The sequence below is a fragment of the Trifolium pratense genome, linkage group LG6, assembly GCF_020283565.1.
Source record: "Trifolium pratense cultivar HEN17-A07 linkage group LG6, ARS_RC_1.1, whole genome shotgun sequence".
NCBI lineage: Eukaryota > Viridiplantae > Streptophyta > Magnoliopsida > Fabales > Fabaceae > Trifolium > Trifolium pratense.
The window spans coordinates 43931703-44075545 of NC_060064.1; the positions used below are offsets into that span (position 1 = coordinate 43931703).

Below are 143843 nucleotides of genomic sequence, written 5' to 3' on the forward strand. Positions count from 1 at the left end.
CAATCGGTTTCCGTAATTTTTTTTACTTCCACCTTCTGATCTCGTTATTCATTAAATTACTTTAAGGAGAATGTTAACATGTGCATATATGACACATGTTAAGGTAATAAAAATAGAAATTATGCTTTAGAATTTGTGCATTTTAACTTTTCAAGCATTAAATATCTTGTATCATTAAATACTAAATTTCTATATTAAGATACCTTATCATGTGTCATATATGCACATGTTAACAAGACCCCTTTTCTACAGTTTTTATTTTTAATCGCACCTCTGTCCTTTCTTTGCTGACATTTGCATGATGTATGCATGAAAGAAAGTTTTTGAAAATAAAAAAATCTACTAAAAGCAAATCTCAATTTTTTAAGAAAATATTACTCCATCCGTTCCAAAATATAAGCAAAAAGTGGTCAACAAAAGTTGATGAATTTGGTTTAAAATTTAGTCCAGATACATTCACTTTTATTGACCCATTTTTGCTTATATTTTGGGACGGAGGGAGTACGTCCGGTATTTTTTATAAGTAATATTTTGGGGAAAGAAATTGGTCTTTTTTACAAGAAACTTTGTTCAATTTTCAAATGTTTTAAATGTTCAATTTCACTTATGCCCTTATTTATTATGAAAGAGAATTTAAAAATAAATAAGTTAGTTGAATGAAGAGTAATTAAATAAGGATATAAATGGAATAAATTTAAATTTATAAGAGTATTAAATAAAAATAACTATATTAAATGCGTTTTCTTAATCTGTGTGATTTTTCCAAAGTGTTATTATAAAAAAGATCGGATAGAGTATTTAATTAGACTTAAATGGAGAGGAGGATATGTGCATTGCTGCTTTGTTATTTGAAAAAAAATTGGACGAATATAAAGGTTGAAAATTGAAATGCTTTCAAATTTTTATTTTGAAAAGGTAAGACAATTTAATGTTTTTTTTGTTTTTTGAAGAAAAGACAATTTAATGTTGGTGACTGCACTTTAATGTTTAATTTCATTCTAGTTTCTCTCCTGATCCCAGCGTTTAATGTACAAAATTCTTTGGGATTTTTGAAAATAGCTTGTGCACCGGTTCATGCAGGTCTTGCACTGGTTCAAGATTTCCAAAAGAATCTAATACCAATTCAACAAGATTATGTATCGTACAAAATACCCTCTGGATTTTCCAGATTTCTCATATAAGCCTTATGCATCATGATTTCTGCAAATCATGCACCAACTCATTCCCTGTATGCACCGGTTCAAAACCCAAGTTTTTGAAGAATAAACTTGTTTGATGTATTTTTGTAAAAAACCTTTTAGAAAAACTTTAGTCAATACATTACCTACTTCAAATCAAATTACTTTGAACCTAAGAGAGCACGTGCATTTACGGAGTAAACCTTAAGAACATCAAAATTTGAACCATAATCTCTCCGAGCTTGTTGTCCAACTCAAAACTGCTCATTAATTCAGCCTTCTTTTTTTCACCGAGAGAGTTAGGGTGATATGGTTCGCTTGCATCTGGTGCATATGGAGGTCCATAAATGAGAAGCTGTTCAAAAATAAGGAAATTAATTTGATCAATATGGTTGAATATGTGAAAAGGTGGTCTTGGAATTGGTTAAAAGTTAAATCAAGCAGCATAGACTATAATTTCACTCTTTAGTATTTGAATCCTAGAGCATGTCTTGGCTGTGTGGACTATTAAATCTGATGCGGTTGCGATTTTTAAGAGAATCAAATTGGTACCGGAAGTGGATTCTGTGGCGTAGAATCTTGTAAGGAAAGGTGATTGAGTTTTCGGTATCTTTTTGGTTGAATCTCAAAATCCTTGTACGGATTTGGCTCTAGATTTGAATTTCTTGCATCATCGCATGTTCTTCAACCATCTGGATGCTCACTAGTGACTTGGAGCGAGATCCCAAGAGATCCGAATTTCTCGATCCATATTTAGATTCTCTGTTCTATCCTTAATTTGATTATATGCCTGGATGAGTAAATCTCTGTTTTCTAATCTCAGTATCGGTGATTCAGCTTAATTCTATGTAGTGGTGTTGTTCCTTATTCTCTGCTTTGGTGCTTCAACGTGGGAATTTTCATATTTTCCTGGGAGGTGTATATCATGTATTAGACAATAAATTCCTGTACTGTTATTTCTTTACCTTAACATTTCTTATACTTGGGTTTATTAATATATTAGCTTTTACCTTTGCAAAAAAATTCAGCCTTCTTTTCTTCTCTAACATGATAACTATATTCACAGTTAGAGGGATGTTAAGCACAGACGTTATGACATTCGGGAGTAATGCAATGTCATTAAAAAGTAAATTTTTTATATTAAGTGTTGTGAATTCGTCAATAAAATCACACCAATAAAAGAACTTGATGTGTGGAGCAATAGAACGGCAACCAATAATTAAGTGGAATAAACAATAATAATAACCGATAAACAAGATATATAAAGGAGAAGAAAGAACAAGATATTTGTTTACCCAGTTCGGTCCAATAATGACCTAGTCTGGGGGAGAGAGCAGCCCCTCCGTTCCACTATATCAAAGAGTAACGCTACAAAGAAATTCCCAATTGGGTTACAAGAATTAATCCTAATTCTACCCAAAACCCGAATCTCTTCCCGTGGCCAAGAGACTCAATTTGATAAGTGTTTCCCAAGGTGTAATCAATCCCCTTTGCTCAACCCTAGAGTTATACCAAGAGACAACCCCTCTTGTTTCTCTCTAAAACCCTAGCCTTGTGTCGGCGGCAAATCCTAATTGAAAACCCTACATTGTTGCTCCTTTTCTCTCTCTCAATTTTTCTATGAATAAAGCACTCCCTATTTATAGAAAAATATATGCCAAAAAATTAGTAACAAATCTGTTTTAAAATAAAACAAATCCAAGTCAGAATATCTTCCAAGAAAATACATTTTTTTCCAAAAAATCTTCAAAACATCAAAGATGCAAAAAGATACAACAAAGATTTTTCTGACTTCTTGTAACTGAGATTTCAAGGCATATCCAACAATTCTCCACCTTGCCTTTAAATCGATGGTGATCCCATCAACCACCGTGCTGCTCTCTCCATCTTGAATCTTCTATTCAAGATCACCAGATTGTACCTCCCTCTTCATCCTCGGAATGCCTTCCGCTCTCATGAAGATCTTGCATCCCACTACCATAGGATTTTAGGTAGCCCCACAAGATTCACCGCACCCTCTTCAGACTCCGAACTGGTCAAGTCCGTACCTCCCTGAAGAACCGCTTGCTCCCAACTATCATCGGAATTTTAGATAGCTCAACAAGCTCCACCATCCCTCTTCAGCCCCCGGATTGTGCCTTTTCCGTCCTCCTGAAGAATCGCTTGCCTCCGACTATCCATGGATTTTTTGCGATAGCCCTACAAGCCTTCACCACTCTTCGACCCCGGAATGCCTTCCGTACTCTCGAAGTTTTGCTTGGCTCCAAACCAACCTTGGAATTTTAGGCGGTTCCACAAGCTGCAACATCAAACTCTCCTTGTATCCAACTACCTCCAGCAGTCTCACAAGTTACCAAGTCTGATCACATGTTGCTTTCAATTGCCTCCCTGAAGATCATCGTCTTGCACTTCTTCAGCCACAATTGAAACATAATCCACAAGGTCTCCATGGTCATCCCCTTTGGTTCAACAATACCACTCTCCTCCCTATCTCCGATTAGATAGCCAAGAGCTAATGTTGACTGTCTACCACTATTGGAAGACTCCACCTCAAACTGAGTTTCCACCAAAGTATACCCACCATGATCTCCACCTTGTAACTCGCAAGACCTCTTCAACTCCTCTGAAACATACTTCAAGCTATTGTTAGTCTCCAACAATTCTAGTTCAGTTCAACACCTAGTAAACCTTGTTCACTAGTCCAACTAAACTCATGTCACTAACAGGTCCACCCGAAGTCCCACAACTCAACCACATTATGAGAATCACCACTAGTTATAGATGCATGACCAATAGTAGAACCAACTATCTTTGCATCTAAGTTCAGAAACATACCTCACATCTTGTAAAGAAACTCACGATTGTCAAACTTCGTAAGACAAACTGAACCCATACCTTGAACCTTCAAGCTTTCCCGTTTTCAAGGTGAACGACTCCACCTTCAACTAGCTCTAGAGTCTCAAAGTATTCATTCTTTGAACACATGTGAAAGGAGCATCCAAAGTCCATGACTCAACACTCCACTGAATCTCAACTTCCACTAGAACCTCCACATAATAAAGTTGTTGTTTCAGAAGTAACCCGAGTATTATTACCACCGCCTCTCCAGGCCGACTGTCTTCGCCATCTCCATTAACTCGTTATCTTCGAGGCACCGGATAACAACACTCCATGTTTTACCCATCATCCCGAACATTAAAATTGCTTCCATCTTCACTTTCCACAATTCCAAATTACTTTCGGAAAGTCCCTCGATATCCGACTTAGAACCCATGTCGCTCGCTTCAAATTGTTCCAATTGTCCCACGGTGGGCGCCAATTGTTGTGAATTCGTCAATAAAATCACACCAATAAAAGAACTTGATGTGTGGAGCAATAGAACGGCAACCAATAATTAAGTGGAATAAACAATAATAATAACCGATAAACAAGATATATAAAGGAGAAGAAAGAACAAGATATTTGTTTACCCAGTTCGGTCCAATAATGACCTAGTCTGGGGGAGAGAGCAGCCCCTCCGTTCCACTATATCAAAGAGTAACGCTACAAAGAAATTCCCAATTGGGTTACAAGAATTAATCCTAATTCTACCCAAAACCCGAATCTCTTCCCGTGGCCAAGAGACTCAATTTGATAAGTGTTTCCCAAGGTGTAATCAATCCCCTTTGCTCAACCCTAGAGTTATACCAAGAGACAACCCCTCTTGTTTCTCTCTAAAACCCTAGCCTTGTGTCGGCGGCAAATCCTAATTGAAAACCCTACATTGTTGCTCCTTTTCTCTCTCTCAATTTTTCTATGAATAAAGCACTCCCTATTTATAGAAAAATATATGCCAAAAAATTAGTAACAAATCTGTTTTAAAATAAAACAAATCCAAGTCAGAATATCTTCCAAGAAAATATATTTTTTTCCAAAAAATCTTCAAAACATCAAAGATGCAAAAAGATACAACAAAGATTTTTCTGACTTCTTGTAACTGAGATTTCAAGGCATATCCAACATTAAGGATCAATGAGAGTATTTTCTTAAGAAAACTAAAGGACTAATTGCGAGATCACGTCTAAGGGAAATTGCTAATAAATGTATCTGTGTATGTCAAGAGTAATGATTAGTAACTCTTTTTTTTATATAGTAATTTTTTTTGTCAAGTAGTCTAATGGCAAGAAAATTCACCTTAAAGGTGAATTAGTGAAGTGTCACGGGTTCAAATCCGGACTCCTGCACATATAGTACGATATCCCTACTAACTGAGCTAAGCTCACGGAGACTTTTATACCCTCCGGTCCTTAATACAAGAGGATGTTCATTTTCTAGATGCATTGAAATATTAATGTATCTAGTGACTAGATACATTAATATTTCAATGCATCTAGAAAATGAACATCCTCTTATATTAAGGACCGAAGGGAGTAGTAATTTATTAATGAGTTGAAAACGGTTCTTGGTCATTGGTCAAGGCAAAAGTTATCGATATTCAGTGTTTGACACGCTTCGAGTATGAGAAACAAAAAAGTATAACAATAATGATAAAATTTCAATAACAAAATTGACTCAAATAAATGAATTACAATTTCAATGTCAAGAAGACATCATTTTAAATAAATTCACCATCCAAAAAAAAAAGAAGAGAGGTTCATCCTTTTCCTCAAGTAGCCTTAACTCCCAAATTTAAAAATAAAGTAACTAGTGAAAAACAACATTTCAACGACGGATTACAAAAAGGGAGAAAATGTTGAAACAAATTAAAGCTAAAATGTAAATGAAATTGAAGTTAACACATGGGAAGATCAGCTGGAGGTGGAAGCACTTTCTGATTTGGTAGCTTTCCATCCAAAACAATCCATGCCATCTTAAGACCCCAACTTGTGTGGACTTCCAAGTGACAATGCATAAACCATACCCCTATACACACAATTAAACATAATTACTAAATTAATTTTAATACATTTTTATATATATGTAAATTGATCAAAATGATGGAAATATTGAAATGGCTAAAAGTGGTTAATGAGTTTTAGTTAAGAAGAATATTTAAAGAGAACGTCAGAGTTCGATTCTGAATGGAACAATCCTTGATCAGATTTTACTTACATCTCGGCCGAACTACAGATTACCAGAACCCCTTTCCCAAAAAAACTAGAGGGCCTAACAATCCTGAGTTTGGTCGGGAGATAAGTAATGTCTAAGTAAGAATTGTGCCCCTCAGGTGCTTCCAACCGATTGATATTTAACTAAAACTCATTGATCATTAAGCTCAATCATTTGGTTGATGGAAAACATTGTTGAACATGATCATGTAAATTTCAATAGTAATATGAATAACCAATCATTAATTGGTCTAGTGGTGATTGACGCTGGACTTGCTAGAGAGGACCACGGTTCGACCCCCGCAATTGCGATAAGGAGGGGCTGAAACCACTTGATGCCAAAACTGACTCCCGAACCAGATTAGACGATCCAGTGAGTCGGATACTGGTGGTGATGAAAAAAAAATAGTAATATGAATAAGTTATGAACTAACCTGGATTATCTGCTAGGAATCTGATGGCAACCCAACCACCAGATGGAACACCAATTGTATTCCTTTCAACAGGATCAACAAGATTAAACTTTTGTGGATCCTTATTTGAATCAAAGTTACCAAAACCTTGTCCAACAACAAAGAAGTTAAAACCATGCAAATGAAGAGGATGACTTTCAACACCAAGAATACTAGTATCTTGCAACACAAGCTCCACACTTGTATTAAAAGGAATTACCACAACCTTTGTACCATTCCCAACCAAAGTATTATTCGGCGGCGTGCCCGTATAATTGAATGGATTCAAAGGACTACTTGGAAAATCAGTAGTGTAAACACCATTGTTTTGTCCAAAAAAATGAGTTTGAAGTAATGCTGTGGTTGGCATTATGAAAGAAACATTGTTAACCGATGCCGCAAACATTGTTGCATTACTAGGTCCTTGACAAGTTTGATTATTTTGACAAGGATTAGTACCTAAACTTACTGTGAAGAAAAAGTGCTTATCAACTTTTTGTGGAACATTAGCTGGAAATTGAGCATTTGCTAAACTGTGAAGTTTGTTGCTAAAATTTGTAGCAAAAGAAGTATCATTAAGTTGAGGAAGAGTTGGTTTAAAAATTGGTAGCTTTCTTGAAAAAGCTGAATTATGATTATGAAATGGAATTTCATATTCTATGATTCCAGCAACTGTTGTGTTATCAAAAGTTCCTTGACCAGTAGCATATGGTCTAGCTAACATTAAGAATGTTGCATTTGGATAATGTGGTTTTGTTTTGAGAAGAACATTTGTTGTTTGGCCAGGTGCAATGAGGATTGTGTTTGTGATGAAAGGTTTAACATAAATTGCATCTGCTTCAACAACTGTTAGAGTGTGATTTGCAATGCTGAAGAATAATTCATCATTGAGTGCAGCATTGATCAAACGTAGAAGATATGTCTTTCCTGGCTTTACTTTCAGTTTGAATGTATCTGTAGAAAATTACAGCTTATATTTAGGTTCTGTTTTTATAAATAGTTTAACTAAGCGTTTATAGGGTAAGCGCTTACTTTATAAGTGCTTATCTATAAACTATGGGCCCGTTTGGATTAGCTTATTTTTTAGCTTAAGAAAAATATCTTATACAAATAAACAAGTTTTTATGTTCATAAGCTGTTTTTCATAAACTACATTGACAAGTTTATGAATAATACATAAAAACTTATATATTTTTATAAGTTGTTTTTGCATAAGCTCAAAAATAAGTCAATTCAAACTGTCCATGACAAAAGATAAAATAAATCATATGGTTTTCATATATGTCCTAAGTTGTTTTCATATAAGTATGTTTGTTACTAATGATGAAAAAACCTGTATATTTTTATATTCAATAATTAAGAAATAACTTTTGAGAGATTTTTTAAAAAAGCAAAAGCGATAATGTATTTGTTACGATTATGAAAATCATTTTTTCCCTAAAAAAAATCTTTTTTTGAAAATGATTTTCAAAAGAAGCTACTCAAACCTACTTCTCATTTTAAGTAAACGTTTTAAATCACTTATAAGTGTTTTTTTTTTTTCATGTAAGGTATCGACAATGATTATTTTAATGTTTATTTTGATATATTTTTTGTACATAGATGAAATAACATAACTATCATAAATTCACACATAAGTGAGAGAGTTGAGGTTCGAACTCCGATCATTACGTCCGGTCTAACAGTTTAATGCTAGGACTTATTTAAATTGTAGTAATTATTTATAGAGGTCCACATTTTTTTATTCCTAAAACATGTGTTGATTAGCACTTGAAAAATACCTTTAGCAGAACAATTATATAATGGTCCTGGAAGTCCATTAATTGTATAAGCATCAGAAACATTTGGTCCTCCACCAGTTTGTAGGGCTTGTGCAATGATTGCCTCAGGATCAGCATTAAACCATTCACCTAAAACCAAAATTAAATTTTAATTAGCTTATGCTAAGTAAGATATACTATAATCCAAGGTTAACTAGTTTAGCAATTTCATTACCAAATATGATAGGAACTTCCTTGTGAGGTTTTTCAAATGGATATTGAACATTTTTCTTGGGAAGAATGATGAGAGAACCATAGAGTGTTGATCTTAACCAAGAAATGTGAGCATGATAAAAGAGTGTGCCTCTTTGGCCTATAATTGTGTAATTGTAAACATAGCTTTGACCTGTTTGAATAGGGCATTGAGTGATATATGCTGGTCCATCTGCCCATCCTGATTGAAGTTGTCTAATTCCATGCCTATTTCAAAATTAGCAAAGTTTTTAATTAAGATTACATTATACTTTTCCGTCTCGTATTTTTTGGTCCTTTAAGAAATAGTCAATTTTTTTGTTTGGTAAATAGATGAAATGACAAGCATTGAAAACTCAAAACACACAAAGTAGAGAGACTGGAGTTCGAATCCCGATCATGGCCTCCGATCTAACAATCTCGACATTTATACTGGTTAAAGCTAGGATTTATGGATAAGAAACAGTCAAGTAGTAAACAAATGAAAGTCTAAGGACAAAACAAAAAAATTTAAAGGACCAAATATAAGGAACGAAGCAAGTAGTAAAATTTTATACTACATTTCGCAAAATGTAATGTTGTTTACCAATGAATAGAGATGTTGTTCTGCACATGGTTAACAACTTTGATGATAAGACGATCGCCTTCTCTAGCGACAATGCGAGGCCCCGGAAACTGGCCATTCACTGTCACAATGCTCTTTGTGTGACACAATCTTGTCACATTTTCATATCTTATCTGCATTATAACCTCAATTTTGTTACATGCAGAACAAAACATAGAAGTAAAATCAAAACACAAAGGAAATTGTAAGAAAATAGTAATTTTTTTTAGGAATTATACATCAAAATGGTAGTGTCTTGTAGTGCTAGCCAATGCAACCTCAAATATGCCAAAATTAATCAATGACAAAAATAACACTTGGATAATTGATGAAAAAAGGGAAACACCCATTTTGATATTTGAATTTTTTTTACTTTGAAACTTTGAGTTTGAAACTTAGTTGATGCAATGTTGAAAAAAATGTTGGTCTATATATAGAAGAGTGAAAGGACCTAATATACAATTGTATGATTAGGTGAGTAAAATATTATTATAATGTAATATTATTCAAACACAAGATGAACTCAACATTGTTGTCACATTGAACTATAAAATAGTAGTTATAACAACTTTAGAGTGGTGTCAAAGACATCCAATTTCGTTTTAACTCCTTCTTGAGCAAGTCAAAATTCCTTAACAATTTATTTATTATTGTGGTAATTATTATAGCTACAAATCTCTTTCATTGTGTGTTTGACATACTTGATTGAATCTAATTGGAACTCTAGTGATGATTGTGTAGATCATTGGTCAAATGTAGCTCTCTCAACCAATTGTTCTTGTTTTGTTGCCAAAGTAAGAAAGGGACTTCTACTAAAAAAAAATGCTAAATATATGTTTGTACCATATTTTTGTACTATTATCTTGCATGAAATGTTCAACTAGCTAGACAAAATGATTGTGTCAAAAAGGAAAAACAGGACATAATGATATAGATTTTTTACATGGGTAAAGTAGTCATGTATACTAGTTAGTTTGCTTAGATATGGTGTTAGAATTAGGTGATTGGTTACATCTTCATTCAAAATAAAATACTGATTTCCCGGGTTATTGGAAAAAAACAAATAATTTATTAAACACGTGTCTTATATTGTGCCCTCATGGTAATGTTTGTGAGTTTTTGAATTATCAAGTTCTACAATTTGCATCACAATAATTATCAAGTTCATAACGGCTATCCCTTCTTTTTGCGTCGCATGAGTTTCACACACCTCCTTCGTCTTTCCAATTTTATCTCTCTCGCAACGTAGGATGCAAGAGAGATAAAGTTTGTATCCTAAAATGTGAACTCGCATTCTATGATGCGCAAACTATTTTTTCTTCAAATTGTGCACCCCCTGAATCTGCTACTTAAGTAGCAAGAAGGTATTTTTGAAATTTCCAGAGGCGAACAAGGACTTCCAAGATACGCGAGATGAAAAAGTCCATAACAACATTCATTTTGATTTGTTCCACAAGTCCAATTGGTCTATAGCAGTGGGCTTAAGTCCTGCCTCTTTCAAAATGGGCTCAACTTGACATTGCCTCTTTATTTATTTTACTAAAAAAAAGTGCTTTATTTTTTAAACATGTAAAGTTCAAATGTCCCGTCCAATAAATTTAGTAGGAATGTTACAATATATAAGATTTAAGGTTTGAATTTGAAATTGTTTCACTTGTTGGTTTAAGGTGTGAAATTGTTACATTCAAAAAAAAAAAAAGGTGTGAAATTTAAACCAGTAAACTACATATAGATCGTGTAGTAGTAGTAATATTTTTTGTTTGAACAATTTTAAATAATTTTTTTTGTTTTTTTATGATATTTTTTTGTGAAATTTAAACCACTAAAACTACATAAAGACTGCACATATTATGTATATATTTTTTTGACAAATATTATGTAATATTTTTGTTGATATGAATATTCAATATGCCTTACTAAACATTCTCACGTCATAAATAAATAGGTTAAATTATTAAAAAAAAAATAATAAGAAGAAGATCAAAAGTTAGTCAAAAAATCAAATTGAGGACAATAAAAAATCAAAATTCATTATTTTTAAAATTGGGATACAAAAATGTACAGTTTTTTCTTAATGAAAGTAGTGTAAGTTGTGCAGTAGTAATCATCAAGTAAATCATTGAAAGTAGTGTAAGTTTGTCAAACTCTTTTGTAGAGTTCATGATAGCAAACAAATATATCATCAACTCATGACTTATTGTCATATTATTGAAAATGAAATGATATAAGTTCGGTTTTATCAAAAGCAATGGAATCTAGCTTTAATTAACCTTTAATCCGACAATGGATTAGGATTAGTCAGATGCTTTCCCTTATAATCAAGAAAATTTAAGTTCCGGTAAGATGAAGAAGAATAAGTGAAATTAAAGGAAACTCTATTTCATATCATTAATAGAATAATTATATAAAAGATAAACAAATAACAAACTGCACCGGTACTTTTTAAATGGTAAAATATTAAATATATTTTTATTTGTTTATTTGCAATACAAGATCGACTCAACACTAAATGAGGCCTAAAATGAATTTCAAAATGAAGTAAAAAATAGTTGTTTAAATTTTCGAAGAGTTACAAAGTTGTTGTCTCATTTTTATATAATTTGTTGTGTGAGAGGCTTTATGTTTTTCTCAGATTCCTTTTTTACCATAAACTAATAAACTTATGACTTGTAAAGAGACATTTTTCCTTAATTTTTTTTAATTTATTTCGGGGGCTTAAAGTCCTTGCTTTAGTTGTCTTATCCTTGAACCGGCCCTTTTAAAATATAAGAGAGCTCAAATCCAAAAACAAAAAATTAAATATTTAGGAATATGCACTTTACGAGTGAGTGAAGTTAAGAATGGATAATCAGAATGCCTATCTATATAATATAAGTAATTTTCTTTTGCAGCGGTATATAATCATATCTTTGTGTTAGAAAGATAACAAAATTAATGGGGCTGCTGAAGAACAAAACAGGACATTTCCTCTTTTGTTGCATGCTTTTACATGTTCTTGTTGTTGGATGTGAGAGTCTAGAAGCGCCACCACAGAAGGTAACAATATAAGTAATTAATACGTAGTACTCCCTCGTCTCATTTTATAAAATCTCATTTGATTAAATGCATTATTCATATACGTTGTTTTAACCGTGTTTTTTTTTATAAGTATATAAATGTAAATATTATCATATAAGATGTTGTTTGATTTGTTTCAATGAATATTTTTAAAATATTAAATTTCTATAATTTTTACTAATAGAGAATTAAATATATTCTTAATCAAAATTATGTATTGACATGTACATACGTGCAATGGTCAATGAGTTTTTATATTTTGGGACGGACTTAGTATGTTACATGGAAATGCCTGTAAATAAGGGTGAGATTGTGATGTTCTAGTGTTTTATTTAAGACATGATACTATGATAGTTAATTAAAATAATGTTTATAAAGGGGTGAAAATATGTAGGTGATTAAAAATTAAGTTTTGTATATTAGTTCAAATTTAATTTGTTTTGTATGGTGACTTTTATGAAACATTAGTATTATTGTTAATTTTTGATCCAAAAAAAAAAGTATTATTGTTAATTTGTATAACTAGAGAAAACAATAAATTAAGTGATTGAACTTAAGTAATTAATGATCTTCAGTCAATGATGAATTGTTCAAGAGAATTTGAGTTTAAATTTTGGTATAGAACAATCTTTAGCTAAATTCTATTTACTTTTGGGGTGAACTTCTTAGGAAACCAAATAGTTTATATAAAAATTTAAAATGAGTGAAAACAGTTTTTGAATATGTAACTTTTCCATTTTATTTTTTTTTAATTTTTTGCCCGTAGATGAAATAATAAACATCACTAAAATTCATACACATGACAAGAGATCGGTGAAGGTGTCCACCTAACAATTTCAACATTGCCTTGAGTGAGGCCTGACGGTTTTTTTTTTTTTCCTTTCTTTCTTTTCTTGATTCATTTAAAATAATTTCACTAACAAACTTTGCCATTGAACAATATATAACAGAAAATTTGCACATATGTCATCACAATACAAACCACATGCACATGGGGAGCTGAAACCTCAAATCGTGTGAGTCTAAGGTTTGGAGACACAAACTCAAGTGAAATATTGGTTAGACACCTAAATTCCAAGCATCTAAGACAAGTTGATCCATTGGAGCCAGAAGTTGTTGATGACATACCAAGAAAACCATTTCAAGCTTGCACAGTCGATCAATTTGCGGTCACGGCACCGTGCATTGAATCTCCCGTCTGTTATTTGTACCTCAAGTTAATCGGCAATGATGATTGGCGGCCAGGATATGCACAGATCGAGGTGCTTGAGGGATCTCACCTTAGCTCCAATAACTTCTATTTTCGGCGATATTTGCCTAGGCTTGTTTGGCATGGTTCAAATGTATGTGATAGTGAGGTTACTCCTTTTGGTCTCAAGAAGAAAAGAAAGGTTCATGTGGATAATCCATGAGTATTTATTTTGATTAAGTAAATAGAAATGGAGCTAATAAACCCCTTTACTTCAACCCTTTCTGAATATTAATCTCCTTCGTTGGACTTCTATTTATCAAGACAATTAAAGAGATTCATACTAAAGACACACGGAGAAATTCTTAGGTGAGTCATCACCTAAGCATTAATGATTAGGCACAATCAATCACATAATTTCAACTCATTAATATATTAAAATATTACAAGTAATTAATAGTGAAATAATTAAAACCAAATATCTATAAATAAGGAAAGAAAAAAAATGAGTTATATCAAAAATCATGTGTTGTGTACTTTATTAATTTTTTTCTTTCTAATTGCTCATTCTATTTTTTTCCTTCCAACAAAGCTCTCTCTTTTTGTTTTTTATTTTTATTTTTAATTTCTTTGTTTCAATTATTTTTATGTGAACACTTCGATGATTAATACATTGTAAAATACCTGTTAAGTATAATGTCTTGTCATATTTTAATACTAATTTATATTTACATAATTTATATTTCAAACAATTTTGTGTATGGATAGCGGTGCCCAATAATATAAGTTGGGTACCAAAGAATATAACTTATTTTTATTCATTATTATTTTGTACTTTTTGAAAACTTAGAGATTGTCCAAAACTCCAAACTATTATGAATTTGTTGAATAAAACAATATTTGATAGTTGATAAGCAAACTTATATCGTATAAATTATAAAGTAACTTATAGCCGATAATCTAAATAATTAAATTTGTATTATTTAACGATTGAATTATCTTATTAATATAAAGTGCCATAAAAAATGTTTAATTAATATCTAATTATTTTCAAGTAAGATATAACAGGGATAAAATGAGAGAATAAACTAATAAAATATAAACCATCAACTATTTGAATTAGCTTATTAGTATAAATATAAGGTTTCAATTAGTAAAAAAAAATAAAATGAAAGCTCAGTATGTAAAGAAAAAAAAAATGAGCGTGGAAATATAAATAATAAAATGCACATGTATGTTTTTTTTTCCTTACCTTATTTATAGAGATTTTGTTTTGTTAATTTTTTTTAAAGAGATTTGGCTTTATTAAATTACTTGTAATTTCTTAATATATTAATGAGTTATAATTATGTGATTGGTTGTGCCTAAGCATTAATGTTTAGGTGATGACTCATCTAAGAATTTCTCAGACACACGCACCTATCCGACCACACAATCTAACACCAAAACCAAATCTAATCAATGTATTGAGCAAACTCTACTTAACTGAATCATACGTCTTCTCAAAAATTGCTTTAATAAGGAAAATTCTCAAGATTTTTTTAGCTAAATCAATAACTTCATTGACTTCTACCGGTCTTTTTTTTTGTCAAGTTGACTGCTAGTACAGGTGCAATAAAAATGTACTATCAATATCTTTTGTATTCATCATTTTATCAATAAAATTAATTATTCAATTCCACTTCTACATTATGAACATCCATGATCCACGCATGATTTGGAAGTTCGTCCAATATGAATTTGTCCCTTTTTTTTTTTCATAACTAAGGGAATCCTAAGTCACCAATCTACGTGGAAGAATGGGTCCTATATGACTTTTATTTTTTTTTTGCCCGTTACTCCAAGGCAAAGCAGAAAGCGACCATCATCAAAAAGCAGCTAATCCAAAATACTTTGTTTTTCTTTTCTCAAATGAGCTTCACGTATAATCTTTGAGGTGTTAAATCATTCGTTAGTCATGCATATTGACCTAGGGGAATGTATAAATCGGTTAATTCAACTAGTAATTAAAAGTAACTAACATTATCGACTAGTAGTTTAACAATCGTGATATTTTTCAAATTGGTCGCTAACTAATTTAACGACCTTAGCGACTTACTATTTAAAAACAAATTGCTAAATTAATTGTTTTGACGATTGAAATAATATGATCATCAAATTGATCACTTATAAGCAACAAGTTTTTAGTAGTATATATTTTTCCATTGCTGGAAAACCCCCCTCTATTATGCTCATAAAACATATTACTCTCTTCATCCCAATTTGATTGACACAGTTGACTATACGCATGTTGATGGATAAATATGACGATTAATATTTTTAATCGTGTAATAGTAAAAATTATAAAAAATTGATATTTTAAAAATACTCATCAAGACGAGTCAAACAACATCTTATATGCTAATATTTATTTTTGTTTATTAGTAGAAAAATAAGTTCAAAGCAACATGTGTAAATAGTGCACATCAGTCAACTGTGTCAATCAAATTTGGACGGAGGGAGTTGCATTTTATATATGGATTGAAGTATCTTTGCAATTCATTTATTCTATTTTTCTATGTTCGACATCATAGTACTACTGTTGTCTTTAAATATAAATTGCTTTTAAAATATTATCGTACCATATATGAAAATGATAAAATTATATTTAGATCATAGATATTATATTAAAATGTTCGTCAACAATTAATAAATTAATCCGGTGGTAAAGATTGGACCTCTTAAGTAATTAGTCAATGATTTAATTTTGCATTTGATGAAAATTTAGATAGAATGGAAGAACTCATTTTATATGCCTAACAAATTCTCCGACAATATTTACATTAATTTTTTTTCCCATTACAATTATCCAATCCACTTGACCGCTTAATCTGCTTCGGGGGTCAGTTTTGACATCAAGTGGTTTCAGCATATTCTTCTAATTGCAGTTACAGGGATCAAACTGTGGTTCTTCCTATCAAGTTCAGTGACAATCATCACTAAATGAACTAACTATCGATAATTTAAAAACACACATAAACATATGAAAAAGTATTTCTTGAAAATTGAGTGGGCTTCTCGAATGATAACTTTCCTTTGATTTTTACAATGTAACACTGAAAAAGGCTAGAAATGAATATATTTGATGTAGACATTCAATTAAAGTCAAACTTTTTGTAACTTTAGTTCTTGAACTATATTGCTTGCAAGGGAAACAAAGCATCGTAGTTGTGATAAATGTATCAAATATAGCAATAGATATTATGATGTAAAGGGCATTCGGTAATATTAGCATGGTTCTAAACTTGTAAGTTGTGGTACCTAAAAAGCAAATCACGTGCATGCCATAGAACCATTAAAGGTTTCATACATAAGAGCAGTAAAGCAAAGTTTTCTCATTATATACGAAATGCATCCTTGCATATATGTTAAATTTTGTATGATTTAATAATCATTAAGATTTGAAATTTACATTTTCATGTGTATGAAACTTATAAACGTTTATGCATGCATGTGAAAAACATTGATATAAATTTCTCCATAACAATGTGAAATTTTATTCCTTCCCAAATTTGAAGTTTTCTTTAAGAAAAACTAAGCTACCCTTTTGTTGGATTATAAAGTGAGTCAGAGAACCAACAATGAATTGGTCCAGTTCAAGTGGTAAGGATTTTGATTCCCCTTAAGCATGTTGTCAGGATTCGATTCCTGACTCATGCATATGAAAAAATTCGATTGTGACAGGAGAACTCACCTTATGTATCCCATAGATTTTCCAACGGAGATTAGTCTTCGTTAACGATGGTGAAACTTCGTACCAATATCAAGCATGATAATTAAAAAAAAAAAGTGAGTCCGGAGAATTACCAATGTTGATTTAAAAACAACCATACAAGTGAAATAATTTAACTTTGTTCTATTTATCTATTTCTATTTATTGTCTATTTTTTTTGAGAGATAAAGATAAGTGGATGATTAGTTTCACTCATTAATGAGCTTCAATAATTAAAATTGATCCGACTAATATTCGATTTGTGTCAATTTCTCTTCATAAATGTACTATAAATGATGAATGATAGCTAACTAAAATTTGTCTAGCTACACATCTTTACAAAAAACCTTGAAATGAAAGTTGAACAATATATGTTGGAGCAAGACTTTTTTTTTTTTTACTAAAAAGATAACGATATTCATTCATTCCAATAATTGATATAGTACATCAGATCCAAATACACATTCAACATCGCTAAAAATAAAAAGGATGAATCTGCGAACAAACCACTACTAGAAAATTCGCTTTTAGAGACCGATTTAGCGACCGAAATAATTCGGTCGCTATAGAGACCGAATTAGAGACCGAATTTCGAGCGTCAAAGTTAAAAAACAAATCGGTCGCTAAATCGGTCGCTATGAAATTTAGAGACCGAAATAGAGACTGATAGCTAGCGACCAAATTTTTCGGTCGCTTTTAGAGACCGAATTAGAGACCAAAAGTTTGACGCCAAAGTCAAAAAATATTCGGTCGCTAAATCGGTCGCTAAGGGGTTTTTTTTTTTTTTTTACAAATCACTAAAAAAATATTTAATCAGATTATTTTGAAATTTTTTTTAAAACAATTTCCCATCTGGGAAAACTCATTCCCTTAACTTTCCCTCAGTCACGAAGCTGAAAACGCTTATCGACTGTGGCGATTGTTCTTTCCCCCTCATTCTCGAACCCTAATGCCTTTCGTTTAAGTCCTTTCGTTCCCTCTCCCCTTCTCGAACCCTAATCACTCATTGAATGTCTTTCATTCACGAAGTGAAATCTCTGAATCGCAGTCATGAAGCTTCAATCGCTCTCACAAAGCTTCAATATCTCATTCACTGATTCTATTTATCAGTTCGAAGCTGTCGACATGTTCTAATTCTATTTCTCAATCGCAATCTCTTAGTTTCGATAAGTTTTCTAATTTACAATTACCCTTCAATCTACACTTGTTTTCATGTATTGGGTTTTTGTGATTAGTGTTTTCAAGGCGAAATTTGTGTTTTTTAGGTTATTGTGTGATGTGTTTTTAATTTGGGGTTTCCTTGGATTTGGTAAATTGTTTAAGGTTATCTGTTATAACATTTTAGATTACTTGTTAATTGTTATTATAGGGTTTTACTCATAGATTCAATTACAACTACAATCCTTTGATTCTCAGCTCTTAATTTGTTAGTAGTTCATATTTGATTAGATGTTGGCAATTTAGATTCGTCCATGGTTACCATAAGAGTGGTGATTTACTATATTTATTTTCACTTGTCGTTTCAGTTCTTCATGCAGGAATCATGATTACCGTTTCAGTCGCCGTTCGAAGCCTTCAATCCCCGTTCCACTCGCTGTTTCAGTAGTGAAGCTCTCACTCACTGTGATTTCAGTTTGCATCAACGGCATAATGCAAGCTTCAAGTGATTTTTGTCGCCACGTTGAGGTAATGATTCTGCTTAATGTCAATTCAAGTTTGAAATAAGATAAACTTCAAGATGAGTTCTCAAATATCAGAGTTCTGATGCCACTTTAGAGTAAATTTTAAGTTTAAGAAAAATGTTTAAATCAAAATGACATGATTGGTATGTTAACAAGACTTCACACTACTTGTATAGCTAATATTCGTGTTAAGTTTATGAAACTCTTACGTAAAAAATTACCAAAGTCATGATTAAGAGGCTAATATATAGTGAGAACAGTTTTTATTATGAGGTGAAATAAAAGAAAAATATGACAATTGGAATAAAGTTTTTTATATTCTTGCTGTCAAATTCTCAACTTAACCAATGATAAGCAAATTTTCTTCTCTAATTTAATACTACAATATTTCTAATGGAGGCTATTTAGTGTTGGTAATATTATTCATATTTCATACTTCACTGCTTGATTTGAGAAGTTGATGTTTGGATATAAAAAATTATGTACAAGTTTTGTTACTTTCAAACAAGAATCCTTTTGAGTTGGAATTAGTTTTGAACTTGTTGAAATTGCAATTTCAAATCCCCATTCTTATATTCTTTTGTTGACTATGATACAACATGTACTATTAAAATGTGCTTATTATAGAAATACATTTGTTGCATTTGCTGCATTTGAATAGTGTAAGAAAAGATGAAAAGAAAGCATGACAGATAACAGCTTTAAAAAAAAAGGAACAATGTGACTATGGCTAAATAGCGCTTTTTTTGTAGTGTTACTTGATGATTTTTTTTCCAGCTTCATTGTGGTTATCTATTTGGCCTTCCAGTTGGAATTGTTGTTGATTCTGTTGGTGCAACCGTTGGGGCTGCAGCTGCATTTCTTCTTGGTGGAACAGTAAGTTTTGCATTTTTTTATATATAGTTTTGAAATTAAAAAAAAAAAAGTGAAAACTACTCTACTGGTTTCTGTTTAATATTCATTAATTTAGGCTTTTCTTGACTAGTACTAGATGCTCTTTCTTCATGTACATGATTCTTGGTTCTTGAAATTTCTCGTGCCTTCTAGTTGGGCTGCATATTGGTCCATGTGTATATAGTTATTTGTTTCTTGAGGTTATTTATTGATATATTTGTCTCTTTGTACAGATTGGGGGAAATCATTTGTTGTTTCTAGGTGGAAGGATTACCCACAGTTTATTTTAGATTGGGAAATCATTTGTTGTCTCTATTGAAATTTGAATGCTCATAGCTTATTTTAGATTATAGGTTGGATGCACAAATTAGGGCTTAGTGGTTCAAGGTTGAACTTAGTGTTTATGCATTATTAAGTCAAAAATTAAAATATTCCATGACTACATATATATATTTTTGTCATATTACTCTTTTTTGGCATTTTAAATCAAACTGATTTATTTTATCTGCAACTGCAATTTGAGGTTAAAGTGCATGATCATGTAAGAGAGGAGTTTGATCAACACATTGTAAAGCGCATAAAAAAACCTGGCGTTTATGAGGTTACTTTTAATACTACACTTTTTAATGCAATTTCTGTTAATTGATAATTGGCGTCAGCGGCACTGATTACACATATATTATGTGTTCCATCCAGGTCAGAAAAAGAAACTTTTTGTAAATGGATATAAAGATTTGATGCCCGACCTTACCTGGAAACTTATGTAGAGGTAAAACTCATCAACATGTATAGCTTTGATGAATTATTAATCTGTATATTTCTTACTGACTTGTGATTAGGCAGAGAAATGAGTCATTGATCCCTTTATATGTGTTCATAATGATCATCTTTTTTCTTGTGTAGGTGATTTGTGATATCAGTGTGAAATTTTAGAACAGGCCAGATGTATATTTAAAGCTGAAAAAAAAGTCCCCTTTGGTCAGAAAAGACTATTCAAGTTATTGTTGTAACAGATGGTGAGGGTATATTAGGACTAAGAGATCTTGGTTCTTATTCACTTTTATGCTTATGTAGAGGACCATATTTATAATTATAAGCTAAGTGTTATTCAATGTTTATGCTAAGAATTGGGGACTTACTAGAGTTCAGTTACAAACAAATGTAATATTGTTCTACTGATGTAAAGGGTTGATTTTTTTTTTTGCAAGTCTTGTATGCAAGAATTGAAAGGGATTTATTCCCCCTTTGTAAGTGTCTGATGATGGTGAAGATCAATTCACTGTTTTTCTATAATCATAAATATAAATATATTATGTTCATATTGTTGTGTGCATGTTTAATTGTTTGATGTTTATGAAATAGCTTCAAGAGATATTAAATTCACTGAAAAACTTATATATATTATAACTATATTAATTACATATGAATAAAAAGTAGACAGACAATAAGCTGCGCTGCTAAACCTTTTTAGATTCAAAAATTGCTTTCATGTGATTTTAAATTAATAATAATAATTAAAAAAATCGTTAGAGACTGAAATAGAGACTGATTTTTCCACCAAGTGTCGCAAAATCCGTCGCAATAAATAGAATAACTAATTTCAAATCGGTCACTAAATCGGTCGCCAAAATCAGTCACAAATCAGTCGCTATAGCGTCGTACAACGTGTCGCAACAAGCGACACAAATTCAGTCTCTAAGCCAGTCTCTAAAATCGGTCACTAATTCGGTCTCTAAAATTGGTCACTAATTCGGTCGCTACCAAATCGGTCGCTGCATTGGTCACAAGGGAGTAGCGACCAGGGTCCTTGAGACTGATTTTAGATGGTCGCAAAATCGGTCGCTAATGGATTTAGAGACCGATTTTGATGAAAATCGGTCTCTAAATCGGTTGCTAAAGCCGAGTTTTCTAGTAGTGAACTCACAGCATCCGTGTTAATAGCATACAACAGCAAAATGCCTACAAATAATAATATGATAAAACTAAAGTCACCGAAATATCCATGCTTCCGGATCTGCAACGTTGATGCCCAAATCATTGATTGAATCTGCAATTGATTGAAGATGATCTTTCAAATATGAACTAAACGAACACCGTAACAAGACGGAGAATTCAACAACGTCGTACCAAGACGACGATCAACACAAACGCCGCACTCAGACGACGATATCACACAAATAAAAAATAAAAACAACTAAAAAACTTAATCTATGTGAAAAATCACTTATTTAGATTGAAAACAACAAGAAAAAAGGTGAAGAGGGGTGATTTTAGGCCAAATATGACCTAAAATCACCCCTAACTAGTAGAGGAAGAAGAAACTCAGAGAAAAAGAAAATAGGGCCGGCTAGAGAAAGAGGTGTTTGGATTTGTTTTTTGGAGCAAGACTTGTATAGGCTCACACCTAAATAAAATATAGAAAATGTTACTTCATCCGGACACAATTATAAGCAAAAAAACACTTTTTACATTCATTGAAAAAATAATGTATTTAGTCTATATTATTGACCAAATACATTGCTTTTTCAATGAACCTAAAAAGTGATTTTTTGTTTATAATTGTGTCCGAAGAAAGTATTTAATTTTTTTTATGCAACAAAGAGAAGAATCTTATGCGGTAACATTTAATACTTACAAATTAGTATAATGACTCTCTCTTTCATGTATGGTTACCCAATTTTTTATTGGTCAAATCCCCTAATTTTGTGGATTCTTCTTATGTAAATATTTCTTACTAAATAGCAATACTCATTTTGTCAAAAAATAAAAATAGCAACACTCATAAAATATATTTGGGCACACACACATCCAAAAATTTAAAAGAAAAATAATATAGTCATATCAATCAACATCATTTTATTTCTTTGACTCTTTAATTTTTTTTCTTATTTGTGTGAGTGTGCTTAACACCATTTTATAATAACTGCACTTACTATATGAAGAACATTTAGAATTCAAGAAGTTTAAGAACTTTAAATTTTTTTCATCCACAAATCATAACGCAACCAATAGAAATATCAAAATTGTTAAGTTGAAAGATCTTCCTACCAAAAAAACATGGTTTTGTGAAGTCTGGTACAACAGATATATGAAAGATGGTTTTCTTGAAGGCGTCTGAAAGATGCGGTCTTGTTTGAGTTTGGTATTTGTACTATCAATTTCATCTTGTGGTTTCTCCTTTCATCTTGGTATTTTGTACTATCACTATGACATAGTTATGGCCAGACAATTTTAAAAGAGCGTGATTTAGAATTTAATCACCTTTTGACCAACGATAAGATTCATCATGTTTATCCGTAGAGTATGTCGTAGTCTGGTTTTCGTGAAGTCTGGTTAATTTGAGCATCTTGTGTCTGTTTTTTTGGTGCTTGATGATTGCCGCTCTATGATGGGTCCTTTAACCTTAAACATATTTTTTTTTATTTAGTTATTTTGATTCTCAAACCCTCAAATTTATCTTTTCTTTGTTAGTTTGGTCCTCAAATATGTTTTGTATTAGTCAATTTGTCCAAAACATTACTAATAATAGACAAATTTAAAAATATTTTTATAATTTCAATACACTTTATTGACAACATCTCATATATTTAAAGAATAAATCATTGTTTTGCTCTCCCCATATATATATATATATATATATATATATATATATATATATATATATATATATATATATATATATGGGGTTTTCTAACTTAGACCCTAGTTAGGTCTAAGTTAGCAAGGTGCACCTTTTGAGTTGGACAAAAATACCCATTTTTTTTTTTTTGAAACAATAGAGCAACTGGGGCATGTATGTAATTTGCATCATAAAAATACCCTTTTTTTTTTTTTTGAAACAATAGAACAACTATTACATTTTTTAAATTTCTTCCAAATTTCGACCTCATTTTACGTGCGAATCGAACGCCGATTTCAAAAACTAATACCGGAAACCTTTGTAAAATTGAAAAACGATCAAAATCCATATAAGGAACGTCGAGTTTCGTTGAATATTGAGGGAGATCGAACCGGGTCAAAAACCGGGTCGCACGACCCGTTTCTGCATAAAACGGGTGGGAGGAACGATGAACAGTGCGCGTCGCCCACGCCCACTCTCACCGGCGGCGCGTGGGGGCGCGTGCGGCCTCAGGGAGGCTCTATTTTTTTTTATTTTTTCATAATAAAATAGTAGATAATATTCTGGAAATTTTGGTATATTGTATGAAATTTTTGGAGACCCGAAACTATTTTTAGTTAATTAAATGAGTAAAAATGTAATTAAAAATATTATAATTCCATAAAAAATTTCCAAAATTTTATGTAAAGTACTATGAATTATTTAGAACCCTCTTGTGTACCTCACTCTCCCTAGTTCAAGTCATGAAATTATTTTCACAAATTCCGCTGATTATTTAAAACCATTTAACAAATAATAATAATAATTTCATAGATTTGTACTCTGAAATCAATTGTTTTTTTATTTGTTTCTAATAAAATATTAGATAATATTCTGGAACTTTTGGTATATTTTATGAAATTTTTTGAGACCTGAAACTATTTTTCGTTAATTAAATGAGATAAAACGGTAATTAAAAACTATTGTTTGCTTCTGAAACCATTTAGCTGGAAGAATGGTTTCAGAGAGTTATACTGTGAAACCATTCTAACAGTAAAATGGTTTCAGAAGCAAACAATTAAAAATCAACTCCCCTGAAACCATTCTATCAGTGAAATGGTTTCAAAGTACAACGCTCTGAAACCATTGTACCAGCTAAATGGTTTCAGAATGGTTTCAGAAGCAAACAATTAAGAAATTACTCACTGAAACCATTCTACCAGTAAAATGGTTTCAGAGAGTTATACTGTGAAACCATTCTACCAGCTAAATGGTTTCACAGTATTATATAAAGATAATTAAAGGTAGTGAAAAATTGAGTTTTTTTTTTTGTGTCCAAATCAAACGAACCAAGTCTCTATTTGTAGAAAAAAAAAATTATGAATTTTGGTATAAAAATAAAAAAATAAAAAATTAATTTACAACGAAATAATTGAGTTTAAAGTATTAAATGAAAAAAAAAACACGCCAACCACCCAGCAGTTGACACGTGTCCTGCTTTTTTAAAATGAAATTTTCTCTCTCCAGGGGAAGATCTAGTGTGGTGCACGCGCTGGCTTATCATGGAGATGGATGATCTGGACTGTCTGATTGATCCGACAGCCATGATGAGATCATCTCTTGGCCGTCTGATGGAAATCAACGGTCTGTAACGGTGGTCCTGCGGTAGGCGCGCGACACTGGATCAGCGCCAATATGTTTTTTTTTTTTTTTTTTAAAAAAGAAAGGGTATTTTTGTCCAACTCAAAAGGTGCACCTTGCTAATTTAGACCCAACTGGGTCTAAATTAGCAGCCCCCTATATATATATATATATATATATATATATATATATATATATATATATATATATTATTTGTTTATGCGTGTATTTTTATCATATTCCCTCTGTGACACTAAATAAGTAAAAAACTATTTTTTAGGTTCATTGTTCTATTAATGTATTTAGTCTATATTATAAACCAAATATATTAATAAAACAATGAACCTAAAATGATATTTTTTACTTATATAGTGTTACATATGGAGTATTATAATATTATTTTATATATTTATAATATTAAACTAAAGTGTTGTAAATAGATAGTTGAGTTGAAACTTCATAATATATAAAATTATATACATATATGAGGGGGAGTGGGCCTTGGCCACTGCTGCCCCCTTTTATCCGTCCAATTCTTTTGTTAAGTTTGGTCTTTCACGTGACAAGTATAGGGTGATTTTGCTCATGATTTTGTGTCCTTGTCTTGCTGGTGGACTTGAGTGTTGTCCATTTTTCTAGGAGTTTTTAGTTTGTTTTTATTTTTAATTTTATTGCTACACAAAAAAAAAAGGCTTAAATGTACTTTTGATCCCCCTATTTTCAAAAAAATGAAGTTTTGGTCCCCCTATTTTAAAAACCAATTTTTTAGTCCCCCTATTTTCATTTTTTTTGAGTTTTGATCCCCCATCCTATTTTGGGGTTAATTTTGTTGATGTGGCCTTGTAACTAATGATGTGGCAACATTCATGTGGACAAATTTAATATCCATGTCATTATTATATATTTTTAAATTCAATAAAACTTTATTTATAAAATATTTTAATTGTTAGAATTATATATTCAACTGAAACAATAATTGTTAAATCTTATAAAATATGAAATTTGAAACCCTAATTATCAAACCTTCAACTACTAGAATTTTATTCACCGTCGGAGAGAATCCTTCCTTATGGATTTCACTAATCCTATGGTTTCCGTTCAAACTCAACAATTTTTGGATTTTTAAAAACGAAAAGAAATTATAGATGATTTTGTGTTTCAATAGAAATTACTCATACTCTTTAAACTATCTATGACTTTGGATGAGTTTGAATGAAAACCCAAAAATTATTTTAAGTTTGAAGTTTAATTCTAGATTGGTTTTATATAAAGTTGGATGATGATGAAAGTTGAAGGTTCTTGAAACACAAAACTTGCTTTCAATATGCAATTGTTTGATATGAATAAAAGAGGATCATGTTCATGTTGTGATTGTTTGTTTTTTCTTAGGTTTAATAAATTAGAGGTTGTGAATTTTTGGATTTTTTATTTTAATGAACTTTCTTAGGTTTAATTAAATTATTTTATAAAATAAGTTTTATTGAATTAAAAACAAATAATGACATGGATATTAAATTTGTCCACGTGGACGCTGATATGCATTAGTGACAATGCCACATCAACAAAATTAGCCTTAAAATGGAATGGGGGATCAAAACTCAAAAAAAATTAAAATTGGGGGACTAAAAAGTTGGTTTTTAAAATAGGGGGACCAAAACTTCATTTTTTTGAAAATAGGGGGATCAAAAGTGCATTTAAGCCAAAAAAAAAATATCGAAGCTTAAATATATTGTGCTAGTTAAACACACAATTTTAGAGACGTTATGTGATACCTAATAATTCTATATCTCTCTATCTTTCACTTATTTTGTCATCTAACAAGTAATTTATTGAAATTTGCAGGATTTTTTTATATCTGCTAGACTTCTATAACATTAGTATTGATTGTCTTTTCTCAGGTCGTGTTTGGTGCTTGTAGTTGTTTAGGCACTGCTCCCTTGTTTTGATGCCTTTATCGTTGTATGGAATGTAGGCAGTCTGCGAGCTGAAACTTATTTGCCTAGATTCTCATAAATACTATCATTGCGCCATCAACTTTTGTCTTACAGAGCTGTTTTTTGGATTTTGATGGGCTGATCACTTTTGATTTTGAGATCGGGAGTTAGTGTCTAGTGGTAACTTTATGGATTGGGTTGATGTCTTCTCTAGTGATTTGGAATCTGAGAGATGTCTTTCTAACAATGAGATTAGAAGTGGACAGATATTAGATGGTGTTTTTTTGGTATTTATCTTTGGTGTTCCGCTTATTTACGGCGCTTTTGTTATGTAGTTCCTCTTTTATACCGATCGTTGTGCGTCTTATGCAGAGATCTATTATTAATAATAATATATTTGTCGTTAAAGAAAAAGACAAAATTTTAAAAAATTATATGTAAATTTTTTATTTTATTTTTTTGATTTCACTACCGTATCCGATCCACTGGACTGTCTAATCTAATTTGGGATCAATTCTGACAACAAGTATGGTTTCAGCCCCTCTCGATTGCAAGATTATATGTAATATTTTTTATTTTTTTTATAAATGAGAGGGCAAAAAAGCCCAGATTATATGTAAATTTAGATTCACTATTAAGATATGTTTTTAAAAATTAATTAAGATGTAATTTATATTTGGTTTAAAATATTTTTAAAATTATTTCTTATTTCAAAGACATCTTAATTAAGATATATATATTTTTCTGCCTAAGTACTACCGCCGTTCTATTTTATAAGACCCACTTTGACTAAATGCATTATTTATATTGTTTTGACCGTATTTTTTTAAGAGTATATAAATGTAAATATTATCATATAAATTTTTTTTTGATTTGTTTCGATAAATATTTTTAAAATATCAAATTTTTATAATATTTACTAATAAACAATTAAATATATTCGTAATCAAAATTATAAATATTACATGCGAGTAGTAATAAATGAATTCTTATATTTTGAGAGAGGTAGTAATATATTTTGTCTAGTATAGGATCCCGTGCATCTTATAATACTGTTTACAACGTCCTCCACTCTTTTGTGACACTGAAAACAAACACTGTTAAACACATCCTCAAAAAGTAAAGCCAAAGAGTGTAGATTTTCATTTAACAAACAATTTTATTCCACTTTATAAACAACTTCAACAACATCCCTATAACTCTCTTTTTCACCTATTCTTTCTTTTTCATCACTTCTCAAACATGTCACCAAATCATCATAAAGAACAAGAAGAAGCCTTGACAAAATTTGAGATTGTGAAGAACACCACTGATCAAACCTTAGAAGAAAGTTCCAATTCTCATCACAATTCAAAAGAAGAAGAAGAAGAAAAAGAGCATATTCAAATAGAAGAATGCTCAAAAACTCCATCATCATCATCGTCGTCGTCGTCGTCATCATCAGAAAAGCTCAAAAATAAAGATGAAGAAGAAGAAGAAGATGGTTTCAGAACACCAACGTCTTTGGACCACAAAATTTCAGTACTCACATGTCCACCAACACCAAAGAAAATCAAACAATCACTGAAAAGGAAAGCAGATTCTTACAATAATCAGTACTTCAGTTGCAGACAATTGCCACTTGATCTGTCAAAAGAAGTTGAATTATTGTTCCCAACAACTCATCATATTCCACTTTCTGATCATTCACATACAGCCAAGAAAATTCGAAGAGGTGATCAGGAACAGAAATAATGCAACTTTGATGTATAGCATCAGAATGATTTGTTTTTTGAATCAGAATTTCTGTGTAACTGTACGTATACATCTTAAAGTGTTCAAATTTTTGGTTAGTACTATACATTTTTCTTTTCTTTTATGGTTTTTTATTTTCATTACCAAGATTTTAAATGTGGATTGTGTTGAGAATAATATATATGTCTAAATATTTTTAGAAGGTTTTATATTTATTTTGATTTTTTTTTACTCTCGGGACATTGTGTGTTTTTGAAACATATTTGTTTTAAATATATATATGAATCAAATAGTACACATATGATCATGATATAATTTATATTTTTGGTTAAAATATTTTTAAGATTTGTTAGAATTTGTTCTTTATTTTAAGGATATAATTTAAAAATATGTTGTGTGTATATATATATATATATATATATATATATATATATATATATAGAGAGAGAGAGAGAGAGAGAGAGAGAGAGAGAGATGAACAAAATAAAAGTTTTGTGTGTATATTTCCACAAATAATATACACTAAATATTTTATAATGACGTATATATTAATTAATACTCCTCCGTCCCTTTTTATATAACACCTAGTTTTGACAAAAAAATTATCTCTTTTTATAAGACTCTTTTGCAATTATCAATGACATTAATTAATTTTTTTTCCAAAATTATCCTTATTTACTTTACATAGTTTTTATGAAAAACATTAAATTATTTTTGTTTGTCAAATCAGTAATACTAAAACATGAAAAATCAATATAATTTGTCAACCAATTTAATACTAAAACCAACTTTGTTAATACTCTTGTTTTGTCAAATCAGGTCTTATAAAAAGGGACTTAAGGAGTATCATAATAGTTTAAAATCACACAATTTTGGTCCATTTATATTTTTAAAATGAAAATATTATTTTAACATATTTTCAATGATGTAGCATACAACCGATGATATTAAACGATCAAAAAAGTCATAAATTACAATAAAACTCATTAAAAATTTTGGTTTTCCAATTTCAAAAATTATATATTTTTTGCAATTTAATTAATGAAATGTAAATAATTATTTCACCTGAATGAATCTATATCATCAAATCGTACGACATGTCATTTAAAATATATTAAATCAATTTTTTTTAGTATAAAAATTTGGTGGAGGGACCAGAACCAATTTCGTGAAGAGTGAAAATAAGGGGACCAAAATATAATTAATACCAGAATCATCAAATGTTAATATATCTAATATCTGAAAAAAAAAAAAAAACATTTATTCCTTTTCATTATAATTTTAAATGCAGTTTGTTGTGATGTATTGTGCATATATCTCAAAATTCTTAATATTTCAACTGCTATTGCAGTTGAAAAAAAAATTAAACCATACCTCTCATACTTGCCAAACTTCTATGCGAAAAAATAAATAAAAATAAAGTGGCTTATAAAAGTTAACTACAGGTTTTAAATTAATTGTCAGCTTTATCTATCCATAAATTTTTATAATCTTAAAGAATATGTTATCATATATATTAATTCTTTTTTTTTTTACTGATGATTTAAAGTATTATTTTTTTGACGGATGATTTAAAATATTCTTAAGAATTATATTAAGAGCAATTGTTTAATTAAAATGTAAAGACAAAAAGTTTTCAAAAGTTTCATATATGTATTATATAGTATAGTAGTGTATATATATTTTCTAACTTTACTGCTCCGACCAGTTACTTTGTACCAGTTACAACATGTTGGTACTACACACACAAACAATAAAGGTATAGAGAATTTATTCTTATTGATTTATTCTTAACGTAAACAAACAAAATCATAAGATTCATATTTGAAAGAGTTCAATTTAGTTTTCATTTTTATTCTATATGATTCTTTCTTCCTGTTTACGCTTGGAGATTTTATCTTTGGATTCCATTAATTAAGAAAGCATGAACCAGCTAACTCTTATATATATATATTATTTTCTGTAGCATCGTGATTCATGATGTATAATATATAGTCTATAGTGAACTTGATTTATGCAGAATATTACTGCATTTTTTCTGCTTTATTTGTACATCTTGTCTATGATCGAATATATATGTGTGTGTATTTTTGTTTTTGGGAAATGATGTGTTTTTTCCACATCGACCCTTGTCTAGGAATAATTTGTGTATCTATGAAATAGTTATTATATTCATTATCATAGTACATTTAGGATCCGTTTGGTATAAGTGACAAAAGAAAAAAAGATATGTAGCAATGTATCTGTGGTCACAATCACAAATAGGAAAAATGTAGAGCATTTTTTTTTTTTTGTTAAGATGTATGTATGTAGAGCATGTAAGACCTCGTTAAACCGACAAATATCAATATTATTAAGTTGTGCATTTATACTCGATCTCGAGATTTTATGATGTTTGAGTTTTTATGGTGATTGTCTTTTCATCGGCAATAAAATGAGAATAATTGTTTTATAATTATTGAAATAATTAAATTATGTCTATTTTCTTAAAAAAAAGTGAATAAATGATTTGGATCGCTTTTTCGTTGTGACGAGACACGAATTATTTAGACATGATAAAGACAATGAGGTGGTGGACTTAGCCAAACGTTCTAAAAAAGAATGTGTTATTTTTAAAGTTGATTTCGAAAAGGCCTATGATTCGGTAAGTTGGAACTTTCTTGATTACATGATGCTTAGAATGAGTTTTGGTCAAAAGTGGAGAAGTTGGATGAAGGCTTGTGTTTGCAACGGTCAATTGTCGGTGTTGGTTAATGGGAGTCCTGCGGAGCAAGTGAATATTAGTAGAGGTCTCAAGCAAGGAGACCCGCTCGCACCGTTCTTATTCCTATTAGAAGCGGAGGGGTTGAGTTCACTTTCACAAAGTGATGTGTCTTTGGGGTTGAGTGCACCGTTCTTGTAAATCATGCTTGATTTTGTTTTCTTCAATATTTTTTTAGGTTGAATGATTAATTCTATGTTGAAAGTTATTTGGGTTTGAATGAAGAGATGCAAATTGTTGGGTTTGAATTTTTAATGCTTTTTCTGGGATTTTTTTTTTCTTTCTTGAAGATAATGAAAGGTTTTTGAAATTTATGTGTTTTAAAATTAGTTCATATCCATGGACATTTACGTCTTTTGAAACTTTTTTTATTTTTTTTTATGATTCAGACAAAAAAAATGTCAAGTCAGTGTTCCTTACACGTGTAACAGTGGTCTGGTCAACAAATTCTGGTCACGTCAACACTTTTAGTAGAGACATTACAATATGCAATGGTGAAAATTCAATCTTTAGATTTCTCACTTGTTAACCTTGAGGGTCAAATTCTAGTCACTATAGGTTACTTGAAAAAATAAAATAAAATTGACCCACTCACCCTTAATTTAAATTCCAAAAATACAATTAAGTGGAATATATGCAAATAATCAGATTGAGGTATTTCTATCAAATTTTGTAAAGGTTGCTTTTTGAAAATAGTAGAGACAAATGTATCATTTTGGTTGCAGTTAAATTTAAATATATTTGGTGATTTTTTAGAGGCCCAATCAATTCTAGGGTATTCATGATAAAAAGGTGTTAAACTTTTACCTCATTTTGTTTATAGGATACTCATCCTACTAATTTTCTCGTGCGTCCAACGAATTTATTAAAATATTCATGTCTGCTACTTAAGTAGCGGATACACCCCGAAAGCGTCATATCAAATTTTTTTATAATGTCTGCTACTTTAGTAGCGGACGGTAATTACAAAAAAAAATTAAAAAAAAATCATTTTTATAGCATCCGCTACAATGGAAACGCGTAGGACGTGAGAAGTAAGTAGGACAGAAAAAAGAAAATCTCTTTATTCAATGCAAAACTTCAATTTTTATTTAACCCATTTGTGACTTGTATGGTAGATTGTTTTGTTATGGGCTTGGAGGAGTGTTTATTGTTTTGTAAATTGAGAATTTCTTTTTGCACCCTCATAATTTCTCGTATATCTTTCTAAATTTTTAAAATACCTCATTTGTTACTTAAGTTGCGAAGGACTAATTTTTTTACCAAACCTTAACGTTTGCACCAATCACGCCCCCATGAAAATATTATCGAAAAACACATTTTGCTACTTAAAGGGCAAACTCACCCCAGATTTGGATCCTTTCTAATTTTTTCTCTCATGTTTTATCTCTTTTTTTTTATAAGCTTTCTCTCATTTTCTTAATTCAATGATATATGGCTTAGATTACAAAGAGCAAAAAAGGACTTATGAAGATATATATATATATATATATATATATAGAGAGAGAGAGAGAGAGAGCGAGAGAGAGAGAGAGAGAGAGAGAGAGAGAGAGAGAGTACTGCAAAGAAAAACTTGGGGAGAATCCAACTCACACCTATGAAAATCTAATCTTTTTATCTCCCTCACCCCATGAAAATATTTTGAATGAAATTCCGTATGAGTGAGTGATAGAAAAATATTTTTGTAGAATTCTAGAATTCATTCAAAACATTTTCTTGTGGGGTGAAGTAAGGGTTTGCACTTTAATTTACGAACAGTGTTTTATTTAAAATATTTTCATAGGAGGTGAGGGAAGAGTGAGGGCGACAAAAAATTAGTTTTTATAAGGTTCGTTTTTGCACTTTAAGTAACTAATAATGTATTTCCAAATTTTGTCTTTTTACACACTCGCTACTAAACCCAAGGGGGTAAAATTGGAAAGGCGGGGACACGCGAGACGCCCAAGGGACGCAAAAAGTTTGTTATTCACGGTTCCCCGAGTGTGAGCACGAATAGTTTGCATTTCAGTGTTCCGTGGGAAGAGTGGTTGTCTATGACAGTATCGATGCGTTCAACGTGCTCGTCACGGTCTCCCGTTCCGTCGTATGATTCCAGCTTGGGTGGTATCTCTAGCGTCCTTGGGATGAAGGACTCTACTATTTGTCGAATGAAGGGAACAAAGTGGTGATATGGACGTCTCCATGAAGAGGATGCGAAGTCTTTCTTCTTGTGATGGCGGTTTCGGGTTGATTCTCCTCTGTTTTTGTGACTTAGTGGTGGCTATACTTCTATCGTTGTAAGGTGGTGATCAATCCCTTTTGCCAGCGTTTCCGCCATTACCTTGACGAGCTGGATTTCTTTGCCTTGATGGCAACAATTAACATTCGGGATGATGGGAGCCGTTTAGACGGAACTAACAGTCCAATGAGCATGTAAGGAACGTATTAGCTACATGGGGTGCAAAGGAACTATGATTTTTGTTACCTTTGGCTTGGGTGAGAAGCCTCCATAAAGGAGCGCATCTGGGCTGGATCGGAAGCACTTGAACCTCATGTATTGGGTCTTTTTTTCCCGTACGAAACAACTTTCAAATCATATATATATACTGCACAGAAAAATAAATAATTTCAACCTAGAGCAGGGATTTAACTTTAAATATGATTTTTAATATTTGTATCTCCTGATTCATTTAACACATGCTGAAATTATTAGATTGAATATTTGTGATGTTCGGATTTGAACCTAAAACATTTCATATAAAATGAGTTTTAGTATTGAAATAAAACAAGGACATAGATTAAATTAAAAAGTAACAATTCATCAACGGTGATAACTTAAACAAGTGGTTGCGAGTTCAATCACTAATCTTATAGTATATATGAAAAACATCTGATTAAGAGGAAAAGATCCGTATCGTATGTCCGCACCTTCTTAACAAATATTGATCAATGATCATAGCTAATGATAATAGAGGCTTGATACTTTGCATTTATATCATCGTTATATAAAAAAAGAAGCAAAATTATCTATGATAATAAGACAAATTAAGAAGTTTTCGAAAGAAAAAAAGGGGTGCACTTTTAAAGAAAGATACAAGTCAAGTCATGTACAATTAAAGTTGACCATTCAATTTCTACGCATAAAATATTCATAAACGTTTCAAATGTCAAAAAAAAAAAAAAAACGTTTCAACGAGCAAAAGCACATTCACACACATAACATAAAAATACAGATTTGTTTCTCTCCAATTTTTTATATTATGTTAGTAATGTTATTTTAATCTTAGCCATTCATTTTTTTCTCTCTTTCTTTTTAAGTATTTGTTTCCTATTTGTAATTTATCGACCACTGAATTAAAAAAAGGAGAGAAAACATGAGAATCGGAGAGATCCAAATCCATAAACATACCATGGAATAATAAACAAAGAGTAACCACGGAAGATGGTAATTGGGGTCTTGCGGTTGTTGTGAGAGACTCAAATGGGGCGGTGATGGCTGCTAGCTATTGGTGTCGACCAATTGTTCGGGACTCAGATGTGGCTGAAGGTATGACACTTTTGCTAGGAATGGAATTTGCCAAAGATATGCTATTTAAAGATATGAAGATTAATTCAGATTCTGCTAATGTGATTGCAGCTTTCAACAGTGACAACATGCAACATAATTACTTGGGAACCATTGCTTTGGAGTGCTCTAATCTAATTTCTAGATTTAATAATATTGTTATTGCACATGTTAGGAGAGAAGCTAATCAAGCGGCTCACTATCTAGCAAAGTTTGCTATTTCTAATTTGTCTAATTTCATATGGATCGAGGAAACTCCTCCTTATATTGAAGCTGTTGTGGCATTTGATTTATTGCATTTCCTGTAAAAAAAAAAAAAAAAAAGCAACCAATATTTTTGGTCAGTGCCTAGAAATTTTACCTTTATTGGAGTGTCCGAGGTTCGAACACCGGCTCCTGCATATAAAATGTTGATATCCCTACCAACTGAACTAATCACATGGGAACACAAAGAGTACCCAATTTATTAGCAAATGGTTAATAAATTTCTTTTTTGGTGTAAACCGGGTATCCTCTGCGCGCAACTGCAGATACCAATTCCACGAGTCTTGTGGACCCAAATGAGTGGCAAACTCTCCCTAAGAGTTTTAACAATGTTGCATGCACAAGTCAGGGATCGAACACAGGACCTTGGTTAAACTAGAACCCGCGTCATCTCATCTAAATACTCTTGGGTAATTGTTAATAAATTTCAATTATAATAATTTGTTAAAAAATTATAAAGAAAGTTAAATTATTTTGGTAGACATTTTGTTAGACTTTATTTTTCTCTCAACCAAATTTTAAATTATTTGAATCCCTATTATCAATCTGTTTTTTTTTTTAAAAAAAAAAAATAAGATAGTTAAAATAAAATATAAGCAAAATAAGTTCACAAATTCTATCTCAACCCGTAAAAATATTAAAGTTGCTCAGTCGAATGTCATAACCGTAGTTCAAACCAGAATCTTCCACTTTATGTATGTCAATTTTTAATGGCTTATAATTTCATCCGTATGTAATAAAAAATAAATATTAGATTACTAAGTGGACAAGCACTTTCTCTGCATAACAAGCAAATCTTGTACAAAATGACACAAATAACCTTACTTAATTATTATAATTAAAACATACATAAATAGAAACAAAAGTTGACCTTTTCTTTGCCTCCAAAAAATCATAACAGTAACCGACCTCTCCTTTTCTCCAAAAAATCCATAACCGTAACCGACCTCTCCTTCTTCCCTCAATTTCCTCTCTTCCACTTCTCTACCCAAAACACAACACAAACTAAAACACAAAAATCAACAAAACAAAAACATAATCACAAAATGTTAAAATAATAATTATTATTAGTTAGTTTAGTACTATACTAACAATAATAATAATAAAATTTCTTTCTAATTTCTCATTACATCACATTTTCAATTTCAATTCCAACAACTTCCTGCTGTGCAAGATGGCCCCCATAGAACGCCGGAAAACGCTGACCATGAATTGGGACGGCCTCGACGATGACGACGACATGCATTTCTTTGAGACCTATAACCGTCTCTCAACTGCTGTCCCTGATGATTTAGCTTCTTCTTCAGATGAAGATGAAGATTATGAAGATAGCAGAATATCCTTCTCCTCTGCTGTCTCTGCCTTTCATCCAGCAAAACATCGAAAGCCGGAACTTCCACCGGCAACCACCATTACTCCTAATTATGATATCTGGATGGCTGCACCAGGATCTATTACAGAAAGAAGACGGAGATTGCTTGGAAGCATGGGATTGGTTGATAATAAAGAGAATCTTAAAGCCACCAGCGAAGCCATTGGTCGCGCCATCACGAAAAAGTTCGATAACAACTACAATAACAACCACAATATCAATCAACAAAAAACTCCAACTCCTGTTTCTTCAATTTCAACCGTTCCCACTAGAAAACTATCTTCGTCATCATCTACAGTTGCAGCAGCAACTTCCTCTGGTGGATCCATTCAAAAAATTACAGAGCAGTCTCCTGTTCAATATGTCCTCGTTCGATCGCGATCAGAAGGTGATATTGATTTTTTCTCAATGGCAAAATTAAGAAAGGAAGAAATGATTGGAAAAATTTCAAAGCAGAGGTTAACAAGAACCTCTACTGAAATAGGTGTGCCGTGCACGCGTGCACGGCATGTAGATGGAAATAGGATTATTGCGAGGGATCCTAATGAAACCTCCATGAGACAGTTACCACCGATGTCACCGATGGTAACACCTGGTACAGGAGGAGTTGGAGCGTTCTTTTTGATAAAAAATTTAGATACTGGAAAAGAGTTTATTGTAAAGGAATACGGCGAAAATGGAACATGGAATCGGTTAAGCGATTTAGAGACAGGTAAGCAGTTAACAATGGAGGAATTCGAAAAAACTGTGGGACATTCTCCGTTTATAAAGGATATAATGAGGCGCGGTAATTATGGAAGACATGATGGTTATGGTAAAAAGTTAGCTTCAAATTCTGCTATATTAAGGAGTTTAAAGTTAAGTAAAAAAAAAAGTGCTTCATTGTTGAAGAATATTAAAGGTGTAGCAAGTGGAATTGTTGGTGAACGTGAAAGATCAGAAATGGCTGCGCCACAAGTGGTTGAACAACCTCAACATAAAAAACCTGAAGGGAAGAACAAATGGGTTAAAGTTAAACAAAATGGAAAATCACAAAAGGATCTTTCAGCTTTGCATTTGTGTCAAGAGTTTCAAGCACATGAAGGGTGTATTTGGACTATTAGGTTTAGTTTGGATGGAAGGTTTTTGGCTAGTGCGGGTGAAGATAAAGTGATTCATGTTTGGGAAGTTCAAGAATGTGAGGTTATGAGTATGGAGGAAGGGCATCTTACTCCTATTCATCCTTCTTTGATGTCTTCTATGGAAAGAGGCGTTGAGCCTCCGAATTTGGGGAAGAAGAAGGGAAAATTTGGAAGTAAAAGAGGAGGGAGTGCTGCTATTCCTGAATATGTTCATGTTCCTGAAAATGTTTTTACTTTTTCTGAGAAACCTTATTGTTCTTTTCATGGTCATTTGGATGAAGTTTTGGACTTGTCTTGGTCTAGATCTCAGGTATGCTTTTAGTAGATTAATGTTTTTCACTTGTTTTGAGGCTTTGATTTGAATATATGTAACACTGACACTTCACATCAAAGGTGTCCGATGTTAACAAATCTCACACCGGTTGCGAGATGACATGAATATATGTTTATAAAGTGAGGGCAATCCTACTTACAAGCTGGCCGGTTTTGTAAGGTTGAGTTGGGCCCAACTCTCATATCTAAGATGGTATCAGAGTCTCCTCCATAATCCGCTAGGCCACCTACTATCAGGTTTCTAATCGGGTCATCTACCATTTATATCTGCACCTCAAGCCCAATAGCATTGGACACGAGGGGGTATGTTAAGAAGTCTCACATCGGTTGTGAGACAGTCTTTGTTATGTGACAATGCTTCATTCTATTATTGTGGACAATTGCTCTCCAATGCTTCATTCTATTAGTACTTCTTTGTAGAGACATCCAAAATATTTGTCATTGTCTATATCATAATTGCAGACTATATGATATAGAACTTTGGTGGTGACAAAATAAAATTGTGAAAATGTCTGATTAATTCACTTAATATATGAATTTTGTTTTCCCTTGCAGCAACTTCTTTCATCTTCAATGGACAAGACAGTGAGATTGTGGGACTTGGATACTAAGACATGCTTGAAATTCTTTGCACATAATGATTATGGTAATATATTTGAACTTCTTTTCCATTTTTTTGTGTATCTTCTTTTCTAAGATATGTAGTTGGACATGAATTGTACTTAATTGTCTTTTTATGGCAGTAACCTGTATTCAATTCAACCCTATGGATGATGATTATTTCATTAGTGGCTCCCTTGATGCTAAGGTCAGAATGTGGAACATCCCTGCTCGTCTTGTCGTCGATTGGACTGACATTCATGATTTGGTTACAGCTGTTTCTTACACCCCTGATGCTCAAGTAAGTATGCTTCTTTTTTTGTTCTGATTGAAAGTGTGTCTGGTATCTCACACTTACACAACACCGATCAGTGTAAATGTCGTGTCCGTGTCTGTAAAAGTATCAGTTTCTATTTTGTTTGGTTACTACAATTTTCATTGTATGTACAATAATTTTGACAAAATTTAATAATTATACACTGATTTTGACAAAGTTTAATGATTGATGTTGTGTTTGTTCTTTATTGTAGGGTGTTCTAGTTGGTACACAAAAGGGGAATTGTCGTACTTATGGAATAGAAGGTGTTGATAGATATACCAATATTTATAACTGATCCTAAATCAATTTAGAATATTACCATATTATTTTTGCTTGTAATTTTAATATTCTATGTTTTTAACTCTCATTTCTATTTGGTTACCAGATTACAAATTATCTCAAATAAACACTATTGAACTTCGAAACAAAAAGAAATCTATGATGAAAAAAGTTACCGGTTTTCAGGTAAATTATAATTTATATGATATATGATATATGATTTTTTATCACTCAATATTGCTTTATGTCAATAATGCATACTAACTGGTTTTGCATCTTCATAGTTTTCCCCAAATAATCCATCAGAAGTGCTTATTACTTCATGCGATTCCAGGATAAGAATTGTGGATGGTATAGAAATTATTCATAAATTTAAAGGTAATTAATTGAGTTCGAGAACCCCTTATACTCACTTAAATATAAAATTAGCCCAACTTGGTTTGCAAACTTTTTGTATTTCTCTGTTTGTGTTCTCGTATCTTTATTCTTTTGAATCGGAACTTGTGATGTTCTAACATTTCTCCTACTTGAAACATAACTTACGCAGGATTTCGAAATCCGAACAGCCAAATGGCGGCTTCATTTAGTCCAAATGGAAAATTCATCATAAGTCCAAGTGAAGATTCAAATGTTTATGTATGGAAAAATGAAGAGCATAAACAATCAAGCACAGGAAAATCTAGAGCTTTGTTAATCACTCAAGCTCATGAGCATTTTCCATGTAAAGATGTTTCAGTAGCAATACCTTGGCCATGTATGATAAGAGGTGATCCACCACAAGTCTCAATTAATAATGCCAAAAAACAATCAAAAAGATCGCTTCCACCTCTTCCAAAGAAAGGTAACAATGCAACTGAAAATGCATCAAATTCGCCAGAGCACGACCCTTCATCGCTGTCGCGAAGCGAATCAGGAATAGGTGATTCGTTCTCGAATAGTAAGAGAATGTTGCCACCTGTTCCAAAGAAAACCAACAACCAAGAGAAAGAAAGTGAAATAGAAGAAGACGGTGCAGCCATTTCTAGGACGAATTCAGGAATCGGAGATTCATTTTCTTCAGATCCTGCGTCGATTAGATATGGCGATTCGCCTTCAATATCTGCTGCAGGTAATCCAGCAGGTGATTCTTGGTCTTCTAATTATTCATCATATGATGGTACTCATGGTTCCTCAGCAATGCATCCTTCAGCATGGGGTTTGGTAATAGTGACGGCCGGATTCGGAGGCGAAATCAGGTGTTATCAGAATTTTGGATTACCAAGAAGGATGAGTAGACAAGTTTTTGGAGGCCCTGCTTAACATGTGCAAAATTAAAATTAGAAATATTTTTTACTCTTTGATAAAAGGAAGAGCAAAAAAATGGCATAACATAAATGTAAATTCAGTTTTTCTTATTAGATTGCCATATGATGTGTGGCAATTTTGATGTTATGTATAGATTTTGTTAGTAAGCAGCATAAACATTATAGACAAGATACATGAAATGTAAATGAAATTCAAACACTATATTTCAAATGAAAATATCCTTGTCCTTTTTTAGTCAAATGTTGTATTTATGTGTTGAAAGCTAGAATTCTGTTGGTTATTGCATATCCTATCATGTCTCTTTTTAATATTTTTTGTCTGGTGTACTAATTCTCATATGGTTGAAGTTTCTTAAATAGATTTGAATGTAATATTAGTGTCGTCAATGTGCCAAACTTTTCATGTCAAAAAAGGGAATATGACAATTTTTATAACTTGAAGTTCTTAAAAAGAATAAATGTGATGACAACCTAAAGTTTTAAGTGTTTGGTGGCAGTTCTCTACTTAAAAGTTGGCCAGATAGAGTTGAGCTAGATGAAATATACAATTCTAAGAACGTATCAAAACATACTTAAGATTTGTTGGACTACCTAGTAGGTTACTGCTATCGAGTCACTCATATCATGCTCTAAATGCTCATTCTTAAACATGAGTGTGTGTTAAAGACAAGTACATTATATGATATATGGCCTAAACATATGCTTATAATAAGTGTTTTTCACCTTACAATATGTTTTTGTAAGAGTTGAGTGAGGCTCAATCGAAATTCAAATATGATATCACAACTTATTCAAGATTCACTTGGGAACCTGATATCAGGTAATTGCTATCGGGTCATTCGTGTTACACTTCATATGTCTAGACCTAGGTGTGAAGAATTTGCCATAAGAGTATCTCGTTAATGACATATTGACTCAACATGTGTTTATAAGTTGAGACAATTCTCAATTTCTCACTTAACAAACCGATTTGGGGGGATTTATCCATCAACAAATGAGAACAAGTCATATACATATGAAATAAAAATTGATTATAAGTTAGCCATAAGTATCACATACAAATCTATTTACGTGACTTATTCTTAAAACTTTTTGGGCTATCTGTTATCAAATTACCGCATAAACTTGAGGGATGTGTGCTAAGAGAACTACATTGGGTGATATATAACCTAAAAACATATATTTATAAGTGGAAGTAATGTTCATCTTATAAATTGGTTTTGTAAGAATAGAGTTAGACTCAACCGAAATTCAAATATAATATCCAAATTTATTCAAAATCCACTTAGAAACCTGATATCATATCACGGCTATCAGGTCATTTGATGACAAAACTTTTTTCTTTTTTTTTTCTACACACTTCTTAGTACTCACTATTCAACCCAATTATCTTATAAAAACCGATTATTAAACCCGGTCCAATCCATTGTGGGAAAATAACGCAATAGTTCAAGTACCCATTATGCCATTTTGCACTTTGGATATTTGGATTTGGATACCCACTTTCACAATCGAAGAACCCTAAACCTAATCCCCTAATCAGTTCCAATTCTCTTCGGTTTTTCGCTGCATTTCCTCCACAAAATCGAATTCATTGTTCATTCGTGCACACTATTAAGGTATTTCGTTCATTCAGTTCGATTTTGTGGTTGGATTGCATCCATTAACTTAATGATTTCGTTTGTTCTTTGAAGCTCAGTTCAAGACTTCGTGAATTTTTTCCAGTAACTTAGTTTGGTGTTTGACTTCAGTATGTTGTTGTGAATGTATGAATGATTGTGCTTGTTTGATCATAAAAATCTAAACAATTAATTGAAATTAACAACCATCATATTCATAAGCTCAATTTTATGTTTGTGATTGTAATCAGAAGCAAAATTTTAAACTGAGAATCCTGTATGTAAACTGAGAATAGCCATAGGAGTCTGGTAATCTAGAGTTCGGTCGTGAGGAAAGTAAAATCTGGCCAAAAATTGTTCCCACCAGGGATCAAACTCGGGTTCTCCCGAATAATTCGTCCGAGGGGGAAGCTCATTAACAACTTGAGTCAAATGTCTTGATTGCATTATGTGTTTTTGTTTGAGTAAAGTTTTTGCATTTAATTATGAATGATTTTAATTTTAAGTCATCTTTGCAGATTTTTCATAAACAAAAGTTGAATGCTGATTCTAATAGATTTGGTTAGTAATTCGTTATTTACCAAAGTTGAGGCAAAGGGAAAATGACGACAACAAGGCAGAGTGGACTTATCTTTAATCACTATGCCTTTCACCGGCTTTGTTTCGGTCACATGCTAGCATTTTTCACTATTCGTGTACAATCAGTAGAGCTCTGCATTACACGAATAGAAAAATCTAGATAACAGTACTTACATTTTTCAATACATATGAATATAGATGCATTTCATGAATGATAGATCTTTTTTCTTCAATGCTCTTAAGACAACAACAATATTTAGACTGAATGCTCTTAAGACAACGGCAATATTTTTTAATTCAGTGAGTTGGACTAAACTAGATCTATACTACGTTCTTATACTTACACTGAGTTTGTTGTCTGTATGACTCACATATTATGCATTGGAATTACGGCGTTATATTTTCTGATCATAGATTAATGTGTGTGAACTGTTTACTAATTTAGAATTGTTTTACAGTCCGAGAGCTCTATACTTTTATGCCCAATTTCTGTATCTGACTTACCATATACTAGATATATAATATAACTATACACACACACTTTGAAGAGCCAGTGTATATGTATATAAATATAAATAACTAACATCATACAGATAACAACTAAAGCAACTAGACAAGACAACCAAACCAAGTATCTTACTTACTCCAATAAAAAACAGAGTCTTAAAAAATACAAGTTTTACTATTATATTTGATGAAATATAAATTATGAATATATGGCATGCTGTTAAGCTGGATTTAGCATTGGAAGATTATACTTATAAATAATGAAGTTAGCTTATTATTAATTTGTGTTTAGATGTTGTATTTTTGTTGGAAATATTGTAATTTAGAAGTTTTCTTGGATGTTTGACTATCTTATGAATACTGACACTGTAACTGTGTAGGCTGTTTGATAAAATACCTTCTAGATGTTTTATTTCTATTATATTTGTATCAACTTGAAATTCAAGTTCATATGGTAAATGTTTTAATTGTTCGCAAGTTAAATTCATGTTAAGAATTTGTTTTCCTTTTAAGATTCAATTTAATGATCCTGTGTACCTTTTCAAGATATCGTTCATTATATTGAATCTTTAATTGTCAACATCGGACAGCCTGGGACGACACTTTTTCTTTTTTTTAGGCATGGTTAATAGTTACTAATTACTAGTTGATAGTACATAAAATTTATATGTAATGCTTGATGCAATTTCGTTTTTCTACTTGTCCTATTGTCTCTGAGTGTATGCTTAATCGTGGTGGATGTAACCATGTTTGAGTTGTGTACTTGGAGACACGTGGGGAAGTAAGTATTGTTGAAATTTCATCAGGTATACAATAAGATTTAAGAAGTAACTTAACCAAATTAAGAAAAATTTCTTTTTGAATGGGATATGAGCATACCAAAGATATTGAGATTGTGTGTCATAGTGTACCAAATATATGACTAATTGATTTTATGTTCCAATTTCTAATGTAAAACAGAAACACTTTCAATATGGGTGATTGTGATGACATATTAGCCTCTGAGACAGCAGAACATATGTTTTCTGCCCATCCACTTGCTGTATCACCGCCTCTCTCTAAACCACGTAGGAATCGGTCCGATGCTTGGAATCACTTTACAATAGATTCAGATATAGCAAAGAAAGCTAAATGCAATTATTGTGGCTCCTTGATTGGGTATGATAAAGGAACAAGTGCTATGCGAGCTCATTTTACAAGATGCAAGGATAATCCAATGAAAAATGTTAACAAGAGACAAAAATCAGTTTCAGCCTCAACGGAAAATGTGGAGGAACATATTTGTACTTCTCTTTCAACCCCCATGTTTGACCAAGAGGCAATCCAAAATGTAGTGGTGAAGATGTTCGTAGCTTTGGATATTCCTTTTGAACGCGTGGAGCATGCAGCTTTTCAAAATTTTATGAGTGTTGTGCTACCGAGATTTAAGGTCCCCTCAAGCACTGAACTAGCTCATGATGTTTTGAGACTATGGGGAACAGAAAAAACAAGGTTGAAAAAGTTTCTTTCTCAACACTGTCAAAGAGTTTGTCTCACCATTGACACGTGGACTTCTTCCGAAAAGTTTTGTTACATGTGTCTCACAGCCCATTTCATTGACAAAGACTGGAAGATGCACAAGAAGGTTTTAAATTTTTCTCAGGTCACAAGCCACAAACGAGAGGTTATGGCTAAGACTGTGGAGCAATGCTTAAATGAATGGGGGCTAAATTGTGTGCTTAGTTTGACAATTAACAATGACTCACTTAATGATGTCGATATTCTACATCTGAAAGACAAGCTTGTGTCTCGGAATAGTTTAGTTCTGAATGGAGACTTCATTCATATGCGCTGTTGTGCGTATTTTTTGAATTTGATTGTGAAAGAAAGTTTAAAGGAGATTGATGACTCAGTTGTGAGAATTTGTGCTGCCGTGTGGTACATAAGATCTTCTAATTGGAGATTTACTAGATTCAAGGCTTGTGCGGAGCAGCAAAACATTGAATATAAAGGTTTCGCTTGTCTAGATTTTGAAACGAGATGGGACTCTATATATTTAATGTTAGAGGATGCATTGAAACACCATAAGACATTTGAAAAACTTGAGATGAAAGATCATAAATATGTTGATGAGTTAAAAAAGGGAAAAGGTGTCCCTACAATTGAAGATTGGGAAATTGTACGCTCAATTCTTCCCTTTTTGAAATTGTTTTATGATGCCACTCTACGCATCTCTAGTTCCTCTTGTGTGACTAGCAATATGTATATGTTTGAGGTTCTTGGTATTGGAATGGCAATCAAGAATATGTGCAATTCTGGGGATATACGTATAAGTTTAATGGCCAAAAACATGAGACAGAAATATGATAAGTTTTGGGGAAATGCCAATAGTCTGAACATGTTGTTGTTGGTTGGCCTCGTATTAGATCCGAGACACAAAGTGAAGTTTGTAAATTGGTGTGCCAGTAAAAACTATAATGGTGAGGAGGCAGATTATTTGATAGATAAATTGAAGTCTTGTTTGAACTCACTTTTTGAGGAGTATAATGGTGGGTTGGAGGTGTCTCACACTAAGTCTAAAGAAGGTGGTTATAACGATCCCTATGGCTTTAATAAATTCTACCAATCAAGTGGGTGCAAAAAATCTGAAACCGAATTAAGTAAGTACTTGGATGAAGCTTTAGAGAGTGGTGGAGATTTGGACGTCCTAAACTGGTGGAAGCTAAACTCAAGCCGATTTCCAATCATTGCAAACATTGCAAGAGATGTGTTGGCTATACCTGTCTCCACCATGACCCCTGAATTTGCCTTGAGTATTGCTGGAAGGGTGCTTGATTCGTATCAAAGTTCTCTACCACCAATAACAATGGAAGCTCTTATTTGCACCCAAGATTGGCTTATGGGAGCAGCATCACCGTTACTAACAAATGTGGAAATTGAGAATCTAGAGAAAATTGAGCAAGGTAAGAAAACAAGATGTATTTGATAGTATCTTGTTATTTTTTGTATTATATTATGACTTGATACCTAGTGAGATTTCTTTCTTTGTTTTGCAGAACTGACTTCTTCACATGATGTTGTTGAGTGATGAAGTACTTTTTAATTTAGTATTAGGTATGTAAGGCTCCTTTAACAACTTATGTTAGTTTTTCTAATTTGTAACAATGAATTGTTTTTGTTTGTGTGAATACTCAATTTTGAATAAAAACAGATGTTTGGATTGATTGATCATTGTTTTAAATTATTTTTATTTTTGCTGAAAAATTACTGTCTGCGAGTGCAACAAGTCCTCACTAATTGAAAATTTTATAGTAGCTTGCTTTCAGGAGTTGCCGGAGTAGGAGTAGCTGTAGTTCTTTGCTGCCTTATGCATGTCAACTTATATTATGATGATAAATCTTGGTTGTTGGCTTCTTTTTTTCCAGATAGTAGACGAGGATGTCCCCTGGCAAGATTCTGCTCCAGGTATATATTTGGACATTTAATATAAGTTTAATACACCATATGGTATTAGTTATTATCTCATAATAACATGGAGCTATTTTTTTTTAGCTTTTTTCTTGTTTGAGTAACACGTAATTGCATATTGCTATCAACCAATGTTGTCAAATATCGGCCATGGCTTATATCAGTGGCGGATTTTTGGAAAACCAATATGGCCATTTTGTGAAAGGATGTTGGCGCCACAGCGCCATATGTTGGCCGGTATGTTGGATATTTGGCTCTCCCCCATGGTCTGCCATCGATAACATGGCTATCAATAATACATTATCTCCTGGATTTTGTAGTGTTTTAATGAAGGTAGGTGTGTTTGTCTATGGATTCATTTTTAACTGAGTGAAAGCAATATGCCATTTTGTGAGTTGCTGCTTCATTGATGCAACATGTTTCGCTGGCTGCACATGCATTCTATGTATCTATATGGAAATTCCTTACTCTAGTATAAGTTTAGTTAGCTATTAATTTTGAAAAAAAATAGCATATTACAGCCTGATAAGTTGAAACTGACTTATATATGTGATAACAACTTGTAGTTACTTACACTATTGATATTGTGAATGTGATGGAATGGTGCAGCTTCTCAGTGAATGAAGCATATAAAATGTAGACCTCCACTTATAACAGGACCGACATGTTAGAATTAACAACATACTGAAAGGGAGAAAAGAAGGAAAATATACAGATAATGTTGGAGATGCAAGCATGGCTGCTGTTCCATTTTATGATGAAGATTTGTCCATCCTCAATGTGAATAATGATCTTAATGCCAGGGAAGGAAGATTTGAAACATTTTGATTCAATTCAAGGGTAAATCTTCCAATTAGGAGGAGAGACTGAATTTTCTAACCACACAATTGTCTCTAGAAATTAGGAAAATCTGATAATGTATGCAAATGATGAATATTTTTGTTTCCAACATATTAAAGTAGGGTCTAACTATTTGCTACCGAGAGAATGGATTTTAAATGTATATAAGAGGTTGTTCTCTTCCAAACTACAGAGCACATCAAAATCACATTAAATTTGATCACGGTATCAAGCAAAAGTATTAAGAAATAAATAAATAAATAAATAACGCAAGGACATGCATCTCAAAAAGAGAACACAGCTTGTAGCAAATTTAGGGATGTCAATTATACTCATATCCGTGTTCGTATCCAAAATGTGAGTCTTTACCCTATCCGTTATGGGTATTTTTTACGGGTGCCCATCGGATATGAGTCAAATTGTCATCCCTAAACACAAGTTGCACCCTGTATAAAAGTACCGAGTAACACATGTCATGTTGAAGATAGGTTTTATCATCCACGTTTTTGTTTGTCTGATAGCATGAATGAATATGGTATTTGATTAATGGTATATTTTCACAAAAGTTTTTTTTTAAAAAAAAAAAAACTTGGTATCCGGCTTTAGGACCGACTAATCTAAGGGGATCAATCTCACCGCCCACTTGCGGGGTATTTTCACAAAAGTTATTCCAATGTAGCGTATATTGGAATAACTTTTGTAAAAATATGGACTTTTATCAATTAAATATGTCTTAAAAAATCAATTAAATATTATTTTGAAAATATAGGTTAACCTTTTGTACTACTTCTTTATACAAAATTGAAGAAAACACATTGATACATGAATATTTTATTTCATATTACATGCATTAGAAGCAAAGTCATTGATCTCTAAAAAAAACAGAAACAAAGACATTGAGGATTATCTTTACTGGAAAAAAAGTCATCACTACTAGAAAACAAAACATTGAGGATTATCACTAATAGAAAAAAAAATTAAATTAGTGACAAAAATTAGAAAGAAAAAAGATAAAATTGTTCATTATATTACCTTAAACATTGAAAATTTTACCTTAAAAAACAAGTGTTTATAGCAAGAAACAATTTTCTAGTATCCATTGGACGTGTTTATGTGCACGTAATGATAGCAAGTTATTGCATATCTTTTGTCCATGTTTGCAAGCAAATTAGTTAGATTATTATTATTAATAAAGAAGTTCATTATATAGTACAGTCATTTGATGATAATGGTTAGAAACAAAATATAACAAAGGCCTCAAATGCTCCTTAACTCCTTAAGACTTAACCCAAGTTCACACCTTGACTCAACTTTTTTCAAAAAGGAAGAGAAAACCTTTGACTCAACAATTATTTTTTTTATATATTTTCCATAAAAAAATAAATAAAAACAAACAAACTAACTATAACGAGGATTGAAAAACTAAAATTAATTTTTCAATCTCTAAAATCTTTCATAGTAATTTTTTAAAACCTTTGACTCCTATTATCCATTTGTTGATAGAGACATTTCCTATGTCTGTCTATCTCTCTCGACTTTCAATATCCGTAATTTTTTCTATATTTCCCTAAATATTTAATTATTTAATAAAAATATTAAAAAAAAAATTTACCGAAAAAATATTAAATTGTTAATATTTCTAATAATGAAAATTTCATTAAAAATATTTATTTAAAGATATATCATTCTATAAACACAAATGTACGAGTATTTTTTTAATCGAAAACATAAAAATAAGAATTATTATAGTTACTAATTAAAATATAAATAAAAAAGGTGCAATTCTTCTCGTGAGCATATGTAATATGCATACCAAAGTACACCTAATTATTCATCTTAAAAATGTGAAATTCTAACTACTAAACTAATTGATAAAAAAATCATGAAAAATAAAAGTTCAGCCGAGGGAAGTAAAATTTAGAAATAAAAAATTATGTTTTCGTCGTATATTTATATTATGCATAAGGCTAAAAAACTTTCATTCTTTTCTCCTACCAAACAGAAGAAATATTATTTTCTCTCCTCACTTCCAACAAAAGTAACCAAAGGAAAAAGAAAACAACACGACGTCGTTTACCATCACTCACACAAACAACTTGAATTCAAATAGCACTACCCGCGTTTTTCCTTTCGCGTTTCAGATTCAGATTCTTTCAACAACAAAAACTGAAGATTCATTTTCTTCTCACAACAAGCTCAAAATCCTAACAAAATTTCCCAATTCCAAACCCTAAATGTCATCGCCGATAACCTATCCAGTCATCGTTGACGACAAAGATCTCGACGACGCCGCTCTATGGGCGATGATCGATTCCGCCTCCGCTTCACATTCCTCATCCAAGCACAAACCTCTCGCTATCAAGTACCACAACCGCCAATCACCTTCTCCGATCTCAAAACCTCCACCCTCACCAACGCCGCCTCCATCGTCGAAGTTTTCAACCGACGGCGGTGAAGTTGTTCAAGATCCATGGCCTTACGGACCTCCGAGGAAGATCGCGAGAATCTCTGGTTCAAATTCATGTGAAACTAGTCCTCTTGCTATGGTTCGATCTGTACAGAAGACGCCTACGAGCGTGGCGAAGGTTTATTCGTCGCCGGAGATAAGGAAGATGAATGAAGTGAAGGAGATTAGTAGTTACAATGAAGTATCGCCGCGGTGCTTTGGGAGAAATGATGAAAAGAATGATAACGGTATGTGGCATAGCTTGTCTGGAATGTTTCCAACGGTTTCGTTGTTTAAGGAGTATCAGAATGCAGCTATGGCGGTAATTAGTCTCATTCCTTTGCTTCCTAATTAGGTTATAGGTTCAATTTTTCAAGTAAAGATGTTATTTGATTTTGATTGATGTGAATATAATAATGAAATGGAAGAATATGATATCATCTAATTCTAATAGGTTAACTTTCCTTCGCACAGTTAGGATATGAACTTAGATAAATTGAATTTTCTTTCTGTTTTATTTAATTCTTAAAGAGTAGTGCTAATTATCATGAGAATTACTTTGACGAAATAATAACGAATTTCAATTTAGCAATTGAATAAGCTTTTTCTTGGAAAACACGCTAGGTGAACAATAATCAGGTGATGTTATTTGTAGCGAGGGAAAAGATCATGAACTTGTCATGAATGGATTTACAGCCATTAGATTGTGTGCCATTTGACTGAATGCATCAGTTTGATGAAAGTAAAAGGGGTTCCGCTACGGATACATGATGTGTCGTGATGCTCTCGTGAGCAGTTGTGTCGTGACATATATCATTATCCAATGGTAATTGTTACAAAATATAGTACATTTTGTTAAACCGGTGCAACTATTGTATTTCTGTAAATAATTGTTTTATACTAACATCCAATAAAAATCTCCTACTATGCCACATCGCCTTATTTCAAATTGACGTATGACATAAACAAATGGTCTTTTTTCATTGAACATTAGAGTAAAACTGATTCACATTGATAGTGTATGCCATTAAAATTATCAATTAATTACTTAAAAACGGAAGAGGAACTATGTATTGTTAGGTAAAGGTTATACTCATTAGCTCAATCATAGAGGGACATGGCCTTATATAGCACTTAGTCCGAGTACATCAAAACTGTTTACAAACAAACTAGCCAAGCCTGCGCCTATCCTGCGCTCAACTGCAGGCCACAGGACTTGAGCTCAAGCTGAGCCTAAAACACGATGGCTTGTGCAACAAGTCTATACTAAAACTACTGCAATCTCAACATGTATGTATACATTCTTACATTAATTGGTCAGTGGTCATAAAAAAATAGACTGTAATGCTAAACAAATTTTGCCCGTGAAGGATTAGAAAAGGCATTGCTTATCGCTGTGGCTACAACACTGGGTATGCCACCACATTTTGTGAATATTCAGCTTTAAGCTTATTTTTACCTTTAACCTTACAAATTACTTCATGATATAGGCTTTATCTATTTAATATATCCATAACTTGCTGGCAGTTGTCCTCAATATTCTTTTAATATTATTTTTCAAATAGTAGTATCCAGAGGCATGTTAACAGATACTTTAAATCTGGATTACCGAATTTCAGAGCTGTAATAGATAAACTGTAACCTGCGGATAACACAACAGTATCCACAGTTAACTATGCAAGTATCTTTTTATTAAAAAAAAAAAAAAACTATGCAATTATCTGACTTAACATAGAACTTACCTAATGTTCAGTCGTTTTTTATGCGTTAAATGGACAGATTTTGGAGAAAACTGATTACACATTGATTTCGGGGAATCCTTACATTAAAAAAACAGGTACAGTACAAAGTCTGTCTTCATTCTAACTGTTAAAATAAAATGAGACAGTACTAGATGTAACTTGGTGCACATGTTTCTTATAGGTTGGAGAAAGATTTCTTGTTACTTCAATATTTCTTATGAAATTAGAGACAAGAATATTGAGTTCGACGGGGATCGCAACGTTCAGCGTGCTGAGTTTGTGATTCGTGCACACATGCAGTATGTTTTTTGTTTATTAATTTTTCACCCATTGATCTCTATTCTCACAACTATAATCTGCAGTTGATATCGATTTTTATTTGCTACACCAGGGGTGGCAGGTTTTCAGATGGATGGGGCTCTTGTGATCGACGCGAAAAGAGATTTCAGAAACCAAATCATGATGTACCAAGCACAGCAGAGACTAGAGCGAAAAATAAAGCTTGTCAAGTATGTCATATTATCATGCTCTGCATTTTTGAGTTTATTTTCAACCATTTGGAGTATGTTCTCGTTCTTAAATCTGTGAGAGTTCTCTAGAAATGGTTATCACAGATAAATTGAATAATTGCATTTAGAAACCTGTATACCCCAACCCAAAATGGTCATTTTTAACTGTCCTATTGAGTTCAAAAGAGAAAAAAAAAAGTACAGTCATAAACAAATATGGTTTAAGAAAAATAAATAAAATACTGTTACGAATTATTTTGTAAAGAAAGACCATTAGTTAATTGTAATGTGTTCATACTTTTACAGGACTTACTAGGAATTGGGGAATATCGACCAGGTGCAACAAGTCAATTTCAGTGATCTTATGATTATGAACGACTTTTTGTCACGATTTAACATGCCATATTATTTGTTGAGGGTATAGTGAACTGAAAATAAGTTAGATAAGAAATGAATTTTTCTTATTTTTTCATGAATGCATGATGAATAATTATAAATAATAGTGATACTGTCATTTAGTAAGTATAACACTCTAAATTTAACTTAAATAAATTATTAAGACGAGGTAAATTTAAGGGGAAAACCATAATGGATTGCAAAGATATAGTTAAAGACTTGAAGAAATGGTTTACATCCAAAATTGAGCTTTGATGAATGTTTTACAAAATAATTGAAAGTTCCAAAGATACAACATGAGAAACCGTAACTGTAAACCGAAATTGTGATCCAGTTTTGATTATCTCATTGAACCAACTGGTGATCTCATGATCACATTGAACAACTCACAAGTTTCTCTTGGATTCCTCAGTTCTCCAATGAACTAATACCTTAAAAAAATATAAACATGGAGGTGAAATATATTATCTTAGTGAGTTGCCAACAATGGATAAAACTTGAACCCACCCTTCGAAGTAAACTTCTTTCTTCTAATCATACATTAATACTAGTCCTATTCAAGTGTGGATAGCTTTAAGTTGTACTGTTGGGTCTGTGCATGTTGAAGCTCGCCATTGCTGTTCCGGATGCAGCAAGCTATTGTTGTGATCGATGCCTTGATCTATAAAGAAACCTGCGACTACATTACATTTGATCCATCCTTCTTGCAGCTTCACCCATCTTGTGTTGTTATGGACTCGTGGAGCCTGCTGGTTGCGTGCTTGCACCAGAGTTATGTCCAACCACTGCTGCCATATCAGAAGTGTGTTATGTCCAACCTGAACCGGTAACAACTTTGAATTTTTCCACACTTCCTCGTTTCTGTTCTGCATAGGTTCCAGATCAGTGTGGCTACTCGGCCTGCAACATTTCGGTCGTCCTGGATGCATATATGAAACACCAAATCTGCTGCATTATTGAAATTATTCAGCCTATGCAATATAACATTATTCAGACCAGCTGCCCAGCTACTAGCAACCTTTGGACATGTAAAAAATGCATGATAATCATCTTCACTACCCTCATTGCACAAGGGGCAACTCGGTATACACTCCACATGTCGTAATAACAATCGAACTCGCGTCGGAATGCAACCGCGACAAACTCTCCACAACATATGACATATCTTGGGAGGAGCATTCCGAGTTCTTTTGCTCAACCCCTACCTCCTGCCTCTATTTATCATTCATGAGCATACAATACCCTTCTCTAACTGAGTACTTCCCCTATTTATTACCATCCCATATCAATTTGTCCTCCCTGACTGTTTAGAAAAGGGGCATTGACATAATAGTTTTTACATCATCAATTGAAAATAAAGTTTGAATTTTATGCAAATCCCATCTCTTTTCCCTTTCCACCATTAGTTGGTTGACATATAAGTCATACACCTCCTCACCTCTCACCTTGAGGCAAACTTAAGTACTCAACCACCTCCCTCCTTAATTCCCCTCAAATCCATGGTTCCCCCATCATCCTCACCCTACTACCATCCCCACTCACTCAACGACAGCCCCTCTTCAACACACTCCTAGAACTCCACAAACTTCTCCATGAATAGCTAAGATTATATCGAAGATGTGCATAAAAAAAAAGAAGTTAGGGAAATACCTTAAACCAAACATAAACCTTATGATTATGTTTGAGAGTTACAATGGGAGGAAAGAACTTTAGAGGAAGGATTTGAAGGGAAAGAGATGACTTTAGAGACAAAAAGTGGATATAGGTTGAATTTTGCTAACGTTTTTCAGTCTAAAAATTAAACAATTAAACCAAACATTTATTCATATAATATTTCTTCACCATCTTACCTAGTTCAGTTTGGATTGATTTTTAATTCCAAAGATAATCATATAATTAAGAAGATAAGTTTAATATAGACTCAAAATAGATTTTAAAAGATATGCTTTTAAGGTGAGGTATTTTCTCATAAAATACATGTTAAGTTCAAGAGGCGTGTTATCTAAACACATTCTAGTCAATAAAAATACAACATCTTATCATAATATAAAAGGAAAAGGTTATGCACACAAATCGATAAACATAGTATATGATTAAAAAAATAAAAATCAGTATATTTGTGCAACTTATGTTCAAAAATTGTGTTTATATAACATTTATGTAAGTTCAATGATAATCATATCTCATGAGAGCTTATTAAAATATGACATAGTAATTTATAAAATTGTGATAAACATTCTTTTATTAATTTACACTAATATAACAATTTATATCAGCAAAAAAGTCCATTTAAACTTAAAATAAGTCAATCCAAACACATTCTTTATACCCGTTTTTAAACATATACAAAATAACTTATTTACGCAAATAAATAATTTCTTGCTGAAAGGTCTTGGTAGTATTCCTGAAGTCTACTCTTAGTATCATACCTCATTCACTAAGACATGTAAAAAAACAAAATAAAATACAATTTATTTTGCCTAATATTTTGTTTGACTGCGAAGTAAATAATCGAACTTGGTTCTGCCGGACAATTCGTCCAAGCAAAGTTAATTATCGATGTTTTCTCTTTAGGCCCCCATGTTTCTTTTTCCCCCTCTAGATTTTATTTTTTTGCCCTTTAACAAAAACTTCGATTTCTACGAACCGGATTTTAGAAAAAAATCGGTTCCTGTTAACCGAATTTTTCCTGAATTTAAACTAGAAAAAACTTCGATTTTTATGAACCAAAATTTGTATCAAAGACAAAATTGTAATATTTGAGGGTATGAGATCCTAACATCTTAATTTTTTTTGACGCAAGAAAACATCTTAATTATCCACTTGTCTTGTAATCTTCATTTCACCTTAAAAAAACAGTGTTCAAAATTGGGTTCCACATTGCTTTATTGCGTAGGTAACCAAACACTTTCTTTGCTAGAAAAATAAAAACGAAGGAAAAAAAAGTGAGTGTTTCAGAGTTTCTCACTCACTCTCAGGTACAATTCAACATTTTGTTATTTTTCTGAATATTATTATTGGTTATTCTAGGGTTCAAAATCAGTTATGATTTCGTTTCAATTTAATCTCCAATACACAATTCGATTTGATTATTTTTATCAAATTTAACGGTGCAGAATTTGAATTTGAGATGAATGTATGAACTTTAAGGGTTCATTGTTAGAAAGGTTTTGCTATGGCAACAGCAACATACCCACCACCACCACCTTATTATAGACTTTACAAAGATTACTTGGAAAATGATGACTCTGCTCCAAAGCCTCCACTGCCAATTGAAGGAACTTACATTTGTTTTGGTGGAAATTACACTGTGAGGATTTTTTAATTAACCTTATGATTTTGATATTACTATTGTGATTTTAAATTGGATTAGGCTCTGTTTGGATAAACAACTTATTTGCAGCTTATATAGTTATATGTTAGGAGCTGTTTTTGTAAGCTATGTTGGAGAACTTATGAAAACAAAGCTGAGACAAACTTATGAAAATCGTTGTAAGTTGTTTTCATAATTTCTCCTAGACAGTCTCACAAAACTTATGTTTGTAGATAAGGTCAAATAAGTCAATCTAAATAGGGCCTTAAACAATTTGCATTGTCAATGTAAATCAATTTTAAACCTGTATCCGATGAAAGCCATGATTTTGCCACATTATCATACTTTTGTAAGTGTATTTTGATATTGAATATTGATGGCATGATATGGAAAAACGGAGATCTCTCATTGTATGGTAGTGTGAAACTGATTTACACGGATAATTTATGCCCATTAAGCTCTCTTAAATTTACGATTACATTTGAATGAGCGCTTTGTTGGAGTTTGTGGAGAATAAAATTTTGCCTCTTATTAAGGTTAATTTAGTTTTTATATGTTTTTACTGGCATTTAGATTATGTAAAGAACAATGAAACATTTTTATGATTTTCGAAATCTGTTTTAAAAGAAGAGGGCAACCGGTGCTATAAAATGATTTGCTATGGCGGGTTTAGGGAAGGGTCAGATCAATTGTAAGTGTGTTTCTGGTTGGCTTGAACCTATAACATCCTAGTCACACAACACAACTCTAATTGTTTTTGAAAAATGTCTCCTTTCAAAAGATGTTTTAGTAAGGTCATCTAAACACGAGTTCTAGTTAGTTGGTTGGTAACTTGGTATGCTTTTTTAAGGGTTATGATTGGGTGCCATATTGGAAAGGCCGAAAGGGAAGGAAGGATAGTCTCTCCCAAGCAAGAGTTTATGGAGGGGAAAGGTGAGAAAGACTTATGACTAATATTTATTTGTTTGAGAGTAGTGTAAAAAGTCAGAATTGATTTAGGAAATTTTTCGAAGTCCTCCAAAGCTCTCTAAAGTTCTTCCACAATTCAAGTTTTAGTTCCCCAAATTGAGCGGTTTTAGTCCAACAGAAAAAAATTAAATCCTGTGCAAGGTGGAAGGAAACCCCCTTCCTCCTCTTTCTCCCGCTCCCTTCCACCTTCAAATCCCCAACAAACCTTAAACGGATGAATTGGTGAGGGTTAGAATTTGGGCTGTTGCAACAGGGTTTCATGTAGGTTTGCTATGTAGTTTTCCAAATGTATACTTATCTGTTTGTGTTTAAATTCCAGGATCTCATTCAGGTTATAGCATGTAAGTGTAATTAACATTTTTCTTTTTCATTATTTTTACAATAGACCAGTGATGTTCTACCAAGCTTGGAAGAACAAGGGGTGCGCCAGCTATATTCTAAGGGGCCGAATGTTGGTAGGCTATCTTTTGCTTTATTAAACTTTTAATGCTCAATTTGGATTGATAATGTTATGAAGTGACCATGTGAGTCGATAAAAATAGTTTGGTTTTCTATTATGTATTTCAATATTTTCCATACTTTGCTGTTGTATGTTGTGTTGGGGTGACCTTTGGGATGATTCTGGAACTTACTTTCTGTCCACATGAATGCTACTTTTAGGTAACCTCTCCTTTTAGGTAACCTCTCCGTAGATTTATCTTTCACATAGTTGAATAACATAATGATTAACTTGTATTTCACTATGTTGTCAAAAAAAAAACTTGTATTTCACTATGAGAGGTTCAAACTTATATACAGGAGAGATTCATAAAATAAGGAAAATAAATATCCTAATAAATAGGGAACTAAATTTATCATAAATTTTTTATTTTTTATTTTTTTTTTGAACTGCAAAAGAATTTATTAAAATACACTATTAAGCACAAGAAGTGCAAAACAGGTAAAAGAAGTACAAACAAATGGCCAACCATTCACAGTGAAGTCAACACACCAAATAACGAAACACCAAAGAACAAGGGAAAAACAAACAGCTACTGCAGGAAACACTAAATCTATCATAATAAATAATAATCAACACACATTTTCAGCTTTAGTGATCTTAGGATATAATAAATGTTGTAACCTTCAAGATGATTGTATAGTCTAGACTTATCACAAAAGTCAATACATGGTGTCAAGTCCTCTTTTCTCTTTCTTCTAGCTTTTAGCTTGTTTATCAACTTTCATTTACATCAGTTATTAGAATTTAACTGTAGGAAAAGATGATCATTATGTCACTAGCTTAGAATAGATGCGGTACAAATTACAACTTTTAACACACCTTTGGTTCCAAATTCTGGTGATTAGCCCCTTCTTTAATAGGCTTGTATATGATCAGTTCAGCTACTGCTAGTGATTCTGTTTATTATTATAACTTAAGTGGATTGAATTCTTGTGTAAATAATCATTGCTTTGTAAATATACTTAGAACTTACACCCATGTCATAATGTGAGTGATTGGAAAGATATAGCGTTCATACTGTATTTTCTTTATCATTAAAAGTTCCTCTCTCATAATTTGATTTTATATAGATTTCAAGAAGGAACTGAGATCACTTAATAGCGAACTCCAACTACACATTTTGGAGCTTGCTGATATTCTTATTGAGCGGCCATCCCAGTATGCAAGAAGAATCGAAGAAATTTCGACTGTATTCAAAAACCTACATCATCTTTTAAATTCATTGCATCCTCATCAGGTATACATATACAATTATATATACTTGCCTTTCGTTTGCATGCTTCTTTCTTTTTTTCTTTTTAATGGAACTTTCATTATTATATCATGTATTTAGGCGAGGTCAACACTGATTCACATTATGGAACTTCAGATAAAGCGCCGCAAACAAGCCCTGGAGGACATAAAGAGGTATGTAATACATTTCATAATATTTTCCTTAATACCATAGGAACTCTTGGGAATCTTTTGTTCTGGTGCCAACATATTGAAATGTCCTCGCTGTATTATTTGAGAGCAGTTAACAATTTTGTTGGTCTCACAATTTTATCATACTTACCATCATTAAAATGTAAAGAGATTAATTAATGCTATGATCTGCTTAAGTCGTAACCCTTGATTTAACTCATGTCATGTAATGTAGTGCTTCCACTTTTAGAGCCATTTTTGATAAATTTCTCACAAAGGAAGCTTTTATGGAAAAAGAGCTATTAAAAGAATCTTGTGATGCCTGAGTTTTTCAAAAAAAAACTTTGTATGCATCTCAATTTTCTTAGAAGCTCTCTATTAACTTCTTCGCATGCATCTATAAGGTTGTAAGGGCTTTTCTGTAAGTAAAGAACCACATACTTATTTTAACTGAGAAATTTCTATTAACTAGAAACTAATCCAAACTAGGCGGTAGTTGGTTATTTACCACCAATTTAACTCATTTTCATACCTAAAAACATTAAATCGTCCATGTTAACATGTGATTTTAACAACCATGCTTACAAATAGCATTCATTTGTGAGAGAATCCTCCCAACTTTACAACCATAATTCATAGCATCTGATTTTTTATAACTCCTAGTTTTAGTATTTTAAAAATAGAAGACAATTCTCAGTGTATCTTAGTTAATACTGAGTCTGGTAGGTGAAAAAATGACAAAGGGTTGTCTATTTCTTCTATAATTTTTTTATTTTTTTATTTTTTTATTTTTTATTAATGATACACAAATAATCCTTTGTTGAGTGTTTTACCTTTGATTTTCCATCATCTGTGTGACTTCTGTATCATATAGGTGAAAAAATGACTAATGTTTTGTAACTTGATTTGTCTAATTGATATATGCAACCTTTCTCTCCCTTATTTTTCTAGTTTTGCCTTGGAAAAAATAGGTAGATATTGCTTCTCTTATACTTTATGTACATAATCGATATGATGTTTTGTTACATTCATGTCATTAGTCTTTCCTAACATACCTTTTCATTTCAGGAGGAGAGAAGTAGCTCAAAGAATTCTTAACGAGTCCTTAGCAACACTCGATGGTCATTAGGGCATTCTTATACTTAATCCGCTATGCAAAATAATCTTATGTGAAATTTTTTTACCCTTAGTTTTGTTCCAATGGTCAAAAGATTGAAATACTTGACTTATGCGGTTTCCCTAAAAAATGTCATGTCATATGACTCTTCTTAATGAAGGCGTTAGATTTAGAAGCATGTTTATCGTAGTGTATGGAGTCTGATTGTTCTTTGATTTATGAGGTAATATATCACATGTTTGTTTACATAGCTAATTTTCCTTCCTCACTGCCTTACACACCCCACAAATTCGGTAAATTGGTGGTCGTGGTCCAAAAAAAATGCATATTTAGTTTGAATCTGAACTGTCTGATCTTGATAAAACGGTCATCAATGTCCCAATTGCGTGAATGTGTGAAATCTTGACTAAAGTTTCAATCACCTATCGGATTGTAACATCCAAAGCAATGGTTATTGAGACAGAATCTACAAGAGTACATTAACCAATGGTTATTTCACCATGTATCCAAAAGAAGCAAGGTTTCTATTACTTGATGAGAAAACCATGGTTCCTAATCACACTATATAGGCTCAATTTACTTCAAATTTTTGTATACCAGATTATTGAGTTGGTTTGAAAGGCCCCCTAACTTCGTATGCAGGTGGTGTTGGTGTAGTCCTAATTAATTAGCCCCAAAAATAGATAATGTTAAAGCGCGTGACCTATACCCAGTTGTTGGGGCAAGGATCAAGCCCTAATGACTAGGTGGGCGTGATGGTTGCTGCAAAATCCGGGGAGTGAGTATAGGCGGAATAAATCGTCGGTATTTTTATTTTGCATAAAAAGAAATGTTGGTGCAAAATGAAACAAACACCGACGACTTCTCTACTCCGCTTAGACTCACCCTCGGATTTTGCCTTTTGCTCCAACATTTCGATTGGCCAGAAAATTCGAACACTCTTTTCTATTGCTTAATGTATTTATTTTTATTTTAATATCTGCAATAGTTCATGTATTCTTACCTTTTTTTTGTCAACAACTAGTTAGATTAACTCTCTTATTTATCGTAAGTTTGATCTAATAGTGAGGATTTGGGTAGTATGATAAAACTTCTAAGTACGATCTTCAGCTTCATTGTAAACAAAAACAAAACAAAAAAACTCTCTTATTTATTCCCAAATTATACTCTTATTTCCTAAATCAAAATCAACGAATTCTATTTCCTCACTAATTCTATTAACGGTTGCCATGAAAATGATGGCATCACCATATAAAAGTAGAATAAATCTTCTATAGGATACTTTTATAAACAAACAACACATAGATTAAACAATATATAAGATTAGGTTTAGGTAGCTTTGCACAAACCCGCAAGCTTATTAACCACAAAATATAAATTATCAAATCACACTTTCAGGTACTCTTCTTATCTTTGTCTATCCAACTACTTCATACAATTTTTTTACCTAAATAACTTGTGCCCCGTGAGGTACAAGTTAATGTAATTCTAATACCACCATACACGAGGTCTTAAATTCAAACTTGATTGATTGTCTTCATCGTACACATCATATCTATTTTATTGTGTTTTTGGATTTAGATCTTATAATAATTGTATTCGTAAAGAATCCAAACACACTTCATTATGCAATCATTTGGATTCGACCACCATGATACCACCATTCAATCCACAATTATAACCCTACAAACAAACCAAATGAAGCACTGTTACATTTTCAAGTTCAGTCAAATCAATAGACGGGTGGGGTGGGTGTAATAGGGAATGTATCCTCTCCGGTGAATTTTTTAATGGAGTGTCCAGGGTTGATCATGGTCATCCAATTATATGGACCCATTGAATTAATAGTGAATTAGTGGTTAAGATTCCACTGCACATTATATCAATGAAGAGAATCATCTCCCGGGCGAAGTAGGGGTGATATGCATTATTTAAAAATGAGAAACAATTCAAAATAGTAAATTTTAGAACCTCAATGTCATTGAATTTTAAGAAGAAACGTGACTTGGGCACTGCCAACAATGTGTGAAGAACTAAAGCAATTTCAGCACTTAGTTTTTTGTTCAACTCTGGATTGAGAATACCAATAGCCACAAATTCACCATAAGCAGCTGCTTCCTCAGTTCCACCAAAAGATATGGCTATTGGTCCTTCTAATGAAACTGTCACATACTACACCTCAACATAAACAATAAAATAATAAAAAGGAAAGTGATGATAGACTTCACGTGTCTAGAACAAACAAAAAGGAAAATTTGACTTTATTTGGACACCGGTATGACCAATCCGACACGTGTCGTACGAGCGTCATACGAGTGTCGAACACCGACACGTGTCGGATACCGCGATATGTCTAATTATAGAGGTGTCCGTGCTTCATAGCTCATAGCAATCAGATCATTAAATTCATATTATCCCAAAATATTTGTCTTTAATCTAATTAATATATAGTATAACATTTTTTGTGAAAAATAGATTCAATCAAGTTTTTCAACATATTTGTATATAATAAAGTTTTAACCCAAATTTCCCACATATCTTGATCATAAAACTAAAATTTTCAACACTACAAATATGTATATCTATGGAAAATCTTAAACTAATCAATGATTTAGGAATACATACATGATAAATATATGCACTTGAAGTCATGTAAATTAACAATAATAAAGAGAGGCTTGAGATGGGAAAATATTCATACAGATTGAGGGTAACCCAATATGTTGGCAATGGTAGAGTTGAGTTGAGAGAGTATGGAAGATACATCTACATCATCAAAGCTAACGTTTGTTGAAAGTGTTAGAAGAGGCATCTTCACTTCAATCTTTGCTTCTTTTTTTATCACACTCTAACATGGCAAAAATTCCACCACCACACAGCTTTTATCTTTTCATTAGCTTTGACCATGAATATGGTTGATCTCTAGAATAAAATTAAATTAAGTTTTATTTAAGGATATTATTGAATCTATATATGGAATATTTTCAATGGTTGAGAATATTATATTGTACATTTCTAAAATGTTACTAACATCGGTTCAATTATTGAAATAACATTAATTTATGTCACAAAAGTGACATTGAAAGAATTCTCATTTTTTTTTAAGATGAAGTGACAAACACTACATGAAAAACTCACAAATAATTGTGAGGTTTTATGTTCAAATCTCGGTGAAAATGTCTAACCTAACAATATTAATATTGTCAATTGAGTTGAACATTAAAATTTAGGATGAGAATTTCAATTTTTTTATCACATACTATTGATTTTAAAATGTTGTCATTAAGTACACAAGTATAAGAGTTGGAGTTTTGCTTAGGGTGTTCATATCCGAACGATCAATCCAAAAGTAAAAATCAACTGAACCACGTGCATTTTTTGTGACGTTGCAAAACACTAATAATTTTTATTGAATATCAACTAATGTGATGTTGCAAAACACTAGTAATTTTTATTGAATATCAACTAAATTTATTACACATACATATGTGGTACATATTCTTTGAAATGAAATCACTTTGACTACAATTCTAAATTGCATATTATTCTATCTCTTGCTTCCTTTACTTCAGCTTTGAAGGAAGTTGTGTTCGATTCCCACAGATGGTGATTCAAGTGATTAAAAAAAAGCTTTGGAAGAAGGTTCTTATTTAGTTTATTTAATCTTATTAACTAAAATATATAAGTATTTATAATAATGCAATTTCTTTTAATCATTCCTTACAACAACAAATAATTCCAAGACATAGTCCTGTATCAAATCCCTGAATTCTGCACCTATCACGGCAATCCAAATGTAAACATGTCCCATGACCTAAACATTCAATAGGGGTTCAAACTTGGTGTTGGTCCTTCTACAAAAAAAAAAAAAAAAAAAAAAAAAAAAAAACACACAAATTCAAACACCTTTTTAATGTTAACAACATTATGTACAAGTAAACAAACCTTCTTTTAAAGAAAATTTGTTAATTGCATTGTATGTTATTATATGTTAGAAGAAATAAAACTTAAGGTGCAAAGTTCATAATCATATGTTTCTTACCCGAAGCTAGGACCAATGAAGTGCATAAAAGTCCCAATATTGGGAAATGTGCATTGCCATTTTTTTGTTGTTGATGATTTTATCTTAAAACTCTATCTATTATGTGTATGTTTGGTTTCAATTCTGGAGCATCCAGAATTGATTCTGGACGTGTAGAATTGATTCTGACTTGTTTGGTTTTTCAAAAGTAGAATTGATTCTGCCTCCATAATTGATTCTACTTGAAGCTAGAAATCGTAGCTTCTGATTCTAGAATTGATTTTTACACTCAAATTTTTTGTTCAACTCACTTTTTCATGAATATATCCAAACATAAACCACTTCAGCTTAAAATCAATTTTGGCCAGAATCAATTTTACAGAATCAATTCTGCCAAAATCAATTCTCTCCGCCGCAGAACCAAGCACACGCTATATCTTTTGTTCTCGCAATATACATAGTAAACTTCAAGTTCATTATATATAGTACTCGTGATAAGAATTTTGAAAAATAAAACCAAGAAGAAATAAATAGAAAAAGAGAATATATATGATATTTTTTGTCTAGAAGAATTGACTAGACAAATCGAAATTCACACATACAAACTATAAAGTTTTAAGTTCGATTCCAAACATTATCGGTGGAGCTATATTTACAACTACAATACAAATAAATTATAAAAACAAAGTAGGGTACACATGCAATTGCAAGATTTTAGGTTCGAACTCAGGTGAAAGTTGCTCGCTAGTAATTTATCAACATTCACAGTCGAAACCTTATGGACAACACACTTTTTAATTTTTAAAATATATATTAATAAGAAATATATATATATATATATATATATATATATATATATATATATATATATATATATATATATATATATTCAATATAATTACGCTTGAATAAATCTTAAGTATTTTTTTATTCATGCATGATATATAATTTATCAATAATATTTAAAGAAAAACAATTCTATGGGTATATGTATGTTAGTATTAAATCAATATTTATCTATTATTTATTTATTAAGTAATAATTAAATAATCATGTGTAAAAAAAATTATAATCATTTATTATATCAAAATTTAAATTAAAAAAGGCAAATGCTAAATAGTGCCCCCGGGGCACTCTTTAAGCACTTAAATAGTAACTTTTTTATTGAAATTTTATTGGAATGCGTAAAGTCAACGCATTGAAAATTATAGTTTTAACTTTTTGAATAAAAAATTTCTTTAAATGGAATGCTTAAAGAGTGCCCGGGGGCACTCGTTAGCAAGACCCATTAAAAAAACTCGTATATACTAGTACTACACGACTAATCACGAATTATGCATTTCATATGTTCTTACATGTAAATACCCAAAAACTAGAGAAAGCAAATGGAGAAAGAAAGAGGCAAATTTTAGCCTTACATGTCTAGAAAAAGTATCAATATATATGCATGATATTTTTTTTTTGGATAGACTATATATGCACGATATTAACTTATGCAATTTTTGTTAACGTATAGGAAAGTGACGATAACATTACTAAAAAGCGTATAGTTTTCCTTTTTCTCGTCAAACATCTCAACTCTCAATTATTTATTACTCTTTTATAAAAAGAAATTAAAGATTGGTATAGGTTTCTTTTTTGGTACAATTGCTATGCTTACGTTTCTTTTTTTTTTTTTTTTGGTAAAGATGCTTACGTTTCTTTTATTAAATACTCCCTCCGTCCCAAATTATAAGGGAAAAAATGCCATTTTTTTTGTCCCAAATTATAAGAGAAAAAATCATTTTCAAGAATGTTTTTTCCTTATTTTCATAAAATTAAATGCAAATTGCATTTAATTTCTTCTCTCTCTCATTTTCTCAATAAACAACAACCAATAAAAATTGTTTTTACATCTTCCTATGCAACTTATTCCAAGGAAAACCCACAAAAACATACTTCAAATTCTCATGTTTTACTTTTTCTTAATAAGTGTGATTTTTTTATTTTCCCTTATAATTTGGGACGGAGGGAGTACATTAATAACTAATGGAACTATAAGCAAGTTAGACATTGATGAATTTCATTCCATAGAGGTGTGGTTGGAATTAATCTATCATTGAGTCATAGTATAGTTCGATGAAGCTTTTCTTCTTTAGGTAAGTAGTGGTGTCATGAATTGAACTTGGGACAACTGATGAGTGATGTTTCTCATATAATAACTAATAAGGGATATATTAAACACATTTTGTGTCTGTTAGCTTAACTCAATTGGTAGAGATATTATTATTTTATATGTGAGAGTCAGGGTTCGAACCCCGGACACTCTACTTATCCATCTTAAAAGGTTGAATTTCTAGCCACTAGGCTATGTGACTCAAAAAAAAAAAAGACATTTTAAAACGCGTTAGGTTTCCAAAAATATTTATATGTATCAAGATATTTATTATATTTTTTTGTCATATTTTTCTTATCTCGTAGTCAAACTTTAAATTATCAGGGTCTCTTTCTTTAAAAGCCAGACGAAAAATAACAACCAAAAAAATATACAAATCACTTTCCTACTTGATGTGATTCAATTTTACTAATATTGCCCTCATTTTATAAATCTCTAGAAGAGAAACCCCTCGGCCTTAGAGCATAATGAGGAGTCTAAAAAGAATTTTTTTTTTTTTTATAAGATCGAGTCTCATTTTATAGTCCTCATTTTCTTAACTTAATGGGCCTCTCATGGATATTCAGGCGCGATCTATTACAACTTTGAGATCCACATATCTCGCTTGGTTTTTTTTTCTTTTTTGAGGGCCTAAACATTGCTTCTTTTTTTTTTTGATTTCAGGCCTAAACATTGCTTTACCCTCTTGATTTTGACAAAGAATATTAATTAACACCTAAAAGACGTGTAAATAATAAATATATCAGTTTAACTAGTTTAGTTCACTGTGAAGTCCTCTAAGTGAAGAAGACAATTTCTCTATAATTAATAGAAGGACTAAATGTAAGTGTTAAGAATATGAGAGAATAACAAAGAATAGTACCAATATGTAAGTGTGAAGAACAATGAATTGGTCCAAATGGTAAGGGTCTTGGTCCCCTTAAGTATGTGGTCAGGGGTTCGATTCCTGACTTATGCGTATGGAGAAAATTCGGTTGGGAGGGGAGAACCCACCTTGTTTTCCCCGACGGAGATTAATCATCGCTTACGGTAGTGGAAACTTCGTACCAATATCATGGTAACCAAAAACATAAATAGACTAAGAGTAAACAGAATGAGATTTCTAATCAAAAATATATTAACAAGTTTGAAGCAGAATTTTACATGAGATTTCTTGTTAATATATTTTTCATTACATAAGGGCGGTGGAATTCTTTATTTTCCTCCATCTATATCAGAATGAGATTTCTAATGACATACTATTAGTTTAGGTGATAGGTGATGTATGGATTTCAATTATAGACTTGGTAATTGATGTCTACAACATAAATAAAGTATTCAAAAATAAATTTGGCGAGTAAGGTATCAACTATAAAACAATTTAAAAATACAAACAATATTTCACAATGACATGTAACTATTGAACAAAACAATTATCGAAGATATTGGAAACATTATTAGAGTGTAACTCTATTATATTAAATTAAATAAAAGAGATTAAGAATGTGCGTAAATTAATCATTAATTATGATTAGATGGTTGTAATCCACCTTATCTTTATCTTTGAAAGAATGCTCTTCTGATCATCCTTATTGAAATATGGAAAATATTTAGCAACAATGGTACAACAAAGAGTGAGAAGTGAAGATTTTTCATATCGTTCAAAAAGCTAAGTATAGCAACATTAGATTACAAATGTGACTCATAATCATAAGTTAGGCGGAAAGTTTTGTCGCTCACCGTTAGGGCCCGTTTGGTGCACAGGATAAGAGACAGGATAGGATAACTGTATCATATCCTGTTTCAGTCCAGTGTTTGGTGACACAGCAGGATATGATAAGTTAATCATGTAGCTTATCATATCCTGCCTCTCTAGTTAAAATTCTTATCCTGAATTTGAGCTGGGTTACCAGCAGGATAGGATAAATTATTTTTTTTACTGATTTATTCTATAAAATATATTTTAAAATAAAATAATGAAAATTAATAAAATATAAATAATAAAATAATTTGATAGTAAATTAATAATAAAATAATTAATTTTTAAATATACATGTGATTTTCTCACAAGGGTAATTTTGTAATTTACATAATCTAGAAAAATCAAAATTATACTAAAATTACAATATTTTAAAGTAATCTAATTATTAAAAAATCGTAAAATATGGATATTAATTTAAATTTTATAAGAAATTAAATATAATTATTTTGCAATGGTATTTTTATTATTTACGTATGAGATATATCATATATTTATTTAGCTCATCTAACATGTATATATCATTGGGTTATTTATTTGATCATGATTAATATAAAAAATTAAACTTTATTATTTTATCATGTTTTTTATTTAAAACTATATAAAGTTATTTGATTACTTGTTTATATTTTTTATTTAAAAAATTCAAAGTATGACAAAATAATTTTTTAAAAATAACAATTGATTTACAAGGGTAATTTTGTCATTTAAATAATTTATATATCTTATCATATTATTATGAGCAAATATGTATTAAAAACATGATATATTAGTTATCATGTTTGTTATCCTGTGTGCACCAAACACAAGATAGGATAAATGAGGATAACTATTATCCTGCTGATATCCTATCCTATCCTTATCCTGTTTTATATCCTATCCTATCATTATCCTATCCTGTGCACCAAACGGGCCCTTAGAAACTTAAGTATATGGCGAAAGTTCAATCCAATAGACTAATTCAATAGGTGGAAGAGCCTCATGACTTAAGTACTACTCCCTCCGGTCCTTTTTATAAGGAACAATTTGAAAAAATCACACAGACCAAGGAATCACATTTAACATTAAATCACACAGACCAAGGAATCACATTTTGCCCTAAGTGTTCCTTATAAAAAGGACCGGAGGTAGTATATTGTACACTTTGATATACTCGATGTGGTAACTCTATAGAGTTCTTCTTTTTTTTTATTTGGAACTTATCCCATCCTCTAAATAAAATAAAATAAAATAAAATAAAATGAATCAGAAAGTATATTATTAAAACAAAAAAATGTCACTTGCTCCTACACTTTTTTTATTCAAGTTCCAATCTTTTTGACCCTCTCTCTCAACTTTGTAACTTGGACCAAAATATTCCAAACCATATATCATCTTCTGTTCTGTGATTGTCTCCAAATAAAAAACTAGAGATTCTTCACTCACTTGGTAAGTAACAAGTCACTCTCACATTATCACTTTCTCACTCTCTCTCTCAAATCAAATCCAATGTTAATGATTTAATGCACTTTAAATGCTTCTGTTTAGAGACAAAGAAAATCTCAAGTGTCTTTTTTCTGTTTGTTTAAATGTCAAGCTCATATTTGACCCAAAAGAAGAAAATATGTCAAATTTATGTCCTTACCATTTTATGTTAAATGTTGATAGTTATTGTTAATTTCAACCTTTTTAAAGTATTGTTTTTTGGTTACAAGGTACTACATAATCTTGAAGATGAAACTTCTCTGTCTGAAGTGACTTCTCTGATTCAAGTTTCATAGTATTTCATTTCACATTTCAACTCAAAAAAGTCACTCCATTTTGTTCAGAAAAGACAGTTATGGCTCAACAGGTACTCTCTCTCTCTCTCTCTCTCTCTCTCTCTCTCTCTCTCTCTCTCACACACACACACACACACACACACACACACAAATACACAAGACAATGTGATTGTGGAGGAATGAAGCACAGACACTGACACCGACACGTCGACATTGAAACACGTCTAATCTGATGAGTGTCTGTGAGGAACATACATACATGTTGATTTGTTATTGAAGTTATTGCATAAAGTTTGAATATTTTTATTGATTCATTTTGAGGGGTTTGTTTATTTTAGCATATTTATAAGATTTTGGTTTTGTTTTGTGTTTTTGTTGATATTTGGGTTGGTTTTGGGGATTTTTCAGGAAGAAGGGTGGCCATTAGGATTGAGATTATTGAATTCTAGAATTGGTGTGATGAGAAATGGTGATTTTTCTGGATCAGTTTCATTTAGCACTTTGCTTTCTGGTTCTCCAACACATTCAACTTATTCTTCATCAGATCTTGATACTCAGGTTTGTACTTTTCTTTATTCAAGAAATGAGAAAAAAAACATGTGTCTTGTGTATTTGTGTGTGATTTGACATTTTGACCACTTTGTTTGTTTGATGCCAAATCACCAGTGATTAGGTACGGCCGATGTTTTAAAAATCGGACTGAACCATACATTCAATCTGTTGAACCGAGAACTAATCAGTTTATTTGTTGGTTTGATTCTGATAGTATCTTAGTTTTATTGAATTGGATTGAACTATTCGCAGTTCGTTCTGTTTTTAATTTTTTGCATTTTTTTTGTTATTTATTTATTCATTTCTTATTCAATTAAATTGTGATTGAATCAATTGAACCATAATCTGAAAGTCTTACCGGCCGGTTACATCTCCGATTCGGTTTATAAAAATTGATCATTGCTTCCTGTTTTTTTTCTCCCCTATGACTAAGACCTTTCTTGCAACTTGTTAATATATTTTTCATTTTATACTTTCATTGCAATTGCAATGATGATACTAACTTTTTAAATGTTCTGAGTATATATTGATATTTATTAAAATGATTATAGTCAGAAAGAAAGAGAGAGTTTCTCATATACTTATTTTGTATGTATGTCACCTATGAAGCATGAACACATATACAAACATCAGACACGACACAGACACTCACACGTTGACACCCGATAATAATTTAGGAAAATGACACGATTCGATGTAAAACATGCTCAACAATAAAGATTAAATCCATAATCTTACTTTAGTGCGGAAGCCAAATAAACATATGAGCATGTATATAAAACAGGATCTACGACATGTTGATTTATCAAAGATTATAGGAATACCTGGATAGATGAATCCACTTGATGAACTGACCTGAAACAGAATCGGATGACGAACACCCGTTGGCTTGTGGTTCTTCCTCAACCAGGACTCCTTATGCCTTTAGGACTCTTCAGATGGGGAGAAGAGTCAATATGCAGTGTGTCCGGTATATTGGGGACCATAGCCTATATATAGTGTGATGGCCAATTAGGGTTCCCATTATTCCGAAATGGGCCATCCTGACATCCACTCATATTGAACCCATATCCAATTAATTAATTAATTATAAATAGAAATCTAATTAGCCTTTTACTTTATTTGATCACTTAATCAATTAAGGCTCTCAATTGATAAATAGCTAATATAATTATATATAAAGATATTTGCCCACATAATATTATTTGAATATTATAAAATATTCCAACAATCTCCCACTTGGGCTACATATCGTTATAATTATATCATTGTTCCTTAGGCGCGCATCCGAATGCTATTTATCTTTAGATTTCAACTTTACAATCTGGTCCATCTCATACACCAATAATGGGACCACCGCGGCTGTCGTCACTGACGTATAACGTGACGGAACCCCGACGACCACCACATCAATGTACTTGACGACATAGATCTGATATGGATGAGTGGCATGGAAATTTCATGCAATGTGATCTCTAAATCATGCCTATTTCCAACTGGTCCAACTGAAAACTTTAGTGAGATCAAACTGAAGTTTGCAAATTCAATATTTGCACAAAAGATACAGAACCGGTTATTAACTATAATAACCTCAAACTTTATTTCTGCAGAAAACCTTAACAAAATCTGTATCAATATCAAAAACCAAAGTAAGAACATAACGAATGAGAGACTCCCACTAATCCAAGACATCCTTAGTGACAACAATCGAATGAAAGACCTTAAGTGTCAAGTCTTTGATTAGTGAGTCAGCTAGCATAAACTTTATCTCCATATGTTCTATCATTCAACAACAACTAACAAGTCAACAAACTTTATAAAATAATTGTTGAAACATTATCCGACTAACTTATGTCAAGATATAACTTGTCTTTCAAAACCTTTTACTTTATGCAACCAAGTGACATAAATATTTACAGTCATTTCTTGAGTTAGTAGTCCATTATAAATAGACATCCAAAATTATCAGAGTCAAACATACTGATGATCTCCAATTTATTCAATCTCCGATATGTGAGCACAAATTATTGTTCTCTATAACAATCCTTATGGTTGCCACATTTCAACAATTCAAATTTAGAATTGCTCAAGTATCTGCCAAATGATCTTATTATATACACTATTTCCGAATGCGTATAAGTAAGATCGTACATAAGTTTCTCAAAGCTGAAGCATATATGAAAATACTTTATTTTCTAAATTTCCAGATTTTTCTTTTGAACAATGATTGAGACTAGATAGTCTCCCTTTATAATTAAGGCAATTCCTTAGTTTATTGACTTTCATGTCGAATTTACTTTCAACTTTATTGATACAACTCTTTTGTGATAACCGAATGATACATTGAGAAATCTAAGTATCAAAATGCCTAATACAAAAGAGATGTGCCCAAGATCTTTTGTCACTAAACTTTTGTTAGTGATTTCTTGGTTTCACACAATATATCAATGTTGACTAAATAAAATAAATTCGACACATTAAATTTAGAATATAAACATACTCCCACTGAACCTGTATAATCCACAACTCTCCATAATATATATCTCAAAACCAAATGAGACAATCACCTTATGAGACTTTTGTGGTACCAATAATGAGACAACTTTCTTAACAAATAAATGGATTTCTTTTGTTTGCACGTTATCTACTTTGTGCCTATTGACATAAAGTTTCATCTGATTGCACTTTATTGTGTTTCTTAATGTTGCCATTAAAAACACTATCTTGATATCCATATTATTTAGCTACAAAAAATTATAATAAATAACAAGTGTCGTGACTGTCCTAATAGAGTTTTCAAAATAAAACGAATATGATTTCTCTTTTCAGTCAATACTTTATGACACTTGATGCTTTAATTCTTGAAGGTATTGAGTTTGATCTTCATGAATTAATCTCTTAACTTAATTGAGAGAAAGAACACTAATATCCTTATGAGAACCCAAATTTACTATATAAATAGTAACTATATGAATTGATTTAGAACCAATTCTTCCTCACTCAATTTTCTTCTTTTACCATATCTCTCCCCCAAACTCAATATCTTCAAGAGACTTTGCAATTTCCGCCTCATAATGTTCATTAACATGGGACCGAAGTTTATATTTCTCAAAATTTTCAACAATTCTAGATTGTCACAAGTCATAACTGAATTGACTATAATAATATTTGTATTTGAAAGACAAATTGAATCTCTCGATTTAAAATAATAATCAAGAATTTATAACAATAAAACAAAACTTCATTCAATTAATGATTCACCAAATTGTCTTTTAAATACAAATATAAGTTAGTAACAACAATCTAACAAATAGTTGAAAAACCATCAATCTTCACCGATCGACTTATTTCCTCGCCAGATTGATGTGTCTTTCAACATCATTGAAAATTTGTCAGTTTAGATCAAATTTATTATTCTTTATTTGCCTTTATCCTTTGAGGTATTTACATAATGAGCACTAGTTTATTTTCTCTTGCTTCAACTATTTCTTTATTGCACACTTTATGAAATGATTCTATTAAAGAATCATTTCTAACTTTAATAGTTATAAGACTAATTGTGCAAATAGAACACTATATGCTAAATTTTCGACAAGATAACTTGATTGTCAAAATTATATCGCTTTATCAAGATTAAATAGTTACCTAATGTGCTCTTGAGATTTTCTTTGCTTAATAATCCGAATGAAATATTATCTCTCCGACGAGAGCTTATTTTTCGCTTTATTGCTTTAGAAGCACTTTAATTTAAGCAAAGAAAACATGACAAAAAATTATGTCATCTTAAATAATACCTCAAATGTCTCTGAAATTCAAAACTTTATGATCATGAACTATGTCATTCGGAGTATACTCGCCTTTTATACTTGAGTCTCACTTTAAAGTTACCGAATAGTGAGAGAATTTGAGTTTTTCCATCTTGACATAAGTTTAGATCCAAGAACACAATGCTCTTCCTTTATTTCTAAGCGCTAGAATTTTAAGAATTATAATTCTAACATGATTTTGCAGATACATAAACTATATTAGTTTATAGAGAACTAAAAAATTACTCACCAAAATACCTAATGCACCATTGATGTCAAGCCCTTCAAAAACAACATCAATTGCTAGTGGTATTTCATGACAATGATCAAACACTGACGATCAATATTAAAAAATAATAAATCCTTATAATCGTCACATGTTTATCATTATAAGTGTGAATGCAATCCACTAAATACTTGTATGGATCTACACTAACACGACTTTATTAGGCACGTCAATTAATTAATATAGAGACATACACTTCTTTATTTGTAAATTATAAGACAAACAAGATACCAAGCGCACCATTAATCCCCAATCTTTGATTGTAAAAATTAACTGCAAGCGGTACTCTCAATGTAATGATCAAATGTTGGTAATAAGTCCTGTCAGATAATGTGCGCCTTTGACACCAACCATTACCCACATGGATAAACTTAATAATTACCACACATTTACCATCACAGGTATGTATATTATTCGGCCAAACTGCACGTCTTCCTTTTGGCCGACTGTAACAGCTCGCATGAATAATCTCATACTACATCTATTATAATTTCAATTGAATCTAGTCTACGCACCGGAGGTTGCTTTAGGCAACTTTTTGCTTCGACAAACTCAATCAAAATTACTAGACAATTTAATAAATTGAATATATATGTATGTAATTATTCGCCCGAACTGTGTCTACCTTTTGGTAGACCAAAATAGTTTGCATGAATAATTTTATACATCCTTATGTGATTCTAACTGAATCAAATCTACGCAACAGAGGTTACTTTTGCAACTTGTTGTTTCAACCAAGACAGTCAAAATCACCTGACAATTTATTAAATCAAATGGGAAAAATCTTAAATTTACAAGGCACTACTCCCAAAATGTAGGCATTTTCCTTATGATGTCACCTGATAATCACAAGATTAAAAGACATCCCTTAGTGTGAGAACAAACTCACAAGCAACCTAAATTAGCATGAAATATATCCAAAGAGCATGATAAAAGAAAATTATTGTAGAAACTTATAACAATAAACTCAAACATCATAATCATGCTATAAATCAAATATTTAATTTAAAATTAAATTAAATCTTTATACATATCAAAGAATATTCATGCCACAATTGATTCACATGTACTCAATGATTCTTTAAATAAATAAATAGAATTCTATAACTGTATTTTCCAAAATAGAAGGAAACCAAAAACTTTATATATCTATAATTAAACAAATAATTATAGAATCAATATTTCCCAAAAAAAATATTAAAGAATCAAAACTTTAATTTCCGTACACACCAAATTTGATTAAAATATTTTGAGAATCCTTATTACTTTCTATAATACCCAAATATATATTTACCAAATCTTCATATGCCTTATTTCTCAAAATTTCATATCAACCGAGTCTCTAAAACCTTTGTACCAAACCATAATTTCAATATTCAACACAGCTGAAATTTAATTTTAACCGTAAAGTTTTTATCATAATTTAATTAAATGAGAGAGACTTGGCTGATTAACTGAAAACATAACTGTATATGAGAACAAAACCAAATATAGAAGATGTGGTTGACTTATATCTCAAAACAATCTTTTAAGTACAAAAATAATTTGTGAATCAATTATATAATTCCAAATCTAAGTCCAATGCCCTATTTTAGGCGACAAACTGAATCATCTGAGAGATTTGATTTCAAAACTGAATCACCAAAATCAATTCTAAATCCTTATCCTTATTTTTAGAAAATAATCAAACTTTATAAATAAGGAAAACCAAATCATAGTCTTTACAAAAGTGATTTTATCCTGATATTATAACTCCCAAATATCAATCATGATTCAAAAGTAATTTTATTTTTATTTATTATAACTCCCAAATTAAATAAAAATAAAATTGCCAAACAATCGTGTATGGTACAAACAAATTCTAACTTTATTTCTTCAATAGCCAATTGAAGCACAAACGAAGAAAACAGTATGCCAACCATCGCTAACGCAGCGATTCTTATGTTTAGCAAGCATGAAAAGAAAACTTAAGTTACAATATATATGCACACCGTAACAAACAAACGCCAAATCCAAAATTTAAATAAGCCTGCAATTGTTCTAGTAGTTTATAAAAACAAGCTTTAGGAAGTTTAACCAATTGATAGACATCAATTAAACCTTATGTTACTTCCTGCAAATCAATTTTAAATGTCCGTAGCAAATAAATATATGTGCATAACCCATATATGTCAGCGGTCAACGAAACGGAAAAGCTAACATTGAAAGAAAAATATTTTATCCAATATCACGATCACTTCATGAACCAGACTAAAATTCCAAATCTTTATCGAACGACATATTTTCAATCGATCACCGAACGCACACAAAATATATTGCGATAAACTACTAGCAAAAATAATTTTTAATTTTAATAAATCAAACATTGAAGACCTGCTCTGATACCACTTGTTAGAATTAATTTACTAATTCATCGTATAAAACATGCTCAACAATAAAGATTAAATCCATAATCTTACTTTAGTGCGGAAGCCAAATAAACATATGAGCATGTATATAAAACAGGATCTACGACATGTTGATTTATCAAAGATTATAGGAATACCTGGATAGATGAATCCACTTGATGAACTGACCTGAAACAGAATCGGATGACGAACACCCGTTGGCTTGTGGTTCTTCCTCAACCAGGACTCCTTATGCCTTTAGGACTCTTCAGATGGGGAGAAGAGTCAATATGCAGTGTGTCCGGTATATTGGGGACCATAGCCTATATATAGTGTGATGGCCAATTAGGGTTCCCATTATTCCGAAATGGGCCATCCTGACATCCACTCATATTGAACCCATATCCAATTAATTAATTAATTATAAATAGAAATCTAATTAGCCTTTTACTTTATTTGATCACTTAATCAATTAAGGCTCTCAATTGATAAATAGCTAATATAATTATATATAAAGATATTTGCCCACATAATATTATTTGAATATTATAAAATATTCCAACACTGGTGTCGTTTAGGTGTCCGACACTGACGCATGTCCGACACCAGAATACGTCTAATATCATTAATTCAGTATATATGTTTATATCTTACCATAAACTTTTATGATACAAAATAATGGCTCTCAAGTATGACTCTGACACTGTTACACATCTCATTAACACATTGATATGTTCCCTTTTTGGTTTGTGATCCTATTTCCTACTCAGCTTGTATTAAATCTGAGATACTTTACTTTTTCTGGCTTTCACTTTCACCCTTATAGCCATAGCTTTGGACTATGTACTTGTTCTCATTATTTCTCTGATGAAGATGTGTAGCTTTAGAATGAGTCCAAAACCAACATTGAATAGGAAAAGGAAACTTCATGTCATGAACAAGCTCATAAAAATTTGATATTATTCATGTCGTTTTCTTTTAGATACTTCTCTTCATTGGCATGTACTACATAATTGCTTGGCTCCAATGGGGTCCAAAGCATGGACTAGCACATCATTGTGTGACAGAATATATTTTGTTGGTATATGGTTTCTTTTTCTTTCTTTTTTTATCTATTCAAATCATGCTTTTTTGAAAGTTAAAGTCTTCTAATAACAAATGTATAAAAAAATTCTTAAGAAGCAATGGTATTATAAAAACCACATACATAGATTATTTTATGAATGCTTTTTTCATTGATGTTTCTTTAGTAACTATTGTTTTTACAGAAATTGTTTTATGCGATCATGTTTGATGATTTGTCTACTCTAAACTGAGCAATACACTTTAAAGGGTAAAGTAAAGAACCTTAATTAGTATGTAAAATTATCCGCTTATGCTAATTGTATATATATTTTATCTCCATGTGTTACCTCCACCAGAGGTAATCTACTTGAGACACTGTCAGATACTAAATATGAATATTTTTTTCGATTGAGTCTAGCCCCTTCCAATGACACATTCCTCGTTGGTCTAAGTGTATATTTTTTCTACTTGTTTGTTGTAGCATCATTTATGTGACATTTTACCTAACTCATTAGACATAGCTTTGTACAGTCCACAGGATCATTCTTCCATGATAGGAGTTTAACACTCGGCAGCCTCATTCGAATTTCCAGCCTCCTCGAACTCTCAAGGAGATCAAGCAGAGGAAGAGTGATGGATTCATCAAAGGAAAACAAAAAGAATCAAAGGTGCAACCCTTGGTTATTTTCACTTTGTTCAAAGCTAAGAACTGATGCAGTGATTGGTAATGATGCTCCCTCTCTTGGTCATTACCTTGAAGCTGAGAGAAAAGCTGCAACTACATACAGAAGGAATCAATATCCTGCAAGTTATGGATCAAATGGTTTTTCTACTATTCAAGACTCAAACTCGCTCTTTGTTGGAACCCAAGTTGGTCACCAAGATTGAAGCAGAGAATTGGAATAGTAATAGTTTTCTTTAGTTAATTAGTGTGGATAATAACTCAATAAATGATGATCCCTTGTTACTCAATTTAGTATATTTCATTTGGGACGATGGTTTTAAATTGTGGTTGCGGTCATGGTTGTGATTACGTTGCGAATCTTTATATTGCAGGAAATTGTGGCCAATGCAGTCAAAACTGTGGTTTCAATACCGTTTCGGAAACATTAAAATCTTTTTATATATCAGTTGCGGACTGTAATTTAAAACCATGTTTAGCATCATATATTGTTTTTGGAAATTATTCTGTTTGGTAGTTAGCATTAGAATTTATAGGTATTATTAGGATGTTCTGTTTATCTTTTCCATTCTGTCCCACATTGTCTTTACTTCTTTATGATAGTAATAACAAATATAGCTTCCAGCAAAATAATCTGGAATAGAACACTTTCTTTTCTTATTTAAATAGATGAATATAGATGACACATATGATGAATTTGAAGCTTCACAATTTACTGGACTTACATACCATTGGAGTGATTTGTTGGCATGCATCTATAATTCTTGGTGGTGAACAATGATGGCCACTAATTTAGATTTTTTTTTTTTTTAATTTAAATGGTTTTGTTGGGAAGACTAGAGTCTAGACTCCGGTGCAACCAAAATTTTAAGACATTAAATATATAGTTCACTTCTTTTATATATTTAAGTGTGAGCTCTTATCGCATTTTATAGTTGATCAAATATTAAGAGGCACTCTATGGACTTCGGCCCTCTTCCATGTAAAAATAAAATAAAATATTAAAAGAGACACTCTCGTATAATCGGAGAATCATCCACATTGAACTTAAGAGCAACTATACAACAGAACACCCTACCTACCTTTGTCATGAAAACTTTCAATACATGGAGTCAGTCGAATTGGGTTAAAGAACAATCATTCAAGTGAGTTGGACACTACAAATTTACCTAAAACTTTAAGACATTAGGTTTATGGGTCACCACACTTATAAAATGTTTAATCTCCACTTTTCTAAACAACGTGAGACTTAACTCATCTCACACTTACCACAACAACCCTCCCCTCAAGTGTGAATCATTAAATCATATATGCTTCCCCCCAAGCGGAAGTTTTTTTCATCTATACAATTGCACCGGCGTTGCACTCAACGGGGCACACCATTTGATCACATTTGACAAGAAGACTTTAAATACAAGGAGTAATTAGTCGAACCTTTCGTCAAACAATCGACTCTAATATCACTGTTGGATCATGAGATTGTAGCCAAGAGATCATGCACATTGTGTTTAAGAGCGACCATACAAGTGAATTCCAACATGCATCACATTTAAAACTCAACGTTTATGGTTGAGCACAAGGTCATGCAAAAGTACCTCAAATCAAAACTTAAAATTATTTGCCATATATTGTGAAGAGGAAGTACCACAGATGGAGCTCGACTGATATCACTCTGTCCTGTATCTATTAGTATTATAGTGCAGACAATTGATTGCTTGCAATAAAGACAACTCAATTATCAATTATTTAATCTTATTTTGAACAAGTTACTGGTTACTCCATATTACCTTCTCATAGAGTCATAGTGGTGAATAAATACATCATCACTGTGTTTTCCTACATGTTTCCCATAGTTAAAGAAGCAAAAAGAAAATTATATATCATATACGTACTATACTTTGATGTTTGGGGAGGGGAGAGGATACAAAAGGGAGCGAGAGCAACTTTCCCCACCCACATTTTTTTGGTCTTAACTCATAACTATGATTCTCAGGAGAGACGGACTCGATAAATTTAGAATTCAAACGATAAATAATATCTGATTAAAAAAATTGTAGTGAAGATTTGAACGTGTATTCTTCTGAATGATTTATCTATATTAAAAGTTCCTTAATTAATTAGATCAAATTCCACTATTACTATTCATGCCACCCCACATTTAAAAAAAACAAACATAGAAAGTTGAAAGTGTACTCCAACTTTTGGACAACACAATTTGAAGATGGTAAATTTTCATATTTTATCTGCATTTTTGGAGAGGTGGCACGCTTAGACATCATCGTCAAACTAGAACACTTTAACATATCAGAACAGTACTTGTTGTAAAGGTGTGAACTCTGCCTTGTTCCGGAAAAGGTGAAAAATAAAGTGTAAAAAGTTAAATATTAAATGCAATAAAATTCGAACATTGAGTAATTTTTAGTGGTGAAAGTACAATTATATGAGTGGGAGTGAAAAAAATTTCATATACTTCGCAACGATGTTTTTAGGCCCAAAAATTTCTCTTGAGTATCCCTCAGTAGTCCTTATAATAAAGTTAATTTTGTAAACGACTAATATTAATTGTTAATTTGTTTGATTCATATTTTTTTCGTTTTTGTTCGGAGTTGAATTTGAGGCCTCCGGGATTCGTTTTAATTTTTAGTTCAAATCAATTAAACTACTCATCCATCCCAATATAAAAGTAATTCTACTATTTTATTTTTAAAAAATTGAATACATGCAGTAGAATGGGATGAAAAAACATTATTCATAATTCTTCAATTTTTGATAAGTCTTGAATTATATGCCAAGTAATTTATTTTTAAAAATAAATAAAATAAATTTTTTGATACACAATTATGAAAATTTTAATATTTTGGATTTATAAAATATGAAAAATTCAACTAAATGATTGAACTTAAGTGATTAATGAGCTTCACCAAAGAACGACGAATCATTCGGAAGAACATGAGATTAACTCCCTCGAGCCATGTGAGACCCAAATAGGCGGCAAGTGATCGAACTCGAAACATTGGTTAAGTTAGAAGAGACCCCACCATCTCATCTAAGCATGGGTTGAGTTAAAGGAGAACTTGATAATCAGTAATTTCAAGAATTGTTATAGATATATTAATTCCTAATTATCGAATTACGTCGCTACATATTTTACTTACCGCACGATCGATCAGTTAAACTTTTTAAAATTGCAAGAATTATTGTTATAGATATTTATTGTGAAAAAATATGATGGGAAAAATAGAGATTGAGAAGAATAAATGTGGGAGTATAGAGACAGATATGGGAGTATGAAGTAGAAAATTATAAATTGAAACACAACAAAGGGATTAGTGAATGTTGTACGTACGAGGCCCATTCATTCAAACCCTAATAACTGAATTAAAACCCTAAATCGCCTCTCTCACAAACCCTATAAAAACAAAACCAGGATTAGTCACTCTTCACTTTCATTCTTCTACTCCTGATCAAAAGCATAATCACCGTTTCCTTTCTTTGCTTTTTGATTTTTTTTATTAAGTTATTAGTTATTTCTCAATTTTATCAATGTTTTGTCTTAGTTTATTGTTTTATGAATGAATCGAAGGAAGATTGTAGTATTCTCGGTGATGATTATAATGATGACGAGTCCGATGTAATTTCCATTCAAAACAATTATGAGGACAAAACGAGGCATTTGTCTGAGAGGATTTTATCCACTCTTCCCTTTCGATTATTTTTCATAATTTTTCTATTATTTTTTTTAAAAAAAAAAATTGTTTTGAATTTATCTAAGTTATATTATATCTGGCACTGTGATGATTGATTTTATTGTCATATGATGTTTTTTGTGATTAAAAAACAATCCTCCTACTCATTCTGAGTGCCATTTTCGTTTTTCAATTTTAAGTTTGAGTTTCTTGTGATAGTAACAATCATTTTATTCTATGTATGTATGTAACAAAAAAACAATTAAGTTTGGGTAAAAAGTATTAGAACAAGCACAAGGAACACAAGCATCTCATACAAGTGTAGACACCAAATATTCCGAAACACAATTCTCATCGATGCATCAATACGATTTATTATTGCATGTGAATTTCAAAGTAATTTGGATTAATTAGAGTTAACCTTTTTAATGATTATTAATTTATTATTGATTGCTTTCTCCGGTTATAGATAGTTAGTAATTTGGAGTATTATGTAGTTATTGAATGTGTGCTTTGATGTAATATTTTACTCTTATCTTTTTCATTTGTAATATTATATATTGATCAAATAGAAAAACTCTTTCCATCGATCAATCAATATAATAAGAGTAAAAAGTTACATAAAAAACTATGTCTTTAACCGATTTTACACCAAAAAGTAAATATATTTGTTTAGCCACCAATAGTGTGTACTAGTTTTTTTTTTTTTAGGAATACTAGAAGGGGCTTCACCACACTTCTTTTTGCTTAATCCTCTCTCATGAGCTTCACACAATTTCTTGTGTTCACTAAATGCTTTGATATTATTCATTTTTGCAATTGGAGATGTGAGAAAACGCATAAAATATGGAGAGAAAGAAAGATGAAAGGTAGATACAAGAAGGGGAAAGTAAAAGAAAAAAAATCTGAAATTTGAAGAAACAAAACAAAACGACGCAAATATTTTGTGTTTTAAAATTTGACCATTGATTTCTTATTTGATGAAATGGAGGGACAGGATTCAAGAACATTATTTCCTCAATTTTTTTGCCAAATTGAGAGAATCCACCCTCCTAATCAATACATATGAATCGAATATATATATGGTTTATTCAATGAATTTTAAAAGGTAATTTTTGTTTATAATATTATCATGATGGTGTGCCTTTGAATCTCGCACAATTTCAATCCCAATTCGCAATCCAAATCTGATATCATAAAGACCTACTCCCTTCATACCAAATTATCAGTTGCTTTGAGGAAAAAAATTCCTTATGAGATTAAAAGTCGATTTACGTTATCAATAAAACATTTAATACTAGTACTATTATAAATGAAATGCTATAAACAATTTATTGTAAAAAAAAACATTTAATACTATTTTTTTTTTATACTATTTTTTCTATCAATAAAACTATTTGGGGAGACAAATAAGCTAATCCAAACCCTTTATCTTTTTTATACCACATTAATGAGGTACAATTTTCTAAACTACCTCGTAATTCATTTTTCCATATAACATTAATTACATTTTTTAATTTGTGTAGTTTGATCAAAATGACTTATATTGTGATATTGATAAAGACTCTGTTTGGGGAGACAAATAAGTTAGCCTATAACTTATAAGCTAAAAGCTTTGTTTGGTAACAATTTTTTTAAAAATAATTATAGCTTATTTTACAAACTTATTACTTATTTTTCAAACGTTATTTCAAGTAGTTTATGAGTTTATAGCTTATAGCTTATAGCTTATAGCTTATCATTTTTATCTTCCAATTTTACCCGACATCTAACTTGAAAAAAATTAAATATCAATTAAATATATATTTTTTATGTGATTTAATGCTTATAAGTTAGTGTTCAACCGTTAATTTTACAAAAATACTACAAAAAGCGACTTTGAGCCGTTTTACAAAAATACTACAAATTCAATCAGATAATTTATTTATAAACTATAAACTAACTCATCATCATCTATCCCTTATGTTTTTATTTAGCCAATCACTCCTCTTCCAACTTCCAAGACCTATATTTACCATTTTTTATTAAAAGACTCATTATTAATATTATTATTGAAACAAAAGACTCATCATTAATTTTTTTTGACAAACACTCGTTATTATTAAAATCTAATCTATATAAAAACGTTAATTGTTGTGGAAAGATCAAAACCGACATCACTTAAGAAGTTGTCATGTGTCCCATTGAAGGGTATTATATGTCCAAAAGTCATGTAACTGAACTAAAAGACAATAAAGTGAATCATATAATTAAGCCAACCAAACCATTTTAATGTTGTGAGAGTAAAAGTCACTAGCTTTTTGAACCAAGCCAAATGCGAAACGGCTCCAATCCGGTTAGAAATGAACCGAGTCAAATGGAAAAAGTGAGTCATGTGACATGTTTTCACTTCTTCCAAGACAGGCTAACCTCTATCACTCTTTTTTTATTCTCTCAATGGCTAACCAAATTTGAAAGTTCCACGACAACTGCATCGAAAAAGTGTAATTGTCCATTCAAAAACAGAACGAATAATTGGATGCATATCATAAGACATTGAAAATGAACTATAATAATATTTCAACACTAAATTTGTATGCAAAATAAGGATTTAACAGATACAACGAGAGTGTAAACAATACAAATTAAAAATAATTTCATCAATATAACTTAACAAATAATAACAAAACAAACAATTGATTACCTGACCAAACCATACATAACGAGCAACGTGCTGCTCGTAACAAGTCAGAAGACTCGTATCGATCGGCCCTCCAAGCCAGCCCTGCTGCACAGCCTGCTGCCCAGGAACTGCCGACAAAGGCTCATCGTGTTCTGGTTCCCCTTGATGTTGTCGAGACTCTGCACGTCCTCTGCTATGCCTAATTATGCCATTTGTTCCTCTGGTGCGCACCACTGAGAAAAAAATTAAAAAAATCACAGTGAACCCGTACACTTTTTACCGGTATGTAAATTTAAACTGAACCGTCGAAAGCATACCGTTACACTTTTTTAAAGTGTATCGATATGCATATTCATACCGGTACACTTACATGAAAGTGTACTTGTATTAATATTCATATCGGCACACTTGAAAAAAGTGCATCGGTAAATAAATCGAATCGGCACACTTCAAAAAAGTCTACCGGTATGTAAAATTACACTTACTGTCTCAATTTCGGCAAACTCACACCGGAACACTTTCTTTGAGTAGGGTAGAGAATGATTTTTTTTTACAGTTTTACATTATATATGAGGACATATTTGTCATTTCAAATTAAGTTGTTGGGGTAGAGTGAAAATTGTTGCGGAAAAATAAAATTTCCTATTTTTGAATGGATTTGGTTTTTGGGCCCGAATCTGACTGGGCTCGACTGTTTTTCAACCCTAGTAAGATTCGAAAATTGCTTTTTTCCCCCATTGTTTCCTCCAAGGCCCCCCAAAGTGACCATTTTGACCCTATAAATGCGTTTGGACTCTAGAATCCGAAATTTGTTTGTTATGGTCCATACAATCCGAAATCTGTTTAAACAAGCAATTGGCTGGTTATGTCTGTCTTGTACGTGATGTTTTGCCCAGGAAAACCTGGGTTTGGACTGTACAATCCGAACGTCCTTATTTTTAACGGTTTTGGAGTATGGAAGCCGAAACTTGTTTGATATGGACCATACAATCCAAAACCAGTTTAAACAAGCCATTGGCTGGCTATGCCTGACTTGTACATCGTTGATGATTTGCCCAGGAAAACTTGATTTTGGACTGTACAATCCGAAATGCTTTGATTTTTAAAATTTTGCATCAATTCGGATTCTACCAACTGGAAACGCTCATATTCGGTGTGTAGGATTCGAATTGAGTCTATATAGCCTATATTTCAGAAGTTGCACTTTCATAACCACTTGGACACTCAATTGGGAGCTTTGGAGCTAGGACGATTTTTTTTGGCTTATCAGAGACTTGAAAGCAACGTTTATTCACTCAAAGAGGGGCGTAATACTCAATCGGAGTCATAAAGAGGTAATAAGCACTTTAAACCGTTAATTTTTTCAATTTTCATGGTTTTATGATCGCAGTCGCGTTTGGCTCATACAATCCGAACCCATTTCGGATCCCACATGCCAAACTGGACAACTTTTTAAAATTTTGAAATTTATTGTGATAGGTAGGGTTTGTGATGGCCGAACCTCCGTTTGAAATGAAACCGAACATCGATGAACCCGACATTGCACAACCTAATGTAGTTGAACCCGCAAAAGAGCAAATTCCGAACATGCATAATGTTGGCCTGTAAAACTGTAAAAAATTTCTGCAGGAAACTTGATTTTGGACTGTACACTCCAAACCTGTAATTTTAGTGACCATTTCGGTTCGCAGGATCCAAACCTGTGATTTTCGTGACTATTTCGGTTCGCAGGATCCAAACCTGTGATTTTCGTGACCATTTCGGTTCGCAGAATCCGAACATAATTGATTTTGGATTGTAGACTCCAAACCAACGTATAAGCACAATTTTCGCCCCCCCCCCCCCCCCCCAAACGTGTTCCCATCTATAATTGGCTTGTTTCGGATCCCACGAACCACACATAATATATTTCGGATCCTAGGATCCATAGCTTCCTAAACCCCCCAAATTCAAGGTTATTTTGGGATTTTTGGGGGGTTTAAGAGAAACATGGGGGCGAAAAAAGCAATTTTCGTAAGATTCTCACAATTACCAAACGTAAAATTTTTCAACCCTCCTCGCTTTTTGCCGCCTCAATTTGCTTTTGCTGCCTACGACGTCGTTTCGTCTATCAACAATGGACATCGAGTTCGAACACAAACCTGAAACTCAAGAACAAGAAGAAGAAGAAGATGAAGATTCGTATTCTTCGGATTCAGAAATCGATGATGCTTTGGATTTGTTGGATTCAAGAAATGATGAATATGTGTCTTCCCTTAATTCCTTGCGCCCTAATGCTCATGGTGGTCACATTCCTGCTTCCCCATTGGAGGTGCTTTTCTTCCCCATTGTCACTATTTAACTGTCTTTTGTGTGTGAATTTTATTTAATCATTGTGGCTTGATTATTTGCTAGCAACATTACATGTGTTAATTTTGTTACTAATTCATAGAGTAAATCACTATCTTGGTTATAGAGCATGTCTAAAAGAAGATCACAGACTTCTATTTATAATGATAAAGACTAGGAATACTAGGAAGTTGTAGCTGTTTTTGTGTATGTGATCTTGAATTGTAACTTGTATCTCAAATGCGTCTTTGAATATTTTAAATGGATTGCTTTGATTTTTCAGTTGTGGGATGATTTGTTTGCTTTTATGTTATGTGGAATTTGTTGTCTGGTTCTAGTTTTTTAAGCTAAGACAATTGGTGTGGCAGGAGTTGGAAGGACGTCTGAATATTGCCATGTCTAACACGGTAACAACAGCGATTCGTGGAAGTGTGAGAGATATGGCCATTGGTAAAACTAGAACTACTGAGAAAGCTGACCGAGCCACGGGTGAGCAGGTAAACAATAATTATTTCATAACATTAAGGTTTCGTTGTTTCTGTTATTAATTTTTCGATAAATCGTTGTAACTAACACTAAAACTCCCATAGGCAATTGATCCCAGAACGCGCATGGTTTTATTCAAGATGCTTAACAAAGGTGTATTTCAAGATATTAATGGATGTGTTTCAACTGGAAAGGAAGTATGTCATACACCAGAAGCTTTTATTTACATGTTTCAGTTTTTTTCTTTTTGATATTGTGATCAAGGTTTTATGATAGGGACTTGATGTGGATAATTGATTCTAGTTATCATATTTCTGATTGTTAGTGTCTTTTTGTTTTGTAATATTTTCTAACAGGCCAATGTTTATCATGCCACCAAATCCAATGGTCAAGAACTTGCAATTAAAATATACAAAACATCGATTCTGGCATTTTAGTTAAGGATTACACAGGCTACAGTAATATTTTATTTTATGACCTGACTTTTACGATCTGATTGATATCAGGGATAGAGATAGATATATGCAAGGAGATTTCCGGTTACAAAATGGGTACTGCGGGCGTAATCCCAGAAAAATGGTAAACACATGGGCATTAAAGGAAATGAGAAATCTCATGAGGTTTGCAACTTAACTAAAATCTGTTAAGATAACACTGTTGTAAAATGCGGTATAATAAATTACACTATGAATCGAATACTATATTTTTTCGTTGTTAAATGGCCTCCTTTATGTATGATCCCGTATAAGAAGAGTTTGATTACTTTTATGCATAAGCCGTTCTTTATTTTCTTTCTCCCTGTTTATATTGGAGTGCAGACTAAAGGCACAAGGAATTAGGTGCCCTACTCCACAACTTCTGAGGCTACATGTCCTGGTTATGGAATTTATTGGTACTACTTTTGTCCTGCATATTTTTTATACAATTTGGTTTCCAATTATACTCCATTGCCCTCAATTATGTTTGTTATATTGAATATTATATATGTCTACATTTGATTAAAAAAGGAAGAATGATGGAAACTTTGGAAAGTAAAGTAATGCACGGTTCAATATTGATCAAAAGCATTATCAGTCCTAGAAAATTCCGATTTCTTTCCGTAGCATATCATCTCAGAAGAAATGTAAGTAGGTTTTTAACTAAAGTTCTCTGGTTATTTGATTCATGTAGGAAAGGATGGTTGGGCCGCTCCACGTCTCAAAGATGCAGATTTGTCTTTAGACAAGTTACGGGAAGGCTATGTTGAGGTGTGTCATACAATATTCTAGTAAAGTTAGCATGGTTTAGAAGATAGAAATTTGCCGTTTAGCCGGTTTCTTTGATAGTATGTTGTTGGGCTTCTATAATATATAGTTCGTAGTTTGGCCCTCAGAAGCCTTTTGTCTAGAGTGATTACTAAAAGCTAGAGTTGTTCACATGGCGGCTATAGTTGCGCTATAGCATAGCGGAATTTCAACAAATTGCTATTGTTCTGGGATACACTATTTAGTACAAAGTGTTGCTAAATAGTGGATCCAGTTGTGTTGTAACACTGTAGCCTAGTGGATCCAGTTGTGATTGAACCTTGCTAAAAGCTCACTTGTCTGATTAAAGCAATTTAGAAGTCTACACTATCTTCTGGGGTATCATTTAAGGATTCTCAATGGAATCACTTCTCACACATTTCTTATACCTTTCTAAACTCTAAAGGTGCTAAGGTTTATTCTGTTATGCCAATTTTTGCGGCTGACATTATGAGCATTTGCATTTCAGATAATTGTTGCGATGCGGACATTATATCAAAAGTGCAAACTGGTGCATGGTGACCTCAGTGAATATAATATACTTTATTATGAGGTGAATATTTCTTTGGCTGTTTATATTTTAGTGACTATATGTCTCTCTGTCAATAGTTTACTTATTTATTCTTTATTTATCAGGGTCACTTGTATATTATCGATGTTTCTCAAGCGGTTGACCCTGACCATCCTTATGCTCTTGATTTTCTGCGTAACGATATTATTCATGTATCGGTAAGCACTCCTACGCTCTAGGCTCTAGCTTTACATTACACATTTGTCCCCTTTCTCATTATGAGGCTAATAAGGAAAAAGTGTGGTTAACTACTTAATTGCAGGATTTCTTTAAGAAAAATGGTGTAGGTGTCATGACATTAAGAGAACTGTTCGATTTTATTGTTGATGCGTCGATTGCTGATGATGCTGTGGATAATTATTTGGAAAAGGTATTTGTCTTTAGTTTGTAGTTGTTTACTTTCTCTGAAGTCTGAACAACTTCAAACATATTTTTATTTTCTTAAAAAATGTCTAGGTGCAACAAAACATTTTGGCCAGAGGAGATGTATCTGTAGAGGATGAGATTGCAGACTGGGTATTTGCACAGGTAACTTGCCATATTAAATTACTTTTTGTTTCAAACTGAGAATCGAGCATAATGCAATAAAATGAAGAAAAAACTGAAGAAATTCAGGGAGTATAATCTATAGATATTTGTATGAGTTTGATTTTGAAAACAGTATGAGGTTGATTTTGATAACTTTTTCAATGTATTTTGAAAAACTAAAAGCACTACTCATATTGATCTTTTTTAGGCACATTGATTGTTTTCTCTCCATTCTGACATGTTCAATTTCTGAAACTCTTGTTACAGTCTTACATTCCAAAGACACTAGACGATGTTAAGAATGCCGAGGAAGTGGGAAAGACATTGAAAGTTTATATTATCCGACGATTACAGGACTTAAACATGCTCTCACTGAAATGACCAGCCACTTAGAAAATGATGCCGAGTCCGAGTCTCAATCTGACGAGGACGAAGATAATGAAAGCGATTCTGAAGAGATTTCGTGTTTTGAAAGTGATCCAGATACTCCTCTTGATAAGAAATCGGCTAGGAAAGTAGCTAGGAAAGAAAATAAAAAGAAGGTGAAAGAGGAGAAAAGAGAAGCAAGGAAAACTAAAGTCCCCAAGGCTGTGAAGAAAAGAAAGAAAAAATTGTCTAAATCCCACAAGACAAGATAGACAGAAGTTATTAGTAATGGCTATATGAGTTTAGGTTTTGAATTTTTAGATAAAAGTTATAATAATAATACAGTAAAAGAAGTGGAAAAAAAATAGTAATTTTGTTTTCTTAGCATATATATGAGATGTTAGAATTAATTTTATGAATATTTCAATTTTGTTCTACTATTCAATTTTTATGTGGATGTTGAGAGGCTACACATGCAAAATGGTTTTTCAGTAATGATTGTTAGTTATAGTTGAGTACAACGTTTATATTTTTCAATATTGATTGTTAATTATATTTATGTTGATTTTAGGATCTGAGTTTGTGTTATAGCTTTTACTATGTCTATGGTTCATTGCAATTGGTGTTAGATTTGGATTTACTGCTGTAATTATTTTAACAAAGTTTCAGCTGTTGTAGTCAATAAACTTAGAGTTGTTAGATAGAGATCAGATGACTCAAATAGTAGTTCGGCAAAATAGAAACATGATATCTAAACTGTCATATATTTATCATCGGTTGAAGTTATTGACTCGGATACAATTGATAAACCATTTCTTTCTTGCTCTTTAGGGTTTGTGTATTTGGTTACGTGAAGCTTAACATTTCTTTCTTTCTTTCTAGGAACTCATTTTTTCTTTCTGAATTGCATTTTTTACCGACTTGCTTCCTATACTACCTTCATGGCCGCATCTAGGAGGAAGTTAGATGAATCTAACATGGTGGTTTTACTACATCACATGTTAGATTAATTCGACATGATAGGTGCTGATGAAGAGGCATCAGAGAATCAAAACTGCATTTTTATTTGCAAGATTAAACTAACATGATTGCGTTTGCGGTGAGTTTTGTAAAATTATGATGTGTCACAGTAATTTTGATAAAAGTTACACTTTTGAGTTTAATAAAATAACATTGTCACCATAATTTTATCAGACTTGCGCAAATATAAACATGCACTTTTACCTGTACTTTTTCCATACTTGTCTTAACTGCTATACTGTGAGAGATAAAATAACCTTTTTAGTAAGCTATCTATACTCTTCACGAAGAGAGTATCCCCCAAATCCACTGTTGATTCACGTTTTTGGTGGTTTCGTCTTCTGCCATCTCTGATCCAGAATTTACCATTCTCTTGCTCGCGTGTCGTGTTATGTGTGGCTCTGAACAATGATGGCAGGTTTTCCCTTTTCCCTTTCTGAACATCTCTTTATAGATCTGTTATTTGATTCAGAAATCTGTCCTATATCTATATCTGTTACAAAAATCAGATTTTTGAAGTATATAAGTGTCTCAGGCCAGATCCAAAAAACAAAACACTGAGTTATTTGTTTTCGATTTTGGATTTTGGATTTGGTTCTTGAAAGATTTAATTCAAAGCAATGGTTAATGTTTATAGCAAAATCAGTGATGTTCGTGTTGGGAAATTGCCATGTTTGTTGAAGGTTCGTGTGATGTGTTTGTGGATCGTGAAGTCAAATTTCATTCCTGGCCAGGAGAATTCAATTGAAATGGTGCTTATCGATGAGAAGGTACATTAGGTTAATTAAATCTATTTGTGTTTTATATGCATCACAAAATTTAATTGGTTATTCAGTCATATTAGTTGTTTTCAGGGTTCCAAGATTCATGCTACTGTTCGAAGGCATTTGATTCATATGTTTAAGGGTGTTCTTATTGAAGGTGAAGCTTATACTTTATCTACTTTTTCTGTTGTCGAAGCTTATGGGTTGTGCAGGCCGACCAGGCATCCTTGTCGTTTGTTTTTTCATTCTACCACGTTGTTGGAAAGAGTAGAATGTCCATTAATAAAGAAAAATGGACTGTCATTGATGGATATTGGGAAAATTAATTCTCATACATGTGACAGCAATTATTTAGTTGGTTAGTGAATCTTTTTGTCATTGAATTTTATATTGAATTATTTAATTGACAGTTTATTAACATTTGGTTTTTTGATTTGAAGATTTAATTGGAGTTATGAGTGGTATTTCTTCTCTAAATGAGTTTACCAAAAATGGTGAACGTGTTAAGATGATTGTAATCGAGTTATCAGACCCCAGGTACGTTGTTTTTTCTAATAGAGTTTTGTTGTAGTGTTTATTTTCTTTTTAGTTGAATATTTCTCATTCTTATATTCTTGATGTTTTTTGAGATTTTTAAGAGGTGACTGTCATGTTGTGTTGTTTGGTGGTATTGTTGACTACTTGATTCAAATGATGAGAACTCTACAAGGAGGATTACCTGTTGTTGTTGTCCAGTTTGCCAAAATTAGATTTTTTAGAGGTAAACAATTATTTATTTGATAAGTTATTAGATAAGGATTAATTGATGTTATTGTTGTGTTTATTTTATATTTTATTTGTAATGTTTGGAATTCCAAATTCTAAATTTAAAATTCTAAATTCTGAAATTATTAATTATTTTGCTACAGGTCGTGTTCTTCTTCAGAATATTCAAGATGTTACTAAGTTGTGGTTGAATCCTGCAGTTGAAGATGCTGTGTTGTATGGTCGAAGGTTGGCTATATTATTCTGTTTCTCTGAATATGGATTTTTTGTTTGCTTATTTAACCAGTGATAAAAGTTTGTTTTAATTTTATATAATTTTGATTTGATTTTGATAGGTTGAATAAGATGCGCGGTGGTCCTACTACGCATGTGCCGTTAATAGGTCCTGGGCGTAAACCTTCTTTGGGTGATGAGTTTCTGCATCTGTATCCGAAGAAAACCATTGCTGATTTGAAATTTACACTTGAAGATGGACCTTTTATTGTGTCTGCTGTGATCGATGGTTTGGTCGAAGGAGAGGATTGGTGGTTTCCTTCTTGTCGTTGTTCAAAACGTTTGATACCAAATGCTGGGTTTTATTATTGTCGAAGTTGTTCAAAACATGTTTTCCATGTTGTGCCTAGGTATATTTTAATTGTTGTATTTGTTTGTTTTTATATTTAAATATTTATTACTGTAAATGTTTTTTGTTCAAGTTGGAAACTATTTATTCCTTTATTTTGAATAGGTTTTGTGTCAAAGTACATGTTACTGATGGTATTGAAGATGCAATGTTTGTTCTTTCTGATGATGCTATGTGTTACCTGATTCGCACTAAATGTAGTGTTTTGGTTTCATCCTACAAGGTTGTGCTTACTTATTATGCTATTCAGGAATTTTTTTATTTTATTTTTTTGTTACATATTTTGGTATTCATCAATTTAATTGGTTTTATACTGATAGGGAATGAATCGCGTTAATCCACCTGATGTCTTAAAGCAATTGGAAGGTTTAAAGTTGTTATTTAAAGTAGTTACTGTTTCGTCTTTGAATCCGATTTACAAAGGTTGCTTCAAAGTGGCTAGGGTTTGTGTTGATGCTGGTATTATTAAATCTTTTTCAAATGGTGGAATTTATCATACTCCTGAACAGGTTATTTTTAGTTAATATTTTATGTGTATTCATTTTCTTTTTAATGGTTATTTTCAAAGTTTTAATTTTTTTTTTAAATTTTTTTGTTATTTGATTTAGTTGGTTTATAAGTCAGGCATTGCTGAAATTGATGAACCCTTTATTTTGGGTAATCAGCACATTGAACATGGGGATATTTTTATGAAGAGGTCTTTGAATGCTGCATTTGAAAATGCTGCTTGGCAGGAAGACCAAAGTTATCACAAACGATCCAGAGATTATTAAGTTTATTTTGTATTATTAGTTTGAAATGTATGTATTGTGGAGACATTAAATCTAATGTAATGTTGGTTGTGTATCCATGTTGTGGATTTTTAATTTTATATATTATGAGTTCTTTTGGGATTTACTGGATATGTCTATTTTAACCAATGTATAATCAGCAAATTTTTCTCTGCATTTATATGTAATGTATTGGTAGTGTACTTTTCTGTTCTATTTTGTTTTGTAATATTCATAGGTTATTATGAAATTAATTTAATCAGCAAGTTTTCTTTGTAAATTATTCATTTCAGCTGTGTTTGTCAATTGCAATTTTTTATTTTGGCTACCAGTCCAAAGTTGTTTTCTAAATCGAATTGTTCACATTGATTTGTCCAAAAATGTCTAGGAACTATTAAAGGAAAATGGAAGGCCCATTTATTAAATACTAAATCTACTTTTTGGCCCAACTATTGTCATTGTGTTGTTCTCTAATTTCATCTACTGCTGCATCAGTGTTGTTGTGCTTGTGGCACTTTATTCAATTATTCATTTGTTAGATTTACTACAAAGATTAAGATCACAAACAGGTTATATATTTTTTGGATAAACTTGTGCAATTAGCATTCATATATGCTGTTATCTACATTTAAAAATTGAATATTTGGTTGCTTTGAATTATTATTTTTGTTTGTTTTTGGGGTACGATTTTTGTAGATATGTTAAATTAAAAAGTTTTTATATTACATGGGTGATGCTTCTTTTGAATTAGATGGAAACAATTATATATACGGGTTTGGGCGTAAGTAGTTATTTGATTGATCTTATAGTTGGATATATCATTGTGGTATTGCGTTTGGGGGTCGATAGTTTCATTTCATCTTGAATCTTATAGTATAAGTATCGTGTATGCTGGCGGATACAAACTGGAAAGGACAAAACTTACATCAATTTCCATACATGCATTTATTACTTTTCCAACTAAAATTATTGTTTGTGAAATTTTAGTGGAAAAGTGGCCTTAAAAAATATTCAATTACGATAAATTTAATTTTCCCATGTGGCCGAGGGGTGTAAATCAAACATGAGTTGTGTAATAGTATTTTATCATAAGTTACATGGTTACCTTTTTTATTTATCTACAATATCCAAGCCCAATTTTGATAGTTTTTACAATAAAGCCCATTTATTTTTTCGATATGTTTTGTTCTTTACTTATTCCTTGAACTATAAAAATTCCTTATTACTGTTTAACTTTACCAAATTTTTTATTTCAAGTGATTGTTCACGAAAATAGGCATCTTCAAAGCATCTTCCAATTCAATTCTTCTACAAGTAGTTGTTGGTTATCTCCCTTCATGATTTCTTCGTCGATGAGGTTTTGCTTTTTTTCTTCGTCGATGAGGTTTTTTTATTTTATTTTGATTTCTTCAAAGCATCTTCATGATTTCTAGTGGGTTATCTAATAAATATTTATTTTAAAGATTGTGTTAGAAATCTGATTTTGTTTAAAAGGGTTTATATATTTTATTAATTAGATTAACATGAATTTTTTTAAAAATAAAAAATAAAAAATACCCAGATGAATATGCAATGTGATATGTGGTTTTCACATTATATTCGATTTTAATATGTTTGAGTGATAAAACAAATTACATATCAATTGATGTTCATAGTCCAAGGGTGGGTGACACTCTACTTTTCACCTTAATTCAAACTCCTCCATTTGAAATTAATGTCCAGCTTGAAAGTTGTATTTCCAGATTTTATAAGATTTTATTTACAGATTTTGTCTTTTCCTATTAATAGCAATACATTTTTTGACACTCTCATTCATATTATATCTATATTTGGAAATTTTGTAAAATGCCAAAAAAATTGTTTGTGTAGTTTTTAATTAAATATTTAAGGAATGTAATCATTGTTTTCCTGAACATGCGCCGATTATGTCAGATATGAACCGTTTTTCCCTATCATGCAGTCTGGCATAAATTAGGTCAGATTATTTTTCTTTTTTAGTCTGTACCTTGATTCTGTAACCCTGATTTGTTTAGGTTACAACAGTTCAGCTTTTTGTATTTTATGTTGTTAACTATAGCTATTCATTTGGCATCAAAAAAATATTATTAAAAGTAAAAAAATTAGGTGTACTATAAATATGTGTATCTTATCTCATTTTCAAATATGTCTTGTGGTGTTTTAGACTTTGAAAAGAAACATATAAATCTCTGTATTTTATAAAAATATTTTATAGAAGTAAGGATTGTTTTGATGGATTCAACTTTTGATATGTTATGTGATGTTGTTCCTGGAAGGGAATCATGGAGGGTTAAGGTTAGGGTTATTCGTGTGTGGGAAGTTCCTAATTTCTTGAATCCTGACCAGATTAATTCGATTGAAATGGTTTTGATCGATGAGAAGGTATTTAATTTTGTTTGTAAATTGTTAGTATCTATCTGTTCAGGTTTTTTATTAAAAAAGTTCATGTATTGTTTTTAGGGTGGGAAAATTCATGCTACAATCAGGAAACAATTGTTGTATCTTTTTAAGAACAAGATTTCGGAGGGTCATGTTTATAAAATTTCTTATTTGGCTGTTGCACCAAGTTCTGGGAGCTATCGAACAACGTTGCATCCATACAAGTTCTTTTTTCAGATGAAGACCAAAATTCAAATCTGTCAAAGTGATGATATACCAAATTTTGGATTGTCAATTAGTAATATATCTGATGTTTGTTCTCATACCATTGATTATGATTTTTTAGTTGGTATGTATTTTTTTTTTATTATGGATATTATAGTATTTTTTTGTTGACAAATTATTGATATTATAACTTGAATTTTCTATTCATTGTGTTTTTATATATCACTCGGAGTTTTATGTTTTTTATATAATTGTGTTTAACATATTATATTGTTGTTTCAGATGTCATGGGTATAATGACTGGTATTTCTGTAGAGAGGGAATACATTAAAGATGGAAGAGTTACAAAAATGATAGTTGTGGAGTTGACTGATAAGAGGTTTTTTTATTTAATTTTAGTTGATATATTATTTTGACTATTACTAATTGTTATTAAATATTTTTACAGTGTATTTTTGCTAATTTTGACTATTACTAATTGGTTTTTTAATGCGTTTGATTTTCAATATTAGTGGTAAGTGTGAAATTGCATTGTTTGGAGACTATGTTGATATACTCCAGAAGAAAATGGAGAGTAATTCTGAAGGCTTACCAGTTGTAGCTGTTCAATTTGCCAAAGTTAAGATTTTTAGAGGTATTATTTTTCAAATAAGTTATTTTTGTTATCTTTGTGTTACCTTAAGTATTAATGCTATATTGCTACTGGTTTAATTGTTTATTTTTTGTTTTGTTTTGATGTATTATGTTTTTTTTGACTTTTCATTCAGATAAAGTTTCGCTGCAAAATGTCATTAATACCACTCAGATTTTCATTAATCCTGATTTCAAAGAGGCTGTGGATTTAAGAAATGGGTACTAAGTGCTATTTTATTTTAACTTAAATTTTATGAGTTGTATGTTTAAAAATATCTTTGATTTTATATCATACTTTTTAATTTGTGTTTAGGAATATTAATGTTGGGATTGAACACTCTGGTGTTGTTCCTGTTCTTGGTCCTCGTGGTAAAGCTACTTTGGAGGAAGATTTTTTGCTTGGTTATCAAAAAAGCACAATCTCAAAACTTTTAGGGTCATCTGAGGATGGTATTTTTATTGTTCTGGCTGTAGTTACTGATTTGGTTGATGGGCAAGACTGGTGGTATCCCGCGTGTCGTTGTCACAAAAGTGTGATTGCTGATTCTGGAGCTTATTATTGTAAGGGTTGCGTTAAGCATGTTTTTCATATGGTTCCTAGGTGTGTATACATTTTTATTATGTTTGTTTTATCGTTGACTTTTTAAAATTAAAATTCAATTGATTTATATATAAATTCATTTATAAGTATATATATTTGCAGGTTTAAAGTTAAATTTAATGTTTGTGATGATACTGGTGATACTATCTTTGTTGTCTTTGACACTGATATGTATTCACTAATTGGAAAACAGTGCAGTGATTTGGTGTCTGCTGGAAAGGTAGTCTTATTATAATTCCAGGTTTATTTTAGATTTATTTTTACTGTTTTATTAATGTTTTACATTAACTTTATATGGATGCATTCAGGCTGAAAATGCTGGGTTTTATCCAAGTGAATTGAAGAAATTAATTGGTGCTAAGTTGTTGTTTAAGGTTGAAAAATCTTCCTCAACCAATGTTTTATTCGATGGTTCGTTTAAGGTTAAGCGTGTTTGCAATGATTCATCTATTTTGCAAATTTTCAATTCTCATGTCTCTGGAATTTCTGCTGCTGAGGTTCATCTCTATATTCTAAATTTCATTTGTATAATTCTAATTCCATTGTATTTTCATATCAATAACAATAAAAATGTGTAACATTTTAATTTTTCTATTTATAGATTGGTAAGGGTTCTGTCGAATCTAGTGGGTTGGTTGATGATGATGATGATGATGATGATGATGATGATGATGATATTGAGATTGTTAAAGAAACTCAACTAGATGGATTTGTATCTGGTCTTTTGGTTTCTCCTGGATCAGAACTGGCACCTACTAATAAACAATTTGCTGCTGGTTCTGCGAAGAGAGATTTGTCCACTGCTTTTGAAGATGCTGATGTTTCCAATGGTGCTGTTCCAATTAAGTCAGTGAAAATTGAAAAGGAGTAGAATATATATGTACTAGGTTGTCCTGTATGTGGTGTTATCGTTTGTTTGTTGGATTCCTAAATAATTACAGGACCTTGTGTGTTATCTTACGAGTTGTTGGTTGTTTTAAGTTGTGAATTTACAAACCATGTTAAGTGAGTTTGTATTAGAATATCCTGAAATTTAATGGTTTGTTGCAATTACTAATTAAATTTCAGGTTATATATATAAATGTATAAGGATCTTAAGTTATTCAGTGTTTTATAAATATATTATTTCCCAATTTATTTTAGTTTCTTTATAATATTATGATTTATAATGTTATAAATGTGGTTAATTATTTTGTTATTATTTATATTTATATTTATATTTTTATTTGATTATTTTTTTTTTGTTGACTTTATAATTCCATTGAATTTCTGACGTAAAAAAACATTAATTTTACAATTGAAATGTAGTGTTTTTTGGGACAAGTAATACAAATTCTATGTATTTTTTATTTGTATCACAGATAGGTTTGAAAACTTTATCAGGGGTAGATTTTTTGTGACCATGGAATGAAACTATGATTTCTGAATTATGTGATCATTAGGTTTTTTTATTGAATTTTCTGGGTATTTTTACAACATTGTGTTGACTAATATTTCTCAAATGGTAAAGATTTTTTAATTTATTCTATGTTTAGGTTCTAATCTATTCAGGGATATATATGTTGTAATACTTTTAAATTATAAGCAACAATAAATACCTGAGGTTTGGAGAAGAATGAATATTTTCATGTGTGTTAGAACACTTTGTTTGAGTATATTCACATAAATATTTGTTGATAATTGGTGCAAGTCAATGTTCTGCAGACTTTTCTCTAGATATTCATTTATTGATTTTTGTTCTCCTTTGCGATGTGTTTCCCTGTTGAATGCAAAACAAAATTGGTTAATTATTTGTTTATTCATTAAACAATATAAATATATCCCATAAAAATCGATATTTGGAAATAATTATTTAAAAATCCTTGGCAAGTTATACTACTACCTTTGTCTCTAATTATAAGATCCTGTTTGAGAATTGCACCTACATCAATTCATAATTTTGATCACTAATATATTTAATTGTCTATTAGTAAAAATTTAAAAAATTTAATATTTTGAAAATACTCATCAAAACAAATAGAACAAGATCTTATATGCTAATATTTACCTTTATATATTATTAAAAAAAATATGATTAAAAATAGGTAAATTAATAGTACATTTTTGTCAAAAAGGGTTTTATAACTAGGGACGGAGGTAGTATTTATTAACTAATTCTACATTTGATCCATTTTGTTTATAAACTTCATTAAATTTAACCGACCATTTTTTCTATTATCGTTGCACATATTTTGTTCTTTTTGTTATTTATATATGTTATTTTCTAACGTATTTGTTTTTATTTTTGTTAGGTTGGTGAGTTTGTTCAATTTATTTGTTATCACTTTAATATATTATATTTACTAATATTCAGTTTTCTTTATATTCTAATTATCCTACATTTTTATATTAGTCTGACTATTATGTATATGTTGGACAAGTTTTCCCTCCAGACATTTTTTTTTGAATTGCATGTATCTAATATAATATTATTATTTACTACTTTAATTTTATTTTGCAATTGAAGTATCATGAACCTTTTGCTATTTAAAGAAGTTTAGATAAATCATTTTGCATGTCTTTTACAAAGGAACCAAAAAATTAGTTATTATGGTTTATCATGATTTTGGTTTTGAAGATTCTTTGTTAATATCCAAGGTTGAATCATTTATAGGATTGCATGATGTGCAAAATTTCTCAAAATTCTGTGAATCAAAACTTGATGGTACTGCCGTTGTTTGTGTTTGCTTTTTTGGTGTTATCGAAGGTGTTGATATGTGGTTCAAAGAGGATAATTCACAAAGGTTTGTTGCATATTTCATCAGTTTAAAATTTCTATTTATTTTATTAGAATACTTGGAGATTATATATGTATGATAAATTTTTGTAGGTTCCGTCTTAGTTTAACCGGGGGTGATTTAACTGGAGAGGCTGCTTTCAAGTTGAATGACGAAGTCGTTAAGCAATTGGTTCCGGAAACTTGCAAGGTTTTATCATCCATGGTAAGTGGGTTTCCTTTTGAGATATATCCTTACTTCATTGATTTGCAAGTTTATTTATTTTGTGTTATTGAAAATTTTGTAGGTTAGAGGAGGTTCTCTTTATCCTCAAGAACTTGATTCTCTCTTTGGTGATCCCTTCTTATTAAAAGTACAAAAAAAAGGGAGGGCTGAAAGTGTTACCATTGAATCTTACGAAGTTTTGGATGTATGCGCTGATTCACTTCTTGTGAATTTTTTCATTGAAAATTATCTATTTGTTTGTGGTGATGAAGTGAGTATTGTTATTGTTTTTAAAGATACTTTAGGGATTATTATTATTATTATTATTATTATTATTATTATTATTATTATCAATTTTACATGATTTATTTCATTTGTCAGGTTCATATTGCCGAAAAAAATGAGGTTCACGTTGGCTCTCCACTGAAAGATTATAATCATATAGATGATTTCGATCAACTTGGATTTGAAGTTCTTGATGATGAAAAAAAATTGCCTGTTGTTATTGCAAATGATGACCCTAATGGAAAAAAAAGAAAACTTCCTGAAGGTTTTGAAGTTGATGAAGAAATCAGCAAAGTTCAGAAGTATAAAATGTGAATGCTTATGCAAAAACTAAACCTAGGATATTTAAATGTTAAATAATTGTCAGATCTGTATCATGAACTCTTTGTTGTTGTTTTTGTTATCTAGAATCCTAAGGTTTATTTTTTGTAATGAATGTATTGTCTTATGTATTATTAGGTAAATTTTGTAAGGTTGATTCAAGTGTTTTGCAATCATCTTATGGAAGTTAAATAATGTTATAATTCAAATTAAATAATATTATTAAGTGTTTGTGTTTTATTGTTTTGTAGAAATTATATTTGAATTTATATGTCGAACAAAAAAAACAAGTACCCAATTTCATACAATAGCTATTACAATTTTTATTATAGTTTATTTTTAAAGGATAATTCACTTTTTTTGTGGGTCAAAAGTTGGCGATTTTAAATTTTTTTTAATGTCACCTGATTGAATTAATTTATCTTAGACTTTAAATTAACATTAATATTATAATTTATATCTCTAATTTCAGAGTATCCATTTTATAACTTAACTGTTTCGGAAAATTAACATTATTTATACTAGAAATCTATTTTTTCCAAAGCATATAAAAGAAGAAAATTTTACTGCCAGTTGTTAATAAATGAGGGTATTTATTTTTCTTTTTATTATTATTTTGAATTTTAATATTTGTTAGATTAAAATAATCAAATTTTATCCATGCAATCCTAAACGAATTAATTATTTATTCATTCGATTTTTTTTTTGATTCTTTAGCTATAACTTATTAATCAACACATTTTGATAATAAAAAAATATTCACGCAATTTTTCAGAATATATTATTTGTATTAGTTTTTTACTATAAGGAATATTAAATATAATTTTAAGTGAAGTCCTCAAATTTCCACTGACATTTAGTTCTTTCTTTGCAGTGGATCATCTAATCAATATTTTTTTATTCATTATTTTGATCCCATCATTATACATTGTCGCATTAAATGCTTATCGATGGTATCAACAGAAATATTTTCTTTCCAATTAAATATTACTCTTAAAATTTATATTTAATATAGTATTTTATGTTTTTGCTCTTGTGGGTCTCACTTGGTTAGTGGTTGGTCATTTTTTATATATTTTCTCAGTTAGTTATATATTATTACTTTCTTTATTTAAAGCTCAGTTTTCATGGTTGGTCCTCTACTTCACCTTCACATCATGAAGACTCCTTTGAGTTATCTCAAACAACTTAAAACTGGGCGTGTTAATTGGAGTATAGAAGCTAGAGTAATTAGGATATGGACTATCAGGAGTGTTTTAGTGAGTGGAAAAGTTAACACAATGGAATTGATTTTGCTTGATCAAGAAGTATGAATCTTTTTAATTTGAACTTATTTTGTGGATTTGTATTTTTTCCACTGTTTTTTATATTTGTTTTTAATTTTTTTCATTTTATTTATAGGGTTCACAGATTCAAGCTTCTGTTCCAACTCATTGTCTTGAAAGATTTACTCCATTATTACGTGAAAACAATGTTTATCTTTTTTCATACTTCAATGTTTATCCGAATGTTAATTATGGTGTTTCAGTTTTCAACAATCATACCATTTGTTTCAATGAAAGAACAGAGATATCTTTCTCAAAATGTTTGCTGATCAAGAGATTTGGATTGTCACTGTTAACTTCATTTGATATTTTGAATTCTTCCGTTTCAAATTGCTATTTTGTTGGTATGTATTTTTCTTTGCTTTATTCAGTTATTTGTTTTATGTTTTGTTTTATCTTGCTTGAGTTTTCTATAATCATGGTTTCTTATTTGGTTTTTATTTTTGTATTTTAGATGTTGTTGGTTTATTGACTGCATTACACTATGAACTTACTATGGATTTAACTGGGAATATGCAAACTGTTGTCAAACTACAACTAAGTGATCGTAGGTATATACGATGATTTGTGTTGTTTTAATATTGTAGTGATTTTTTTAAAAAAAATTATATATTCTTTTAATCTTCATTTGGATTTTTCACAGGGGTATGTTTGATTGTGAACTCCGTGGTGCTTGTGTTCTTGAATTTCAGAATCTTTTTACCAATTGCTGTGAGGGGTTACCTGTTGTTATTCTTCAATTTGCTAGAGTAAAAATGGAAAAAGGTTATATTTATATGTTTTAAATTTATTTTAATTTCTGTGTGTTTTATTGTAATTTATCATGATTCTTATATTTTTTTGTTTTTGAAATTACTTTATTTATAGGTTATGTATTTGTTGAGAGTGTTGATGATATCACAAGAGTTTTTATTAATCCTCAAATTGCTGAAATGGTTATATTTAGGATGGGGTAAATATTTTCTTTTATTCATTTCATCTCAGATTTCTTGTGTTCTTTTTCTTTTCAATTGAGTTTGTTAATTTATTTTTATACCTTGCAGATTTCAAAAGCAAGATCGTCGTTGTTATATTCGATCTATTTCTTATAGACTCCAAAAACTTGTGAAAAAAGAAAGTTTGTTCAATCGATATTATCCGGTTAAGAGTTTATTTAATTTGATAAATTCCCCAGTTTATGGATTGTTTGTTACATGTTCCAAAATTGTCTCAATTGAACATTGTGATGATTGGTTTTATCCGGTATGTGATTGCCAAAGGATTTTAACTCTCTTCAATTCATCTTACTACTGCACGGAATGCTATCGTACCTCTTTCCACGTTTCACCGAAGTAATATTTTATTTTGAGGTCTTATGTTACTTTGAAGTGTCCATTGTGTTTTCTTTTGTTTCTTATTTATTTTTTTGTTTTGTGATAGGCGTAAGGTTGAATTTGTTGTTGCTGATTGCACTGGAAAGGCAATGTTTACTGCTTTCGATGAATTAATTCAAGGAACTGTTTCTTCTAGACCCAAAAAATTGGTGGTTAGTTTGTTATTTTTTTTATTGTTATGCATGGGTTTATGCTTTCTTTTTTAAAGTTTTTATTTGGTTTGATTTTATGTTTAGGTTTTGAAAAAGAAAGACCCTACAAGTGCTTATAGAAATTTTGTTGGGAAGGAATATATGTTTGTTATACGTAAAACACATGGGCAATTCCCCTTATCCCCTGATGTATTTGAAGTTGTTGAGATGACTGATGATCTAACCATTATGCGACGTTTCTATGTCGATGGATATTCATACACTCCAACCAAGGTTTGTTTGATTTTTTTTAATTTTTATTTTATCTTTTCATTGTATTATGTTTTATTTTGTTTTTTAATTTTAGTGATATATTTATATTTTTTTTAAAAGTTTTGTTGTTTATTTTTGTTATGTGTAGTGTATCTTCAAACCTTCATTCTCTCAGGTTGTTCCAGTTGGTGTTGAGCATGTTGGTACTTCAAACATGGGGTCTCTAATTGGTACACCTGCCATTCCAATTTCAGCAAATGTTGTGCCATTTTATGGTGGTTCGGTTGCTGTGGAACCTATGTTAGCCAAGCGAAGTTTGTTTAAAGTTTTAGAAGGTTTTCCCCTGAAGAAGGCTCGTGATTGTTAAACAAGTAATATAGTGGAAGAATTACTTATTTCTACCTAAATATGTTGTTTTTTGGACTTGCTATACATACAATGTAGCTTTTGTGCCTACCAAAATGTGGAGATTTAGTTTTCGCAATTGCTGATATTTGGAAAATGATATATACAAAAATTCATATTCCTTCTACCAGCTATTGCTTTTTTTTTGGTAATATATTTTGAAAGCCAACTAGGTTTCTGATTTTAAATTACTTTATCTATATTTATGTAAGTTGTACAATGAAATTTACTATCCAGTGGGTTGTATGTATTCAATGCAAGTCAGTTAATGTAATATACTATTTGCTTCAAGTTCAAGTAGTTTACTCTATAGTTTAAGAAAAAGTTATGTATTACTGAAAGTCTACGCGAAGATTAAAAAATAAAACATTATTTACTGCTGCTAATAGTTTTTTTTTACTCTTTCACTTTTTTTTACTGTCAATTTTTTTTTTAATTTGTTGGTTTTTTAAATAAAAGTTGTTTTTTTTTTAAGGAAAATAAAAGTTGTACTTATTCCTTTATGTTTTTGGTGATGTTTATTTATTTTTATTGTTTCATTTAATCTGCTCAAAGTGTGTCCAAGAAGCTAATTAATGTAATGATATCTGAAAGCTATATGCTTTTTGTAGAGTTTAGACTGATTTGCTGAATTCTGACACTGGCCAGTGGATGTGATGGTTGCTTTATCTATATTTTCTGATTTTGCAGTGCCTGCAGACTGGACCTAGATTTTAGAGAGTCTGAAACTTCTGAATTTTGCTATAAAATACAATCATGATTTTTATTTGTTATATCTGTCAATTGATTGGAGAAAGGTAGGAGGATTTTCATTCGTTGATACATCTTAGTAAAGTAAGCGTGGAAGTTTTCATATGACATTTACTGCATTTAACTATTAATGGAAGACATTTTGTCTCCTACACTTTTGGCAAAGCAAAGAAGAATAGAAAGATTTAATATATTGAAACGAAAACGCAAATTTTTGGCTTCTCATCCTAATGTTCGAGTTATTCGTAGAGGACGTAGGTTTTTTTTTAAGCTTATATATATATATATATATATATATATATATATATATATATATATATATATATATATATATATATATATATATATATATATATATATATATATATGTTTATGTTGTTTTTACTATTATATCACTTATATTTTATTTTATTTTAATCATTTCCTACACTGATCAATTTATTTATACATTATCATTTTTAGTTACGAAGAGTCATACAACCAATTATGAGACTTCTATGTCCGGTTCTTCTTCGTCTGTTCATCGCATACCACGTATGTTAAATAAATTGATATGTATTTTTGTTAATTAAATTTAATGGTAGTTGTTATTCTATTATGATTGTTATTGTTTATATTGTTTATTATACTGGATACTAAGTTATTTTAATTTTGTGTAGTTTCCAGTGATACTGATTCCTTGACTTTTCTGGAAGAATCATTAGTTGCTAATCCATTGGACAATTTTGAAATGTTTCTTGAAAGTGAAAATCAACGTAATATATTCTTCATTAATATTCCTTTTATTGTTTTTTACAGTTTACTTATATTTAATGAAATTTATATTGAATTTTGTTTTCTAGATTATTTAGATCTTGGAGATATGACAATTGTTTGTTCTAAATGTGGAGCTCTTATATGGTTTAATGAAAGAGTTGAAAAAAGTGTATCCACAAGTGTTTCTGTTGTTTCCTTGTGTTGTCAAAAAGGTGACGTTACAATACCATATATGATTGAACCACCGGCCGGTATTAGAATGTTTTTTAATGGTATTGATCCTCGGAGTTCACATTTCCTTTCGAATATAAGGATGTATAATAATATGTTTTCTTTTACATCACTGGGTGGTCAAATCGAATACGATCGAAGTGACGGTGGTGGTCCTCCTCAGTTTGTCATTTCAGGACAAAATTACCATCGAATTGGAACTTTACTTCCATCTGAAGGTCATACCCCTAAATTTGTCCAGTTATATATTTATGATACTCAGAATGAAATATCAAATAGAATTTCACATTTCAGGTATAATATTGTTTTATACACTATTTACATGTATATTAATGTTTATTTTTTTTAAAATTTATTGTTGTGTTCATATTTTTACTTATGTGTTTTATATTTTCATTTTGATTTGATTTTTTAGGCCTGATGATCCTAAAAGTAATATTGATGAGGGTTTGGTAAAGGAATTGTTAAATTTAATGGATCAGCACAATAAGTTGGTCAAGTGTTTTCGAATGGTACGTGACTATCGGCTATTAAATGAAAATGTTCCAATCAAGTTACGTTTATTTAGAAATCGAATTTCCGATTCCCGAATTTATAATGTACCTGAAGTCGATGAAATTGCAGCATTAATTGTTGGGGATTTTGATACATCCGAAATTGGAAGGGATATCATTGTTAATGAGAAAGATGGATTTCTTCAGCGTATACATGAGACTCATCCAAAATATTTGTCACTTCAATATCCATTGTTGTTTCCCTTCGGGGAAGATCAATTTGAAGAAAATATTGAGCGTAATCAAATTTCTACTTCGGTTAGTGCTAACAAACGTGTTCGGGTTTCTTTAAGGGAATTTATAGCATTTAGGTTACAAGAAAGAATAGTTGAAGATTCAATTATTTTCAAAAGTAGACGCCTATTTCAGCAATTTGTTGTAGATTCATATTCAATGCTTGAGGCTCAGAGGTTGTCTTTTTATAGAGAAAATCAAGGTGTTATACGGTCAGGGTTTTTAGCTGGTGTTGAAGAAGCTGTTGGTCGTGGTGATATCGATGCATCTTCAATTGGAGCAAGGATTGTATTGCCATCTTCTTTTACGGGAGGTAGACGTTATATGTTTAATAATTGTCAAGATGCAATGGCTTTGTGCAAAAGATATGGATACCCTGATTTATTTTTGACTGTTACATGTAATCCAAGATGGATTGAAATCCAACGTCATATGTCGAAGAGTGGTAATTATGCATGTTATAGACCTGATATTTGTTGTCGAGTTTTTAAACTTAAGCTCGAGGAGATGATGAATGATTTTAAAAAGGGAAATTTCTTTGGTCGTGTCATTGCAAGTAAGTTGTTAAATAAATATATTTATTTACGTATTTTTTTCTTAAAATAAATTTGTTACTCATTGTTATTTTATTTACTTAATTTAAGTTGATTAATATATATTGTTCGAGATATACTTACTAAATTAAATATTATTTTTATTAGGTGTTTATACCATTGAATTCCAAAAACGAGGTTTACCACATGCACATATATTACTTTGGCTCGATTACCGAGACAAACTGAATTCAGCTATAGCAATTGATTCTGTCATTTGTGCTGAGTTACCTGATCCAACAAGATTTCCAAAACTTTTTGCAGCAGTTTCCAATTTCATGATACATGGTCCATGTGGTAAAGGTCATTGGAATTCTCCGTGTATTAAAAATCGTCGTTGTTCCAAATTTTATCCAAAGAAGTTCACCTCCTATACGCGTTTTGATGAAAATGGATATCCTATATATAGAAGAAGAGATTTAGGTGTAACAGTATATAAAAAGGAGATTGAGTTGGATAATCGAAGTGTTGTTCCTTACAATGCAAAATTAATCATGAAATATCAAGCGCATGTAAATATTGAATTGTGCAATAAGTCAAATTGTATCAAATATTTATTCAAGTATATAACAAAAGGTGTTGACAGAGTAACTGCGTCGGTACAGTCTCGTGACGAAGATTGTGTGGATGAGATACAACAATTTTATGATTGTAGATATTTGTCTCCCTCTGAATCTGTTTGGAGAATTTTTGCCTTTGATATTCATGTCAGGTGGCCTTCAGTTAAAAGATTATCTTTCCACCTTTTTCGAGAACAGAGAATAACTTTTAATGATAACTCTAAATTGAAGAATGTTTTGTTGAAAAATAGGGATAAAAAGACAATGTTTCTTGCTTGGATGGAGGCTAATAAAAAATACCATGTTGGACGATCATTAACTTATGTCCAATTCCCGAGCATGTTCACTTATGACACTAATACATGTTCTTGGCATCCCCGTAAGAAAGGTATTTCAGTTGGAAGGTTGAGTTTTGTTCCTCACAATTGTCGAGAATTGTATTATTTGAGGTTATTATTGAGTCGTCAAGTTGGTTGTACCAGTTATGAGGATATTAGAACTGTTGATGGAGTTATTTATGATTCTAATCGGGAAGCTTGTGCTGCTTTGTTATTATTGGGTGGTGATCAAGAGTTTATTAATGCTATTCTCGAAGTTGCTGTCCTTGGATCTGGTAATTCTATTCGGGAGTTGTTTACTAAATACCTGTTGGCTGGATCATTGAGTGATCCAAGAAATGTTTGGGATCAAACTTGGGAAACTTTGGCTGATGGAATTTTATTTAGTAGGCGTCGCCTGTTAAATAATGAAGGTTAGTTTTTATTTGATTTTTATATTTTTTTGTATTTCATTGTTAATACCTTATGGTTTAAATATTATTGTAGAATTGGTGATTTCCCCTGATGAGTTAAAACAACTTTGCCTATATGAAATTGATCAAATTTTACGTCAAAATGGCAAGTTGTTGGAAGATTTTCCTATCATGCCGCAATTGGATTCGCCTGATCATGTTCCATTCAATAATATTTTAATGGCTAATGAGTTGGCATATGATTCTGGAGAGATGTTGACGAAACATGACAGATATTTTACTTCTCTTAATGGGGAACAGTTGTCTGCTTACGAAGAAATTGTGACTTCAGTTAATCAAAATGATGGTGTCATGTTCTTTATTGATGGCTTTGGTGGTACTGGAAAAACTTATCTTTGGAATACTTTATCCTTTCGGTTTAGATCAGAAGGTAAAATCGTGCTTAATGTTGCTTCCAGTGGTATTGCATCACTTTTACTACCTGGTGGCCGAACTGCACATTCACAATTTGGGTTGCCTTTAGTATTAGATGAACAGTCGTGTTGCACCATAGAGAAGAAAACTAACAAATCTGAGCTTCTGATTGCGGCGAGTTTAATAATATGGGATGAAGCCCCAATGATTCATCGTTGGGGAATTGAAGCTTTTGAAAGGAGTTTGCGTGATATTATGACAGAGGTTGATATCGACGCATCTAATAAACCCTTTGGAGGAAAGACCATTGTTTTTGGGGGAGATTTTCGACAAATTTTACCTGTTATTCCTAAAGGTAGTCGTGCTGATATTGTTTATGCAACCATTAATTCTTCTATATTATGGCAACGTTGTAGGGTTTTAAGGTTGACGCAGAATATGCGTTTGCAAGTTTCGTCAGATATTGAAGAAAATAAGTCGATTGAGGATTTTGCAAAGTGGATTCTTAATGTTGGTGATGGTAAATTGGGTCATTCTGAAGATGGAGAAACCGCGATTGAAATCCCTGATGATATTTGTGTGAAATATTCAAAGAATCATGTTGCTGATATTGTTGACTTACTTTATCCGAATTTGATAGCAGAATTATCCAATGTTAATTTCTTTCAAGATCGTGCGATTTTGTGTCCTACTTTGGAAATTGTGGAAAAAGTTAATGATTATGTGATGTCCTTAATTCCAGGTGAATATAAAGAATATTTGAGTTGTGATACAATTACCAAGTGTGATGAAGAACTTGGAATTGATCATCGTTGGATTACACCTGAATTTTTAAATGACATCAAATGTTCTGGTTTGCCAAATCATGTCTTGCAACTTAAAATTGGGGTTCCCATTATGCTGCTTCGTAATGTTGATGTTGCTTCTGGTTTATGCAATGGAACTCGATTAATAGTTGTTGAATTGGGTATAAATGTTATTGGTGTTTCGTTTATGGAGAATTCCCGCAAAACTAATAAAGTTTATATTCCTCGAATGAATTTGATTCCATCTGGGGCTAATGTTTCAATAACTTTTCAAAGACTTCAATTCCCTCTTTGTGTTTGTTTTGCAATGAGTATTAACAAAAGTCAGGGACAGACTTTGGCAAATGTTGGACTTTATCTTCCAAGGTCGGTTTTTTCTCATGGACAGTTATATGTTGCGTTATCGCGTGTTAAAAATAGAAAAGGTCTCAAAGTTTTAGTAGTTAATGATGTCGGTGAAGCTTGCAGCTCTACCATTAATGTTGTTTACCCTGAAGTTTTTCGTAAAATTTAGGCACCTTTTATTTTGTAACCAAGTGTAATGTTTTGGCCAAAACGGTCTTGATTGTGTAATGATGAAATGAAATTGGATTTTAGATTTCATACAATATTGTATTTTTTTTTCATTTTTTTAATTTATATTTAAACGATGCATTTTGTAATTGTACTTCTACCATATAGATAATTATATTTCAATTCAATATATATTTTTGAATTTTTTTTTGGAGATTTATGCATTGAAAATTATTATTATTGTAAACAGATGTCCTGAAAAGACTTTGTGTATATATATATATATATATATATATATATATATATATATATATATATATATATATATATATATATATATATATATATATATATATATGTGTGTGTGTGTGTGTTTGTGTGTTTTACATTTAATGCTGAATAATTATGGCATTGATTATATTAAATTATTTTAGTGTAAAACTGTCACGTTTTTATCCATTCTCTGACGTAATCTTCAGGCAAGTCTATCCATCATGCTTCTGAAATTTTTATTTCTGACGCCAGGTTTTTTTCTGATTCACTTCTCTGCACAATATTTCTGTTCTGTGTTGTCTTTTCAACTGACATACCCTTCTATATGTCGGATTTTTAGCCATATTCAGGTCTAAAACAAAATTTAAGTAGACTACTTTAAGTTGTCATGTAAGAAAGGAAGACTTGCTGTATTCCTTTATTGATTGTCTTACACCATTTGGTCAATTCAATCAAAGTTAAAAAATTTGTATTGTATTTACTATATTGTTTATTTTATTTTTCGTTAGTATAGTATTAATATTAATATTAATTGACAATAAACCCTATCTGTTTTATTATTAATTTATTATTACTTGAATCTTCCCAACAATCATTCGTATAATTTATATATAAATACCCCTATCTGTATTTTTATATCTGTGTTGCATATAGTGATATTTCTCTCTTATACTGCATTTCACTTTTCATTACTTTCTAATCTCAAAATGAACTTTCCTTTCTCTTATCTTTTTCCAGATGTTGCTGAGAGTTTGAAAAGGTATTTCTCTCAGTTTTATTACCAGAAAAAAATACTAGGTGTTTTGCATGTTTATTTTTTTTTCTATATCGTATTTTATTCTATGTAATTTCTTCGTTTTATATGATTTTTTTTATCAGGGTTTACCGTTCATCTGTATCAAATTCTAATTTTGAATTTGAAACTATCATATCACCTAATGAGGTATAAACTTTACTTCATTAGTTTAATTTTTTTTTGAACTTTACTTATTTTTTGAAAGAAATTTAATTTATGATTATTGTTATTTTGAAGTGTAAGATTCGCCTCCCCAATGGTTTTTGGATGACTGAAAAAACAAGATTGTTGTCTGAAGGTGTAGGATTTATCAGAGATGATTATGGAAATTTTTTTAAGGTTTTGATCACTAACGATGGTGATGAAGGTTGTTTGTATGATGGCAGCATTGTTTCTCTGTATTGTGGTTTTAAAGAACCCCATAAGGTTATTCTCAATTATCAAGTTCTTGACAATGAATTTCAGATGAAGGTTGTTGACGAATTTGGGCAAGAGACTAATTACCTAGGTTTACAATTTCCTGAAGATCAACAAGTTCTTAGAACTATTGATCCTAATGTGGTTTTGCAGCCTACTTTTGTGAATACAGTCACATTTGAGGCTACTGAAAGGGCTGAATATTTATTACGGGAGGATGGTGTTGTGTTTGGCTATGATGATCTTGAGGCTATTCCCTTTGATGTTGGACAGGTTGACATGAATATTGATGAAGAATATTTCAATTGGGAGGTGAAAATTACTAATTCCATGGCTGCCGGAAGAAATGTTTTGGTTGGTTTCTTAATCATTCGTTGTTTTTATATTAGTGTTTTTTTTATTGTCAATGATTTGTTAATGTATATGAATACTGATATTAAAATATTTTTGTGTTCAAGCATATTCCAAAACACATTGCAGATAAGTGTTTTCCTTTAAATCAGAACAGTGTTGTTTTGGTTAATCAACAAACGGAGCAACTTTACTTTTGTGCTGTTACCACAAGTTATCCACCTGGTCGTCGTACCAGACGCATTGGCAAAGGTTGGTATTCTTTTGCAAGGGATGCTGGACTCGAACCTGGTGATAAAATCATTTTTACCCTTACAATTGCTCCTGAATTCATACTGGCTAATGTTGTTCGTGGTGCTGCTGGAAATGCTTTATTAATTTAACTCGTGGTTTTTCCATTATCAATGGTTCTGGGTTTGTCTTTCTATGTTGAACTAATTGTGTTTTTTCTTTTTGTATCTTATGTTTTTTGCTAAGTAATCTTTTATGAAGTTTTTATGAAATCTTATAATATAGTAGTTTGATCTATGTAACTCTATCTAAGTGATGCATTAGGCTTTTGTTTCAATTTTATATAAATCTTGCCTATGTATAATTATATTAATTACTTCAATCTATTAGATGTTGCTTATACTCATTTGTTTGGTTAGCAATTTCATTGTTTATTTGGCTTTTTCTAATTTGGTCTTTTTTGCTTTCAATTGTGGTTGATAAGGGGTTTTCTGGATTGTTAACTAACATTTACATATGTTATAAACTGTTAGAGCATTTGATATTACACATTTATTTTCCTTTTCTTTTATAATTTGTTGTGCTCTTGATTGATTAAGAGGCTTATTTACATGTTACGAGATCTGTATGTGTATATACATATAGTTTGTTATATAGCAAATTATATCCACAGAAATACTTGGAACAACAAAGATTTTAACATACACAATTATAAAGAGAAAAGCTAACTAAAATTAAAAGAATTGAGTTAAATTTCAGTTTACCTGGTCGAATTAAATGGATCTGGAGAAGATAAGTTCAACACTCCATTTGCGCTGCATGTTCAGTTTTCTTTTAAAATCGCCGGTTTCATTATTCACGCGAGTGGTACCCAGAATTTGATTCAAGCAATGAGTTGAGAGGTTTTCGAATTAATACAGTGAGAAATTGTGAAGAACACTTTAGTTGTGGTCTAGATCTGAGGTTGAAGAAAGTTTGGTTGTGGTTACCATGGAAAGACCACTGTTTCTGATAGCAGATTAATTTTTTTTTTAGTTTTCATTTTGTTTGGTCAAAGTTGATTCAACGTGTGAATGAATGATTGGTCATATGGTGGTGACAAATACATTTTAATTATATGGGTTATACTCTATATGATATATTAAAAATTAAAATTAAAAAAAAATACAATGGAGTATGATGAGAAATAGTGGGCCTGACCCAATTTTAATAAGGTAAAGTGGTACGATGCATAACTGAAAATTTGGTGTTAATATAATTATACACAAATTTATATTTATATTTTTCATTTACAATAACTTAGGGATTACACCTATAAAATATAGTGTAATTCTGAATAGGGGTGCTCGCGGTTCGGTTTGGATTGGTTTTGAGGCAAAAACTCATCCGATCCAAAAATAAATATTCATTTGCGGTTTGGTTCGGTTTTGGATGAAAAATAAAAAAAATCCGATCCAATCCGATCCAATATTATGCGGTTTAATTTGGATCGGTTTTTGGATATCCAAATTATAAAAAGATAAACAAATATTAAAATATATGTATGCGGTTTGGATCGGTTTTAAGAAATCAATCCGAAATCCGATCCGATCCAGCGGTTATCACAAAAGAACATCCAAACACATCCAAAAAATTTCGGTTTTTTGCGGTTTTCGGTTTTTTTGAATCGGTTTTCGGTTTTTATTTGGATTGGTTTGGATTTGAGCACCCCTACTTCCGAAACTCTTTATTATTATACCAAATGTATTGACTTAGTTTAGATTTTGTTTATACTATTAAAATTATTATTTTTTAAGTAATTAAAGAGGATTGAATTGTAGTTATTTTTACCAATATCATCATCAATAAATATTGAAACAACTAACGATTTGTTATTTTAACATATTTTTGTTTTTAAACATATAAATTACAAAATTTATTTTTGCATCAAGTCTCCTGTTATATATTTATTCCTTTAACATTGTAGTTTATTTTTAATTCGTAATTTTTTTTTTAATAATATTACTTATATCTTTTTTTTCACTTGATTATCGTTTTTTTTCTCTATTATCATAAAACCCGTGCGATGCACGGGTCGCTAACTAGTTAGCTATACATGTGTGGAAAAATTCATAATCCATTTCTTACATTTTTAGTGAGAGATGTACATTTTGAGTAAATGCAACTTTTTTTTTTTTACATTTTATGAAAGTAAGAGAATAAAATAACATATACCTTGAATTGAGGGACTAAGTTGAACATACTCAATTCCCAATCAAAAGCTGAGCTAAACAGTACATTAATTACCAGCTATAATTAATCCATTTCGTTCTTCTTTATTCAACACATTCAAACAAACAAACAAACAAACACAGCTACTTCTCCTACTGCTTCTTCATGCCAATGGCGCAATCCAAAACTTTCACCGTTCTCCTCCAAAGCCTCATCCACATTGCAACCGAAATCTCTCAAATCACAAACTTCAATCCACTCATCAAAACTCAATGCTTTGATCTCAGCCGTAGGATCAATATCCTTGTTCCTCTCTTTCTTCACCTCATCTACGACGTCGTTTATGTCCCTTGCGAAACTCTCGTTTCGCTTCAACTTGCTTTTCTTTCTGCTAAGGATTTTCTTCTCTTTTGCTCTCAATCGAGCCAGCTCTACATGGTGTGTGTAATGTTGTTGTTATTCTTACTTACTAATTTATAAGTTTATGTTTTTAATTTGTTAGGGTTTTTGTGATGTAAATAAATGCAATTCCATGTTTGTTGTTAAAATGTAATGCATGGTTAGAAATTGTGGTTGATTTATGTTGCAGGTTTGGATTGAGTTATTTGAGCTTATTTGTTGATATAAGTTTTTGTGAGACTGTTTGGGGGAAACTATGAAAACAGCTTATGACATTTTTCATAAGTTTCTTTTAGCTTATTTTTATAAGTTCTCCAAGTTAATTGTGGTTGTAGACTGCAAGTTAGAAATAGGGCATGTTTGGATTGACTTATTTGAGCTTATTTATTTACACGAGTTTGGAGAGACTGTTTGGAAGAACTTATAAACACAGCTTATGACATTTTTCATAATATTTTTTTAGCTTATTTTTATAAGTTATGGAAGATAGCTTATGAAATAGTTTATAGCATTTTGTCAAAAACAAAACAGATTATAGCATATGCAAAAACAATTTAACTTTACTTTATCTTTTGCTATAGAAATAGCTTATGTGAGCTTATTATATACATAGTGTTTACTTTATCTTCTGATTGGTTTTGTTGTTGTTATTGCTTGTAGATACTGGAGAGGGAGAAAATTAAGTTCAAATTCAATGATCTCGCTTCTCGTTTTGAACAAGCTATAATTGAGATTTCATGTGACAAACTTCATATTTCTGAGGACCTCAAGGAGCAGGTGAATATTTTATTTGCTTAGTATATTTTTACATTGAAATGTGTGGATTCATCATTAAAATAGGCTTAATTGCACTTGTATACCGTTAGGCATCACAATTGTGCAATTTTGGTTCATCTGGTCACAAATCCTATAATAACCATTATGTATGTCCCTTTGTACATTAACCATCCAAATATTAATGTTGGGATTGGGAGTAATGTGACCAATGTGCGCTAACTTGGTTCAATATGGCATGCTGGAGTGGCCAAAGAATGATATCACTACACACATATTGACAATTTGAGCTCACATGAACATCACCAAGGTATCACGAATCCCGACTAGGTTAGGGCTATATGCACAATCGGTGGTTCCTTACACTGTAGAGATAGTGAATCAGAGAGGGGTTAATTAGAGAACATTCGTCTATTTAAACTGATTGGAATGAAAAACACCCACAAAGAGATCTAATTTTCACAATTTGGATAGTTGGGGGGACCGATTTATACAATTGAAACCAGGGGGCCAAAATTGACATCATGATATCCGAGGGACTACAATGCAATTAAGTGTTTCATATATTGTTAAAACTTGAAACATAATTTCATGATTATATGAACAATTCAATGATTTTATAAACAATTTCATGATACAACAAAATGAAAATAAGACGATGGTTTTGAAATAAAATAAAAAATAAAAACTGAACCGTTGAAACCTTTGTCAAAACAATTCAATGATTTCTCATTTTCCTGTTGTTACTTCTTCAATAATTTCAAGCTATTGTTTTTCTGATTCTATTGATGTCATTAGGTTGCACTCGTGACTGCTCAGTTTAGAAGGGCCAAAGAGCAATATGATCCAGCTTGTCTTGAGCTATATGAGCATCTGTTGCCTATCTATAACCAGAGCTGTGATGTGAATACTGAAACTGCTGCATTACGTTTAATCTGTGAGAAACTACAATTTGTGAGTGTGGAAGATATCAAACAAGAGTCAATTGCCCTACATAAAATGATTGTTGATGGACGTGGGGTTTTTGAAAAAAGCGGAGATTTTGAGAACAACAGGCAGGGGTTGTCAATAGTGCTGAAAAAAATTGAAGATTTTTTGTTGAAGGAATCTGAAAATAATGGAGGTGGTTGTTTTGAGAAAACCACGCAGGTGTTGTCGAGTGGGGATTTGCCTCCTCAAATTGAGGAGACATGCGTGAAATTATGTTGTCAGTCACTAGTTGTCCCGGAGGTGTTTCGCTGCCCAATATCTCTTGAGCTAATGAAAGATCCTGTTATCATTTCCACAGGGCAGGTTTGTACCTTAGAATTAATTGCTTATTTATTTTCAGAATCACTTTTTGGTTTTGTTTCTTTTGTATCGTTAAGCCAACATGATCTTGATCTTGTTGATTTATATTATAAATATTAGAGACCAATCAATAACCAAGAATAGCTCTCTGTAAAAAACTGCAAGAACAGTGAAGAACATATCTCTTGAAAAAATTGATATAAAGAGAGCATGAATAAAGTGAGCTATAAAGATGAAAAAGAAAAATTATTTTGAGCGTTATCCACAATTAATCTTGTATTTGTAATTGCTGTTCAAAATCTGTTGTAGAAAATTTGTGATGGTGATTATTAGCTTTATTTATCGTTTTATTATTTGATAATATTGTTTTAATATTGTCAACTATTAGTTGCTACACAACATCTTAATATTGCCTATACTTGTAATAATATTAGCTTGTTGGCATGTCTGTGATCAATATTATCAATTATTTTAGTAATAGTGACTTACCAAACTACTCTGATACAATTAAATGAAAATACCTTGAGTGTCTTGAAGTTTTGGTTTTCTTATAAAATAAATTATATAATATAGATATACTTGGGAGGCCAAATGAATATTCATTTTACTTCTGAATGTAAGTTATAAGTTATTACTGTAAATGCTTAATAAAATACCAATTTTTTACTTCATTTTCTCTTTTCTTTTTGAATGTAAGAGTAATATAACATCTGGCTAGAATATAAAATTAGATATATTTTTCTATTTTAATGCCCGAGAGAAGTACTATCAATGCACGGTATAACAATGATAATTAGAATGACAGTTAGGATTTGGGGCCAGTCTCGAAGAATGCTTTTGAGGTACATGAAAAAATACCTTGAGAATTGATTTCTGCATGGGATTTACTTATTATTTAAATTGTTTTCCTTGTTTGGAAAGCCAGAGCTGTTTTTGATTTCAGAATCCATCTTTTCTCTGCATTGGAATGAGAGTAAGTAAAACAATCACGTCACTGTTTTGGGAAAATAGTGAACAGTGAAATAATCAAATAAGAGTTAGCAGTGCTTTCTTATAAACCAACATTTTTTAATACTTGAAGAGACTTGTCTGATATTATTTAGAAAATTTTCATGGTTAAAAACTTTTTAACCTTATTATTTTTACCCTTTTTGCAGACATACGATGGAGCTTGCATAAAGAAATGGCTTGATGCAGGGCATCGAACATGTCCCATCACTCAGCAGATTATTTCCAGCCTCATCCTCATACCCAACCATGCTTTATACAGCCTGATATCAAATTGGTGTGAGGCAAATGGAGTGGAGCTATCCTCAAATCGGCCATCCTCCTCATTCCAATACAACGAAGATGATTTGACACAAAGGATAGAAAAAGAACAAATACGTCAAGCCTCAGTGATTGCCGAGACGCGTAGAATGGTAATGGCATTGCACAACTATCATGTTTCCGAAGGTCATCTCCCTCCAAGAATAATTGTGAGCGTTCCTAATGCTTATCCCCTTATCTCTTTTATTTTGCTTTTATAAAACATTGAGGACAATGTTAGATTTAAGCATGGGGAGGGGAGGGGTAATCTTTTAATTGATATATGCTCATTTTTCTTTATAAATAAGTGTCATATGTGTGTGTGTGTGTGTGTGTGTGATAAAAGGAATGAATAAGTGCAAAATGCACAAATGTGTGAAAGTCCAATTAGACAAAGGGTAACTCGGCCCGTAGGTTATTCATTCCCCCATGCATGAGTGAAATGATGTCTTTGAAGTCCTTGGTTACAAATGTCCGTTTCATATTTCTTACTTTTGATTTCGAGTTAGTTTTGCTTGAGACCAAGTAATGATTCAAGCATGGGGGGATTTGATAGGCATATTTTATGCCTATTTATTTAGTATTGATCTTATCTATTTTATGCTTTATTTAAGTATTTTAGACTATCTTACTATCTTTTTGTTTATTTTCTAAATAATAGGTGGAGAATGGATTAAGTGAAGGAATTTGAATGAATATGATGATAATTGAAGTGTTTTTGTATTAAATGACCTTGAAATGGTGTTAATAGACTTGGTGGACCTTAATGAGCACTTGTGGAGCTTAAAAGAGGAAGTGAAGGTGAAGAAAGATGATCGGTCGCATGATTGCCCACGCAAGTTTTCTCTCTCGACCCCATCTTTCTTTTATACCCTCCAAAAATCTCATTTTGCCCCTTGCGGTTTGAAAAAAATTGGCCAACTTATTTCGGTTTCTACGAACTGAAATTTTTAAACATGGAAAAAAACTTCGGTTTATATAAACCGAAATAACATAAATGTTAAGAAAAGAAAAAAGATTAATGTGAAAATTAGTGTAGAGATACATGTGGTAAATTTAGCATATCTCTCTGAATAAAAGTCGTATGCTAATGATTTTTAATCTAGTGTAAATAAGACAAAATTTACTACAAGATTGACACCGGAATTGTTAAATTTCATTAAGTATAGTATGAGAAAATCTATCCACAAGTTTGAGAAAAGTTTCTGCAAAATGTTGTAGAGATACTTGTGGTAAATTTAGCATAACTCTCTGAATATAAGTCGTATGCTAATGATTTTTAATCTAGTGTAAAGAAGACAAAATTTACTACAAGATTGACACCGGAATTGTTAAATTTCATTAAGTATAGTATGAGAAAATCTACCTACAAGTTTGAGAAAAGTTTCTGCTCTGTTTCTGTACCAGTACCCATTATTTGGTCAAACTGAACCAATTGGATAGTTAACCCTCAAAACAAAAATTATATTTGTATTCTTGACACCCTAAGTTTTTCAACGAGTGATCGTTTACTCAAATCATACATCTTTTAGTATTTCAAATAAATTGTGGAAGTTGAGGGTCTCATCCAGAATTTATGCAGAAAATCTGGAAAAAAATTTGGAACACAATATTTCGGTTTATATTAACCAAAATTTTTTAGCATGACAAAAAATTTGGTTCGTATAAACCGCAGTACCCCAAAGGCAAAAACGAAATTTCGGGGGGTAGAAAAGAAATACGGGAGGTCGGAAGAGAAAACTTCTTGCCCTCGGCCATGCTTGGCCTGCCACGAAATTGGGTTTTTTACAACACTCGTTCAAAGGATGCTCAAATCCCCCACAATCAATAAAGATTTTACTTCATCTAGCTTTTCGTTTCCTTGTTTTTTCATAGCACAAGATGTACTGTGAATAGAACCCTAACAACAAATTTTCAAAACACAATGTTTCAGTTCAAATATTAGAAATTGGAAATTCTGGGAGTATAAGAAACACGGGGGTTGGGAAAGAGAACATCACGATATTAGAATGATGAGCATATACTGTTCATCATGGCTTTCCAGCCCATCACTTATATAAAATAATTACGCATGAATAAAATATAGATGGTGTAAAAATTCATGATGTTTTCTCTCCCGACCCCCCGTGTTTCTTTTATACCCCTGAATTTCTAATTTTACCCTTGAAAAACTTCGGTTTGTACAAATCGAAGTTTTTTTTTTGCCTTAAAAACAAATTTCGGTTTCTAAAAACCGAAATTTATTCTGAATTTGTATTAGAAAAAATTTGATTTCTGCGAACCAGATTTTTCTGCAAGTACAAAATTGAAATATTGGGTGATATAAGAAAATTACGAGGTCGGGAAAGAAAGCATCAAAATTCATTACCAAAGGTGACTTTTTGGGCACTAGCACAAAAAAAAAATTGAGGTGAATTTTGGACTAACAGTGAGACTAAGAGTGGTTTCCGTTGTTTAAAATATTTGTGACCGCACCAACATCACAACCCTTTTTTCTTTGAGATGTTTTCTTTCCCCACCTTTTGTGAATATTTTATCTCCCTGAATTTTCAATTTTACCCTTGAAAAAGGTGGATTATATAGTCAATTTTTGACCCGAAATAATTTCACTAAAGAAAGGAGGATTATATAGTCAATTTTTGACCCGAAATAATTTCTTTAAATAATTTTTTTTCATTTTATTTAAATAAGTGATTTTTACCTATATTTGTTCTCTTCTTTGTGATTTCAACGTCTTAGTGCGACGTTGCATTGGTAGTCAGTTTTGTGTGGCATTATTTTGCACAAGAGTGCTCGCGGTTCGGTTTGGATCCGTTATGAGACAAAAAAATCATCCGATCCAAAGAGAAAAGAGCATGCAGTTTGGTTCAATTTTTGGATGACTAAAATAATATCCGGTCCAATTTCATGCAGTTTACTTGCGTTCAGTTGATTCAGTTTTTAAATAAACAATATATAAATAATTGTAATATATAAAAAAAAATATTTTAACGGTTAAAAGATACGGAGTAATTGTAATTCAACTCAATTACATAAGACTCAAACTAATAAAATCAACATATGCTTCTAAAATCACTTTTGTCTCTCCCAAAATTATAACATAACTACATAAGTACTATTAAACTCTTTGTTCATCACACCCCATACAAATGTTCATCACTCTTCATATATTTTTTTATGTTATCAGTCTTCATATGTGCTTTCTTGCTTCAATTAGTTGGAAACATGAAATAAGTGGGAGCTTGATTGTAAAATATGGGAACTGGATACCAAATAACTTGTGGATATAATCTGAAATAAAAAACAAAACAATTTGTTAGTGCTACAAAACTCCTATTCATAGAGTCCTATGAAGAAGAATAACAACAACAAAAAACAGTATAATAAAAATTAGGAAAGAAGGATTAAATTTTTTTAATAATAATAATAATAATAATAATAATAATAGAAATATTATTATATATGAAGATAAAAAAAAATTAAGCATTATCCCTAAACTTTTCACGTTACCTTTCATATGACCAGCACTGATTGTAATTAATTATTTGAGCATTGTTCCTTCTCTCCCGATGATCAACAATCTGAAAAGAACAACAAAAAAACTTAAGTCTTGATATAACCTAAATAAAATTTATAAATTTGGAGAACCATGTTCAAAATTTATAATTAAGATATTATATATTAGAACTACTTTAAAGATGTTGTTAGTTCAACACTATAAATAATGGTGAATTTCAAACATGAAGGTAGCAATAGCATATTGGTTTAACAAAAATAAAAAAGATAATATAAGTGATGATAATTTAAGAATTACAAACAAACAATAAAAAAAAAATTACCGGATAACTAAAATATGATTCTGGATGAAAAGAAAGGTATTGTTTTTCTTTGGTAGAATTAATGTCATTGGTAGAAGTGTTAGGATCCCAACTCCATGGAGTGAGGAATGAGTTGTCTTTTTGAAGAAAAGATGTGAATCTTGTTACATCAAATGTTGTTTCCTTGTTAACATCATCATCACTAAATTCTCTAATAAGAACCATATCTATGAATTCAGAGCGTTTATCACAAAATTATTTGTGTTTTTACTAAGACACCAAATGCTATGCTTTAGTAATTTGAATGGAACTACTAACCATATACTGTGTATTTATAAGATTATATTTCTTTTTAAGGAAGAAAAAAAAAGATAAGATTTGGTAGTATATTTGATACTTATGATTTGGTATTTTGTTATAGATTCCGAGTATAATGGTAAAAAATCTTTTGGCAATTAAAAGATATGATGATATCTAAAAAAAAAGTTATATATATATATATATATATATATATCTAATAAATTAGTAAAAAAACACGATATCTAAAAATATTTTGTAAAATTTTTTAGGGTTTAATCATTTTTTTTGACAAAGGGTTAATCTTTCTTTTAGTCCATGTAATATTGGATAAATTCGATTTTAGTTTCTGTAAAATAAAAAAGTTTAGATTTCACCCCAAAAATATTAGATTTTAGTTTAAACATAGATTTTTTTTTAACAAGATTTTATGTATGTATTAATTCCAGGTGTCATTTAAATTTGGTTAAAATATTTGAAAAATAAAAATATACATAAAATAATAAAATTTAAATGACACATTAAATTAAAATATACATAAAATAATAAAATTATCCAACTCAACGTGAAAACTTTCTTAGAAAACTTCATTTGAGGGTACGTACTCGGATTCGGTATATTTTTTTTTCAAATGGAGTACCCATGCATCATAAAAAAATATAATTATCTAGATGGAAACTTTCTTAGAAAAACTTCATTACTTTTTTTTTTTCAAGTAAAACTCCTGAAAATTTTTTTGAAAAAAATTACGAAAATTGTTTTCCGAAAATTTTCTGAAACTGAGGACTGGGGCCCATTTTGGGCCTTATGGTCTATTTTTTTTATTGATAACTTCTCTTTATGCCCCTGTGTTTCTTTTTCACCCCTTGAATTTTCAATTTTGCCCTTGAACAAAAATTCTCTTAGAAAAACTTCAATACTTTTTTTCCCATGTAAAACTCCTGAAAAGTTTTTTGAAAAAAATTACGAAAATTGTTTTTCGAAAATTTTATGAAACTGAGGACTTGGGGGCCATTTTGGGCATCGAGATCTATTTTTTTATTGATAACTTTTCTTTAGACCCCCTTTTTCTTTTTTACCCCTTGCATTTTCAATTTTGCCCTTGAACAAAAATTCCGAACACAGAAACCGAAATTTTTCTAGTTCAAATTAAAGACAAACTCGGGAAACAGAAACCGAATTTTTTTTCAAGGCAAAAAAAGAAATTCGATAAACAGAAACCAAATTTTTATTCAAGGACAAAATTGGAAATTCAAGGGGGTAAAAAAGAAACACGAGAATAGGATGATAAATTTTCCTTTATATTTAGGGTGCTTAGTATATTTGTTTATATAAAAGGGTGACCGATTTATGTTTATCATATTTGAGCCCCTTTCATATTAGGGCTGAGTCCAAATGTGCATGATCCCCTAAATTGTCAGCTCTAAAAATAACGATGATCATTATGTACCCACACAATTCATAAATGTAAAATTTTGTATTATTTGACTAAAAGATAAGGATGACTCGTTGTAGACTCACAATTAACAGATGTAAAATTCAGTTTTAATTGAGTCAAAGACAAAAATATATCAATAGAGACTCATACAGATAACAACTGTAAATCTATACCCTTCGAATACTCTTTAGTAATGAATCTAGTCAATAATTTGAATCAGATACATCGATCTTCCAATAAATTTTATAAAGTATTTTTTGCTTATAATAGTATCGCGAACGTTTCAATCCCAATTCCCAATGCAAAGCTGAGCTATACATTACTAGGACCCACACAATTACCAGCTGGATAATTTCTCTTTTCGTTCTTCTTATAATCCCTCATTTCTCTCTCAAAACAAACACATTCAAACAAACACAGCTACTTCTCCTACCGCTTCTTCATGCCAATGGCGCAATCTAAAACTTTCATCGTTCTCCTCCGTAGCCTCATCCACATTGCAACCGAAATCTCTCAAATCACCACCTTCAATCCACTCGTCAAAAATCAATGCTTCGATCTTAGCCGTAGGATCAATTTCCTTGTTCCTCTCTTTCATCACCTCATTAACGACGCCGTTTATGTACCTTGTGAAACTATCGTTTCGCTTCAACTTGTTTTTCTTTCTGCTAAGGATTTGCTTCTCTTTTTCTCTCAATCGAGCCAGCTCTATATGGTGTGTGTAATGTTGTTGTTATTTTAAGTTACTAATTTATAAGTTTTATGCTTTTTTTGTTAATAATAAATATTAGGGTTTTTGTTTTCTTTCTATGTTTTGTGATGTAAATAAATGAAATTCCATGTTTGTTGTTATAATGTAGTGCATGGTTAGAAATTGTGGTTGATTTATGTTGCAATTAAGGAAAATGTGGTTAATTGTGGTTTTGAACTTGTGATACTTATGTGGAAAATTGTTATATTGCGGCCGTAATTGCGGTTGTGGATTGAGTTATTTGACCTTATTTGTTGATATAAGTTTTTATGAGACTGTTTGGGAGAAATTATGAAAACAACTTATGACATTTTTGTAAGATTTTTTCAGCTTATTTTTATAAGTTCTCCAAGATAATTGTGGATGTAGACTCTGCAAGTTAGAAATAGGGCATGTTTGGATTGACTTATTTGAGCTTGTTTGTTGATATAAGTTTTTATGAGACTGTTTGGGAGAAATTATGAAAAAAGCTTATGGCATTTTTTGTAAGATTTTTTCAGCTTATTTTTATAATTTCTCCAAGATAATTGTGGTTGTAGACTTCAAGTTAGAATTATGATATATGGTATGTTTGTAATTTGGATTGATTTATTTGAGCTTAGCTATTGACATAAGTTTTGTGAGATTGTTTGGGTGAACTTACAAAAACAGCTTATGGTATTTTTATAAGCTTTTTTCAGCTTATTTTTATATGTTCTTCAAGATAGCGTATGAAAATAGTTTATAGCATTTTGTCAAAAAAAAGTTTATAAAATATGTAAAAACAATTCAACTTTACTTTATCTTTTTGCTATAGAAATATCTTATATGAGCTTATACATAAGCACTTATACATAGTGTTTATTTTATCTTCTGATTGGTTTTGTTGTTGTTATTGTTTGTAGATACTGGAGAGGGAGAAAATTAAGTTCAAATTCAATGATCTCGCTTCTCGTTTCGAACAAGCTATAATTGAGATTTCTTTTGACAAACTTGATATTTCTGAGGACCTCAAGGAGCAGGTGAGTATTTTATTTGCTTAGTATATTTTTACATTGAAATATGTGTGATTCATCATTTATATAGGCTTAATTGCACTTGTAAGCCGTTAGGTATCACAATTGTGCAATTTTGGTTCATCTGGTCACATATCCTATCATAACCATTATGTATGTTCCTTTGTACATTAACCATCCAAATATTAATGTTGGGATTGGGAGTGTATGTGACCAATGTGCGCTAACTTGGTTCAATATGGCATGCTGACAATTTGAGCACACATGAACATCACAATGGTATCACGAATCATGATTAGTTTAGGGCTATATGCACAATCGGTGTGGTTCCTTACACTGTAGAGGTAGTGAATCAGAGAGGGGTTAATTAGTTAACATTCGTCTATTTAAACTGACTGGAATGGAAAACACCCACGAAGAGATCTAATTTTCACAATATGGATAGTTGGGGGCCAAAATTAACATTCATGATATCCGAGGGACCACATTGCAATTCAGTATTTCATATACTGTTAAAACTTGAAACATAATTTCATGATTATATGTAAAATTCAATGATTTTATAAACAATTTCATGATACAACAAAATGAAAATAAGATGATGGATTTGAAATTAGAAAAAGAAACCATTGAAACCTTTGTTAAAACAGTTCAATGATTTCTCATTTTCCTGTTGCTACCTCTTCAATAATTTCAAGGTATTGTCTTTCTGATTCTATTGATGTCATTAGGTTTCACTTGTGACTGCTCAGTTTAGAAGGGCCAAAGAGCAATTTGATCTACCTTGTGTTGAGCTTTATGAGCATCTGTTGTCTATCTATAACCAGAGCTGTGATGTGAATACTGAACCTGCTGCATTACGTTTAATCTGTGAAAAATTACAATTTGTGAGTTTGGAAGATATCAAACAAGAGTCGATTGCCATACATAAAATGATTGTTGATGGACATGGGTTTTTTGAGAAAAGCGAGGTTTTTGAGGAAAACACGCAGGGGTTGTCAATAGTGTTGAAAAAAATTGAAGATTTTTTGTTGAAGGAATCTGAAAATAATGGAGGTGGTTGTTTTGAGAAAACCACACAGGTGTTGTCGAGTGGGGATTTGCCTCCTCACACTGATGAGACATGCATGAAATTATGTTGTCAGTCACTAGTTGTGCCGGAGGAGTTTCGCTGCCCAATATCTCTTGAGCTAATGAAAGATCCTGTTATCATTTCCACAGGGCAGGTTTGTACCTGAAAATTAATTGCTTATTTATTTTCTCAATTAGTTTTCATTTCTATCATCTTTAAATACGGCAAAAGTTTAGATCTTTCATACGGATATATTTAGGTTCTTGTTAATTGGTATTTGAAAAAAAACATTGAGAATTGATTTCTGCATGGGATTCAGTTAACTTATTTAATTTTTTTTCTTTGTTTGGAAAGCCAGAGCTTTTTTAGATTTCAGAATCCATCTTTTCTCTGTATAGGAATTAGAGTAAGTAAAACAATCATGTCACTGTTTTGCAAAAATAGTGAACAGTGAAATAATCAAAGAAGAGGTGCCACAATGTGCTGATACCAGTGCTTTTTTATAAACCTACATTTTTTAATACTTGAAGATACCTGTCTGATATTATTTAGAAAATTTTCATGTTAAGAAACTTTGTAACCTTATTATCTTTACCCTCTTTGCAGACATATGAACGAGCTTGCATTAAGAAATGGCTTGATGCAGGGCATCAAACATGTCCCATCACTCAGCAGATTATTTCCAGCCACATCCTCATACCCAACCATGCTTTATACAGCCTGATATCAAATTGGTGTGAGGCAAATGGAGTGGAACCACCTAGAACTAGAAGGGTAGGAAATTTCTGGATCTGTAAGGAAACCTCAGACGGCTCTTCTGAATTAATAAATCTTGATACTTTGATAAGGAATCTTACTTCCAGTTACATTGAGGATCAGCGTTCTGCAGCAGGTGAGCATTGTACCAAACACAGTTATTCCTCTCGTGCACATGTACACACACATTCACTGTTTGAGAGCAAAAGAATCAACTCAATCTTGTGCGAGACAGTTTGCTAGTTATATTTGATTCTGACAAATTTAATGCAGTCTGCAAACATGATTTGGATTTAATAGATTAATTTTAGGGTTTTATTAGATTAATTAATGCTTAAAATAGGCATATTGAAGGGTATCGTGAGGGGTTTGCAAGCAATAGGCTGTGTGGTCTTTGAAGGTTAAGACTGCTGGCTCTGTGGGTGCTACTGCTGTGATTCTTTTTGGAACAAATTTTTACAAATTGGTCATTCATTTGTTGTGTTTTTGACATCTTTCATCTTTGTAATTTGAGAATAATACTTTTGTTGGGATCTCTCAAACTGTTATCCTTGCATTTCTTAATGATGTTTTACTAAAACCGAGTCTCTTTATCCTTATTTTACTGCAGGAGAGTTCCGTATTCTTGCCAAACACACTGATCGAAATCGAAATTTGATTGGTGAAGCTGGTGCTATACCCCTCCTTGTCGATCTCCTCTACACTCCTGATGTTGGCACCCAGGAGCATGCGGTTACTGCTCTTCTTAATCTATCTATCTACGACGAAAACAAAGAGCGCATCATGGCTTCTGACGCTGTGCCTGGAATCCTTCATGTTCTCAAAAATGGTAGTATGCAAGCTCGTGAAAATGCAGCAGCCACCTTTTTCAGCCTCTCTAAAGCGGATGAGAACAAATTGGCAATTGGTGCATCTGGAGCAATCAAGGCACTAGTTGCTCTCTTCTGTGAAGGAAGTCCAAGAGGAAAGCTCGATGCTGCAACAGCACTATTCAAACTGTGTTTAATCCATGGGAACAAAGGGCGCGCTATTAAGGCCGGTATTGTGCCCAAATTGGTAGAAATGTTAACAGAACCAGGTGGGGAGATGAGGGATGGGGCATTGGCAATCATGGCTTTAATAGTTAGCCACCCGGATGCAATAGAAGCATTTAGATCGACGAATGCTATTCCCATTTTGGTGGAATTCATCAACAATGGATCTTTGAAGAACAAAGAAAATGCAACTTCAGTGCTTATGTACCTATGTAGAGGAGATCCATATTACCTGTCGATTGTCGCTTCACTTGGAGTGATCAATCCTCTTTTGGAACTGACAGAAAATGGTTCAGAAAGGGGAATGAGGAAAGCTGCACAGCTTCTCGAGTTGTTAGGAATTGGGAGACCATTGTGAATATACAATGGCAACTGTCAGCTAGGTTTTTGGTGCTGATGTTGTCTTTGTCTGTTGCAGGCTGGAGCTGCTGGTACAGATAGTAAAGGATATGATTTAAAAGTACATTACTAGAAAAGAGTCAGCAATATTTCCTTTTAGTTTATTAGGTAAAAGGAAAATTTGATTTTAGTAAACCAATTATTTTGTTGAATTGATTGACTTCTGTTGGAAAGCTGGTGATAAGTGTTTATGCAACAGTGTGACTATAGTTGAAGTTCAAATATTGTTTTATTGTTCAAAATAGAGTGCCCGTGATTCCTTATTTTAGTGTCAGATTAGGTTATATGCTAAGAGATCCATTATTTGCAGTGAGATTTCTGTTGTATGTAACATGCTTTACCAAGAACTGTTGAGGTTACATGTGTATGATGAGTTGATGACATTGATATTCATTCAAGGTAGATTTGTTGAACTGAAGTATTGTTTTATCTGTGATTTTGTTTTCCTGTTTACTTAAATACTAATGTCTCTATTTAATATCTTTGTTTGATGAATGATCTTGTGGAGGCAACTTATAAATTGATTAACTTTGCAAGTGGTAAGTCATAAGCTTGTGAAAGTGCGATTGTGTTTTGAAACAGCTTGTGAAAGTAGTATACCCGGGCATTGCTGCTTATCTTGATAATAGTCTGATTTTTTTCCTTCCAAATTTTGGTTTATATAAGTTGGTATTTGAGTTTTGTAAACATAGATTGGTTACCTGTTAAATTAAATACATGTTTTTTTCTTTCTTTCTTTTCTGTTAAGCATAATTTGTTGTATTTGGTAAGAGGTCAACTCCTTAAATGAATCTCAGTTACCTCGAGAAGATTAGTCCCTGTAGTTGCACCTGCAAGCGGAAGATACCTTTGGTTTACCAAAAAAAAAAAATAGATGAAATGACAAGTCATTAAAAATTCAATACACATAAAATGAACGAACCGAGGTTCGAACTCCGATCATGATTCCGATCATGATGTTAGACAAGTCATTCAAAGCTACTTTGTAGAAATAATGCACCATTTGAGATGTGGCGTACCGTAAAACTCAAAAGGAATTCCTTTAAATATTTTTAGCCTCATGCATGGTTCCCTCTTAGACAATTAATTGGTCAAGATTCTTGTCTTTCGGTGGTATGTCTTATTGACAAATTTTTGGGACCAAAATTGGTGCAATATATGATATTTTTCTCCTTTATAACGAGTTGAAGTTTGTTAATTGATGCCAAGTATTAGGAATCAGACAAATTTCAATGTCAATTTCAACAAAGATATTATAGAATCATTGTTGCTCGTGGGGGGATGGTTACGTGATTCCTCTTTCAAGGATAGGATGCTTGAAATAACACTAATTTTTGGTTTCGGCTCATGACATTATTCTTACATGAATCAATGTATTTAACTGAGAGTTAATTCTTTGTGTCAAAAAAAAAAAACTGAGAGTTAATTCTTCACCAAAAAAAATAAAAAAACTGAGAGTTAATTCAAGTAAACATTGAAATAGTCAAGTTTTTCACAAAAAATGGTTTGAATCGTTAACCTTTTAAGATTAACTTAAGAAAAAAATAAGTTTATGATGAGATTTTCGTAGCTAAGGATAAGAAAGCGATGTGATCAAGTTGTCAGGATCGAGTTTTTACCTCAACTCATTTTGTTTAGGTAAACTCGACACGTAAACTCGACGCGTAAAATCGTACGAGTTTACCAAAAATTAAAATAATATTAAAATTATTATGTACATGACATATATACTATTATAATACTATAAAAACGTCAATATTTCAAAATATAAGCTTAATTATAAAGGCAAAATATACCAAATCATCATATAAATAGCATTATGTCCATAAACTTGTATTAAAATATATAATTATTACTCCACCAAATCATATAAACGTTCAAATAACAAACTAAATAAGAAGGTTCATAAGTTTCTAAAATTGTTAAAAAGTTAAAGTATACAAAATCATCTTCATCGGTGTATTCATCTCCAAAATCATCAAATTCTTCTCCATATGATAAAGAATTTCTAATATTAGAACCAAATGTCAAATTCATTGAAGGTGGACCCGAGAAAAGTTGTTTATTTTGACAGTTAGACAAAAACAAATTGGGCCAAAAAATGAAAATGGGCCTTTAAAGGTAAACTCGCAATCAGAAGTAAACTCGTGCGACGAGTTTACACGATTCCAGCAAGTTTGATCGAGTTAACTCGGTGTAAACTCGTTTTTTTCCCGAGTTTACCAGAAAATGAGTTTACATCCGATTTAACACGTTTTTTTATATCTAAAAACGTAAAATCGAACGAGTTTACGAGTTAAAACGTGATTTTAACAACAATGCATGTGATCAAAAATTCATAATGGCCATTAAACCAGGGAAAACCAAAAATCAAAACTAACATTTGTTTTAGTTAAGCCTGTCACGATCTTGTGGAATAATCTCATGGCCGTGATAGGGCCTTAAGACTCAATTTTCCCTTCTATTGGAGTTGTCACGACCGCGACAAGATTTTCACGGTCGTGACAATATTTGATCTTTGATTATATGCATTGATTTTTCACTAGTTCTCATTAAGGAAGGCCTCTCATTGCCTTTAATTTAATTGATGCCTTAACCGATAAGTCTTCAAAATGGGCTTAAAATGGTCACATTTCCACTTTTTCATGCAATTGGGCCTACAAAATAGAAAACAAGCACAGTATAGTAAAACAATACTAATAACTTGACTAATAAGCAATATTTATTTGATGAAACTACTACTAGAATTATGCATATCATAGAGGTATCACTCCCCTTAATAAAAGCAGATTGGTTTGGAAATGAATTTATCCATGACCTTTGTCAATTTCCTTACAAGAACTTTTGCTACAATTTTGTAGAGAGACCCCACTAGGAGTATAGGTCTAAAATCTATTATGCTAAGTGGGGAAGGGACCTTAGGCTATGTTTGGATTGATGGTACATAACGGAATGGAGCGGAATGGAATAAGATGGAATGGAGCGGAGCGGGATGGAATGGAGCATAAAATGTATTCCATTGTTTGGACATTTTGTATTCCATCCCATACACCCCAAATTGGAGGGGAAGAAAAATAAGAGAAAATGATGGAATGAGATGGAATCCATACCATCACATACCACTCCATTCCATTCATTTTTAAAGAATCCAAACAATGGAACTTCACTTCATACCACCACATACCACTCCATTCCATCTCATACCACCAATCCAAACAAAGCCTTAGGGATAAGGGTGATATATTTTGAGGAGAAGCTCTGCGGGAGATTTGTTGTAACAAAAATTACACATAATTCAAATTGGAGGTTAAAAATTATGATCAAGTCTAAAAAATGTATATATAGAATAGTTGACTTGATCGTTATTAAAATTGTATTATTATACATTGCATATTTCTTAATGTACGGAATAATAGATAAACATTCCTTGCCAAGACATTGAGATTTAGTGCTTGCTAACGTAAGCATCCATTGGCATCTATCCCATGCAAAAAGCATATAAAATAAAATAAAAATTACAACCTCTAAAATCCACATAAAACATTATTACAACTTTTTTTTTTCTTAGATAAAATGATAATCATTGAAATTGAACTCACGTATAATTGTTGCCAGTTAAACTAGAACTTATGGAACATTATCCCACCTCTTTAGATAGTATATAATTGAAAGAGGGACAGCATCACAACAAAAATAATGTTCACTTGTTTATTTAATGAAAGAAACGAAAATAATTGAGAGGTATATTTGTTTTTTATGAAGAACACGACAAGGTACTTTGCAAAAGGTATGCACACATATACATGCTTGGAAATTGCTATTTCATGCGAACCACATTTTGTAGATTAAAAGTTAGTCAATCATCAACACATTAATTTGAGTACATGACGGGACAACTTTATTTGATTAGATGAATAGTTTTTTTTCTATCTTTATAATGACTTGATGAGAGGGTTTGTTTAGCTAAAATATGTAGAAATTTATTTAACTTCTTTTTCCTTTTTTTTTTTCTTGTTCTTTTTGTGCTCTCCTCAATCTTGTTGTGACGAATTACAACCATGCACAAAGCATTAGTTTTTACTCTTAAAGTGGATTTTCAATGTAAGATAATATATAATATATAATTATTTTTAAAAAATCATTTAATATATTTTGTTTATTAGTTGATTTACTACTTTAAAGCCGTAATTGTTGAGAATATAGCAAGTGTGAGTTTGTGGAAATAGTCTCACATTGAATAGGAATGTGGTAACTTGAGCATTTATATGTGGGAGAACTCACTCACCTATCACCTAAAAGTTTTGGGTGGACAAGTGGTGTGTCTCTCACAAAGGTGTATTACTTAAAAGAAAATTGAAATTTAATGAGTTAGATTTAAAAAAAATTGAAATTCAACCCTCCCCGATTGTTGTGCTAACTCTAATGAGTTAGACTTAAAAAACATTGAAATTTAATTTGAAAATTCGATCATGTTATATGAGGAAAGTGTAGGAGAGTAGAGGATGCAAATCAGAGTAATTTTGTGCATGTAATACAAATGAATTTTACGGACAAAACGACAATGGTAAATCGTTCCATTCATCAATTTTGATGATGAATGTTGAAAGCCACAAATATCCAGCATGCTCCATGGGAGAGTGTGCAAGCAAATCCAGTTGCAGCCACCAAGGTTCGTTTTCTCACTTTGTGCGGTCCAAGTCCAACTCACACTAATGTCTTTAAACAGTTCTCTCTTTTTCTTTAAACAAAAGAAAAAAAAAAAGTAGTAACTAATGTCTAATAGTGGCTTAGGAAAAAAAATAGTTGTGTTAAAAAATCATCTGAAATTTGACATTTTTTAAAATTATCTTATTTTCTACACTAGATAAATCAACTGTGAAGCAGCTACTTCTGCAGCATCAAGCAGAATTCATGTTTCAAAATCCAATAAGAAGAAAAACAAATCCAAGGTCAATGAAATGATGCTACCATACAACAACAATCTTCCATTAATGCTTTCTCGGCAAGAAATGAAAGTTAGCACAAGTCCTTATCAGGTGAAGATTCAAGAACAATGAGATTTGAGATTTAGGGATTTTAATTGAGAAAATTTGATTTATAATGTCATTTTGGTTCTTAGTACTATCATCACCACGTCATTTATCAAACTAATGGCCAATTTTATCGTCAGAAATCAAAGTGACTAAAGATTGCAGAGTTGATGACTATTTAGTATTTTTTTTCTTTGGTCAAGGATTAGAATGAATAACAACTAATTGTACATTGAAGGACTAATACGAAAGTTTCTCCTTATCTTTATATTAAAGGATAGACTAGCTAACACTTGCTCTTTTTTTTTCTTTCTTTTTTGGTTTTCACAACTTGATCGATCTTTTTAATTTATCTATATTTATGGCTTAACTACTCCCTCCGTTAAAAAACTTTAGTCATTTTAGAGTTTTGTACGGAGATTAAGAAATGATAAAGATTGGTAAGTTATGTCATTTTTAACCTTACTTTATTAAGAAAGAGAAAATATATTTAATTAATGTTTTAACTTTAGTAAAGATACAAATGGTAAAATATCACTAAATGTGCATTGGTTTTTTAAAAAAACTAAAGATTTATCACAAAACTAAAAATGTAAAAAGATCAAAGATTTGGGACGGAGGGAGTATACATTTGGTCTTAATTTGGTCCCTTACGTTTCCACGGTTTGCATTAGTTAATCCTTTCCGTCAGTTTTTGTCACATGTCATAGACGATTTGCATATATGGATAGACACCTGGACACTTGGACACATGTATATATAATAGAAACGACGGTGGAAACGTAAGGGATCATATCGATACTTTTAAACATAAGAGACCAATTGAAATAAAAAATAAATGTAGGGAACCAAATATATAATCTAGCCATATTTTATTTGCCATTCATAACAGGAGAGAAAAAAAAAGTTAATTTTGCCTGTAAATAATCTCAAAATTAACCAATATTTTGTCTTTATATTAAAGGACAGGCTTGCTCTCATGCAAAATTCTACATGTTGAATTTTTAATGATAGAAATATTCTCTGTAGTATTGGAAGTCACTAAACTCAAGGAAGATTTGTTAAATAACACAGTATCCAAATACACTTTATATATAAAATTGGAAACTGAGATTTGAATCTCCATTGGGAATATTATATATTTAATCATTCACAAATTATATAACAGCTAGCTGCAATTTCTTGAAGTACTATTTTTTTCTTCTTCGACAAGATGAAACATCACAATCATTTTTCTTTATAATTATATAAAAACAACATCTGAGTTTTGGTGAGAATAGGAATTTCTTCCTAGAATATTTACCCTGTTCATGAAAATACCAAATTTGATTAACATTTATTTACTACAATAGGAGTATATGACAACCACAACCTTTTGATGAGAAGGTTGTTGGAGTTTGTCCCAATAATTATTCCACTGATTGGTCAAATAATTACTCAAGTTAATTGACTTTCAAGTAAATCATGATCATTGTAATCAAAGCAACACCTAATTGAAATTTTTTTTGGTGATTGTGCAGTGAATAATTTTTTAAATTAATTTTCTATTAAAATTCTAATTAAAATTCTAATTAAAATTCATTCTATTGGTAAAAAAGACATGTCTTGAATTCGAAAGGTTTCGGGTTTCAGCTCTGCTAGTGCCTTTGGAGGGAGGTAAATGTAAATACCCTTGTAAGTGCTTTTTGAGCCGTAAGATCTTCTCTGCCTTGGACCTGGGTACTATCCCCTCACCCTAAATTTTTTAATGAAAGATTTGAATATTTTCTATGCTTTCTATATGCAGAGCTAGGGTTTGAACTCCGCACACTCCACTTTTTCACTTTTAAGGTGAAATTTCTAGTCACTAGACTGCCTATTAGAAAAAGAAAAAAAAAGATGCATTTGAACAATGAAATTTGAAATTCTTTTATTTTTAAAGCCTTTAATATTTTTTATAAATTAGTTGTTTCGATAAATTAAATCTTTTAATTGGGCACATTTAAAATGTATTATCCCTCAAATAGTGAAATACTACCTCCATCCCTAATTATAAGATTCCGTTTGACCACTTCATGTATGTTAATGTACAATTTTGATCACTAATATTTTTAATTGTCCATTAGTAAAAATTATAAAAATTTAATATTTTGAAAATACTCATCAAAACAAATTGAACAAGATCTTATATGCTAATATTTACATTTATATATTATTAAAAAATGCGGTCAAAACAAGGTAAATAAATAGTACATTTTTGTCAAACAGAGTTTTATAATTAGGGACGGAGGTAGTATATTATATACACAAGTTGTATAAGATAGAGATCAAATTAGTGATCACATATTACTACTCCCTTCGTTTCTTTTTAAGTGTTATTTTAGATCACGGTGTACATGTTAATGCATAACTTTATTCACTAGTATATTTAATTTTATATTATAAAAAATTATGCAAATTTTTATACATGTATACATAATTGAAGAAATGTATACATGTTTTCTTGCATATTAGACTAACTACAATCTTGTATGGATAATTAGTAATAGCAAAAAGAAACAACAACAAATAAAGAACCCCTTAAGAAAGTGATAAAAGTGGTTTTACAATAGCCATTAGGAATAAAACAACATACTATGTTGAAAAATCAATCTTTTTAGAGAATTATACTAAATGATATAACGATATTTATTACATCAAGGAAAAGTTCATGTAGTCGTTAGAAAAACTTTCTAAAAGAAAAATATATCAACAGAAAATTAATTTATAACTGCATCATAAAATAACACTTTTCTATCACTACAACATGTATTTATAAAACAGTTAATTCTTTGATTATAAACCGTTTTATCCTTGAGTGGATTATTCTGACATATATAAATAGTATTTATTATTTTTTTAGATCTATCAGAATTATTTAACTCATCAATATGTATCCGTACATAACATAACATGTATTCCCTCCGTTCCAAATTATAAGGAACAAAAACAAAACACACTTATTAAAAAAAAATCAAATCATAATAATTTGAAATATGTTTCTTTGTATTTTTCTTGAAAATAGTTGCATGTGAAGATGTAAAAATAATTTTTATTGGTTATTGATTATAGAAAATATAAGAGAGAGATAGTAAATTAAATGTAGTTTTGCATTTAATTTAATGAGAATAAGCAAAAAGAAAACTTAATAAAGATAAATATTTATGTTTTTTCCTTATAATTTGAGACAATAAAAGGTGATATTTTTTACTTATAATTTAGGACGCAAAGAGCACTTGATATGAGTGTTCACCTTCTAATATTTAATAAATTTTCTTTAACAACCATTCGTGCTTTATTACTATTTGTTCACAAGGAAATTCCTGAATCTTAAAAGGAACAGTATAAATGTGCTTAATTTGACTAAGAAAACTAAACCAACCAATGATTCAAGAATTTTGATTAAGACCAATCAAAATTCGATTGAGAATAACAAGCGTTGAAATCAACATTCAGAATATCTATGATTTTGGTGTTTGCGGTTTTCAGTGTAGCATATTATATTCTCCAAATCTTCTTGAAAATTAAACCCCCTTCAACCAAATTTTCTTTTTTATAATATAACACCTTCAACTAATTTAAATCTTTTTCACCACTAGAAATTTAAAAGATCCACAAATTTATTTTTTATAATTTTCCATGGATTTGTGATATTTGGTAACCAATGAACATACACCATTTTTCATCTACTACAATAATATTCAATCTTTTGAGCTCATAATATATCAATATTCCTTATAGTAACCATTCTCATACAAACCATACCTAAATATTTTAATTAGAGGAAAATTTAAGAGAAATTGTTTGAAACAAAAAAGGAAGAAGAAAATGAAAAGATTAAAACATAAGAATCTAATGAATTAACATCTCTAGGGTTTTCATTCTATCTTAAAAAGAAATCAAAGTACTAAACCATATATGGAGATAAAACTTTGTCTTGGAGAGGTTAATGAAAAAGAAAAAAAACCATAGATTTCAAAAGAGATAGCATAAATTTTAATTAAGTTCTATAGTCGGAATTGGTGGTTGTTGAAGAAGAGTTAAAAGCTGCAAGATCTGTCCAAGCTGAAGTAGCACCACCATTACCATTAGAAGCACTCCAATATTGTTCACTATTAGGGTTATTATTGTTGTTGTTGTTGTTGTTATTATTGATCATTCCCAAGAATTGTCTAGATTGATTTTCTTCCATTTTCACACTAGAATTAGTTGATAATACCTTAGAGACACCACCATATATATGTGCTTGATTATTGCCACCACCACCACCACCTTCAAATGGATACAACAATCCATGTGAAGAAGAAGCTTCTAAGCTTGTTAAGAATGGAAATTGTTGAGTTTGTTGTGGCGTCCTCCATTGCTCGAACCCACCAACGGGTATAATCGAAGCAGAAACACCACCACCACCACCACTAACACTGTTGCTACCAACGGTTCCACCTAAAGAGCTTCCAATATGGAAATTCAAGTCTCCTACTCCTCCCATTGGACCAGAAAAACCATAGTTTAACCCTATTTCACTGAGGTGATCGCCGAGTTGATGCAAAGGAGCCATGAATCTCATCGGTGGAGGAGTCGGGGAACTAAGTACCGCGGGAGAGTTGTTTGCAGAGCTAGTTTGGCGATCCGAGCTAACTGGAGACTTTGAGGTGTTGTTGCTGCTTGATTTAGTTCTCTTATTCCTTCGGCAACCACCTCCAACTGGGACGCTTCTTAGAGCGCCGCCCCTTGTCCAGTACCTTCTACATGTCTTGCAGAAGTGGCGGGGCTGTGAGAGGCTGTAGTTGTTGAAGTAGCAAAACTTTGTGTTGGAGGAATCACACCTTGGACATTTTTGTGATGGTTCTTGCATAGGTATGTTGGCCATCCTAGCCCTATCTGCCATCGAACCTGGCCTGATCGAGCCTCCATGAGGCTGTGATGGTGTCAGATTCGATGGTGGAGGCTGTGATGGTGTAGTAAAAAGAGGAGTGTTGACAATAGTGTTTGCCCCTTGATGATTTGGTTGCTGCAAAAAAGGAAATAAAATTAGTTGAAGATACAAAAATCAAATATTTGGTATATTCAAGAGAAGGGTATAAATAAAAGTAATTAAAGCTAGAATATTTATCTTTTTTTTTTTTTTTGCTTTTGATAAAACCTAATTGAAGAAAACTTTGTTAATTTACCTGTTGATTCCAGTTGGCTGGATCCATATAAGGTGGAAGAGAAGTATAAACCATAGTTATTCCTCTTGGAGCTTTCTCTTTTGTAAAGGTTGATGAGAATAGTGGAGAGAATCACTTCAACAAGTTAGAGAGAGATAGAGTTTGTGTGTGAGTATGCTTTGTTTGTGGTTGAGTTGAGTTGAACAAAGAAGAGAGAAAGGAAAAGGAGAAAGCAAGAAAGAAAGAAGAGAGGGATCAAAGTGTAAGGAGAGGTGGTAATGAGAAGCTAAAAATAAAGGAAGATGCTTTTGAGTATATATATAATTTTATGTATTTATTATTTCTTGTTAATTATTTTCCATCCCATACCCCAATAGCTCTCTTTTTGTTTTATTGCTTTTCAGGATTTTGAGAAGGTGATGTTTCTTAACCCATAAGCTTCTTTTTTGATGCCTTGTTAAGTACAGTATGCTTAAAAAAAAGAGATTGTTATAGTGCTTCTCTCTCTCTCTCTTTCCCTCCTTGTGCATGAAAAAAAAAAAAAACTAAGTATTGAATTTGATATGTCATATTTTATTTTAATAGAGAGAAAAAAGAAAAGATAGGGTTGTGTGTATGCTGACCAACCTATACATTATGCTAGCAATTAATTTGAGGTAGAATGGCCAACACAAACTTTAATTATGATTCTACTATAAAATAGTATAAAATTAGTTGGTGAATGAATGATAAATTAAGGTAAAGAATGTTGTTATTATGTTTTGATAATTTTTTTTATAAATATTGAAATTGGAATGAACTAAAAAAAGGTGGTCTATTTGTGCTTTTAGTGTGTCCCGACCAAGTGAACCTTTTCTTGGTCTCGTCTGTTCCCTTCCCCACTCTTCAATTTCTTTTTGCATGGAAATATTTTTTCTTTGCCACCATGTGAATAAACCAGTCAAACTCATATTTGTTACTTTTTTGCTCTTAATATATAGTTATAGGGTAGGGACCCACTAATTAAGTGTAATTATTTGCCAAGTGTTTGTCTAATGAATGGAAAATTAGTTATATCAATGGTTAATTAATGATTGCCTCAATATTTTTTATCCAATGTATAAAGGAGATTATATAAAACAACAAAGAATAGAGTATAGTTCGGGTAAATTTTAATTTAATAGTCTATTGAAAAAATACAAAAAGAATCAACAAGGAAATAAATGTATGTTAAAATAATATTGTAGTATACGTCTTAATATTTTTAGAATTTCTTTTACTAGAATACTAGATTTGAAATTGACTTCATGCTTAGGTATTAAGGTCTCTACAAAGTGTTTGAAGCCACTTTGTAGGATATTTTATATGATCAAATTTGGTAGTATCTAAAACAGTTGATATTGAAGTATTATTGTATATGAAAAAAAAGATCCATAAATATTCAATAGTAGTATTCTATGCCAACAACAATGTGGATGTAAGATTTTGTAGTAATAATATATGTGTATGTGCTACTCAAGTATTTGCATGCATTGTGTTAAAAAAAAAGACAGAAAAGTATTTTGCGCATCCATATTCATTAACATAATATTACTTAAAAGAGGCATAAAACGAATTTTAAAATGAAATAAAAAATAATTGCTTAAATTTTTTAAGAGTTGTACAGTTGTCTTATTTTAAAAAATTTAGTTTTTTAGAGACAATTATATTTTTCTCCGAACCATATACGTACTAATGAATGTCTGGCATATAAGAGAGTTCTTTTTTAGTAATTTTTTATTATTTTTTCGGAGGCCACCCTTGTTTGGATCCTTTTAAATCAGGCTGACTGATTTAATCTCTATCTCTATTCACTTAAAAACCATACCTCCGTGTCCCAAATTTTCAAGTCTTTACAACGGATGGATGGCATCTGATTTAAATTGTGTGATTTAATAAGTGTTTTTTCCACAACCATGATTTTTTTTATAGATGTCTCTGACCATTACTCCATAATTAAATTTTAAGAATACTCTCAATTGTGAGGTTCGAAATTGTTTAGGTTTAATAAATTATATGGCCGATTCACAAAGGGTTTAAAGATTTATTCCTTAGTATATAGGGTGACTCTGATTTCTTTCGTTTGCTGGGTTTTGTCCTCAATGAAAAACTCACGCCTTGAAAGAAGATCTTTAGCGGTGGAAAAATGAGGTGTTTGATGGGTTTTGGCCATTAAACATATGCAATTAAGTCATTTAATTTCAAAGAAGAGGTACTCTATTTTTTTAGGGTTAAGGGTTGAGTTTGTTTTGCCGAGGGGGATGTTAGGTTTATACAAACTTTGCCTTGGATTGGGAGTGGGTAGGAGGGCACATTTAGGGTGGTTGTGAATTTGGCACGTTATTATTTGGTCAATCAGGATTTTTGAAGCGACTTAATCTTTGATGAGGGAACGACATATGTTGATGAATATCTGGTTGATAGGATAAACCTTCTTTCTTGGAGGTGATATATGGCAAAAAAAAACTGGCAACTCTTGCTCTTTATATAATGAAAGGTGCAACATATTTTGTGTTGAAGCCGTTAGAGTGTTGTGTCATGATGAGCCTTAATCTTGGTGGATTTGGATGGCGCAATGGGCCTACTTTTTCCTCACTCTCTTTGGTGATCTTATTTTTCTTCCCCTTTTGTATTCTTGTATCTTTTACCATGAAATCATAGTCAAATTGTGGCCTTATGCACAAAGAATTGTTGCGTAGAAGAGGAATATTCATAGGTTTGCTCAAAGGTCATAAGTTACTTTTTCCCGCCCATTTGCAAAGGATTTTTCATATCATCCTAGGTTTCATGGTAAAAAAAAAAAAAAAAGAGTATTTGATTTGATAATAGGAGTCCTAGGTTTCATGTAGAAATAACTTTGGTAATAGGAGTATCCGAGTCTATATATACTGTATAAATTAATGGTTGAATGTTTCATGGTTTTTCCTCCTATTTCACCACTCTTATTACCAAAGTTAAAGTCGCTTAAATGATTTTTACGATAGTTAATGTAAAACTCATCTTTGCGATAGGTGCAAAAATATTTTTTAAAAACATCAATCGTTAGTTGGTTCAATGGTGGTTGATATTGAACTTGGTAGGGAGGACCACTGTTCGATCCCTCGCAACTATGATCGGGAGGTGACTGGAACCACTTGATGCTGACTCCCGAACCAGATTAAACAGATGGTGAAAGCAAAAAAAAAAAACTTAATTTTTTTTTGAAAACATGATAAATTTGAGAGTAACGGTTTTGAGACAATGCTAAATTGCTGGGGTACACTAACAAATATTTGGGTATAATAAAAAGTCTTAATATATTAGTATTTTATATCCGGTCCAAGCCCAGTTTACATTATAAAGTAGTGATCCAAAGTTGAAAAAGAATCTCAGCCCAGTCTTATATGTCAATCTCAAGAAATATTTTATTTATGTGTAAAAAATTAGGTGTGCTGGATTCAAAAATTCAATATAAAATGTAATTATCCTACGTAATTAATATCAATAAATAGATTTCAACCAA

At 31.4% G+C, this 143843-nt stretch overlaps 15 protein-coding genes, 1 non-coding gene and 1 pseudogene across 23 annotated transcripts; 14 read left to right on the forward strand and 3 right to left on the reverse strand.

Moving 5' to 3' along the window:
• Positions 1–5691: 5691 nt before the first annotated feature.
• LOC123888023 (laccase-17-like) lies at positions 5692–9768 on the reverse strand. The gene is made up of 6 exons (XM_045936966.1): positions 9573–9768; positions 9316–9467; positions 8713–8957; positions 8499–8627; positions 6700–7671; positions 5692–6080 (listed from the first exon to the last, which is right to left on the reverse strand). The coding sequence occupies exons 1-6, from the start codon at positions 9681–9683 to the stop codon at positions 5950–5952; spliced, it is 1740 nt and encodes a 579-aa protein (XP_045792922.1). The 5' UTR covers positions 9684–9768; the 3' UTR covers positions 5692–5949.
• Positions 9769–12185: 2417 nt separating this feature from the next.
• Positions 12186–13857, forward strand: LOC123888024 (embryo-specific protein ATS3A-like). The gene is made up of 2 exons (XM_045936967.1): positions 12186–12369; positions 13341–13857. Exons 1-2 carry the CDS (start codon positions 12268–12270, stop codon positions 13800–13802), a joined length of 564 nt encoding a protein of 187 aa, XP_045792923.1. The 5' UTR covers positions 12186–12267; the 3' UTR covers positions 13803–13857.
• Positions 13858–18380: 4523 nt separating this feature from the next.
• Positions 18381–21225, forward strand: LOC123892325. Its single transcript, XM_045942116.1, has 6 exons — positions 18381–18457; positions 18869–19016; positions 19790–19888; positions 20430–20507; positions 20603–20675; positions 20810–21225. Exons 1-5 carry the CDS (start codon positions 18381–18383, stop codon positions 20624–20626), a joined length of 426 nt encoding a protein of 141 aa, XP_045798072.1. The 3' UTR covers positions 20627–20675; positions 20810–21225.
• A 7047-nt stretch (positions 21226–28272) lies between these two features.
• LOC123888025 lies at positions 28273–28977 on the forward strand. Its single transcript, XM_045936969.1, has one exon. It carries the CDS (start codon positions 28322–28324, stop codon positions 28811–28813), a length of 492 nt encoding a protein of 163 aa, XP_045792925.1. The 5' UTR covers positions 28273–28321; the 3' UTR covers positions 28814–28977.
• Positions 28978–35045: 6068 nt separating this feature from the next.
• LOC123892327 lies at positions 35046–35426 on the forward strand. The gene has a single exon (XM_045942117.1). The coding sequence runs from the start codon at positions 35046–35048 to the stop codon at positions 35424–35426; it is 381 nt and encodes a 126-aa protein (XP_045798073.1).
• Positions 35427–36556: 1130 nt separating this feature from the next.
• Positions 36557–40881, forward strand: LOC123892328 (WD repeat-containing protein 44-like). Its single transcript, XM_045942118.1, has 7 exons — positions 36557–38185; positions 38764–38854; positions 38952–39109; positions 39339–39390; positions 39513–39592; positions 39691–39784; positions 39954–40881. The coding sequence occupies exons 1-7, from the start codon at positions 36557–36559 to the stop codon at positions 40703–40705; spliced, it is 2856 nt and encodes a 951-aa protein (XP_045798074.1). The 3' UTR covers positions 40706–40881.
• Positions 40882–42037: 1156 nt separating this feature from the next.
• Positions 42038–47845, forward strand: LOC123888026 (zinc finger BED domain-containing protein RICESLEEPER 2-like). Of its 7 annotated transcripts, none has more exons than XM_045936973.1 (5): positions 42038–42329; positions 44376–46357; positions 46451–46508; positions 46820–46859; positions 47429–47845. In XM_045936973.1, the coding sequence occupies exons 2-3, from the start codon at positions 44389–44391 to the stop codon at positions 46480–46482; spliced, it is 2001 nt and encodes a 666-aa protein (XP_045792929.1). In that variant the 5' UTR covers positions 42038–42329; positions 44376–44388; the 3' UTR covers positions 46483–46508; positions 46820–46859; positions 47429–47845. The 7 variants fall into 7 exon arrangements, with proteins under 7 accessions (XP_045792929.1, XP_045792926.1, XP_045792928.1 ...); XM_045936970.1 differs by having other exon boundaries at positions 47472–47845; XM_045936972.1 differs by having other exon boundaries at positions 42144–42329; positions 46707–46859; positions 47472–47845.
• A 1918-nt stretch (positions 47846–49763) lies between these two features.
• Positions 49764–52836, forward strand: LOC123888027. Its single transcript, XM_045936977.1, has 5 exons — positions 49764–50470; positions 51928–51985; positions 52072–52189; positions 52282–52399; positions 52706–52836. Exons 1-5 carry the CDS (start codon positions 49937–49939, stop codon positions 52757–52759), a joined length of 882 nt encoding a protein of 293 aa, XP_045792933.1. The 5' UTR covers positions 49764–49936; the 3' UTR covers positions 52760–52836.
• A 2790-nt stretch (positions 52837–55626) lies between these two features.
• On the forward strand, positions 55627–60346 carry LOC123888029 (mediator of RNA polymerase II transcription subunit 7b-like). Its single transcript, XM_045936978.1, has 6 exons — positions 55627–55773; positions 55912–56105; positions 57463–57532; positions 58650–58816; positions 58913–58986; positions 60052–60346. The coding sequence occupies exons 2-6, from the start codon at positions 55971–55973 to the stop codon at positions 60110–60112; spliced, it is 507 nt and encodes a 168-aa protein (XP_045792934.1). The 5' UTR covers positions 55627–55773; positions 55912–55970; the 3' UTR covers positions 60113–60346.
• Positions 60347–61402: 1056 nt separating this feature from the next.
• Positions 61403–63131, reverse strand: LOC123888030 (macrophage migration inhibitory factor homolog). The gene is made up of 3 exons (XM_045936979.1): positions 62802–63131; positions 62072–62272; positions 61403–61783 (listed from the first exon to the last, which is right to left on the reverse strand). Exons 1-3 carry the CDS (start codon positions 62910–62912, stop codon positions 61733–61735), a joined length of 363 nt encoding a protein of 120 aa, XP_045792935.1. The 5' UTR covers positions 62913–63131; the 3' UTR covers positions 61403–61732.
• Positions 63132–69321: 6190 nt separating this feature from the next.
• On the forward strand, positions 69322–79034 carry LOC123888031 (uncharacterized protein At3g17950-like). The gene is made up of 4 exons (XM_045936980.1): positions 69322–69442; positions 69709–69845; positions 70183–70332; positions 78402–79034. The coding sequence occupies exons 2-4, from the start codon at positions 69834–69836 to the stop codon at positions 78756–78758; spliced, it is 519 nt and encodes a 172-aa protein (XP_045792936.1). The 5' UTR covers positions 69322–69442; positions 69709–69833; the 3' UTR covers positions 78759–79034.
• A 3115-nt stretch (positions 79035–82149) lies between these two features.
• Positions 82150–82238, forward strand: LOC123893387. The gene has a single exon (XR_006803486.1). It is a non-coding gene; the product is annotated as a small nucleolar RNA SNOR75 (small nucleolar RNA).
• Positions 82239–86968: 4730 nt separating this feature from the next.
• LOC123888032 lies at positions 86969–90957 on the forward strand (annotated as a pseudogene).
• Positions 90958–92102: 1145 nt separating this feature from the next.
• On the forward strand, positions 92103–94481 carry LOC123892329. Its single transcript, XM_045942119.1, has 9 exons — positions 92103–92252; positions 92337–92604; positions 92687–92783; positions 92885–93006; positions 93155–93239; positions 93347–93634; positions 93739–93856; positions 93954–94142; positions 94242–94481. The coding sequence occupies exons 1-9, from the start codon at positions 92103–92105 to the stop codon at positions 94404–94406; spliced, it is 1482 nt and encodes a 493-aa protein (XP_045798075.1). The 3' UTR covers positions 94407–94481.
• A 2172-nt stretch (positions 94482–96653) lies between these two features.
• On the forward strand, positions 96654–99130 carry LOC123892330 (replication protein A 70 kDa DNA-binding subunit A-like). Its single transcript, XM_045942121.1, has 10 exons — positions 96654–96803; positions 96882–97149; positions 97308–97404; positions 97538–97659; positions 97793–97877; positions 97972–98259; positions 98362–98479; positions 98568–98756; positions 98861–98864; positions 98952–99130. The coding sequence occupies exons 1-10, from the start codon at positions 96654–96656 to the stop codon at positions 99128–99130; spliced, it is 1500 nt and encodes a 499-aa protein (XP_045798077.1).
• Positions 99131–115811: 16681 nt separating this feature from the next.
• On the forward strand, positions 115812–130367 carry LOC123888033 (U-box domain-containing protein 13-like). 2 transcript variants are annotated; one of them, XM_045936982.1, is made up of 6 exons: positions 115812–116232; positions 116854–116970; positions 117766–118260; positions 119415–119549; positions 128678–128828; positions 129303–130367. In XM_045936982.1, exons 1-6 carry the CDS (start codon positions 115960–115962, stop codon positions 130082–130084), a joined length of 1953 nt encoding a protein of 650 aa, XP_045792938.1. In that variant the 5' UTR covers positions 115812–115959; the 3' UTR covers positions 130085–130367. The 2 variants fall into 2 exon arrangements, with proteins under 2 accessions (XP_045792938.1, XP_045792939.1); XM_045936983.1 differs by lacking the exons at positions 115812–116232; positions 116854–116970; positions 117766–118260; positions 119415–119549 and adding exons at positions 125410–125833; positions 126754–126870; positions 127596–128090 and having other exon boundaries at positions 128543–128828.
• Positions 130368–138848: 8481 nt separating this feature from the next.
• LOC123888034 (dof zinc finger protein DOF3.6-like) lies at positions 138849–140611 on the reverse strand. The gene is made up of 2 exons (XM_045936984.1): positions 140345–140611; positions 138849–140184 (listed from the first exon to the last, which is right to left on the reverse strand). Exons 1-2 carry the CDS (start codon positions 140396–140398, stop codon positions 139174–139176), a joined length of 1065 nt encoding a protein of 354 aa, XP_045792940.1. The 5' UTR covers positions 140399–140611; the 3' UTR covers positions 138849–139173.
• Positions 140612–143843: the final 3232 nt, after the last annotated feature.

Bases quoted from the DNA above. Each gene is read 5' to 3' on its own strand.
- LOC123888030 (XM_045936979.1), bottom strand. From the start codon at position 62,912: ATGCCTCTTCTAACACTTTCAACAAACGTTAGCTTTGATGATGTAGAT. The intron at 62,273-62,801 runs GTATGAATATTT...GTTGAGGTGTAG, and splicing joins TATTGGGTTACCCTCAATCT to TATGTGACAGTTTCATTAGA. The intron at 61,784-62,071 runs GTTCTAAAATTT...GTTTGTTTGTAG, and splicing joins TAAAATTCAATGACATTGAG to GGTTATAATTGTGGATTGAA.
- LOC123888026 (XM_045936973.1), top strand. From the start codon at position 44,389: ATGGGTGATTGTGATGACATATTAGCCTCTGAGACAGCAGAACATATG. The intron at 46,358-46,450 runs GTAAGAAAACAA...TTTGTTTTGCAG, and splicing joins TCTAGAGAAAATTGAGCAAG to AACTGACTTCTTCACATGAT.
- LOC123888033 (XM_045936982.1), top strand. From the start codon at position 115,960: ATGCCAATGGCGCAATCCAAAACTTTCACCGTTCTCCTCCAAAGCCTC. The intron at 116,971-117,765 runs GTGAATATTTTA...TGATGTCATTAG, and splicing joins CTGAGGACCTCAAGGAGCAG to GTTGCACTCGTGACTGCTCA. The intron at 128,829-129,302 runs GTGAGCATTGTA...ATTTTACTGCAG, and splicing joins GGATCAGCGTTCTGCAGCAG to GAGAGTTCCGTATTCTTGCC.
- LOC123892330 (XM_045942121.1), top strand. From the start codon at position 96,654: ATGGATTCAACTTTTGATATGTTATGTGATGTTGTTCCTGGAAGGGAA. The intron at 97,405-97,537 runs GTTTTTTTATTT...TTTCAATATTAG, and splicing joins GTGGAGTTGACTGATAAGAG to TGGTAAGTGTGAAATTGCAT. The intron at 98,260-98,361 runs GTGTGTATACAT...ATATATTTGCAG, and splicing joins GTTTTTCATATGGTTCCTAG to GTTTAAAGTTAAATTTAATG.
- LOC123892328 (XM_045942118.1), top strand. From the start codon at position 36,557: ATGGCCCCCATAGAACGCCGGAAAACGCTGACCATGAATTGGGACGGC. The intron at 39,110-39,338 runs GTAAGTATGCTT...TCTTTATTGTAG, and splicing joins CTTACACCCCTGATGCTCAA to GGTGTTCTAGTTGGTACACA. The intron at 39,785-39,953 runs GTAATTAATTGA...TAACTTACGCAG, and splicing joins AATTATTCATAAATTTAAAG to GATTTCGAAATCCGAACAGC.
- LOC123888024 (XM_045936967.1), top strand. From the start codon at position 12,268: ATGGGGCTGCTGAAGAACAAAACAGGACATTTCCTCTTTTGTTGCATG. The intron at 12,370-13,340 runs GTAACAATATAA...AATATATAACAG, and splicing joins TAGAAGCGCCACCACAGAAG to AAAATTTGCACATATGTCAT.
- LOC123888023 (XM_045936966.1), bottom strand. From the start codon at position 9,683: ATGGGTGTTTCCCTTTTTTCATCAATTATCCAAGTGTTATTTTTGTCA. The intron at 9,468-9,572 runs GTATAATTCCTA...GTTATAATGCAG, and splicing joins CAAGACACTACCATTTTGAT to ATAAGATATGAAAATGTGAC. The intron at 8,628-8,712 runs GTAATGAAATTG...TTTTGGTTTTAG, and splicing joins GGAAGTTCCTATCATATTTG to GTGAATGGTTTAATGCTGAT.
- LOC123888029 (XM_045936978.1), top strand. From the start codon at position 55,971: ATGGCAACAGCAACATACCCACCACCACCACCTTATTATAGACTTTAC. The intron at 56,106-57,462 runs GTGAGGATTTTT...TTTTTACAATAG, and splicing joins GTTTTGGTGGAAATTACACT to ACCAGTGATGTTCTACCAAG. The intron at 58,817-58,912 runs GTATACATATAC...TCATGTATTTAG, and splicing joins ATTCATTGCATCCTCATCAG to GCGAGGTCAACACTGATTCA.
- LOC123888025 (XM_045936969.1), top strand. From the start codon at position 28,322: ATGTCACCAAATCATCATAAAGAACAAGAAGAAGCCTTGACAAAATTT.
- LOC123888034 (XM_045936984.1), bottom strand. From the start codon at position 140,398: ATGGTTTATACTTCTCTTCCACCTTATATGGATCCAGCCAACTGGAAT. The intron at 140,185-140,344 runs GTAAATTAACAA...CCTTTTTTGCAG, and splicing joins CAGCCAACTGGAATCAACAG to CAACCAAATCATCAAGGGGC.
- LOC123892325 (XM_045942116.1), top strand. From the start codon at position 18,381: ATGAAGCTTCAATCGCTCTCACAAAGCTTCAATATCTCATTCACTGAT. The intron at 19,889-20,429 runs GTAAGTTTTGCA...CTGCAATTTGAG, and splicing joins CATTTCTTCTTGGTGGAACA to GTTAAAGTGCATGATCATGT. The intron at 20,508-20,602 runs GTTACTTTTAAT...TGTTCCATCCAG, and splicing joins AAAAACCTGGCGTTTATGAG to GTCAGAAAAAGAAACTTTTT.
- LOC123892327 (XM_045942117.1), top strand. From the start codon at position 35,046: ATGGCTGCTAGCTATTGGTGTCGACCAATTGTTCGGGACTCAGATGTG.
- LOC123888031 (XM_045936980.1), top strand. The intron at 70,333-78,401 runs GTTTGTACTTTT...AGCTTTGTACAG, and splicing joins CATCAGATCTTGATACTCAG to TCCACAGGATCATTCTTCCA.
- LOC123892329 (XM_045942119.1), top strand. From the start codon at position 92,103: ATGGTTAATGTTTATAGCAAAATCAGTGATGTTCGTGTTGGGAAATTG. The intron at 92,253-92,336 runs GTACATTAGGTT...AGTTGTTTTCAG, and splicing joins TGGTGCTTATCGATGAGAAG to GGTTCCAAGATTCATGCTAC. The intron at 93,007-93,154 runs GTAAACAATTAT...ATTTTGCTACAG, and splicing joins CAAAATTAGATTTTTTAGAG to GTCGTGTTCTTCTTCAGAAT.
- LOC123888027 (XM_045936977.1), top strand. From the start codon at position 49,937: ATGTCATCGCCGATAACCTATCCAGTCATCGTTGACGACAAAGATCTC. The intron at 51,986-52,071 runs GTACAGTACAAA...TGTTTCTTATAG, and splicing joins TCCTTACATTAAAAAAACAG to GTTGGAGAAAGATTTCTTGT. The intron at 52,400-52,705 runs GTATGTCATATT...ATACTTTTACAG, and splicing joins CGAAAAATAAAGCTTGTCAA to GACTTACTAGGAATTGGGGA.